Source organism: Barbus barbus (genome assembly GCF_936440315.1).
Source record: "Barbus barbus genome assembly, chromosome: 36".
Taxonomy (NCBI): Eukaryota; Metazoa; Chordata; class Actinopteri; order Cypriniformes; family Cyprinidae; genus Barbus; species Barbus barbus.
The window spans coordinates 16,344,023-16,454,833 of record NC_136714.1 but is presented as its reverse complement, the minus strand read 5'-3'; the positions used below and the strand labels follow the sequence as shown (position 1 = coordinate 16,454,833).

Below are 110,811 nucleotides of genomic sequence, written 5' to 3'. Positions count from 1 at the left end.
ATGTAATAAGTATTGTTTTTATATATCCAAAGGGACGGGACCATACCCAACACCAGTGTGACTCGTTATTTCAAATACTAACCAATCAATGCAATTACACTTAACAATTTTCATTAGAAGTGATTCTTTTTTTATTACTATGTTGGTTTATGTTTTAATAAACCTTTAAGATGTATGTAATATTTTGAAAGGGTGTCGACAGAAACAAGTTTTAAGTAAATAAACAGAACATATTGAAAATTTGACTTGTGCAGTATGATTCATTATGTGTGTTTTTGCTACTGCAACTTAATAAAAATAATCTATGAAGATAATAATTGTATGTACTAAATGTGGTTTTCATTACAGATAAAAGAATTAGGATGTTACATATTTGTTTACTTATTTGACTATTTCTCCAGTTAGGTAAGCACATTTTAGTAAGACAAAACACCATGAACATTCATACGTGAACACCATGAACAGGCCTACGGATAAACCCAATTTATTTGCCTTTCTATTATGATTTATACCAGTTTATGAAAGTGATCTGAATGTTGTATTAAGTTGACATCCAGCCAGAGTTGTTGGCAGTAATCACATGCAAGTGAAGATGGATGAACCCAGCAACTAGACAATTAGTATCAATCAGAATCCATTCCATGATGACCACATTATATTAAAAGTCTGTAAGATTGACATTTGATTTATTCCATAAAAAAACGATTATCTAAATAGGTTATGCAGCTTAATAATGTAAAGGGTCTGTATGAAAAAGGTCCAAAATAAACCTATGCACAAAACCTATATAAACGAATTAACAAAAAGTGATTGCAGTAAAAATAATTGTAATCTTTTAATAAACATGATATACGAGATGAAGATGACATGAAAAGTTCATTTATTTTTATTTTTTTGAAAGTCCGTATATGAGCATTAGTGGGACTGAAGTTGTCAGAAAAAACCCGAAATACACGTCGTTGTTGTCATGTGGTGAATTTGGCCAATTGTGAAACAGCTGTGTCGTCATCAGCGCTCCCGCAGTCGCTCTGGAGAAATTGCGCCGGCTGAGTCAGCCGGCTGCTCTCGAAACGCTATCGCGGTACTTTGATGCCACACGTGACAGTGACGTGTGGTCGGCGCCGGTTCAAGTCGGACTAAATTTCTAACCGGCATGCACTGCTTCAAGTCAGTCGCCGATCGGACTGCTAAGTGCTGCATGAAGTCGAACGCACCTAAAGTTAAAGTGATGAGTAATGAAATTGGGCTCAGGTTGTTGTGCTGTGGGATGTGTTTCACATACATTTATTTATTTGGGGCTACTCGCCATGATATCAAAACTGACCGATTTTCCCAAAGGCTTCGTTGAATAAGCATGAGCACGTAATGCACGTTTAAATATCAAAACGAGGCGCGGGTGTTTTTACATCACTGTACTTCTGAGGGAAGATTGCCTTTAGAAAATCTTCGATGTCGTTTTCATTTCATCTCGCATGTTATGCCTGATAAAGCAGCGTTTGTAAGCTCAGCGCTGCTTTGTGTATTGTTTCCGTTTCCGGGGAAACCTCTAAGTTACTTCTCTCCCGCGATAAAGCGCCTCCTGCTGGCAGAGAATGAATTTGCATTTTTAATAAGTCCGTCCAAGTAGTTATCGCTAAATCTCAGTCTGATTTACGCAGCGAACATATTTTACTTGTTATCAAAAATCTACTCTGGCTGTTGTTACTGATTCTATTTGGATGTCTACCGGAAGTTAAATTAGGGCCACAAAGCGCGCATGCGCAGTAACCTTTGTTTATGTTGTTGCCGTATATTTTATTTAATATGAAAACACTTTCTTCAGTTTCAACCAATTAATTTGTATGCAGATTTACGTAAAGTTTTAAAACAATGTGTCAATAGCACTGTGTTTGTACATCAAGAAGACCAGCATGACATTTCCCAACCAATGATGTGAGTTGGAGGCGTGACTGTCTGCGAAAGGAAGATCCCCATCAAGCTCTTTGATCCATAGACATAATGATGTCTATGCTTTGATCCCCATCTTTTTTTTTTCGCATTAGCAACGCCCCAAAGTTTTATGGAAACCTGATTGAAATCCATTTTTTGTCATTCCTTTTGCTGACACTAGTCACTGCATAAATTACACATATCAGCTAAAATGTGCAAATTTGTGCCAAAGTTAATAAAAAAAAATAGATGTCAGCCAAAATGAATTATTTCCCTTTAATCTCCATTTTAGAATGTTTTAATTACATATTTAAATATTTTAAATATCATGTTGACTACATATAGCTTCCCTATAGTTATGTTCAAATGCATTTGGATATGAAATATATGTCATATTTATTATCCTGTAATACTGCCGAGAGTAAGTGAGTACAGAGAGGACCCGCCAGAGTGTGTCTCAATAACATCTACTGCAGAACTGAGAATAAGATTATTTACAGGCTGCGTCAAGATGCATGTCAAGACGAAACAGACCGGCGTTTGTGATGATGAATGTCCCCCAGACTCAGTCCTCTCGCCGATCAGCATGAGCTGCTCATTTCTGTGCATTTATTTGATAGAGCAGTGGCGTGCCTGTTCCAGTCCCGGACTGCTGCTGGTGAGTGTGTCTGTCAGGCAAAATCTGCTTTTCAGGCTCTGCATCTTTAGTGGGCACTAACAAGTTAAGTGCTTCGCCATTTAATTTAGCTGTTTGCATAAATTAAGCCTGTGCTATTAATTATTTATCACTATATAATAATTTGATGACTTATTCTATTGTATATATTAAGTGTTCTAGTTTATCAATTATTATAACTGCATGCATGCACAAACGGAAAAAAAACAGATCGAGTCTAAATGCATCAGATTATAATGACTCTAAGCAATTGGGAATCGTAGTTTAGTTTGCATCGTCTAAATAAATCAGCTTTATGGTACGATTCGTGATTTTTAACTGCTTATTGTATTTCCATTACATGCAGGTTTAATCTTAATTTGGCATCTCTCGTAAACACAAAATGAACAGCATACGGTACAAAGCAGCGACTGTCAGGTGGAACTGTTCCGTTGCGCGCTTTGACCACGCACGTATGTGCCGCGTGTGCTTACTACGGCTGTGCTTATGCGTGTGCTATGGAAAGCCAAAGTGTTCATAAACGCCTGCTCGGCCGTCTGATTGCACACGTCAAAAGCGTGCGTCTTGACAGCAAACCGCGCGTACTGGACGCGCGTTTGCCATGAAAACGCCTGGAATTAGTCGGTCTCAGTTTGTTCTGTTTCTTCATGTCATTCCAGACAGACTGGATGATGATGAGATCAGATCTCTGTGGAGCACTGGCTGTAGTTAGACTCCTTGTGCTAACAAAAATCTCAGGGAAATATTACAATTAATGGCAAAGTTAATGTTTGGAAATGTAAACTGATATTTCCTACCGACACAGATAGAAATAACTGACTTAACCATTTTTAGCTGTTGAAAATACTCGTGTTCTAATAATTTTGGCCACCACTGTAGGTTTTTCTATGGCATCTAAGCCCTTATTTGGGACCTTTATTTTTAAGAATCTAGATAAACTTTATTTGGTTACCACAATCCAAAACCCAGCTTTTCCCAATGTAATTTTGTTGCAATTTTACATTACTTTTGCATACAACTACTGACTATTTCCCTTGTCATTCACCTTTACCGTCTTCCACCTTTACCATCTTTAACCTTTTGTAGCTGAATCACCAGCCAGGTAAACCCACTGTTGCCCAATTGAAGTGGCTTGTCTCGCAGGTGAATTGGGAAAGACTGTGGTATTCCCATCTGCGTCCCATTCTCACTGAACGCCGGCCGGGAAGCCGTGGGAGTCAACTGGTCACTGCTTTGGATCCACACCTCAAGAACCACAAGCAGTTGGTAAGACAAAGTGTTACATCTCAATTTCAAGACTGTTTTCAGAGGTCATTGGTTTACCAACTAAATTTGGAGACATATAGCACCACTAGCTCATAAATACACGCTGTTCTGAGATGAAGAGAGTGGTTCATGTCTCTGAGGAGGTCATTTAAGCTTTTTTCAGACTTGTGAATAGCCGCAGTGCTGTAGAAGTCAGAGTCAGTTCTGTTGTTTAACTTGTGATAAAGCCATGAGCTACAAAACACTGCATGACTGGAAGGGGTTTTGATCAGAAGAGAAGATCCTCACAACAACCTATACATACAGTAGGAGCTGTAGAATACCAGATTTCTTGATTTTCTCATCCTTGGGGACATGCAATTGATTTTTTATTTTTATTTTTTTTATTTTTAAATGATCAAAATATCATTAAATGATTCTAAATCCTTAGTAAACAGAATCCTGCAGCAACAAGATTGATTTTTGGGACATTTGATTGGCTGTTTACATTTACAGAGATTCTTTTTATTTATTTTTTCTGAAGATGTCCAGGGTTACCCTGCAGTTGGTCTTCTTTGATGGAGGAGCAGTGGTCTCAGACAGACTCACTATATGGTTCAAGGAAACTCGCAGACTCCATGTTCCGCATTCCTCACCCGCCGGGTTCTGAACAAACCGCACTGCTGAATGCTGTGGTAAGTCAGGATCCTTGTGTATGTGTGTGTGTGTGTGTGTGCATTTGTTTTTAAAGGGAGAGTTCACCCAAAAATTTTAATTTTGTCATCATTTACTAACCTCATGTCTTTTCAAACCTGTGGCTTTCTGTTTGTGAAACACACACTAGGTCCATACAATGAAAATCAATGGGGTCCAAAATTGACTTTCATTGTATAGACAAAAGCATTCTTCAAAATGTCTATTATGTTCTACAGAAGACAGAAAGTCATTCAGGTTTGGAACTTTAAGTATCTATGAATCATAAATATATTATATTTGCAGGATCTCCTTGTTCTTTTGGACCTTATTGGTGCCCCTGATCCCATGATTGTGAATCACTTTGAGAACACAGCTCGCTGGTTTGACCGCCTTATCGCTGCTGGTGAGACTGATTTGACTTTCCATTAATACTAAGGTATCCTAGTTAATCATTAATGCCCATAAAGACTCTTAAAACTAATGTTTGATCTGCAGTGGCTTAATTTAGAGTAGACAATTTGTCAGATTATGATTATCATATTATTTGGGTTGGCTTTTTAATGGATGTCAATGAAGGAGAGGCTTCAATATTCTGACTTTGTGAAGAAACAGCTGATTTCTGATTGAGAATTGACAGCCTGTGTTTACCATTAAACATTAATTTTGGAGTGAGCTATATTTGGAAATGACAATAAAATGCTGTTTTATAAGAATAAATCACAGATTCTTTTTAAAAAAAAAATATTTTATTCTTTTTATGGTATCCGCAAACAATGATTGACTGTGATTGAAAATCCTATAATGATTCAGAATAAGATTTAATAATATCTTTAAATCTAAAATGTGAGTTTGATAATCTGGTTTATTTCAGATTTTTTTTTTTTTGGCTAGTAGAAGTTCTTCTGAATGGAACATTCAGTTGCAAAATTGGCTTGTGAGTGAAGAAGTTCGTTTCAAACCCTGCATGTAACGATTAAAAGATAAGAAAAACAATATCAGTGAAGCTCAGTGATTAATTAGCAATATTTAACAAGATTTAAGATGATTATGAATTATAATCCTTGATTGTTATAAAAATTATAATTATATGGCTTAAAAATAGACCCAATGATAAGTAATATCCACCCTCTGATTCCTCTATTTATATTTCTGCATTTTCTAAGAGAAGAGACTTCATAATTTGGGGCTCCTGTCTTCCCATCCCAAAGAGCAGACCTACTTCATGAAGGATGTGAATATGGGGCCAGTTGAAGATAATCACACTCCTTTCCTTCAGAGAGGTAAGAAGACCATATCACTTTGACAATCAGAAATATCTATGCATACACACATATCGCCATTCTCTTGTTCTGATTCGTTCTTTCTCTCGTTGACTGCAGGAGTTCCAGTGCTGCACATAATCGCTACGCCATTCCCTTCTTTCCTGCACACGTTGGAGGACACATCGGATAAAGTTCACAGTCACACTGTGGAGAATCTCACCAAAGTCCTTGTGGTCTTCCTGGCTGAGTATCTGCGGCTCTAGGATGCTATAATATTACATCCAACCACATCCGTCGAGGATCGGTCTATACCTCAGCTGCACTGCTTTAGGATATTTAATATCCGTGACTATTCTCAGAGATGCATAACTTACTGTATACTCTCAGGCTGCCATCCTATATCCTGACATATGCTTACCGTTGGACTTTCTAACACGTTAGTCAATCAGTATCGTGCCTTCAGATAGTTTTGCTATCTAGTAATGCACTGTATAGACAAAATAATATTATTATCTGTGCCAAAAAAGGTTTACATATGTTTAGTCATCTATTCAATAACTGCAATAAAATCAATAAAATGCTAAGTAGATCTTCAAGCTAAGGAAAGGATGTGAACCTGATGCTATATAAGAGATTATTCAACTATGCACTACAATCAAGCTCCATAATTCTACAACAGTTCTGATAAACTTCTATAATTAATCTCGCAATAATTTTCTCAAGTAAGCAGTCTGCAATCTCTAGTAGCTAAATGTTCAATCATATGTTAGTATGGATAATATAATTTTCTTTTGAAACTTGAGACTTGACTAGACTGGTAAGCAAATGACTTGAGACTTTTCTGAATTTGAAACTCTTTAGATCTTTTTTTCTCAGAATAAAGCAACAATTTTTAGATAAAAACCCATGAAATGAATACTAATTTGTCAGTGGGTATTACAGAAAAATAACATATCTCTTGTAGTGAATACAGTAAATTGCATAAAAGATGTCCTTTGTCATGTGAAATCCAATATACTTTATTTAAGGATAAGTATTATTTAATGTCCAAGAAAATCCCTCAGAAATTAATTTGTGAATTGTACTACAACAAACTAAACTGCGGCATATAAAAAAAGCATTTAAAACTGATCATGGACTCGTAAAAAAGGACTTACTGTTGCCTTGAGACTTAAAATCTTGACCGTGAAAGACTTGACTCTTGAGAAAAGACTTGAGACTTGCATCAGTGACTTGAATATGTTAATATATCTGTTTTATAGTGTAATACTGAATATAAAATATAAGTATTTTTTAGTTGCAGATAAGATATGGACGGATCTTATAGTCGATGTCTAAATAAAGGAATTGAATCTTGTTGGCATTGTCTTGTGTGTCGCTATACAGCCTGGACACTAGGTGGCAGTGTATCCAGTGTATCCGGCGCTTACAGAGTTTCATAACGACAGCACCACACAGCACAGGTCATAACGGGAACTACAGTTACAGTTAATGTGACTGCTGTCATTGTCAAGACGTTTTATAACTTACAACAAATAATAAACGGCTTTGATGAGTCTGGGTGTTATAATAATAACCGATGACATCGTGCGCTGTAACTGACAAGGTAGGGTGTTGCTGTCACTATTTTTCAGTCTGTTTATATGAATGTTACTTTGACATGGGCTGTCACAATGTTTAAGTGTGCTTGACGTGAAATTTCGAGAAGTTTTAACAGTGTCCAGTAGTGTGGCATGCTGTAAATCCAAAACTATTTTAAATATCACGTTTTTTTTAGTCAGTTAATCACGGAATATTTCGTCATTTGTTTTGTATAACACATTTTCTGAAATATCATGATTAGGCTAACTGCAAATTAGGTGTTATTTAATTAAATATGCACTAATATGCAAACCAGACCAGAAATCTAAACATTGAATAAAGCCATTAAAGGTTTTTGCAGGTGGTATTTCTCCATAAATCATAAAATACTGTCAACAGCCAAAAATCAAATATATTTTCATTATGTTTTAGGAATAAAATGCCTTTTTATTTATTTGAATGATACACGGAACCTTCAGAATATTGATAGGAATACAACAGTAAAGTCTGGTCTGTGTAAAGGCTGTTAAAGGGGGGGATTTCTGGCTCAGTGCATGAGGAAAAAAATAAATAATAATTTTGAGAAAATGCCTCGAAAGAAACTGAAATCTACAGACGCAAATAGATGTAGGCCCGGTTTCACAGACAGGGTTTAGACTAAGCCAGGATTAGGCCATAGTTCAATTAGGACATTTAAGTAATTTTTATAAACATGCCTTAGAAAAAAACATTACTGGTGTCCATCTTGAGACAAAACAAAGGCACTGATATGTTTTAAGATCAGTAAGTGCAAGTTTATTTCAGTTGATACAGCTCAGATTTACATTTTAGTCTAGGACTAGACTTAAGCCTTGTCTGTGAAACCGGGGGAAAGTATAATAATATAAAAACTTAAGTGTGTATTTTGGATATTTTATTTCTATTAATTGACTAATGCTGAAAAATAGTGGCTTTGCCTGTAGATTTTTCTTAAATTAACTTGCCGTTCACTTAATGTGGTGTGACAAATGCATTAAAAAAAAAATAAAAAAAAATTCCATGTAGTCTCTTAATTAATGACATCATAAAACTGCATGTGTATAAAAAAATATACATGCGTATAATCATGTAAAATACTTATTTAGAAAAAGCACAGGGTACTGCTGTTACCGAAATATCAATCAACTACCCATTTGCTGATCTTATGAAACATAATTCAATGCATTTACTACATTACTTCCCTTCGCAGGAGGAAACCACTGTCATTCCCGTCAAGACTGCTGTGAGTTTATGATCCAGCACACTATGGTGCGCCATAGCAAACTCCAGAAACAGGTCTTATCCCTGTATCGACAGTTTTTGCGTGCAGCTCAGGACAAGCCGGGCTTCATACCAAGAATACGAGATGAATTCCGTGCCAATGCTGCCATCAAGAAGGCTGACGTCATGCACATAGAATATCTTTATCGGCGAGGCCAACGCCAACTCGAACTGCTTAAAGATGTAAACACTAAGCAACTTGGAACATTCAGCAAGTCTAAAGAGGACAGTTGACCACTCATAGCAACCTAGGCTATATAATAATTACTGTATTCCAATATTTCCAGAATGCGTCTTGCAAAGAACAAAAGCTCACAAATACATAGTTTTCTGGGAAATCACCTCCATGGCTTCAGTTATTTAAATGGAAAGAGTACCAATGAGACTTTCTCTTCTCAGGGAAACTTGCAACATGAAGTGCTTTAGGAGTTGAAGCTAGATAAGATGAACCCATTCAAGTTTTAAATGTTATTTATGCACGTTAACTGGCAGAACCATATTTTTTGCTGCTATATCAGTATTCTCATTTTTTTTAAGTGTCTACTAGATGTATTATGTATTGTTAGGGTCAATGTAATGAGTGTTTAAAGATCTGTTGGCACTACACTTCTGAAATGATTCAACACAATTATACTAATTTTTATTTTTTTTCTGCTATAGTGACTCTGTCCTGTTTAAATAATAGTTGATATTACCAGCTGTGTGCCTATGGGTTAAGATTGTAGTAAAACTGAGAAAGTAAAAAATATTGTGATAAATATTGCTTAAATGGCTGTTACAATACATTTGTGTACTGTAAAAATATTAGGAAAAAAGTAAACAAATTATAAAAGTCAAAGTTTTTTGTCTGAATTTAGTAATACCCTATACTAGCATATAGTTATGTTCACCCAGAAGATTTACTCATCTTCATATTTTTTTTTCCAAACTGAAGAACATGAAATGTTAGATAGAATGGCATCCACAGTCACCATTTACTTTCATTGTATGGAAACAAAATTGTGAAATGCAGTTGAAAGTGAATGCAGATCTCCATCTCCTTTTCTACGAACAAGTTTAGAATGACATGAGACTGAGTAAATGAAGACCCTACTGATGAATTCCTTTAAACAACGAATGGTGCACACTTTATATTATAGTACATTTTTGTCTTCAAGTAATGACACAAGATGATGTCCTCTTCAATCGAAGGCTGAAGAGGTTCAGTTTAAAATTATTAATGCCATTTATCCTTGTAATGAGCTTCTCAGAGATTTCATTTGGAAAGGAAACTCTTTTGTGAAATCAGACAGTCATCGGAACATTTATTTTATTCATGCAAATATTAAAAAAATAAAAATAGGCCTATTACCCGATCTTTCACTCCGAAGTTTTATGTTGAATTTTGGTTAAGCATATGGTGGTTCTGGTCAATTGTTTTATACATAAATGCTTTTTTATATATATATATTCCCCATCCTCTTGCATATCCAGAAGGAATTGTTGTATTCTTACCTTTATTTAGGATAATTGTTTGTAGTAAAGTGTTTGATGTTTTTTGTTGACTTTACAAAAAGTATTGTGGTTGTACAGTAATATAGAGGAAGCCTGGACAACTGTAAAACTAAATTTCCTCATCGTTGTGACACCATTTCAGCTCATTCCCAGAGTTATCTCTGCCATGAAAACAAGATATGTTCTCTGTATATACAAATATAAATGCATACAGTGTAATTGTAAAATAGAAATTTTAAGAGTTGAAAAATGTGATCTTTAAAATGCATAATGAACATTATTTAAAGTATCTAGATGAAGACTGTTTTGAGTTACAAATTGATATATTAGTCAAATGTCTATTAATGGAACATGTAATATGTCACAAATTATTAGTTTAAGAACTTTTCAGAAAACGTATAGCATAGTTTAGTATATATGCTGTATAGTTTTAGAAGGTAGAGTTGTCAAATAGTGAAATAGGTAATAGGTAAAGTTTTGGGATCAGTATTATTTATTAAATTTTTAGAAAACAACAACAAAAAAAGATTAATACTTTTATTCAGCACGGATACATTAAATTGATCAAAAACGACAATAAAGACTTACAAAGTCACCGTTACAAAGATTTGGTTCTGATGCTGTTCTTTTGAACTGTCTATTCATCATCAACGATCATGAAAAAATTATCACACTAAAATATTAAGCAGCAAAAAATGTTTACAACCTTTATAATAGAATATGTTTCTTGAGCACCAAATCAATATATTAGAATGATATCTGAAGGATCATGTGGCACTGAAGATTGGAGTAATGGCTGCTAAATTGAGCTTTGCCATCACAGGAATATTACATTTTAAATTGTAGTAATATTTCACAATATCACTGTTTTACTATATATTTTTAAAAAATATCTCTTTGTTTAAATTTTTAACGATTTCACCCCTATGTATGAAATGTTTTACAGAAGACATTGAGTGTAGACCAGACAAACGTTCGTGATGTGATGCTCTGTTCTACAGAGGGAATGTATCCAGACCATAGCTGACTGTGAAGAAGAATCCCAGGGCTTCGCAGCGAGAGCTCAATGCTTAGGTTGAGAGGAACGTGCTGCTGTTTGTCTTTAGGGTTCAGGCACTAGACACTGGCCAGTGGCCACTGAACACGTCACTGCAGCTCAGACCTTCACTGCTGTTTACTGACCGAAATATCTCTCCTCCTTATTTCTGTCTGCCTCTCTCTTTTTGTATTTTAATGCGTGTTGAAAAAATGTCAATGTTGAACAACGACTCATTCATTTACAGCAGGCCAGTTTGGAGAGCACTGATTTGAACACATCGACAACAAAGAATGACAAAGAGATCGGTCAGGTGGATGAAGAGAAAAGAGAGAGGAAAAATAAGAGGAAAGAGAAAGACTCCATAATGAGCTTCTGGGCGATCACTATATTCATCTCCCAGCACCTGTGATGAATTACATTATGCAGATCACACTTCTCAGATCTCTTGATGACTTTAAAGACAGTGTAGCACTCAGAGCCCAAACCCATGATTAGCGCTGCTGCGTTTGGAATAATAGAAATGCAAGACATGGCTTTTGCTGTCTTTTCAGTTTCACGGCAGTAGTTGCCATAAACACTTGTCTTCTGATGAGGACAAAGTTTATGAATAAAAATACCACACACTCTTTTGATATAGCACTTGTCTGTCTCCACTGCACCTGGGCACTTACAAGCAATGACCAGTACTCTAATGATGGGGGGATACAGTCTTGTGAGCTGGCAACCAAGATGAAAGGCAAGGGTGGGCTGGTCAGAGAGAACAAAGCAATATCGTCTCAGCCATCTAAGCGCATCTCACAATAGAAAGAGAGTACCATGGCTATATTTTTGTCTGTCAACATCAAACAAAGCAATATTTTAATGTCAGTGAAGCAACAGGCAAATGGTGGTCTGTCAATTGTTTAAAGCTTTTAAATTGTACTTGTTGAATGTCCTTGAAGTTGCATTTTCAGAGAGAGATGATTGTAATGGGGTAGGGGGTGATTTGTGAGTGTTTAGGTGTTTATCATGACAGTCCATAAGAAATTACCATGGTCACTACAATTTGCATGGAAAAAATGCCAATAGGCTACTGATGTTTACTCTTTTGATGGCATAAAATGTATTGTAGTAAAGATGGCGTTATTTTATTTTTTTATTTTTTTAAAGAAAATAACAGTTAAAATGCAAAGTAAAAATTGTTACAATTTCTAATTGTGTTCTTAGAAATGTACATTTTAATGGCGAATATGTATACAATGGACCTCTTTTATATCAGCAGCTGTTGAAAATAAATGTAAATTAAGTCCGCCTTCCAATGTCTATGTCGCCTCTCTGAAGATTATAAGGTTCAGGGCTTCAAGCCTGAAATTTTGGTAAATGGCAGAAATCAATTCAATACGGTCACTGTCTGAGTATGTTTAAAACCTAGTGAGCTGCCTACCTAGTCAGTTTTGTAAGGCACCACGCGCGTTTGGATCTTGTATGCGTCTTTATTCGTCTTTTCCCCCTAGTGTTTCGTTTATAAATTAATTGGTGGTTTTAATTTTAAGTGAATCTTTTAAAAAGTGAACTCATTAAGTGAACTAATTTTTCACATCGCTGACTTTAGCAGGAGTGGATCTACGGAATATACCTGTAAGCGTTTTCTATAATTTTCTGTACATTTTTTCCACTTTTTGTTTCTTCACAAAAAAGACAATAGTAGCCCACATAAATATTCCTAAAATAGTAGGCAATTAGTTCCTTCTCACCTTTTAGTAGATAAAAGATAAGACGCTATTTAATCGTTTAAGTGAACGATATAGTGATTCATAACTCACAACACCAAATGAATCAGTGAAAGAATCTTTTTAGGATTCGAAGGATTTGAATCAGTGCAGTGTATACAAATACCCACAGCTCATTACATGTTGAGTCTCTCTCTCTCTCTCTCTCTCTCTCTCTCTCTCTCTCTCTCTCTCTCTCTCTCTCTCTCTCTCTCTCTCTCTCTCTCTCTCTCTCTCTCTCTCTCTCTCTACTCCTCAGCTGCATCATTCAATCACGCACTGCCAAGGATTCACACTTGCCAGGAATAAACGGCGTCTTAACTAAAGGTTTCCACCACTTTTGATTCTTTTAACTCGCTCCATTAACATAGCAATATGGTTTGGAGGACTATGGTGACATCAGCGGTGGTCTTTATCAAATTTGATGATATTAAATAATAAATCAGGTAGGTAACCTTCAATTTCACTACTCTAAAAGTTTGTTTGTGATAAACAAATCATTCATTATCACCTAAATTAGGGAAATGTGACTGACATTTTCTAATAATAGCCAACCATGTGTGTTGATAGTAATCAGTGATCTAATGCATTTTTAATAATTTGTCTTAATAGTGCTATTAAAAGCAGAATTAAAAATGTAGAATATGTGTATAATAAAACAATGTTCTATTCTGTAGAAGTGTACATGCTAACTTTAAAAAAATCAAGATCTATATTGATCTATATTATACTAATGTACTGCACTTGCAGCTTAAAAAAAGTCTTTATATATATATTGACTAAAGTAGCAATATGTTCTTTGTTTTGTTTTGAGCCAGCTCAAGGATGATTTCACATAAAGACCACAGCATTATTACTGACCGGTGCAGCACCAGCTATACTTGGACAGCGAGATGGGAAAAGATAACAATCTTGCACTTGCCTGCCTACTGTTACCTGCTAACCAAAAAGCTGTATCTGGAGGTCTTATTTCCTGGACCTTGTGTCATTTTACCTGATAGCCTTGCTTTTTACGATGGTGCCATTGGAGAAAGTGATGCGGTTATGAGTCCAGAAGAATGTTAATGGAACTTTGTCTAGTACACTCTCGTCCTTCATTTTTGAACTGTATCTGAAAACAAGAGCAACTTAGAGTTTTTGTGTGACTCTATACGTCTTCTAAAGGCCAAGTCTATGGTTGTGTTTTGATTGTAGGTGAGTGTTTGTTTATCGAGTCTGTGTTAGTGGCTGTGCATGTTTGCCTGTTCTTGTCATTTCCTGCTGGTGATCAAGTCATGCCACGTGGAAGAGATGTCAGCAACAGCTGTTGCCTCCCACTTCACCTGAATGAAGACAATGCCCGTTTTGGCTTGTTGGCAGCCCTCATCCTCCTCTACCTGCTGTGTGGGGCGGTGGTGTTCTCCGCACTCGAGCATCCCTCTGAGCTGCAGGCTCACCAGCGCTGGGACGAAGAGCTGGCCAACTTCACGGAGCAAAACAGCATAAACCTGAAATCCCTACATTTCCTGCTAAAGCAATATGAGGAGGCCTTTGCGGCTGGGATCCGTGTGGACAAACTAAGGCCCCGCTGGGATTTCTCAGGGGCCTTCTACTTTGTTGCTACAGTGGTCTCCACAATTGGTGAGTTCATACAACGTCATATATGCATTCAGATTTTCATAACTGCAAATAAATTAGCCATAAAGAGAATTTACAGAAATCATAGTTTACATAGACACTTTTATCTAAAGTGACTTACATTGTATTCAAATTATATATATTTCTTCTAAAAGTTAATACATTCGCTGGGAACCCATGACCATAACTTTGTTAGTACAATGCTCTACGGTTCGAGATTCATGCACTGTTGTTATTGATCACTAAAGCTAAAATGATAAAAACATTATTTAAAATAATAAATAAAATATAAGTAAACTTTTTGTTTTATTCAGCTAAAGTACTAAAATAAATAAAAACTAAACAAACTAAAAACTAAAACTTAATAAAAACAGTTTCAGAGCCACGTGAGGGCAAGTACAGTAAATGATGACAGAATTGGCTTTTTTTGAAAATAATTAGTATTTTTATAATATTTTATTTAAAAAAATAACAAAAACCTTAAAAGTTAACAAAGCTGATGGAAATATATAAATTACAAATAATTTTTGTCATACTTTGGCCACACACACAAAGTAAATTTGCATTACTTGCATAACATTCCTCTCTGTCATAAGTATGAAATATTTCCAACTTGCCCGACCACAAGATGCTTCCTGCTAAATTTATTGCCAAATGTTATTTTCTATTGCTGTTCTTGTGACCAGTATTTGTAGTACTCATATTGAATGTCCAAAAGCAAGATATAAATTGTTTTTTAGCAGTTTGTAAGCTTCATTGTGTGAAAAAAAAAATCATTATTGTTCCACAGAAGACATAAAACCATATCAGTTTGAAGTGACATTTAATAATGAATTCATTAAAAATACAACAGCAAAACAGAACCTGTTTCCTATTTCCTTCCAGGCTTTGGCATGACCACTCCTGTCACCGTTGCAGGTAAGATCTTTTTGATATTCTACGGACTCCTTGGCTGCGCAGCAACAATCCTCTTCTTCAACCTTTTCCTGGAGCGCATCATCACGATGTTGGCCTACATCATGCGCTGGTGTCACGAGCGTCAACTGCGCCGCTCCGGCATGGGAAGAGAGGAGGCCAGGAGCGAGGACGACAGTCTGGAGGGCTGGAAACCATCGGTCTACTACGTAATGCTCATTCTGGGCATCGCCGCCCTGCTGATCGCATGCAGTGCGTCTGCTTTGTACTCTGCCATGGAGGACTGGGACTACTTTGAGTCCTTGTACTTCTGCTTTGTGGCCTTTAGCACCATTGGCTTTGGGGATGCGGTGAGCAGCCAACGGGAGAGCTATAAAGCTCAAGAAGCCTACCGTCTCGGCAACTGTCTCTTCATCCTCATGGGTGTGTGTTGCATTTACTCCCTGTTCAATGTAATTTCCATCATTATCAAGCAGACGCTCAACTGGATCCTCGGCAAACTGGACTGCAGCAAGGTTCAGTGTCCGTGCCGCAGCTGTCCGTACAGAAGACGAGGTCGGGCCTGTTGTTGCTGCTGCTTTCCACGCATTCCCAACCAGCGGCAAAACCACCACCCTCCACCAGGACATTCCCGGCAGAGGGCTCAAAAGCGCAACGTCGTGCACCCTGCCCTGGCTAACGAAGCGACAGGAAAGCGCTTCACTAATGCATCAGTGGAAACAGTTTGTGATAGTGAGACTGATGCTGGCTTAGGACCAGATGGAGGTTATCTGACAGGGCGCAGACTGTCTGGAGAAATGATCTCAGTCAATGACTTTATGGCCAACAAGGTTTCTCTGGCCATCCTACAGAAGCAACTCTCAGAGACCGCTCACGGTAATCCAAGACAGAGCCACGTTCGCCAGAACGGCTTCTCTGGTGGAGTGGGCGCCTTTGCCATCATGAATAACCGCCTTCAGGAGACAAGTGTCGACAGGTAGCTTGATTATAACAAAGATGCATTGGAGATATTGCACATTATCAAAAGATGACTTTGGCGAGGGTTGTGTTCTATTCAGAACTGAATTGAGAATGGCTACAAAATTCCTGAATTTGAATTGCATTTACATTGCGGTAGCAAACAAGATGCAGAATTTGAAAGTAGGGAAGTATATTTAAAATCAATTGAAATTCAAAGAAATGCATACAACTGATTTTTAACTAGATGAGAAAAGTTTAAGTTTGTTAATGAGATTCACTTCAAAATGAAAATTCTGTTATCAGTCTGATAACACTCTGTTATCAGAGTTTTCAAAACACAAATAAAGGTATTTTTAATTAATAATAATCACGTGGGATTAACAGCCTAAATTAAACCTGCTCATCAAATAAATTGATCATATCACTTCAGAGGACTTAGATTAAACCACTCAATTCACATGGGTAGTGTTTACAATGTTTTTTTGTTTTTAACTTTTTGAATATATTTGGTGACACTGACTTTTAATGGATGGACCGAAATCTCTTAAGGTTTCAATAAAAATATTTTAATTTCTGTTTCAAAGATGAAGGAAAGTCTTATGGGTTTGAAATGACACGAAGGTGAGTAAATAATGACAGAATTTAAATTTTTTGGTTGAACTATCTCTTTAAGACAAACTTTGAACGTTGGCTTGACAAAGGCTTAGTTTAAAGTTGTTGTGGGAAAACGTTTCAAGTTTTATAGGTCTTATGGTCAGATAAATAGACATATGTTTGAAATGCCACATAGAATTTGTAAACTAAATAGTATTTAATCATATTTAGTAAATCAACTTCTGAAGTCAAGTTTGTACGAACACTTAATTTCCCCAAATTAGTTAGCAGTACTGACAATCAAATACAGTAAATTCCTCTTTTTGTCATTCCAAACCAAATTCCTATTCAACTGTTTGGATAGTTCAAAACAACAGCCTGTTCTTCAGTTCTGAATTTTGCCCAACCATGATTCAGTTCTGTCCTCTGGAAAAGTAATTTAGAAGTGGTTTTAGCATTTATTGCATGCAATTAAAGATGTAAACTGTACATTCACTATTATAATACACAGTACAGAGCAAATTAGATCAAATTAAAATAGCCAATTTACCTCTGTAGATCACAAGGACGGTGAATGTTAGCATTTATGAATGGCTTCGTTCTGAAGAGGAGACGGCTTTCATTTTTTTATACATCATTATAAACAAACCATGTGATTTTAATGGTAACATAGCTTCTCAGAGTCACTTTGATGCTGAAGTGATTGGCCGGTGTAGTGAGCAATCACACTGTGCCTCTGGAGAGATCCTTTAACGGCTCTTCACGAAAACAGACTGATTTTTAAGAGCCAGGCAGATGTAGCCACAGCACTTACAGAGAGACAGTCCCGGAGGAAGAAGTAAGTGTCAAATCAAAGGGAGATGCTCAGTAATATTCATTGTTTAATCGTTTCTATCAAGCTGCCATCAGTGTTGATTGTCCTAAGAAACAAATGATCTACAACGAATACAAATACGTGCAAATAGACTTGTAATGTGATAGTATCATCAGTGTATAGATTTTGTAGATGTTGTATATTGTAAACACAACTGTAACTTCTTTGTTAAATATTTATTTTGGTATCAACATCTATGTGTTTAAAATGCAATAGCTATACTTACGTCCTTTATATCTGTGTAACAGCAGCCCGGCGTCATTCATACAGCTTTTTAAATATGTTTCTGAGTGTGACATAAATACAGGGTTTGCAAACTGCAGACGGTGTTAAATAAGGAGCGAGCCCCCTTGAGAATGACAGTGGTACTGCTTACCGATGGTGTTGAAAACTGAGCTCAACCACAAACACTCACAAAATGTATGACTATAATTACCTAAAGACCATAAAGTCTTTTTATGTAGCAGGACAAACATTAATAAACTGAAACGTCATGAATAACTTGACCTGTTTATTTTTATTACTCAATCTTTAACCTTTATGTTAGCACAAATATCTGTAAAATGTGCACAAAGATCATTACACAACATGATATAGTACTGCATCAGTTCATTTGCTAGTCATTAGGAAATATCTCGGTAATATTGCACGCTTATAGATTGGCATAATTTCAAAGAGGTCAGTAAGGCAACACAGTACAGATCATGCAAACAGAGTAGAGCGTATTACAAGAAACAACTATTCAAGAACAGGAAAAGTTGCACTCTGTGCCCATATTATGAGCCTGTATAAACCCACATGTAAAAGTGCTTGTATTTATTAGAATTGGCTTTTTAGAGATTTTAGCATTTCAAATTTGACCTTAATTCGTAAAGGAATAGTTGACACAAAAATGAAAATCATGTCATTAGTTACTTAAGATCATGTTTTTCCAAACCTGTATGCTGTTTATATCCTTATAACACACACACATACAAACACACACACACACACACACACACACACACACAAAATAATATATTTTTTAAACAGATCAAAGTGACCACGCTTCTAAAAGAACTAAGCAGTAAAGGCAAGTAAATCATTTTTGGGTGAACTATTCCTTTAATACAACAGCATTAGCTTGTCGCTGTTCCTCAACGAGTTCTGTCAAATTCTACCTTTTTTATAGTATCAATTAAAAAAATGACCTTGTTATATGCCAAGACTGAAGAGAATCTCAAAAGTTTGCTGCCACTGCTTGAACACATTACCTGAATATTGTCGATTGTAAGACTCATCGAATACATTTGGTAAGGAAAATACTGAACGTATCACAATCTAAAGAGTCAAAGTTATATACAGTCATTATTGTCCTGCATTGTGGCACAGCATTGTCATTTGTGAAACATACAAAAAGAAGGACGTAAAATGTATTTTTTTTTGCTGTCCAAAAAGATCTTTCTCATTTGAGTTTAAAACACAGAAAACTGATTTACTTCTTTCTCAGTCTAGCACATCCATTAAGCGTTTATGTAAGATGGACTAATTGGCATCTGCAGGACTGAGTTCCTGAAAAGATACAAATGACAATAATTCATATTAAAGTTAATGTACACTAATGACAAAAACATTAGCAATTTTAACATATATATTATATTAACATTAACATTATATATATATTCTACTACTTGTTTCACTTCTGTTTCAGTTTTTATAACCATTTCTTACTATGTGTAAGTAAGTTGTTATTTTTAGCATGTGTGTTTGGCAGTGTTATTTCTTAGGATTACTTATAAACTATATTGTCGTGATTTGTATTTGTTATCTATTTAAATTTTAGTTAAATAATGTCTGAATTTATATAGGTCTTTTATTAAGTTTTAGTTTTATTTAATTTGAGTTATTTTAATACTTCAACAAACTAAATGGAAATGAAATGATATACAGTGCCCTCCATAAGTATTGGAACAGTAAAGACAAAATTACTCTGTTGGCTGTGGAGTCAAGACATTTACAAATATGATTAAACGATGAATATGAGACAAAACTACAGAATGTCACATTTTATTATTGGGTGATTCAACACATATGTTTTATCAGCTAAGAAGTTCAGCACTTTTAGAGTTTCATCCCTCGGTCTGATGTGAGCATAAGTATTGGAACAGTTGCCTCACAGGTCTTTCTAAGTGATCAGCTGTGTCCTGTTGCATTAATTCTTCAGATATTAAAAGCAGGGAATGTGTCGTATCAGTTATATCCATTACTTTTATACATTTCATATTTTAATTAAAACAATAAGTAAACAATAAATAAACAATTATCTCCTGTCCAGAGGAGAACTGGCCCCCCGACTGAGCCTTTTTTTTTCTCCATTCTGTCACAGAGGGAGTTTTGGTTCCTTGCTGCTGTCGCCTCTGGTTTGCTCATTTGGGGACACTTAATTTCTAGTGATTATCGTCAAATTGATTTAGCAGATACTATTTAAACTAAACTGATCTAGACAATGACATCTCTGAACTCAATAATGAAATGCCTTAACTGAAAATTGAGTGTTTAATCTTATTTTTATACATTACTGACACTATCCTCCAATTTGATACTGTTAAGTGCTTTGACACAATCTGTATTTTTAACTGCATTCTGAATTTTGCATTCGATGATGACACACACAAACCAAGATGAAGATGAGGGAGCTGAGCAAGCAATTTGGATGCTAAAAGAAAAGAGAAAGTCAGTTAGAGCTCTAGCAAAAAAAAAAGGACATGGAGAAATCAAGAGTTTGGAAACCTCCAGCCACACCAGCAACCAACAACGACCTGATCGGCTGAGAAAACAACATAGTTGATGACAGACAAATCATAAAAGCTGTGAAAATGAATCCTAAAAGACGTGTCTGTAAAATCACCAACAACTTCCAGAAAGCTGGGGTGATGCTCTGACAATCTACTGTCCTCAGGAGACTTTGACACAGAATTACAGATGCTACACAGCAAGATGCAAACCTCTGACCAGCACCAAAAATAGAAAGGCAAGATTAGAGTTTGCAAAAAAGCACAAAGGTGAGCCAGAAGAGTTTTGAAACTGTGTTTATGGACCGATGAGACAAAGATGAACCTTTATCTGAGTGATGGGAAAGCAAAAATGTGGAGAAAAAAAGGGAACCGTATTGATCCCAAGTATACAGCCTCATCTGTAAAGCATGGTGGAGGTGGTGTCGTAGCATGGGCATGCATGGCTGCTTCTGGAACAGGCCCTCTCAACTTTACTGATGACTTAATGTATGATGACAGTAGCAGAATGAATTTGGAAGGGTACAAAAACATCTAGCCTACCAATATTCAAGAAAATGCCACCAGATTCATTGGGAAGTGCTTCATATTGCATCAGGACAATGACCCAAAACACCCTGCCAGGTCAGTCAAGGAATTTATAAGGGCAAAGAAATGGAAATGCTCACATCAATGAGTGGGATGAACTCTAAAAGTGCTGTTCTTTTTATTTGGTAAAACATGTATATGTTGAAACGGCTAATAATAAAATGTAGCATTCTGTAGTTTTGTCTCATATTCATCTTTTAATCATATTTGCAAATGTCTTGACTCCACAGCCAACAGAGCAATTTTGTCTTTACTGTTCCAATACTTATGGAGGCCACTGTATATATATATATATATATATATATATATAATTTATAAATGTGTATGTATATATATTTATGTATGTATGTATGTGTGTGGTTGTACATATTCATATATATAGTTTCTTTTTTTTTGGTGTTTGGCTTAGTGTTATGTTAGAATCAATATTATACTCTTATACCTTTTGTTCTTTAATATTTTGAATATTAATATTTAGCTTTATTTTTTTTTGTTTTTCATTTAAATGTTAAGTTTTGAAATTTAGTTGTATTTCAAATTTCTTTATTTCTAAAGTTTTAGCTTTTAGTTTTGGATGTTTTTAGTTGTTTTAATACAATTGATTGCTTCTGTTGTCCTCATTTGTAAGTCGCTTTGGATAAAAGTGTCTGCTAAATGACAAAATAATAATAATAATAATAATATATATATATATATATATACATATTATAAAATGGATAGTTCCGTACAGAAGCTTACCTGGGCTAATCTAGATCGCCGAGCCTCTTTTTGCTGATAGTAGGCTGAAATGATACAGTTCCGCCTGCAAATGTCAAGAAAATATGATATTTCAAAGTTCAGTCCTTTGTTCTTTTGGCAGTCATTACAACTACATATCATTTGAGCTCTACTTGTGGAGCTGATTGGTGCTTTAAAGAAAGTGCCTGTACTAAGCAGACACTTGGATCTGAGAAAAGCTGCTGTCTACATGTATCTAGTGTACCTGGACATTTCTCAGCAGAACGAGGGTGGATATGTCATCCTTTCAACTATAATCTATTTTTTTTGATGATTTTCTAATCTGTTGCTATAGCACATGAGTACCATTTGATAAAGTGCAATACACTTTTTTTTTTAAACTGCAATTAAGCATTTTGGAAGAATATATTAACTCAATATTGATAAAAAAGCAAAAACTACTGTATTATTCTTTTAATAATGATGCATTTAAATAATTCAAAAGATTATATGATTTTATATATTGTTGGTCCATAAAGCCAGTCACAGAAATTTTATTTAAAATATTGGTGCTTCTATTTACTTGATCTATCACTATTATTATTATTATTATTAATAAAAGTATTATTAATATTATAAGTTCTTAAATTATTAAATAAATAAATATTAAATAATTCAATATCAATATAATGATAAAAAAATGCCTTTCAGCAACAACAACAATAATAACATAAAAATGGCATAAAAAAGATGAATAAAAATGCTAATCAAATTTAATATCGGTATAAACCGCTTTAAAGCACTGGAACTGTGATTTATCTGTTTCATGGAACAGCTGTACCTAAAAATGTTCATGCCACAGTCTGTGAAATAGGTTTTCACACCTCTCTCACATAATTGCTGACTGCTATTTTGAGCGGAAGTAAAGCATAATATTCAACATGCACTCACTTGCTCTGAAGGCCGCCCCCTGGTGGAAGTCCAGGAATCACCGTGGAAGCCAGTACTGTCAGAACTGACAGCAGATCAGGCTCATCACCTCTTGCGCTTAGCTCCTCAAATATCTCTGTCAAAGAAGCATGGGTGACTCCATGATTTGAAAGTATTGCAATCTTTGACGCAAGACGTAAATCTAAAGAGCAATATCAAAAGAAGCTAAATCTAATCAGATGGTTTACCAGCTACTTTGGACTCCAGGAAGTCCTCCAGCTCAGCCTCCTGGTGCAGTGCTTCAGGTGATAGCTGGGGGGCACCAGGAAAACAAACTAGAATGATGCTGATGTTATCAAGGCTCCCCTGTTAGAAATACATGGAGACGAGACAAAAGAAAAAAAGGAAGGGAAAGTTAGACGTGCAAATTACGTGTCTGCTAAATGATTTAATCGTTAAACTCGGCAGTATCGTTTTTTCTCTGATGTTTCTTTAGATAGGCAGGCAATAGTGTGATGCTATCAGCCAGTCTTGAGGCTTTTGTTCTAAGGACAACTACCTCACGTTGATGATTAAGTAGATTGGAATTGGTGACGCTAATGCAGACCTTGTCCTTCATTTCTAAGGGATGTTGTTGGTTGTCTATCCCTACATGGCACAATGCTAGGCAGAATGCTGTAATCTCCTCACACCAAGGCTAAAAGTAGTTTATCCCATTGCAGCTTAGTGGCTGAATACAGCCTCACTTTGAGATGCATGGTGGTCGAAAGTGAAGTCCTGACAGAGCAGAGATCTGGCTTACTGCAGAGAGAAAGATGTTGACATTTTCAGGTCAGCACATCCTTTTCTGCAGCCTAAAGGCCATTCTGTATTTCTTTTACGTAATGTAACAGTCTGGCTGAAGTCAGCTTTGGATGTCACAGCCAAGACACTCCATATTAAAGATTTCAATTCTAAAATACATTTTAGAAAAATAGTTTTTTTTTATATATATATATATATATATATATATATATATATATTTGTCAATATAAATACAGTATATTTGATTTCAGAAGAAGCATGTGACAGTGAAGACTGGAGTAATGAGATTAATACAACACTTCTGCTTGAATGTTACTATCAATCACTATTGAGTGTTTGTAATAACTTCTGACTGTGATCCAATGTGGATTTTAGTCAAATGGTGAGGCAGAAATATGTTGTTAGTAACACTCTAGAAGAATTTTATGTTGAAGATATACAGTTACAACTTCTGTGGGGCATGAAGAAAAAGTAACTAGTAGTGTAACTAATTACTGTTGCCAGAAAGTAGAAGGGAATGTGTCGTATCAGTTATATCCATTACTTTTATACATTTCATATTTTAATTAAAACAATAAGTAAACAATAAATAAACAATTATCTCCTGTCCAGAGGAGAACTGGCCCCCCGACTGAGCCTTTTTTTTTCTCCATTCTGTCACAGAGGGAGTTTTGGTTCCTTGCTGCTGTCGCCTCTGGTTTGCTCATTTGGGGACACTTAATTTCTAGTGATTATCGTCAAATTGATTTAGCAGATACTATTTAAACTAAACTGATCTAGACAATGACATCTCTGAACTCAATAATGAAATGCCTTAACTGAAAATTGAGTGTTTAATCTTATTTTTATACATTACTGACACTATCCTCCAATTTGATACTGTTAAGTGCTTTGACACAATCTGTATTTTTAACTGCATTCTGAATTTTGCATTCGATGATGACACACACAAACCAAGATGAAGATGAGGGAGCTGAGCAAGCAATTTGGATGCTAAAAGAAAAGAGAAAGTCAGTTAGAGCTCTAGCAAAAAAAAAAGGACATGGAGAAATCAAGAGTTTGGAAACCTCCAGCCACACCAGCAACCAACAACGACCTGATCGGCTGAGAAAACAACATAGTTGATGACAGTGTTTGTAATAACTTCTGACTGTGATCCAATGTGGATTTTAGTCAAATGGTGAGGCAGAAATATGTTGTTAGTAACACTCTAGAAGAATTTTATGTTGAAGATATACAGTTACAACTTCTGTGGGGCATGAAGAAAAAGTAACTAGTAGTGTAACTAATTACTGTTGCCAGAAAGTAATAAGTAAAGTAACAATATTACTTTTGAAAGGAGTAACTAGTAATGAGTAATATATTACATTATTTGAGTAACTGGACCAACACTGGTCAGAACAAATTCATCTTGATAATGTCAGATAAAATTGATAGAAAGGTAGACCTATGTAATGGTTTACAATCAACCAAAAATTATTCAGCTGTTAAATTTAAGTAATTAGATAATACCAATCCAAAATGGGATGGTAAGGGCGGGGGGATGGTGGTTTTACAGAGGGGATGCTTTTTGTAATTTTTCTTTGACCAGGGGGATGCCATCCACCGGCATCCCCCCTCAATTCGAGTCCTGGGTATAATATGTCACAGTTTACTTTATTTTGCTATCCTCACTTACATAAATATAGTGTCCTGCACCCACTAGTAAAAAAAGAAAAAATATATACAAATTTTATATGGTGTCTCGTGTCTGAATAATTTTTGTTTTGACTGTCTATAGGCCAAAAATATGGTGCCATATAAGCAGCTAAAATGTATGAAAATATACTTTAAAGGGGTCATGTGATGCGATTTCAAGTTTCCCTTTCTCTTTGGAGTGTTACAAGCTCTTCGTGCATAGATGAAGTTGCAAAGACTAAAGTCTCAAAACCAAAGAGATATTCTTTATCAAAGTTAAGACTATGCCACAGCCCCATAAAACGGCTCATTCAAACACACCCCCACGTCTACGTCACAATGTGGAAATATTTGTGTAATGCAGCCCAAATGTTCACGCAAAGAAAGAAAGCGTGGTTTCAGTAACCGCAGTAGTGTTGATGCAGCCATGTCAGGGAGACGCTGTGTGTTTCTATGCAAAAGCAAAAGCACTTTATTTGGCCTTCCGAAAGTAGATGCATTTAGGAAGCATTAAGATTACTTACAACAGAACAGCACAACCCAGATGTTCGGATTTGTTTGAATGCATTTTAAGGACGACCTTTTCGTGAACCTAGGAGCGGAGGTAATTGTGACTTTGTTGTGACAATCTGGCGCTTCTGAATTAGCGACTGTAAGTATGTTTTGTTACTAGTTTAAGTATTTGCTATTGACTGTTCAAATGCAGAGTTTTGCGCGTCTTGTGTGTGTGTGTGTGTGTGTGAGAGAGAGAGAGAGAGAAAGACAGGGTCACATCACAGTGGAGTCAGCTAAATCGCAGCTTGTGTGCAAATACATACAAGCTTCATCACTGTCTGTCACGCGACTCTGAACTGATGGTAAAACTAAGGACATTATAAACTGTCTTTACATTTATTTTGAAAGATGAAGCTTGTGATTATTGTAAGGGGCATTACATTTCCAACTAGTGCTTGTGGTGTTCGGCCAATCACAATGCACTGTGTCAGTTGGCCAATCAGAGCAGACTGCGCTTGTCGGAAGGAGGGACTTTGTAGAAAATGACACGTTTGAGAAAGGCGGGGCACAGAGGACCTACAATAATGTACAGTATTTGAAAAATAATGTGTTTTTTGAACATTAAAGCATGTCAACATATTCTGTTACACCAAATACACAAAATAATGATCTTTAAAAAGCATCATATGACCCCTTTAAATCTTTTTAAATAAATAAAGCTTAAAGTTTAAAGTGACATAGCATAACTTGAATAAAGCAGTGAAGTTGGCAGTATCTTGTCTGTAACAGTAGTGAACCGGGCTGTCACTAGTACTCTGGAACTCATTCAGAAATGTCCCAAAACTGACCCAAAACTGCAATGCGAAAAGACTTCCAGGGGTTTAAGGAGAAATCGAAAGCAGAGTGAAAAAAATCTTCAGTTCATACTAACCTTATAGAGGCAAAGGTCAATGACTTGGGAGCAGACCTCTCTCAGGTCTGTGCAGACACGCAGTCGGCTGTGTATGAAGGCACAGAGCTCTTCATTAGTGACTGTGTCCCACACCCCATCGCAGGCCAGAATCAGAAACTCATCTGCTGACGAGCGCTCCACAGCAGACACTTCCGGCTCTGGCGATACCATCTGTTCTGTGACTGGCCGCCACTCGGCTGTCTTGTAACTGAAGTCTCCCAGCGCTCGGGAGACTGCCAGCGAGCCGTTCACGCGCTGCAAAGTCACAGATCCTCCAGCGTTCTCTATTCTCTCCCTCTCGCTGGGGCTGAAGGGCTTGTGATCTTCCGTTGAGAAGGCCACCCGTCCCGCACGGCACAAGACCCCCCGAGAGTCTCCGCAGTTCACAAAGTAGATGTGGTGTGGAGTGATAGCGGTGGCAACGACAGTCGTCCCTCCGCGTTCCCAACCCTCACGGCAGGCCATGGCATGAAGGTGCTTGTCCATGAGAAAGAAGCCCTCCTTGATGCCCTCAGTGACCATTACTACATCCTCATCTGCTTGGATCTTTCCTGAGAGGGAATAGCTTGTGTCACTAAATAACCAACAAGGCCTTTTGGTGACAGATCACGTTTGTATGATGGCAAAGATGAACCTAAAGGCTTCATTAAAGTAGATTACATGGATCAACCATTATGTGACTTCTAATTGCTTTAGGAACATGTTGTACACCACAATTAACTTGTCAGATCACGGCTTAATTGGGTAATAATGTTGCTGTGGCTTTGGATGTATAGTAGGTCTACGAATTAATCTAATCTGATGCGATCCTCTTGGATCTATTCTAAAGAGATCAATACGATTTCCATGTGATATAATTTCTGTTTCTCATCAAAAGCCACTCGGTTATTAGGTTTGCTGCGCTCTCAAATTAAATATAGTGTGAGCAGTGTTGGGGAGTAACTAGTAACATGCAACAGAATTGCGTAATTTAATTACAAAATAAATGTAACTGTAATCTGTTACAGTAACTGAGAGAAAATATGTAATTAAATTACAGTTACTTATGAAAATGTTAACGATTACAAAGGGGGTTACATCTGAATATATACAGATTTGATTGATTTATTTCCCAAATTGCATTGAAGCCAATGTTTCAGGAGTTTAGGACACAGAATAGGACACATGCTTATTTGATAACTGTTTTATTTCTTATTTGGGTTAATGTATAGGCATATGCTTTATTTTTTAAGATTTACAGTGTTTCCCAAGGCATTGTTAGATGCCAGTGTTTCCTGTCATAGCTATGCAAAGATTTGATTTAAAAAAACTGTGTCATAGCTATTAAACTACATCTTGCTAACCTAATCTCAAAGTAAAAAGTCTGATTTTGTGGTGGTTGCACTTTAAAGTTAAATTATAATTATAATTTTAATTCAATTGATGAATGATTTTGAGAAGTCTGACTGTAATCAGTGTTGAGTACTACTGTAAGGTTAACCCTGCCTGCTTTAAATGTTTCAAAATGATTAATATGAAAATATAAATGATTTGTTAGAAAAGTAATCAAATGTAATCAAGTTACATTACTTACAATAATTGAAATAGTTGCACTATTAATTACGTTTTAAATAGGGTAACTTGTAATCTGTAACCTATTATATTTCCAGAGTAACCTTACCAACACTGAGTATAAGCCAAAAAGATGCAAGAGGTCCTGCTGTTTGTAGGACAGCTTGCTGCTCACCTGTGCCCAGGATGTGGTCCAGCAGGTTTCGGGAGCAGTGTTGGGCCACCGCGCTCCCTGCGTGTCCATCATACACAGCGAAGAACCCCCAGTGGGCCAGTTCCCCTCCTAGATGAGGGAAGCAGTTGTGGAAATCTTCCATGTGGGCCCTCCAACCCTGCATGCTGGCCAGGGCGTAGGTAAGTCCCCAGGAGGCACAGCCCTCTTGCATGTGCTTGTCCAGAACCGGTCGGTCCAAGTAGGGGCTAGGGATGACCCCTTCCTCCTCTCCTCCCTCTTCACCTTCAGACAGCTCCCCTGCGCCTCCCCCTCGTCCCCCTTTAAAAAAGGAGGTGACCCTTTTCTCGGCCTCCTTCACCAGCTGCCTTACAAAAGCAGGCATTTCCACACTTCCTTTCCTGGATGTCCTCATGATGTCTTTTTTCTTCACTTGTTCAAATCCGTTCACTGCCTCCACCCTGTGCTGTAGCTTGCTGGCTTTGGTTCGGCTGAGCCTTGCTGCTCAGGGCCTTCACAGCATTATCTCCCAAGAGGCTGATTCTGCACCTTGAAGCATCCTCGAGTGATCTGATGTAGAATGGTTGATTTTCCCTTCTGTCTCTTTACCCATTGCTAGACATCTCACTGAGATCTAATCTATCTGTACTCATAGTGGCTCTTTCCAATTTGATCCACTTTTGTTGCCTTCCTCCTCTTTATGTCAGTAATATTGTATCTCTCTAAGCTTTATCTCCGTCTGAGCCAGTTATTTTCCTGTCATCACTCTGATTGGCTGAGCTATTTCTGTGCACCAATCATATCACAGTGTCCTCCCTCTTGTTGTACACACAGACATGCAATCCTTTCGCAGAGTGGCTCTCTCTCTTTCACTCTCTCTCTCTCTCTCTCTCTTTCAATGCCTCTCGCTCCCTCCCTCGGTTTCTCCTCTTGAACTCCCTCTGTTAATCATCTCTGCTGATCATTTGATAATTTTGGATTACCTAACATGCCCAGATTAATGTGCATAACAGATTTTCACAGCAGCCCAGTAAGAGAGAAACACTGAGAGAGAAGGCACAAAATACACCCTGCTTAAAAATGTTATGTGAGAGAGATTCATTGATTCACATTAAAGAACATGGTTCGCCTTGAGCAGAATTCATCAATGGCATATTCAAATATGAATTTGGGAGACTCTAACAAAGGTTGGTTCAAACAGATTAGTCGATTATGTAAATCAAAAATGCATTCATAAACATTATTACATAACAGGCTATTTTTGTATTTTTAACTCTTTTGTGAGTCCGTGGAATGACGCAAACAAAAATGGCTCATGAATAAATGTGTTTGATGGCATTGATCATTACATCAGATGCTTGTAGTACTGACTCATCTGCTGGGCCAAGCAGCCTGAAAAACATAAATAAAAATAAAATTAAGAAATAATAACAATAGTATTATTATAATGATTACAAAAATAAAGTAGTTAATTTCAATTAAAATGAAGTTTAGATTTTTAAAAACTTTTGGATGTTTTCTAGTCTTTTCATCAATGCTTTATCATTTTATGTGATAATTTTTGTATAATCTATAGTACTTTATCATCATAAATGATAAAAGAATGATAATAAATTATGCATTATTATTCTACTTACTATTATTGTTGTTATAAATTAAACAATATAATTACTTTATTTTTTAAATATTATATAAATTATATTGAAATTATCATTTTATAGTATTATAGAACTACATATAATTGCACACACACACACACACACACGTTGGTTTTTGTGGTTTATGGGGACTCTCCATAGGCGTAATGGTTTTTATACTGAACAAACTGTGTGTGCTATTGCCCTACACCAACCCTACACCTAAATTTAGCCCTCACAGGAGACTTTGTGCATTTTTAGATTTTCAAAAAAACACCATTTAGTATGTTTTTTAAGCCTTTTGAATTACGGGGACATAGGCAGTGTCCTCATAAACCACCTTCATATTGTAATACCTCTGTCATACCCATGTCATTATGCAAATTTGTGTCCTCATAAACCACATAAACATGCACACACACTCACACACACACACACACACACACACACACACACACACACACACACACACACACACACACACACACACACACACACTTGTATTCATATAATTATGGGTACATTCCATAGGCGTAATGGTTTTTATACTGTACAAACTGTATTTTCTATCCCCTTACCCTAACCCTACACACCTACCCCTCACAGGAAAATTTCTGCATTTTAAGATTTTTAAAGCACTTAATTCTATGATTTATAAGCTTGTTTCTTCATAGAAACCTGAAAAATGTTCTTGTGGAGACATTTGGTCCCCATAATGTAGTGAATACCAGTACACACACACACACACACACACACCTTCAGCTGGGTGTTAAAGGCCAGCACTTTTCACAGCATGTGAGAAGATAAAGCACAGCACTCTTTGAGGAACGTCTGAGTAATTTGCTTGTATCTAAGGTTAGCTATCTCCCTTCGAGATGAAGACTTGACTACACACAGACACATGCTGACGTCTCAGGTTCCTTAAGTTCTGAACGGGGCATGAGGGAGGATAGCTGTGTGTGTGTGAGTGTGTGTGTGTTTATAAAGATGGGGTGTCCAAGTAGTTGAGATATTATTAGGTCAGGCCAACCCCTTCCCGCTGACAACGCTAGGATGGCCAAAAAAAGCCCAGAGGGTTCGTGGAGCGCTGGGAGGAGAGGGGGTTTGGTGTGGAAGCAGCAGAAATGGCCAGCAAAGGTGAGAGTCTTCCACTGTGCTGGGATCGAGCTCTCCTGGGTATATTGTTTACATGTGTAATGTGCTGGTACGTGAATAGCAGGTTGGCAGAAACAGTGTGTTGGCGAGGGGGGATCAGATTGAAGTTTAGTTGTGTACACTAGAGGTATAGTAATACTGCTGACTGGTCAGTACATCACACAGAACTTCCCATTGGGTGCTTGGCAGGCTGATGGGAATCTGATGGATGGACTGCCTTCAGGATCTGACCGATGCATGACTCTAGGATTTTGTGGCAAAGAAGGAGGCATTGAAGTCTGAATGAAGGAGGTGAGATCTTCGCTCAGTCTTATTTTGGCATTGCTGGCAGACGTTTCCCCGGAGACATTCAATCTGACCCGGCCATGTTAGGCTGCAATAAAGTGCTTTAGCAGGAGTGAAGGCCATGTGGAAGATTTTAAGCAGAGAAGATTTCAGAGGGTTTGGATTGATCTGATAAAGGCTTGTTCAGCTTTGCACCAGTGTGCGCCACAGCACAGATTTGCACCTGTGTTTGGAGGATAATCAGAATCAACAGCTGTTGGGGTCTATTGGCTTCACAGGGGAAGGGGCGTGTAAATGCACACTGCCATTAGCTGTTCCACTGTGTTTGTGTCCATGCACTCTCTGACATGAAGGGTTCTTGTACATTTATGTCATATGTTTGTCTCAGAGATGTAACATTTGCACTAAATTACAGCAATTGTACAAAATAATGTGCAAATTCTTTGGATTTACTTTTGGTACAGATTAGTTGTTCATGTGCAGAAAAAATTGAATGTGTTTACAGACTTGACATGTTTGATCTGTGGTGTATAACGTGACTAAGATTTGTTGGACAATTATGTGGTTTCATCAAGTGTTTCTGGCAGAGTCGGCCTTGATGATCATATGTCTTATTGCTTGTAATTATAATCAATGCTAAATGAAAACCTCCGGCAGCCTTAATACTTTTATTAAAATTAAATTTCAAGTCCTTGACAATTTTAAGGCCACTTCTTGAGTTTTTGAATTTCACCTTTTCTTTTCTGTCCTTTTGCAGTGTTGTTTTCATATTCCACTGAGCCTTGCTCATCCTCTGATTGTGCAGTTCAAGTGTTTTCACCCTGCTTCACATAGCCTGAAATTCAAGACAAAATAATAACAGACGATGTTTAGACTGACAAAGTATATTTTTAATATTTTGTTTTTGGATACTCACTATGTACTCTACCCCTCCCGTTACTGGTAGATCAGTTCTACACAAACAAAGTAAGAAACTCTGTGACTGAAAGACATTATCACTAATCTTTAAAAGCATATTAAAATATACAGTTTAACAATGGGTAATGATAACATACTGCAATCTCATTATATAAAATTTCTAAATACATCCAGGTCAGACTACAACTGTATCACTCTCAACAAATGTTGTGTTGACACAGATGACTACTCATTGCTAAAGCTTCCAGCAGGCTTACTAAAAAAAAAGAAAATGTTGCAGAAATTTGTATATTCACATATGGCATCAATTTTGCTATCTTATACCCCCCCCCCCCCTTTTCAAACATGATAAATGACCAGAATACACATTGAGGAAAAAGAGAAACTTACTTATTGTTTTCTATGAATGATGTCACATTATTTGACATGGGTTGACATGAAATTATGGACAAAAGAAAATCAATGTTTTTTCAAGGATGACATTTGAAACAATATTTATATGTAAATTGACTTAATTTGTGACCCTGGACCACAAAACCAGTCTTATGTCGCTGGGGTATATTTGTAGCAATAGCAAAAAATACATTGTTTGGGTCAAAATTATCCATTTTTCTTTTATACCAAAAATCATTAGGATATTAAGTAATGAAGACATTCCATATAGTTCAATGAAGATATCTTGTAAATTTCCTACCGTAAATATATTAAAACATCATTTTTGATATGTAATATGCATTGCTAAGAACTTCATTTGGACAACTTTATAGGCAATTTTCTCAGTATTTTGACTTTTTTGCACCCTCAGATTCCGGATTTCAGAGATCCTTATTTATTCAGCTTTCAGATGATGTATAAATCTAAAAAAATGGACACTTATGACTGGTTTTGTGGTCCAGAGTCACATTTATCAAATTAAAAGTCCTATGCATTTAAAAGCCCAGAGTGAGGGATAGGCTAATTTTCTGAATTTTATTTATTTAGTTTTTAATTTTCCAAAATAACTGAATTTAAATTTAGATGAGAAAAGACACAAAATGAATATTTTATTTAACATTTTATATACTATTAATTCTAAACTGAATTAATTCAACTAAAGTTTGTAGATTAATTGAAAGATTGGATGAAAATCTGCATTTGTAATTTGATAGTCTGTTTTACCACAAAAAAATGACCAGACACCCTGTGCAAACATGCATATCTGACCACCCAAATACTCCACCCCACATCCCCCCTGCATCCCCCTTTAAGACCGACTTCAAAGCAGTACTGCACGGTCAATGCATTTCTCGCTGTCATTTTTTCTCTATTTTTCCATCACTCTGCTTGACTATGCCTCTTTATATGTTTATTTCCCTCACATTTAACGCATTCATTTTTCTTTCCCTCTCTAGTGTTGGATCTGTTATACTGGCGAAATGTGGGGACCACCGGGCTGGTGTTTACAGGTTTAGTTGTGGGTTTGGCTAGTTTGTTCCAGCTCAGTGCCATCACGATCCTGTCCAACCTCGGTTTAGGCATCATGGCCTTCACTCTCCCTGTACGCTTGCTTTACAAAGCCATGATGCTTGTTCGCCTCAGTGATGGATCTCATCCTTTTCAGTGAGTATATGCTGTAAAACAAATACATTTTTACACCAATTTAACCCTAAAGGTGTAACTAATTCTGCTGTTTACTGTACCTCTTGAAGCAGATGGTGAAGTAGCAGAAATCTTGTCAGTGTTTGCGTTGATTAGTTTTAAAATCACTTATTCATTCAACAACTAAACAAGTGCAATTGTGGTGTGCTATGAAAACAACAACACTTGTTTGTGTGATATTGCTCATAAAGTTACAGACCCCCAGTCTGCCCTATTTGCTTCAACGGATGAGTATAATCATATATCACATTGATCATGGGTTAAAATATTAATTCTTGAGATGCATAACAGATGTGCAGATTTAAAACAAATATTGAATGATTTGGCAGGAGCTCGACGGAGGGAAAAGCAACTCAAATAAGTCTGGATTAATACATGTAATCTTTCTCAGCTGGTCCACTTTTCTTTATTAAAAAGGTCATATTTGGATGAGGACCGTACGCTGACAGATGAGGACACAGTTCGTATAGCGGAACAAATTGTTCTGCTGATTGCTACGGCTGTCACCGAGTTGAAGAGGCTGTTCTTCATCGATAGCATCATGGACTCAGTGAAGGTCTCACACGCATCTTAAATATCTCACCTCAGCTACACCGAGCAGTTTTCACGCTTTTACTGCAATTTATGGCCTACTTTCATCACATCAGGGGATACTACTCACTTATATAATTAGTCCTGATATGAACTATTACCATGTGCTTTCATTCCCAAAGGCAAAGGTTCTGTGAGAATAAGCACGTGTGAAAGTAAAGAAATTCGTATTTGGAAAAGCAAAATTAACATTTATTATTATAAGAATATAATGTTCCTGGGTACAGCAGGGTGCTAGCCATAGATTCAAATTCCCAGCAAACACAAATGCCGATAAAAATATATAGGCTACCTTCAATGCATTGTTAATGTCTTTGGATAAAAGCATCTAAATATAAATATGATTTTAAAAAAAAATCTAAAGTACAATGATTTAAAACCAAATATATTGCTTTTATCTGAATGACTGTATTTTATTTGTTTGTGTAGTTTGTTGTGTTCTTGTATTTGTTGACCTATGTGGGGGTCCAAGCCAACGGTCTCACGCTGTTGATGACCGGTAAGGAGATCCTTTTGAAATTTGTAAAGATTTATCGCAAATCACAGCTGACACTATTTTTAACCAAATGTCAGTAACTAAACACAGTCAGAGTGATGTGGATCAAACTTTATCAAGTGTTACTGCTTTGTCGTGATGATACATGACATTAACATACAGTAATTCATCACCTTTGAACAGGTGTGATATGTGCCTTCTCTCTGCCACTGTTGTACAGACTTCAAAAGGTAAGTGTGTGCCTTATTTGAACTTTACACACAGGCCCATTTTAAAAAAAAATGCATTGATCAAAAATGTTTGAATTGCTCCTTGTCCTCATTTTCCTAACCAGAAATGCACTTACTATCAGATCTCACTACTGTATGCAGATATAACCATAGGCTATTTCAGACGTAGCACTTATTTTTGTTTCCATTTTTTGACAGGAAAGGATCGACAAGATTGTCAAAGCAATCAAAAAACTTGTAGAAAAAGGCACCGAAATGTAAGTCTTCATCATGCTGACATGAGCCATAATGAAAACGATTCAAAGTGAGCCTGGAAAAAACAATCAAGCCTATATCTTAAAGGAATAGTTCAAAAATTGCTGAAAATTTACCCATTCTCAGGCCATCCATGGTGTAGATTAATCTGTTTCCTCATCAGAAAAGATTTTGAAAAAATTAGCATTACATGACTTGCTCACCAATGGATCCTCTGCAGTGAATGGGTGCCGTCAGAATGAGAGTCCAAACAGCTGATAAAAACAATAATACAATAATCCACATGACTCCAGTCCATCAATTAATGTCTTGTGAAGCGAAAAGCTACATGCTTGTAAAAAACTAATTTGTAATTTTTGGACAAAATAATGTATAATCCATAAAATCCTTGCTCCAGTGAAAAAGGCCATGTGCATATATCTCTCCTGATTAGGAAGACATTACTTTCTTTCCCTGGAGAAAGCAATATTATAAATAGTAGACTCATACTTTAACTGGAAGCAACAGTTTTGAAGCTAAAACTTCATAAATATGGATTTATTACAATCACACAGCTATTCACTAAAGAAGATGCTAATTGGAAATGGACTGGAGTCGTATAGCTTACTTGGACTCTCATTATAGTGGCACCCATTCACTGCAGAGGATCTATTGGTGACGTAATGCTAAATTTCTCCAAATCTGTTCCAATGAAGAAACTAACTCATCTCGGATGGCCAGAATCAGTACATTTTCAGCAATTTTTGGGTGAACTATTCCTTTAAATGTTTAATTTCTCCCTGCAAAGACACAAATGATAATCAAACCACATTCGTTATGACTTCAATTAACTAAAACAACCATGGTTTTCGTTCTTGAATTTATCATATGTTCTCCACTTCTTTTTTCTAGAGTTGATCTTGTGATTTCACTGGCCAAACCTCCACCAGCCCCAGCACCTTCCCCTGCCCCCACAGCAAAACATAAACAGAAGACTAAATGAATGGGAGGGAGAGAGAAAGAGATGGGGGTGAGGAGCAGAAATGTGGAGTACACTGAACAAACAAAGTCTTACACTGCAGCTGTAGCCCTGTGAGTTCAGCAGGGTCGGGGGGTTATGAAGGAGCGTTATGTTTTACAGTACGTTTCTTACGGTGCTAGGAGATTCTTCAATAGGTCTTCTGAAAAGAATTAAACAACAGGCTTCTTCTTGAAGCACACTTCAGTCAAGAGAAGTCCAGGTGTATGTCTAATGTATTCATTTAACTCAAATTGTCAAACAGCTGTGTAATATTTATAATTATTGGTTCATTTTGCCTGACAAGGCTTTTTTCTACTGATTTTCATAGAAAGAGTTGAACCTAGTGACAGTTGCTAGTATGTTTTTGTCCACTAGAGGGTAAAATGAGACCATACAATCATAGCAGTTCTGGGTCAGGACAGCATGTTGCAGAAATTCTGTCATTTACATTTTTTTAAATTTTTTTATTACAGTTCCCACTGGGATTGTGCTTATAATTTGGGTTTTAATATTTAATACTTAATGTTTCAAATTACAGAGCAATTCAAAACTAATTTATTAGTCGCTTTAAAACAACTCATGTTTTGCTTCCCTGACTTTGTATGTCTTTTGTGCAACATGACCCCCAGTAAACACGTTTTCAATGTTATTAGCCTTTTTGTAGTCTATCTGACAACATAGAAAGCATCACATCATATATTTTCGGCCTTGCAGAAATGCTTCTTTTGTGGGAAATAAGCAGCTGCTAAGGATGCAAACTCCTTCGAGAAGAGTCCTAGGAACGGCAATTTCAAAACATTCAGTTACATATTGTTTGCAGATGACATTCTAATGCTGAACAGAAACAAATATAGGATGCCCTTTTGATGTGCAAATAATTCCATGCCAGAATGGTGAAAAACAAAATCTGGCAATTGTCTTCACAGGCTTTTAAGAGAGTATCTGTACCATCCATAAAATGACATTGCTTCAAAATTTATGGAGGAAACTGTTTAGAAAGCACGAAAAGAACATCTCGCACACAACGGGAAGACAGTTTCATGCGCACTGCAGGAACACTCAGGGATGCAAGGAAAAATAGCAATACTGCACTGACAAGAACAGTGGCACTCAGAGGAACATTTTGTATTCATTGCTGTTTTAAATAACCTACTTCAGGCTTACTTCAGCTTTAAACTGCCCCTGTGTGTCACTGTTTGTTATATGGAAGTAGTGGGAAATCTCTAAATGAGGATATGAGGAAAAATTACATTTTAGAAGGTTCACTTATTAAGCTATTCAAATTTATTAAATGCCCTGTCTCATTGGTTCATGGCTGAATTGTCTAACTACTGACTATAAGGATTTTTTTTTCTGACTGTGTTTGAAGTTAACTACATATTTTTGTATTTGAAAAAATTCAAAAAATTAGAAAATAGAATATTTATTTTTATAGTTTTTTTAAAGCAGTAAATCATTTATTTGGCTCTTTTTTTTCCAATAATATCTGAAATGATGAAACTATAATTAATAACTCAATGACTCCATGAAATCCAAAACACCCTTTTATTGTAAAAAGATGCAATATAATGACCTGACCATAATTTCCAATAAATTTGCAGCCAGATCTCCTTAGTGGCATATTAAAATAAACAGATGTTCGTTGTGCAAGGTATAAAAGCAAATAAATATGATCAACAGACTCCCTCGAAACTTTCTTACATGATCAAGCCGTCCTTCTTGTTGAGCCATATGTCAGTGTTTTGCTTTGTCTTTTTTCTTTTTTTTTACTGTTCTTCTACTGATCCTGAATGCATAAATACACTTTTGGCTTAGTAAAGAGATATATGGAACAATCGGGAAAACACAAAACTAAAGTTTGTAATTTATCATAATTTGTTACAAGCAATGTTCCCACACAAATTTGTACATGATGTGAGTAAAGATTTAAAATAGCCCCCAAAATTTGTATTTATTCACAAACAGGATCCTTTTTTTTTTCAAACCCCCTGATCATAAAGCAAATAAATAAGAAGGATATAAGCTGTAATTTTGTCCATGATGACATCCTCACAGATGATTCTGCCAACACATTTTGGGATTGTGGTTTTATGAAAGCGGCGGAGGGAAATACTATCTCGAGTGCGTCAGCATGAATGAGCTCTACTTCTCGCACTTGACCAGAAACATCTGCAATGAAACGAAATGAATAACTAAACAGAAAAGAACTCAAAATGCCTTAAAGTGCCATGAAATGAAGAATCGATTTGCCATGCAATTCATCAGCAGCCATCAGACACAAGATTCCAGCTGAATCAGACAGCAATACACACCTTGAGCCCATTAAAGAACACTAAGCCGTGTATTCTTAATTGATAGAACATGATCTCACAGCAGGATTTGCCCAGCGGCATTATGGGAAAGAAGTGGAAGTAGCGCACTACATTTGAGTGCTGGTCAGTCTCACTAGTCGTACATGAGGCTGTCTGGCAAAGATGCTGTAACTGAGTTTTAGAGAAAGTGCTTTCACAGCAAGAATGCGTCATGGAGAGATCATTGCAAGGTGAGTCACAGAAATCTCTTTTTATAGGTCAGGAAAGTCAGAATTGGACACATTTCTACCACAATGGCTGAAATGAAATGAATGACACCTTTACTAATTTACTTCATAAGAAGAACAATCATTCATTGCTTGTTTAATATTATTGATTGTCTAAATGGATCCTTGCTTCGCTACAAATGCCTGGTCATTGATCATACACCAATGTTTTTTTCTCTCTATATTGATGTGCGCTCTTTGCTGAGAGCTCTTGCACATTTACAGCATGCACCCATCTCACTTAGATGGGGATGTGTAACACAAATAGAGGTTTTCATACTTTGCAAACTACTGACCTCTTTGACTTGTGATTTTATAGCAAGCCATTTCAAGTAAGAGTTAAACTCTTTCTCGCAGTCCTTTTGACTTTGTGAAAGCCGCTTGAATGATCTCATTCACTGAGCCGAAATGCCACAATGGCCCCAGATAATCACTGGGACAGACTGAGAGAGAATCTCTTTGTTCCTGAGAGAGGGAAATTATTCAAGGAGTGAGTCTAGATGGCTATGGTTGGGTATCTGGACCGGAGGAAGTGTCGGGAGAAGGGGAGGCACTGTAAACCGGGAATGTCTCGGACTATCCAGCTGTCCCTGCGGATACGTCCATCCGGAATGCTACAGGCCGAATAGTGTTGAGATTATGTTGCTATCAGCAGGGATACAGTAGGTTCACTAATGTCTCAATCACACTGAGGCTGTATGAAGCAGCTGTCGCATTTCTGCTCTATGCCATTTTTTCATTCACAGTGTCAGAAACATATTTTGTTGTGAGTTTATTGAACTCTCTTTTCTTCAAGATGTCCATGTGTGGTTTGATATAATTGCACTGAAGGTCAAATTACAGATATGCAATCCAGATTGCTGAGGAAGCTGTGAAAATAGTCAGAGAAAAACAACTGGAGAGGCCTGTGCAGTGGCAATCTTCAGGGAATGGATGGACAAATGGAGAAATAGCAGGACAGTTCAGAGAGAGGGGGGGGGGGGGGGGGGGGGGGGGCGCGTATTGAGACATTGAGCAGAATCAATCGTTCACGTGACCATCCCCCACCGTAGGGCATCTTGATCCGTCCGGTGTTAACAAAACACTTGCATACACATACTCTCTTTTTATAACACCAGATGTATCCTCCACAATCTCGGAGTCCAAGCCTGAGTTGCCTCTACATTCACTAACAAAGAAAAATGTATGCTATTTTTGGGCTCCTGTTAAAAAAAAAAAGGAGAAGAAAAAAAAGAAAGCCTCTGTCTTCTAACGGCCAGAACGGAACCGAGAAAAAACTCATAAATAATAATTAGAAAGGAATAGAAGTTGGGTGAAATGGTCTGATAGTTTCAATCCAATAAGGGCAGTGCCTGACATAGCTTGGTTTAACAGCAGATAAATCACAAGGGTGTCTGGATAAGAAAGACACAGTGCAATGTTATATTGTAAAGAACAACATTTTGTATTGATTCGTATACAGCAAAGTCACTACAGTGGTTTTGCATCAGGTTTTCCCTCAGATATTATATTGTGTTTTTCTATTTGTATAATACTATTTTCTAGTTTGATGCTGTCATTCAAGTGATCCAGGTTGGATTTGCACCACATGAATATCTGTTTATTTCATAAGAATATTTCTGTTTGTTTGAATAAATAAGTAAAATGTTTCAACCTTGCAGCTAGACGTCAATGTGTTAAACTGTGTTTTGTGAATATTGTTTTTATATAATTTTACTATATTACTACAGGATGTTATAAATCTAAATCTTTAATTACACACTGTCAAGAGGACCTTAGTAAATAGTGAGAGATTTAGTTTTGAACTCAGTAAGGGGTCAGAACAAATCACTGGGTGAGACACTTGATGTCTTGGCCACTCGACTACACATGTAAGCCACAGGAGGCAAGTTTCAAGACTGTCCTAAGTCTGAAAAATGCAAAAGGTCAATGTCCTTAATGCACACTAAATCCACACTATGGCTGCATCTGAAATTGCATACTTCCCTACTCTATAGTGGGCGATAGCCAGTACGTGAAAAGAGTAGTATGTCCAAATACAGCGTATTGAGAAACTGTATGTGAAAAGTTTCCATATGACCCACTACTTCTGGTGAGATTCTGAAGTGTGCATCCAATGGACACTTAAATATCCCAAGAGGCCACGGGAGATGATTTGTGAATGACAGTGAAACCTAATTAGGCCTAATTAGAAACACCACAATTAAATACAGTAGTGTCATTTGTTATATGGAGACTACTGAACAGACATTTATACATTTATTTTAAAAGTGTCCTATCAGGCAGATTTAGTGTATCAGGTAATCAAAGGTTCTACCCACACTTGCAGTCTTCACACCTACTTGAACACTAGAGCCAAAAACAGGGAATATATCATGTAACTAGACAAGTGGTCAAGAGCAAAGACTGAGTGAGAATGAGTCTGTTTGATGAATCATTTACATTGACTCAAGAACCGATTCATAAGAGTCATTTCCTCACTAGTTGACTCGCAGCCCAGCAGCTGAGAACCACTTTTTACTTTAATAACACACTCACAGCCATAAGCAGAATTATTGTGTCTCTCCATTATTGCATTTTTATTGCCAAAAGACAACAGGCACTTACTGGTGACAGGTTTTATAAACAGCTGTTTTTCATCTAGACGTGAGATAAATGTGGATGATTTTAAGTTCTGCTGCAGCTGTCTGGCTCCTCTTTATAATCTCTTTAGGAAGTTATGATGAACCTCAGTGTCCCATATGCTGACACAAATCAATGGGTGAATGAATGGCTCCACATATCTTTTCATCTATCTTCATCTGATATCTTATTAGACAACAAAAATATGAGTCAGCAAGTAAGAGGAATGTTATTTCACTGTCCTCTGAAATGCGCCCAATGTAGATGTGATTGATGAAGTCTTTATCATACTGAATCAATTAAGTATAATGTACCTGGAGAAAGCCATCCATTAATATTGCATGGTAGTTGCTCAGCTCTCTGGTGTCTTCGCTTCATGGGCTGTCATTCCGGTGTTGTGCAGGATCATGCTAGAGTTTGTTTTACTCCATGAAATTAGATTCTAGCAAAACCACAGCAGAATGAATCACTGTCCGTCTCTGAGCGTGAATGAATAATTGTTTTTGAACGACTCTGTTTGTATAAGACAGTGAATGATTCAGCACACGTCGCCATCTACTGACTAATGCTACTATAACATGATTTTTGCCACCTTATTTTTACTTAAGAGCGAGTGTGTCATTTGTAACTTTAATATGCCGGTGTTATTATTTTTAGTTATTTTACCGGTACAAAAAACAGGTGGTTGTGCCTCTTTTATATTGCAAACTATTATATTATATCATTTAATATAACAGCTGAGGAAGCTGAGGAAGTTCGCCAACTGAGGAAGTTCAACCTGCCACAGGAGCTGCTGAAACAGTTCTACTCTGCCATCATTGAATCCATCCTCTGCACTTTAATAACTGTCTGGTTCAGCTCAGCTACCAAATCTGACCTCAGAAGACTACAGAGGGTAGTCCGGACTGCTGAGCAAATAATTGGCACAACCCTCCCCACTCTCTTTTTCATCTTTTTAATTAGTTTTTAATGCTTTTTTCTTGCAGTTCTGCATTTATATCTCACAATTCTGACATTGTTTCTCGCAATTCAGACCTGATATATACATTTAGAATTAAGACTAGCAATTCTGAAAAGTCAGAAAATCAGACACTCAAAGTTGCAAGAAAAACCAGCACATCCTTGACCCCTTTCTGAATTATGCTTTTTCTTCTGAGAAGACTACCACAGAGTTTTAACACCAGTAATGAGACACATTTGATGTTCCTTTGTCTGGCAATTTGTCTGTCGAGAGCATTGTATCCCAGCCCTAACCTGAGTCAGAGTTACCTCAGCTATTCCTGTTCCTTACGTCAGCTCCGTCTCTTAAAGACAACAAGGTGACTTTCAGCTCTGAAGGAGAGAAGAGAAGAAAAGGAGGAGGCCCATAGCACCTCCTGCTTCATCGTCATAAATCTGTAATGTTGGACTATGCTAACCATCCCCCACTGTCCCCCTCTCCTCTTCTCCCTTGTCTTCTGTGGGATTGTAAATCTGTGCTGGACGGTCACTCTGGGGCCAGCTGACTTAATAGTTTAATGGCCGTACATCGTGGCAGGTGTCCAATATGGCTGCCGTTTACTGCATCTCCATTACGTGTTATAGTTGAAGGTAGAAAGGCAGAAAAACAGACAGGGTTTGGGACATTACAGATCGTTCCAGTTCTAATAAAGTTAACCAGTCTCCTGATAACAGTTGCAGGACAGAATTTCTAGATGTACTTTGCTGTGTTAAGAGACACTTTATGGCCCTATTTTACACTTCAGCATTGCTCCAGAGATGGCCCGTGTTAATCTAAAGTGACAAATGACTTTTCACAAGCAACTAGAAGACATTTTCCTGCATTCCCTGCTGTTTTTTGGAATTCGAAGAGATATTCTGGATCAGTAGGATAGTGTAAAGCAGATTTTCTATATAAACTTAAAGTGGTCTGTATGGGGTTAGTTCACTCAAAAATTTTAATTAATTGAAATGAAAGACTAATGCTTTAAAGATTCAAAAAGGACAGAAAAGCACCTTAAAACAGTGGTTCTCAAAAAGGGAGTCACAGTATGACAAAGTTATTCAAATTAATATATTATTAATACAATTAATACTAATATTATTATTGATCAATTAAAATAACAATTATAAATATAACTTAATTAAAATGCTAATAAACATTAAATCTATAAATCTTATTTGTTTTTTTTTTCTTTTCTTTTTTCTTTATAACTATATTGTTTCTGTTTATTGAAAAAAAAAAGACTAATTAACAGTTTGTCATAATTATAGCAGAAATTCCGGAGGAAATATCTTGGGGGCGCTTTGAGTGAAAAAGGTTGAGAACCAATGTCTTAAAATAATCATAAATGTGGTTTATATGGCTTAATACCAAGTCAGCAGCCAGTTAGCTTAGTTTGAGAAACCGACAGAAAATGTGAACTCAACAATTAATAAAGAAAAAATTCAGACCAATTTTGTGAACCTATTACTCGTAATGATCCAAAAGAAAGATCTGTTCACAAATTGGACGTTGCTGTGATAAACAAGATTGGCATGATGACAGTGAATAAACAATCTCGTAATTTAATTTTTTGTGTGAACAGTTGTTTAAGATATTACTTTACATTGTAGTTAACCAAAAATGTTTCATGCTTGCTGGAAAGTAGAGAGGAGCTCAATATCTACATATTATAAAGCTCCCAGAGGTTTTGTTCTCCGAAGATACTATTGGAAAAATATTTATGCAACATTCCACATTGTGTCTAGAGTCTTGTAAAACCGAGACCTTTGCTGGAACGAAAGAACGTTTGCTAATCCAGAACAAATACGAAATCTCTCACGTGAAAATTATAGACCTCAGCACCTCAAATCCTTCAGATGGCTTCTTAATGTGGTAAAATATCAGATCCACCACAGGTCAGACACACAAACAAGAGATCAGGAGACAAAAACTTGAAAGGATATACACGCTCTGTCAAGAAATGGTAGAAGAGTGCATATATCAAAGCATGGCTGTCTCTGGTTTGTATTAAGTGATGAGAAGACTGTTATATTATTGCATGCTCGGTAATAGATTTGGACTGAGACACGCACCTTTATTAGTCTAAACGGATTAATCCTGGATGAGTCCAACCTTATATTTTACTGTGGGACTGACACATTTTTATATAGCGATGGTGGATGCATTCCAGAAAGGTGACTCACCAATGCAATAAATAATGCTCTCATTGAGTGTTTGGGGGTCCACTGGCTGACATTTCCCTGAACGAAGGGGCCGGAATAGTATAGATTGTTCCCTGGTGGCCGCCATCTCATTAAAAGCCTGCTTTTTAATGGTCTTGCCCATCCAGTTGCCCAGCAGATAACCGGTTTATTTACCTACAACACAAGTCATAAGTTGACATCCAGACAGAAGTCTGTGCCGAAAGGCTCTTACTAGCACTCCCGCCGCCCCATTTGCTGTCTCTCGCGCCTTCCCAGAGAGCATTTTGCAGTCTGAGATTTTCCATCATCGACTGGGGAAAGCTGTCCAGCAGTCTTGATGACTATAGAGCAGTGTTTTAAGCATTCATCAGGTTTTACAACCTATATTTGACTCTCAAACCCCTGTCTAATAAGATTGTTTGTGGATTTGAGAAGTAGCAGTGCTGTCTAGTCTAGGCTTATAAACTCTGGTTATTTATTTTAGATGTGTTTACTGCAAACCAAGATGGACAATGACATCATTTGATAATATGCTACACAATAAAACAAGTCTCGTATGTACTGGTTACATCACTTTATTTGAATATCGGTATGATGCAATGCAAAGATTGCTTTGGTTATGAGATTCAAAGTTCAGGCTTCACTACATGGAACAGAAAAAAAGTGGACAAAAATGATCTGATTGAGCTTAAACATTCAAAAAAGCCTCTATTCACAGTTTATTGTGTAGATACTGTATTATGTACAATGTAAATATCTAAGATCATAATCAGTGTACTTCACAATAAACTGTGAATAGAGGCTTTTTTGAATGTTTAAGCTCAATCAGATCATTTTTGTCCACTTTTTTTCCGAATTTCCGAATTTGAATCATAAGGCACATACTGTAGGCAATGACAAAGTACATAAGCATGTGCCTTATGATTCAAATTCACATTCTTAAAAATAAAGGTTCCAAAAGAGGGTTTTCACAGTGATGCCATATAATTATTTTGGGTTTCCCAAACAACCATTCAGTAAACAGTTAATAAAAGAACAATTTTTATTGGAGTGAAGAGCATTTTTCAGCTATGAAGCACTTTTCTTCCAATGGAACGGTTCCATGGATGTTAAAGGTTCTTCATGGAACCGTAGATGCCAATAAAGAACCTTTATTTTTAAGTGTTATGTACATCACAGTGTAAAAAAAAAACTTATGTCAAATGACCTCTAGCAACAAATCAAATCTCAATTTGTCAAACCTAAAATGACAACTGGTCTACAACGAAAATTAAATTTTAGGAAAAAGTCCTTGTGTAATGCAACATACGATTTTAACAATTAAAACAAAATCCCTACAGAAAAATAGCATTTTGTACAGTCTTGGACATTTTAGCTGTAGTCGCCCTCAGTTTGACCACTACATTTGAAATATGAGTGAACAAAAAGACTAAAAAGATATAGTTAGCCTAGGTCATTTATTTAATATTGGACTACACTTTACATGTTAAACAAGCCAGAACAATTACACATATATGCTGCCATGGTTTTCATTATGCATTATATAGACCAATAATTATATACACCGGTGATAGTTCAGTGTCCTAATTACTGTAGAGCGGTGACACGAGGACGCTGTCACACGTAGTGTTCTCTATGGTTGATGTAAACTTGGTCTGCCCCATTCTGATGACATATCCACTCCTGATAGGACAGGGAATGGTGAGTGGGGCTCTGGAGGTCTCTGCGAGCCACCCTGCCCGGTGCTCGTTCAGCCAATTCATAGCCCCTCTCCATCTGACGAGCCTATAAAGTGACACAACAGATATAAAATATATTAGTATGCATGTACATACTCATAGAAAACGCCAAAATATTATTAGCAGCTCCCCTGGTGCTAATGCTGTTAGACAACGCAATTTGCTATTTAATGTGATTAGATAGAAATATTTCTTTTTTATTAAATCAGGGCTGTCGATTGAAATTAATAAATTACATGATATGAATATTTGCTTTACAAGCCCACAATCACCCTTCACTGGCCTGTCAATAAAGCAAAAATAAAAAAATAAGATAAAATAAAACAAAACAATGCTAATAATACAAATTAAAATAATAAAAATTTAATAAAAAAACAAAAACATTGATTTACTTAATTGCAAAGAAATTCCATATTATTGAATTTACATAGAGGTCAGGGACATGATTATTAGCTGAGCTATATTTCTTTATTATGTTTATAATACACCAAATAAACAGAGTTCTAAATTTTGTTTGCTGAAACACTGAAAACACCCTTAAAACGATTAAAACCAGTGTTCTTGGAAGACCAGCAGACCGGTTTTGGCCACTTTTCACAACACCAGCTTGGTTTGGACCAACTTGACCAATGTTTTTGTCTGGGTGGGAGACCATCCAGACCAGTTTAAACTAGCAAACCACCTGAGGCTGGTGTATTTTTCAGCAGGGTAATGTGTTGGATGGGTGAAAAAGCCAGAAAAGGCAAAAAGAGAAAAAAATATTCTGGAAAAAGTCAGCTAAAAGAGAGCATATAATCACTCCTTAAATAATAAGGAACATACAGTGGTCATCTTTCAAATGCAGCTCCATTACAAAGTACCACAGAAGGAAAATAAATCAGACTGTAGAGTCGGGACCCCACAGAGTAAACAGAGCTGTGTGAGGTTTACCTGAGAGAATGAGGCCACCTGAGGGGCCTGAGAGGCCAGTGGGATGGCAGGAGGTCTCTCTGTATATGGAGGAGGAGGCTTGTGAGTTGGAGGGAGGTCAATCCTGTAGAATGACGACGACCAACAACAATCAGATGTATATCACTGACTGCACACGTTGCATGACTTACAGTGACCCTCAGATATCTGGACACATTTAGGCCACACAAATGTATGGATGTCATTGCTTTACATAAAATATCAAACCAAGTGGCATTTATTTTGTAGAAATGTACTGTTTAGACACTATTTTCAGGCTAAACATATCATAATAAGAAAGTTGTTAGATCATAATACTTTTTGGAGTGACTGTTTTGTCTTGATGTCAGAAGATGGAGGAAATGCTGGTCAAGACTAGACTAAAGTATGAAATGTGTTTAGTCTGAGGAACAATAACAACCACACCTTCTTTTAGTTCTGGGAACAGAATGGAACTTTTTGTCTGTTTTACATCCACATCAAGACTGCCAATTTCTCGAGCCCAACACAAAATTTTTAAGGTTTTAAACGAATCTGAGAGTCTGTCCCAGCTCCCACACTATCTATGCAAGGTGTCACTTTTGACTCAATCACCAGCCACTCAAAATGACCTCCATGTCTCCAAGCTCCAACAGTCACACTGGAACATACTTTCTCATGCTCTTTGGACCTCTAAAGCAAACACCAGCAGGCCACAATGGACCCCATCTAGAGTAACTTTGTGTGGGTACACGTGGGCAGAGGTGTATATTAGTGATATACATAAATACAACTGGAGCCCATTTTAAAACTCCAAACAATACTGAGAGAAATGGAAACAAATGACATTATCTTTTGGTTTAACTTGTGAGTCACTGCAGTGGCTCTCTAAGAACATATGCAATCAAAAAAAATCAGGTTGTTTACATTTCCTTTGAACAGTTCCTCATGTGTTGACTTCTATAGGATATTTACATATACATGCTCTACGCTCCTCTCTAATGCATCAAAAATTAAATGAAATGTATAAATAAAAGCTTATAAATGTATTTACAATCTGATTTTGACTACAACTAAACCATGACCACACAGATTAATTAAATATATACACTGTGCACAGGACAAGAATTAATTGATAATCACACTTAAATCTCCTATAGTACTCATTTGCTGCCTCCTGGACTCCAGTGTGAATTTCCTTGTATGTTCAATTAACGTGACTGAGATGGTTTCCTGGTTTATCTTTTTTTTCCTCATCCATCATCTCCCTGTCCCATCTTTCTCAATTTACTTTCTTATTGATCACCCTTAAATTTCTGCTTTAGTATTGATGAGTTTTGACATGAAGCAATTGAGAGGAGTGGTCTCATATCCCTAAGAGCCTGGGCTATGATGGACTAATGTCTATTGAGCTTCTGCTATGTAATCCCAGGCGTTGGGAGGTCCTGAGGGTCGCCCTGCCCTGACCTTGAATTCCCAGAGTGCCTAATATATGGAAAGATAACTTTCCTCACTCCCTGGATAAGGTCATCCACGGAAGGTCATAAAGATAGTTTAGAGAGCCATTAGTGAACAAATAAGGAATCTTAAACCTTCAACGCTAGTTTCAAAAGCACTGCATTGACAACCAGTGAGAACAAGCTCTTAAAATATAAAGTTCGTTCACACCTCTTGGTTAAAAACCCTTGAGGGAAAACACGTGAACTGTGACCTCTCTTAATATATTTTGCCAGTGTGCATCCATAAAGCTCCCCATTCCTCAAGGGATCAACTTTGCCTTTGTTTTTCCACTTCCTGTGAACATTAATCTCCAACCATTAGTAGTACATTGTTTTGTATAATTGATTTTCAATGGACTATCAGTCTGTCTAATGTGTCCCCTGCCCTCCCTACATGAAGTCTAAACCGGACGGAGATGGAAAAGTGTACAGTGTTTTATGACTCATTAATTCTATATGGACTCACATTAGCATTTCCCATGAAAATTTATGGCCGAAATAGAGGATTAAAAGCAGTCGATGTGATCCATGGACTAGAGAGAGGATAATGGTGAGTGTATGAGCAGGAAGAGACAGGCCTGGATACTCTCACTGGATCCACCTGGGTGTTCAAAGAGACCAAAGAAAGGCCAAAATTTTAGACTTGCATCAAAGAGGGAATAACATTGCATTGTTCTCATATATTTTTCTCTCTTTTCATCTCTCTCACGTTCTGAATACACAGTTGAAGGTCAGATTCATTTGTTTTCCTTCTCGGACAGCATGGAACATTTTCCAATTGTCTTGATTTTAAGCCAAGACCTTGACATATAAACTACTTTGATACTTTAAATGTTGCTACATCATCTAGTGAAGGATAAATTCAAGGTCACTTTAGATGAATGGGAGCTATCAAAACAAAATCAAAACAAAATCATCATGACTCAGAAAATAAATGTGGAAAGCTCACATAAATCCATTCAAAGTGGCAAAACCTTTAAAAAAATTACCTCGAAGCATTTGAAGGAAGCGCATTTTCTCATCCTTTACTATACTGGGTACAATCAGATCTAAATGTCAAGAGTTATGTGGACATTTTTTGCTTTCATTCCTGCAAAAGCACCATGTGTCAGCGTCCCAATGCTGCTTATCTCTCGCAGAGTCCCTGCTGTCTCCAGCGCAGAGGCAGTTTCATCCATCAGACCAAACCCAGCTGTCCCACCACACTGATCTGTATGCAGCCTGCAGCCAAAACAAAGCCGAGCCAAGACACACGAAGGCTGAACAGGGATCAGCCCAAACAGATAAGAGCCTCTCTTTCACCTCTTCTGAGAGTGACGCTTCTGACAGCACCGCTGAGAAGTTTCAGAGAGGGCTCACTTTAAGATTATGATGTTGATAAAGATAGCACAGCAGAAAATAAGTAATAAATAAAAAGTAGCAGTCAACAATTCTGCACATTTGAAAACCTTAGGGGTCGTTCACACAGGATGAGTTCTTTTGCAATTGCTTTTATTTGAATAGACAATTAATAACGTAAAAGCCATGAACCTAAATTTCCACTTGCTAGTCAGATGTGGATAGTATATTTTGGTAATATTAGAAATCCTGTATTTTATTTCGATTTCCTAAAAGAGGGAAAATGGTATACTACCGTTTACAGTCTGTAAAATTCCTGTAGGTGCAAAGTTCCTGTCACATGATCCTTCAGAAATCATTGAAATATGTTGATTTGGCTTTTTTTTTTACGAGATTCTTACATATATGCCGAGTAAAAGTATTCTTACATATATGCTGCCTAAACGTATTAATTTCCTTAGAACAGAGATGTACATTTGATAAAAGTTAATTTTGTGCATTTTTAAGAGCACACTGCTAAAAGCCATGAACTCCTGAATGCAACCCGTGTGAACATCCCCTTAGCTGTCATGTTTGGATAACGAGCTCAGGTCATATTAGAAGACTACAATAGAGGGTTTGAGGAAAAAGAGAAAATTCTGAGACAAATGTTAAGATCCACAAATCATATGGAGTCCAGACGTTTGAGCGCTGAGAATTGTCTGCCTGCTGCATTTCCCCTGTTCCCCAATACAATTTTCTCAGTGAACAGCTGTATCACGCGAGACTCCACTGTGACCTCATCTTCATGAAAACTGCATCCATCACTAAGGCTAGAAAACACTATTTTTTGCTATGTTTGCTTAACTATTTATATTCCATTTACACTAGTTCTTTCTTTTATAGAAAGTGAGAAAAACGTCCCATATTCAGTGTTATTTCTGCTGACACAAACACTAACAACCTGTGGTAAACTAACAATGGTGGGTCCTTGCCAGAATAAAAACATCTACAACAAATCTATGCGGTCTTATGTGGGCACAATACATTTGTAAACCTAGGTTAACATTGGAATTTGCATATTTATATGGTCAATAACAACTGGACAAATATATCTCAGTTTGTATTATTTGACTCCTTGCCCTTCTGAGACAATCTTGACAAGAAAGCTGTTTTAAGCCACTTCGAACCAACAAAAGCAAAATAACTGTTGGTTTCTTCCAGTTTGCCATCACCACTTGATCGTTTGACCACTTGTTTGACCGTTGTTGGATATTCAACAGTAATTTTTCTACCTAACAGTCAAACTAAACAGCGTGTGAACGTTTACTTGAATTTGTTGCAAAATCTGCGTGGGTAAACTTTCGCCCTCACGGGAAAATTCCATGGAATCCTGTTAAAATGAAAATTTTGCCCACAAAAATTCATCAAACAATAGTAAATGTGACTGCACCTTTAAAGGGTTAGTTCACCTAAAAATTTCAATTACTCATCCTCATGTCATTCCAAACCCGTAAGACCTTCATTCATATTTGGAACACAAATATTTTTGATCAAATCTGATGTGCGTGCTTTTTCATGAACGTAAACAGCGCTGATTATGCTGATTACGTTGATTACGTTATGGGGAAAGCACACACATGGGTCATGCTCCAAAATGGTGGAAGACGTTAAATCTGGGAGAAGAATTGTTGAATAAATTATGTTTTTTTGTTTTCTTTGTGCACAAAAAAATATTTCCGTAGCTTTACAAAATTGAAGTGGAGCCACTGATGTCACATGGTCTGTTTTATCGATGTCCTTACTACGTTTCTAAGTCTGGGAACATTTCAGTTACATTGCTGTCTATGCAGGGTCAGAGAGCTCTCAGATTTAATCAAAAATATCTTAATTTGGAATGACATGAGGGTGAGTAATTAATGACAGAATTTTCAATTTTGGGTGAACTATCCCTTTAAGCACCATTTAGTATATTATCGGTTGTCTAATTGTAAACAACTCATTCTAGCAATGATACTTTTGGCACAGTAAAAGAGTTGTTAACCCAGGGTTAAAAAGTAAAAAGCACACTACAACTGTGAAACGCCACTTAAACAGGGATTAATTAGTGCCCTTAAACCAATATTAACAAAATGATAACCCAGGGTTAAGTGCAGCGTGAAAATCCCAGTGGAACAGAAACTCTGAGGAGCATATGAAGCCTAGTTTGGAGCTACTTTTTGAAGGCTGTGGGAAAAGGGAGACCTCCAGGCTGGCTGAAATGAGACGTCTGTGGGCTCATGTCTCGAGACACTCTCAGTGACAGAACAATAAAGCAGCTCTTTTTGCAAGAACCAAACAAAAACAACTGAAAAATCAACATGCTTCGTCAAAAAAGGAACTAGCTGAAGCTCTTTGCCCACACAAGTTCTGCAATGATGTATCTTGTGGTAGTCTCTGTATACTGCAAAAGCAAATACACAACTGTAGTCTATTGTGGCTAGTCCCTCTCTGTGATGACATGCAGTTGCCATTCCAGGAAACAAAAGGAAACCATCTGACGTTTCTCCCACTAGAATAGAACATTTATAGTCTTGACTGGGTTTCTGGGCTCAGTAATAATTGACCAGACAAAAACTATTATGGCTAAGGCGGCTAATCAAAGGTTAAGCCATAAGGAGGTGCTGTAGCGTGAAATGCCTCGTTCTGACAGGCCAACAGGTGAGCCGGACAGAGCAAGCGGAGTGTAATGTACTTAATGATATCCTGACTGGACAAACAACAGTCTTCAATAAACTATTCACTTCAATATGTGACTCTGAGTACATCGGTTTAGCATGTTAGACCTAAACTGTAACACGTGATCACATCGATGAGCACAAATCGTATCTCCAGTCGAAGTCTATAAGGTCAATGACCGAAGAGTGGTAATGGTTAAGTTTTATGCTGTCATAAGGACAGTCAGGAAGTTGCTGAGGAAGCATAATGATTAAATAATTCACCAGGTAAGTGCTCATGTACTGCACCAATGTCCTACACACTGAAGGTCCACGTGTGGCAAAAGCAGGTGACAAAATATCAAGATATCTGACACTCAGACGCCATAGCATCGGTGCTATATCCAGAGGTCTTATCCAGCAATGTACAGCAATACAGCAATGTATTTGGGAATAAAGATGGCATTCTTGCAGATCCCATCTTGCAGGTGACCATTACAGTAAATGTCAGATCATCTAGGCTATAGATATTGCATATACTCACACTTTATCTGTGTATGTGGGTGGGGGAGCCTTGCGTGCTGTGATGAGGACGATGGTGAAGACAGTGATGAGGAAGAGCGCCAGCACAGCTCCCATCACGGCCCCAGCAATAGCCATGGAGGATGTCATCTGCTTCTGAGACATGTCTGAAAGGCACCGCAACACAGTGAGCAAAAACAAAAGCGAATTAATAAATAAACACAGCTCGTGTTATTGGAGGTACATCAAGTTCCACTAAAATTATCTTCAGCACGTTACAAGACAAAAACACTGCTGATCTTGGCACAGAATAGCTAAATGCCACAATTTATAACAAAAAGCAAAGCAAAGCCTGTTATAGAACCTCAATACGCTCAAGCTCAGCATGTGTCGATGTAAATTGCAAAAGACAAACAACAAAACAGCAAGAGACTACAAGACAGCTCAGTTAAATAAAGATGTGAATAAAGATGTGACAGTGAGGACTGAGTCAGCAAAAACTGAAAGCTCGTGCAGGCAGAACAGCTGAGAGAGAAAATAAATAAATAAATGTGTTTTTATTTACAAATAAATAATTACAATTTAGTAGTTATAGATTAAGAAGCAAATTTGTGGGGAGGTAATGACTCGATTTAGGAGAAAATTTGTAAAATGCAGCTTTTCTGTCTTCATGGTATGACTATTATTTTATAAGTCTCAATCTTTTTTGTTAGATTTATGCTTCATAGAAGGAAACAAAGTTTTTTGTTTGCTTATTCAGAGGCCTGTACCTAGCTAAAATTTGTGTTTTCCTTATTTATGCAAATGTGAACATTTTTGTCCCTAAAGTACCAAAATTCTTGAGTTATAGTGGCCACGAAAGTGTCATTTTCAAAATTTAATAACTAAAGGTAGTGCAACAACGAAGACAAGTTTTGCTTTTGAAGTAAATTTATCATTTTTGTCAACTTGAATCTAAAGTAGACAATTGTTCGTGGCAATTTTCAGTAAAAATAATGGAAAATTATTATTTGATATTAACTAATTGCTATGTAGGTATTGTTTTAGCAAACGTGCATCTTTTGAGCTCCTTTCTTGATTTATAACACCCACTTTTCAAGATCAAATCAGTTCATATAGAATTATATTGATTGCCACTCTATTGTTTTAAATGTGTCAAAATGAGAGTAAAAAACAGGGGAGAAAACAGCAATTCATAATGACTTCAAGTTTAAACAATTGACTGTAAAATTCTGATTTAATTTCTTTGCAATGCACATTTAAACTTGACACCCACATTGACGTTACACAATGGCAGATGCCAGGGAATAAATTTGTATTTTACTGTGCACGTCCTCTTGTCCTGGTGTAATTGTTAATGCGAATGAGAAGAACTAGCTGTTTGTTGTTATGGTGAGTCAGGTGGATGGGTGGGTTGTGCAGAGGTTGGCAGGGCAAGCTGTAGTCAGCCAGCTCTAAGGTTCAGTAATTAGGACCCCATGCTGCCCTCCTTTAAAGCCTGCTGTTACTGTCTCCCCCACCCCGCAGTGCTCTTATGCTTTGCTGCACTCCTTCCTCCAGCTTTCCCTTCCACTCTCTTTCTCTGTCATTACCACCTCCTCTCTCGTTCACTTTTACGGTGAACTTCACACTCTTGCGCAACTTCATTTAGCGAGTTCACCAGAATCAATGAGGTTTCTAGCTCGTTATCCCCACAACAGCACTCCTGTAAAAGGATTACATCCATTAATTAAGATTAATTAAACTCAAAGAGCGCCCTTTTGGATGATCAACAGACTATTTAGTAAAGAGGGTGGAACACTGACACCGTATTACCCAACTTTGCCAGCTGACCAATAGTTTGGGGTTGTTGATAATGTGGTATTTAATAAAAATCATTCTTTTTTTGCCTTTGTATTTTTTCCCCCTAACACAAATCAATTGAATGTATTATCGAGTGTTTTCCCTGAAGGTTTTATGGTTGAGAACCCAATAATTACCACAGTTCTGTTACTGTTAGCTCACCTCTGCTCTCACAGGAAAACAGAACAGGATGTTCAGTCACAAGTCATTCAATAGTGATCGTTAAGTGTATCAAGCGGTAAATATTTGGCCTGCTGAGCACACGTCCGGGTCTGACAGAAGCTGGCACTGGAAGAATAAAGACAGTGAGAGCAGGAGGTCGAGGGCGTAAGGTGTCAGGACGAGAGGGGATTGTGGCTAAAAACAGGCACTGGGATGGAGAATGTTAACAAAAAGTTTGGCACTGAATTGGATGTTTGGCACAGTGGCGATTCAACTATGCTTGTGACAGATCTCTGCACAGCAAGTCCATACGGTGATATTTGAAGGCAGTGTAATAAAAATATGATTTCTGCAGCTTGTGAAGAGTTAAACGTGAAGCGTGTAATTTCTGTGCAACTAGGGCTGGGCGATATGACTAAAAGCATTATCACAATATTTTTTTCCCCCTCATATCATTTAATATTGATTTTTCAATATCACAATATTAATTTTACACCATTAAAGGGAAAGGGAATTCATACAGTATGCGGAATGCCTTTCTTTCTTCCCTGATGGTATGAAATGAATACTGCTAAATATTTTTTTTTATTAGATCGTGAGAATAAATATAATTTAGTGGTAAACTCCACAAAGTAAGCGACCTTGTTATTTTCTATTTTTTTTCTCAGCTGATCACGTCCTTCGGTTTTTCTCAAATTATCATTTAATTTAAATTAATCATCAAAAACAGCATCCAATGAAATTAATTCCTAAAGTTTAATTTAAGTAATTTTTGGTATCATTTTAGTATAGGGACCAATTATCATTATTAACTAGTAGCTTATTAGTATGCCTATTATTAACAATATTGGCTGTTTTTTAGTGCTTATAAAGCACATATTCTGCATGACCATATTCTACATCCCTAATCCTACCCAATACCTAAACTTAACAACTAACTTACTAACTACTAATAAGCAGCAAAATAGGATGCAAAAGTCGTAGTTAATGGTTTGTTAGCGAGAATTGGACCTTAAAAATAGTGTGACCCAATTTAAAACAAAACATTGCATTTTTATTTATTGTTAAACAAGGTGCTGCACAACATCATTTGTATAGCGTATAAATTAAAACATGGATGAAATATGTCTTGGTTGATGATATGCCTTATTTCAGGATGCTCAAACCAAATAGCAATATTTTGGTAGTGTGACAGTGTTTACTGTTTCTTCAGATGACTCTACACAAACTAGGATAGGACAGGCCATTTTAACAATGATAAAATGACAAAACAAGCAGTAGCCTTCTTTTTAAGGTGCAAAATTAAATAATTTCAATATAAATCCTGAAATTTAATATAAGGGATAAACATTTTCCCACAAAGATTGGGTTCAAGTTTTTGGTGCAGATTCATCACGTTGACCTTTAACCTTGGCTAGTTTTGCACAATATCCAAGGAGTTAACGGATTAAGGATAAGAGAGGAACTCTGTTAGTACCTGAGAATGTTCCCAACATTAATCGTGATGTTTCTTTACTAAAATTTCCCTCTTCCCACCCTTCTATTGCTAATTAGCACATAGCTTAGCATTCAGTCCAGCGTGTCTATGTATAGCTCTATAGATGTTTTCTGGAAGTTTAACTTTGTTTGGGATTATATGTGAATGGGAACAATGGTCAGGGATGGTGGCAGGGCTGGGAGGGGGCAGGGGAGAGGCCATCATTTTACCGTCTGGCGGGTAATACCACAGATGGGCCCCCTACAGCGAGTCATAAGACCCTTTACAGTTCAATTCAGCAAGGGTTAAAGCTGTCGTTTGCTGCACAATATTCACCTCAAAAAATACAAATAACAAAGCCACAGACATTTGGTTTACTCACTCTAAATCTAAATAAATTATTTCCCATGTGACAAAAATGTACACTTTAAAACTTAAAAAATTGCACTCATTACAAAGATAATATATTTTAAATTTAGTTTGCACTTACTGTAAGTATATTCTTTTAATGTTTTTGGACACTTAATTGCATGTTAATTGAAATTAAATGGAAATGCTTTAGATTTTTTATATATTCAATTAGTTGAATACTGGAGTAGGACTTATAATTCTTTATACTTTTATATGGTTAATGTGTATTAAAATATACTTTAGTATAAAAATATATGAACTTTTAATGCAAGTATAAATAACACATCAATTACAATTAATTTTTTAGGATGTTAGTCAACACATCAAAACACGAAAATAAGTGTGTGTGTGTGTATATATGTTTACACACACAAACACACATATACATACACACAGACACACACACACACATACACAATATTTAAAGTACACTACAAGGGCACATTCAATTTAAAGTAGACATATTATGCCCCTTTTTACAATATAAAAATATGTAATATAAGTCTCTGGTGTGCCCAGAATGTGTCTGTGAAGTTTAGATCTGTGTGGCAGCAGCATACAGTAAATAAATCAATAAATCCACTGCTCTCTGTCTCCTGGGACTAAATAGTGTTCTGTGCTCGTCTGTGCAGCCAAAGGCAGAACAGTTAGCATGTTTTGCTCAAACTTTCACCATGGCATTAGAACTGGTACACCGTTGTCGCTTGTGAAATCAAAATGACGGCGCAGCGGGTGGAAACTTATAGATTAAGGGGCGGTAATATTATAATGAGATCCCTTTGCCACGTCATGAAGTGAGTGAAATCAGACGTGCTCGTTTTTTCAGAAGCTTGCAGAAAAAGGCTTACCAAAACAAAGTTACTGGTTAATCTTTTTCACGTTTCCTTGGTTGGTAGATGCACTGGGTACCTGATTATAGCACTTAAAACCGGGGAAAGTCAGATTTTCATGATATGTTACCTTTAAAAAATTTTTTTTTATTTGATAAAACTGTACATAAACTTCTAGAATTTGGTGTGCTCTTTTGGAGCTTTTTCTTGAGCTATTTCTTTCAGCAATCCTCTACAAACATCTTCTGAAATCTGTTGGTCCCTATTCTGTGGTTCTCTTCTTAAGTGCCATGACCATAATTCAGGTGCCTTTTAGCAGCTCACTTTAACCCCACAGGACTTAAGACCTTTCACAGGTGAGTCCAGACTTGAACCGTACCCTTTGAAGGTCCTCTCATCCTATCTAAGAGATGTTTACCAAGCAGATTTAAGATTTCTAGACTCTGTCTGGGAAATTCACGGCTCAGAGCAGAGGTGATCCCACAGTAAAGGAGGATTAAATGAGTTTATACTCGCTTAGAGCCGGTTCAGGGGTGGCAGGCATCTTTAAACCTGATTAAAGGGATCAGGTGTTTCTCTTAGACTGAGTGTTATGGGTCTCAGATTGTCGTATTGGACACGGACACCCCGTAATTCATTCAACGCTCTCAGCGGGTATTTGATAACAGGAGCTGGGTGAGGGATAAAGCATCACAATGCATTCTGGTAAATGTTACATGGGGAAAGCTGGCCCTCCCTGCTGGCTGACACCTGATAGCCATATTGGAGTGCAGGTAGGGAGTTTGTCTGTGTTTGACCAGAAAGGGTTTCTGTTGTGTGTTCGCAACCCATGAGTCTTAATTACTGTGAAATTCAACTACAGTCTGTTGGGCAATGGGAGGAACTGGAGAAATATCCTTGAAAAGGGCAAAGGTTTATGATGCAGCTGACCCAAAGGGCTCAATGACTCAATATAACACGTTTGTCCTAATAGAGGACACTAGACGAGAGAAAGACCACAACTTAAGTGATTTCAAGAGGTTTGTTCTGGCAAATGAAAGGAGATAGGTAGGTCAAGTGTCAGAGGTCATCTTCTGTTGTGAATGTCATTGTTTAAACTGGCAGATTTTTATGAAGGGGGTATAATGTGTGCAACTGTTGAGAAGAGCAGCTGATTCTGGGTGGTCCCTGTCTATCATAAAGGTTTCAAAAGGTGGTTTCACAACAATGCCATAGAAGCAGCATTTTGGGTTCCCCAAAGAACTTTTCAATGAACATTTAAACAAAACAAAACATTAATAACCTAAAGAACCTTTTAACACTCAATCTTGACAAGATTTTCCTTAGCCCAATTAAAAATTATTGTATGAAACCTTTTCATACAATTTAACTTTTTCTTACAATTTTACTTTCTTAAATCCAAATTCAAATAGCAGTTCTGCATCGTTTGCTACCTTAACTCAAATTCAATTAAAATAATTACAAAGGAATTCAGTTCCAAATGGCGCATAAACCAGCAACTCACAACTTATTTGCAATTCACAGTCTAAAGTAAATATATATATTATCCAGAATAAAAATCAGAGAGATTATTTTCCTTCTTTTTTTCACATTGAATTCTTACACTATTGCCAAGCTGAGAACATTTCTTCTTGGGTGTAAGGAAAAATGGCTAATAAACACATTTAGCTATGGATAGGTTGTGTTGCCTTAAATCACCACGAGGAAAGGAAACGCATATAGTGCCTAGTATTTGTGTTTTTATATATTTGTCTTTAAGTAGTTAACATGACATCTTGAGAACCAGCTGGAAGCCGATTATCACTATATTTGGTTACATATTTGTACACCCCACCTAGTATATCTGTGACTGTGAAATAAGTGCAGTAACACTTTCCAGTGTTCTAATTCTGATAAATGTGAGACTCTAAAATGGAGCACTGAACATTTAATAACAACCTACCATTGAGGGAACGATTTCATGACCACTATGATGTATTAGTGGAAAAATATGTCATAAAAAATGGATATCTGAGAAGCAGAAAGTGACACATTTTCCAAAAGAAATATCCTCCGGAAGGAAAAAAAAAGCCTTGCTCACAATGACAGATCACAGCCTTTTAAAGTGTCCATCTTTTATAGAAGGAATTTATAATGCCATATTTCAGCTTCATGCATGTATTTATGTTGCATCGTCCCCCATTTCTCCTTTTTAACCTTGGTCCATCTTTGACTCCTCCCTTCTTCCTGTTTCAAGCTCCCCCTCATTTCCCATCTCCTCTCCCTTTTATTTCCCACAGAATTGCTCTCTTTCATCCACTCGCTAACCCCTCTTGTTTCTCTGAGACAGGAGGCACAGGTATCCCTCAAAAGAAGAAGCCTGGAAAGAGTCTGTTGCCATGGGGACGGTGTCAATGGTCTGGAAGGGGGCTGTGGCAAACAAAACCATTCTACCGGTCTAATATAACCAATCAGAGGCACTGATGGAGCAGGGAGGGGGCGGTGGGTAATACTGCTCCTTAGAGAATCTATTCAAACAGTGCAGTGAAAGACAGTGACCTCTTCACCCATGATAGTGTGACTGCTCAGATAATGAATGACGTTATTTTCAGTGAGCAAACCTCACTTTCCTGGACATTATACAGTAACCTGGACTTAAGAAACCTGAAGGAAGGTTTGTGTCATTTCTTCTCACCGAGGTAACTAATTAATGGCATTGTTCAGAACAAGTTTCAGTGCTGCTTCTATTGAAGTGGTTCTCAGGCTGATGGCCTGTGAAGGACAACATGTAGTTTATAAGTTGATTGACAAAAATTAGAAAAATCACCAATATAGAATTAATCAACTCAATTTTATTACAATTAAAAAAATTATTTATTAAATCATTTTCATATGCTCACCAAGACTGGATTTGATAAAATACAGTAAAACAAATACTGTGAAATAATACAAAATAAATATTTTCTATTACAATATTTTAAATTGTAATTTATTCCTGTGATGGCAAAGCTGAATTTTCAGCTTTAGTGTCACATGATCCTTGAGAAAGATTTTCAATATGCTGCTGATAACTTTAAGAAACATTGTTTTCTTATTAATGTTGAAAACAGTTGTGCTGCATCATATTTTTTTGGCAATGTGAAACTTTTTTTTTTTTCACAAGGACTCTTTGATGAATATAAATTTAAAAAGAACATTTATTTAAAACAGAAATATTTTGTAACATGCAAATGCCTTTACTATAACTTTTGACCAATTCAATCTTTTCATTTTTTTTTTTTAATAATTTCAATTAGATTGCATTTAGATTTTCATTTTACATTACATTATAGATTTACATTACTTTAAAAACAGTGAATCGGTGAAACGGTAAACAAATACTGAAGAAAAAAATAAATAGTACAAAGTAGAAGTAAAAACGTAATTCATTAAATTTATTAATTTCAGTGCATCCCAATAGTAAAATCGAGGCTATGTCAAGATAAAAGGTATAAATCAAGGATAATTTGTACATTACTTAAAACAAGATGTAATTTTGACACTTGTTTTCCCCTGATTTGGGGTGCAAGATGGTCCAAAGCATTAAAACACTCCTTTGCTATATAAATAGGCACATTTTATGAGCCGACTTTGACATTGACTCATTGTGGAACTTTTGACAACTGTAATTACTAGCTTGTCCCACCACCAGCTGATTGGACAGGATGACAGACTATGAAACAAAAACCACTCAAACACCATTTAGTCCCACTGCTGTGCTTGATCTTCCCTTCGTCAACCAGCTCCCCCATCTCCTCTCACACAGATCGACAGAACAGCAGTGCAAACAAGAATCAACAAGTCCATAATCCACCCCACTTTAGGGCTATCCTAGGTAAGTCTGAGAGGAAGTTTAGCCCACATCCACAGGAAGCTTTTAGCCACAGGCTTTCCCACAAAATATGCATGAGGTTTAGAGCACGAAGGGATCTTTGGAGATGAAGTAGGTAGAATACATCCATGGAGGCCTCCAGGAGCGTAGCGGAGACTCCCACAGGGAACATTTCTGCAGCTGAAGCAACCAGTCACACCCAAGACCTCAACATTCACCCCTCCAACCAGCAAGAAATGGATCTGAAGCCAACTTATAAAACAAAGAATCATGTCATAGAAAAAAAGGTGCTTTATTTGAAAACAAATGCATCCCAAAGGTTGATTTTACAAAATAATGCTCAGTATCATCTATACATTGCAAATAAATGTCTTCCTTGCTATTTTTATTTTTAAATTTTCTTTTGTTACAGTAGCTCTTTTGTAAAACAAAAAAAAGTGGAAAAGATGTTCTGAAAAAGTGTACGTGTGATCCTCTCATCACAATCGGTGTAATGGTGGTGTTTTCTAGTGCGTTCCACCGTCGAATCTCAGGCTTCCTATAGGAACGATAAATTCTAACAAACAAAACAAGGTTCTCCTATCTGCCAGCATATATACACATAACCTTATTTTCATCTAATTCTTCACCTCTGCATTGTCCAAACCTGTACACAGACATTTTAAGTTCATAACTCTTTGATGTGCACCGTGACTCAAGTGTCACACGTCATTTAATGCGAGCAAAACAATTAGTTATTGTCTGAAATAAGCAAAATGTCACAAAACAAGGTGGTGAACAAAACGCAGTACAAAATGATGATCTCAAGACCCAACTTGACCACTTTATGCCTCAAAACTACTCGCATACTTCTTCTGAAAAAGATACTCACTCGTTCGTAACTTTTGCATGCACATTATAATGCTTACAGGGCACGTCTTCAGTTTAAGGCACTACAATAATCATCTCCAATCTCTCAAAAACCAACCATACGCATCTGCTAGTTTATTAAGATCCAGCCAACACAAGTTTAATGACCAATAACGTGTGTGTTAGGCTATCGTCTTCTGCGTTAAACTATGTGCGTGAATGTGAATAGAAATCTGAACACTATTGCACAGGTAATGAGCCGATTCATCAAAACACTGTTGGTTAACACCAGCTGATTGGATTTACATATTACAGACAGACAGACAGACAGACACACACACACACACACACACACACACACACACACACACACACACAGAGAGAAACACAAGAGACAGGCACAGGACTCGAATTGTGACGTAATGCACAGTCGCTGAATTCAGTCGGAGGTTGTTAACACTGGGCAGTGATGGTCTGACGAAGACAAGCCAGACAGCTACATTAATACAGGACAAGCTTTCATGTTGAACAATGGCAGTAGTTTTTAAATGTACATTGTCCAACCGTCTCCTGCAAACAGATTTTTGATGGCACAAGCAAAAGAAATCCAGAGCTAATACACTGGCGCAGGGGTATGCAAATGGAAGCTGAATTGATACAATTACAGCTACCCCATTTCGGCAATCATCCTGTCTGGCTTTCGCCCATTGGGCTTTATCAAATCCAGCACGGTCCTCCCTGTCTAGCTCCTCCCTACAGCAACTCTGAATGCCAGTAGAGAAGAAATAAATGTTGCCATGGAAACCGCCAGGCTGTTGACAGGAGCTAATTTCTGCCTCCATCAGTGTGACAGCATTGAAAGTTGACGTGACTCATCGAAACTCATCGCTCATGGCGAGGCTGATCTGAAACACTTAATCGACAGGATCTCAATACAAATTGCATTTGTTCAAACTGCTTTCTTTTAAATAAATCACACAGTTCACCTTACTGTGCAAGGGAAAGGAGACTGGCTATTGATTTGGCAACTTAAAGCACCCCTGAACTGGTTTATCGGTGAAACAAAGCAGACGTCTTGTTGCCTCACCAATCTAAGAAACGAAGACAAGAATTATACCCTCACTTGGTCCCAAAACATCTATTAAGTCAGCTAACTAATGATTAGGCTTATGTACAAAAACAAAAAGTAAACTACTAGAAAAGGTGCATTTCCTACTAATTTTCTTTACATAACTCTGATCGTCCTCATTTTGCAGTCTGAAGCATTTCGTAAGTGTCTATGCAGTCTCTTCCTGCTCGTTCGTCTCAGACATACCACTCCCTCCGGGAGATCATGGAGCCATCCGTGTGAGACACGTAGTCGTTGTCGTAGCAGTCCTCCGACAGGTAGGGGGAGCCGTTGCTCATGACTTGCGGAGCGGCAAACCTGCGAGGCTCCGGCTGCAGCGAGCTCCTCTGGATATGATGGGCTGGACTGAAGCTTTGTGGATGGACAGGGTGATGGTTGCTGTGATAGCCGTGCTCGAGGTTGTGATGATTATGGTGATTCATTTGACCGGCTGCTTCCCTCAGAACTCTGCTGCGACCGTTGGGCGATCGCTCGCGGTCGAAATCACCCCACTCTTCTCGATCCTTATCTGGGTAGATGGTGCCGTTATCCTGATTGGATTTGAGCTTGGTGTCAGGGCTTCCTTTGCTGTAAACTTGTTGCAGCTCATGGGGCTGGGGAGCCTTTTGCATATCCGAGGGGCCGTGATACCGCTTTGTGTAGTAGTCGCCGCGGAAGGTCCGCCGTTGGCGCTGGTAATAAACTCCACCCAGAATAAGCAGCAACAGCAGGAAGAGGGCTCCGCCTACTGCCCCACCCACAATCGTGCCTAGGCTCCCCTCCGGCAGAGGCGCCAGGGTTGGAGACGTGATGAGGGCTCGCTGCTTATTGCCAGATGCGGTGGCAGAGATGTCGGCGGTTAGGAGGCGCACAGGGGTGGTGGGGGGCATGGTGGTGGTTGAGGGAGGATCTAATAGAGGGAAGGAAGGAGAGGCAAGAGAGGGGGGGGGGGGGGGCAGGAGGCAGGGATGGACAGACAAAGAAAAGTAGATAATGTCAATGCCAGCTACATCAAAATATCATTAACAGTCATATGAATCTGCTTCAAAGATTGTAATATCTTCTAGCATGACATATAGCATGAATAACAGAACTCTACCCTCTATTGCTGTGGATGCAATAGTTACAGGTTTTGGGTAAGGTCTTTTGTGATTGCAAACCTGAAACTATTGTCCAGAGCAAAGATGACTAAAAACATGGAAGAGAAAGGAGAGTTGGGATCTTCATGATAAGCTATCATGATAAGGATTCATGAGGAGCTACATACTAACATCTCCAGCTAACACTGAAAGTACAGTCATCTGCAACAATGAAACCTAATGAGTAAAATTTGTGTTAGCTGAGAGAGGGAGTACGGATGACCACATAGCTGAGTGATGAGAACAAACTAAGTGGAAGGAAGGGATCAGGGAAAGGGTACGTGCTACTGGGGGAGGGGAGAGGGACAGACGTTGAAGATACCAGAGGATTGGGTGGCTGCTACGCCTAACTGCTAACATGGTGCTAGGATAGAATATTGCGTTAACGCCATTACCATGCATTGATCACTTGATTGTGTTAGGGAGCAGCGTGTAGCGTTTCATCGCATTCTGGGGCATGCATCTGGACTATGCAAGCAGCATTCTCGGAGACTGAAAGCTGAAAGTCAAACTATCCCATTATGGAGTGTCCTGTTCCCGGCGCAATGAGAGCTATTTAGCTGTCTGTGAAGTGTGTGCATGCATTGAGTGCAGAACGTGTGAGTTCACTCTCAGGAATCAAGGCTGCAAGCTCTTCAGGGTTACGCGGTTCAAATGCTCCAGCTAAAATGGGGAATAATTTGCTCATCCTTGCTGGAATGAATAATAAATATAGCATACATAAAGCATTCTTGGACTGTTTTGTTCCCGCAAGGTTAAAGGTAATTTGGATGCATCTGTGGGTCTGGTGACTGAATATATATGCATGCAGGAAAGAGCAGCTTTTTAGTTCAGGAAAACTGAAACGTTCTCTATATTGTATTGGCAACATTTTTTATACAAAAAAAGATTTTTCGCCCACGATATTCCCGACACAAACATTTGTTGCATATATAAAGCCATAGGGATAGTTCAACCAAAAATCTAAGTTATCACCAAAGGCTGATCCTAACATCTAAAAGGGCAGAGCATGGTCTAGACAGCCCTGGTTGTCACCATTTACTCAACTTTTTTTTTTTTTTTTTTTTAGACCTGTGCATGGTTATATCTTTGAGTGAAATTTTTTTTTGAAGAAAATTCACAGCTCTTTTCCACACGACAGTTTATAATTTATATGACCACTCAAGTGTCAATGATTCAGTGAGTTGAACTCAAGAACTGAATCAGTGCACAAATTGGGCATTTGAACTAGGTCTGAATGATTCATTCAACTTCAAATCACTGACTCAATGATTCCACGGATAACAATTTACATTTTGTACAATTAAAGTTTTTGTATGGCTTCAGAAGACTTGAAAAATAGCACTCAATGCAAGACTACCTTTAAACACCACTGCATGGAAAAGACCTGCATGAACATTCTTCAAAATACCTGATCTGCAGAAGAAAGAAAATCATACGGGTTTGCAACAAGATTACGATGAGTAAATAATGACAGAATTTTAATTTTTGTGTGAACTATCCCCTTAAACCACAAGGATATGTATGATGTCAATTTATTTTAATTTATTCAATTTAGCCCAGCGAGTTAAAGAATAATTTGTTTCAATCAATAAACAGTAGAGCCTCTGGCCTCAGCATGTCAACGTCCAGAAGGGAAGAAAACAGGACATAAAGACAGGACAAGTCACGGAAAGGTCAGAAATCCCTCCTTCTCTCTCATGCTTCTGTTCTCTGTGCTTCCATAAAATCCAAATTTGTGTGGTATCCCATTCCTGTCCATACACTGTATGGATAAACCCGTTTGGAGGGTGTGTATTTGGGGGTGATTGGTAACCACACAGGTAGCAGCAGGGTTTTTTAACATGCAGGAGGTACTGCCCACCCATACTCATGCACAAAGATCAGCAACTAACAGCAGCACACACACACACACTTTCACACCCACATTCACTCCATCAATACGCAAATAGTAGCAGTAGGCATTATTGCAAAAACATCACGACTCAAATGACGCAAAGGGACTCTTAGAAGATAGACGCAGACAACTTTGACAAAAAATAACCAAACACGCACAGAAACGCAGCTTCATGCACATAGAAGCGGAATCTTTCTCAAAGGGAGAGCATAAGTAAATTTAAAAAGAAAATACATAATTAATGGCGGTTGAAAAGAGCTGGTGAATGTTTCATGAATCTAGGACATCTCTCAGTCAAGGTTGCTTCCGCTCTATTCTCCCCTTGTATAACAGCGTGACAGTCTCAGAGATGTAAGTGTGCACAAGGGAGGGAGAAAGAGCAACAGAGAGAGGGAGAGTAAGTGTGACTATCACAGAAACTCATTAAACAACAGGATTCAATGTTTAATGTTCACGCAAAAATGATGGGAGATAAACATCATGGAACGTGACAGAGAACACCTGTCTCAGAGGTCAATTAGATAATGACTTAAGAAACCCAATAAAAACCCATCAAAACTTTTTTTAAAAAGCCAGATCTGAACTTAAAATTGATTTAAAATACAGAGCCAATGCCTTTCAGACAAAGGCTTCTGGTTCAGGAAAATTATTATAAGCTTGTGTGCCTCATAAAAATGGATCCGGACCCATGTAATTTTGAGTGATGGGATCAGTGGGTTCTAAAGAAGATCTGTGGAGCTCGAAGAAATAGTTCACCCAAAAATAAAATGTACTCACCCTCATGTTGCTGTTCATAAAAAACAAAAATCAAACGGCATACATTTTTAAAATGAGTAACTAATGCTAGGAATTAATATTTTCAGGTGAACTTTTCCTTGAAGAAAACCAGATACTGCGTTCTCAGTCCATTCGTTTCAGAGTAATGCCAACATTTCAACACACCAACACTGGGTGTGTTTGAGTGTTAAATAAATTTGATTGGTAATGTTTTGATGTTGTTTCTTACCATAGTTTCTCCAGCTTCACATGTGAAACAAACTGGTAAACTTTGGTAAGATGGGTATGTCATGTTTCAAGTCTCTTACTCACCCTGAACACGTATTCTAATGTCTCGACTGTGCAGTCCAATGTCGTTTGCCACCTCACACCTGTAAACCCCAGAGTCGTTCTTCTGCAAGGGTCTCATAAACACCAAAGAGTTATTCACCACCTCTGCGCCATCTGGCATCTCTCCATCCAACCTAAAACATGCAAACACGTCTTTATCAAACTCTTTCCTTTATCAAAGTCTGCCCAGGCACTATGGAAAATGTCAGTAGCAGCAGAAATCTAGAATGTCAGTCAAAAGCTTGACTGAAAACACATGTCTTAAGATTATAAAGTCCATTAAAGATCTTAAAGACCAACTAAATTTAATGGTTAATTGCAGACAAAAAGTGAAAAGCTTTTGTGAAACTGATTAGTTGGACCAGATATTGATAAAAAATAAAACCAACAAGTGGCTAGCATGTGTGTCAACAAGTTGATTTGTTAAACATTTTTGTTTGCCCATGACTCCCATTCCATGTCATTTTATAGTTCAAAAATTACTCCACTGCAGTCATTTTCCTCAAAGAATGGTTTGTCAAAACATTTGACTGCTTGAGGCAGATATAGCTACAATTAATAAATGTTTAAGCTCACATGATTGACGTGCAATCTTCTAACTTAGTGAACATTACTGACAAACATTAACAGATTAGTGGATTCCTAGAATTAGATTTGCTCTGAACAAGTACAATGTTTGGGCATTCACTCATAATACTGGTAATTTGCATTGAAACCTGACAGTTTGAAAGCTACTCTTGGTGTTGTGAATCGTAGAGATAACCTGATGCTTTGAGATGAGTTCAGGAAACCGGCAATAACACTCTTGAACCCATTCCAGACATGGTGCGTTCTGGCTATTGTGAGTGTAGTGGTTACACACCTGATCCATCTGAAGTGCTGGGCAGGTGGGTTGGCCTTAGCTCGACACTTCAGTTGCACATTCTCCCTGCCCACATACCAGTCACCGTCATAGCCCAGCACCAAGATGTCTGGAGCAACTGCGCACACACACAAAGCACAAAGGAATCATTCAGAGTAGTTTAAGAAAGGTGAGGCTAGGCTATGCCTTGTTTAAGACCCAATGAAATGACATGACAAGTGCAGTTTAATTTTCTGGTCCTGTGTTGACGCATTTCCTATTGAAACAGAAAGTTTGGGCAGGACATATCAATTTTTAAAGAGCTAAAAGGCTTAGTTAACGTCACAGCTATAAATCATTTGCCAGTTGTCATGTGTTATGTATTAGTGGGCGGGGCAGTCTCATGCTAGAGAGCATCCAATTGGACAATAAGTCATTATTTATATTATTATGAGAAAGTTATATTTGCAAGAAAAAAAAGTCACAATTGGGAGAAATACCAAGTAAGTCACAAGACTTAGTCACAATCTTGCAATTTTGACATTGTCTCCCATTTGAGACTATTGATCATAAATGTGACTTTGTATCTAACAAAGTGACTTCAAATTGCTCTAAACAATTTAGATATAATGAACACGGTGTAGATATAAAGCAACTTCTACATATAAAGAAACAATTATGAGAAAAGTTGTCGCAATTTTAAGTTTGCAAGTCTAATTACCTTATTTTTTGCTGAGGCAGAAACAATTTGTGTGCGAATTTTTATATCCATGACAAATGGTACAACAATAAAGTAGCAATCTATAACAACAACATTATTATTACTAATTAATCATAAAGCAACAATTCATCATTAGGACTTTGTGTGTCTGACCAGCAGTACAAGACCACTTACAAAGACAATGGACACTATTGATTTGTGCCTTTAGAAAAGCTCTTTAAAGTTCTTTAAGTGAGCGTGCTGAATCAAGATGTCATGCTGACCCTATGAGATGAAAAAAAGATGGATGGAAAATGAAAAAAAAAGTCTTCTGTGACTGTAGCCCCTATTGAGTGCAGAAGCGTCGTCCCATGACTGATGTGACCTCTCCCTCCTCACTCCCTACACCGGCTGCTTCCTGTGCCTTCCCTTCACCGCTACATCTATATTTCATACAGCAGACTTCTGCGCTTACATACTCGCCACCACCACAGATACAAACTTACGCACCTTCCTCGCTGCTCAATGGTGCTTAGACGTCTGTGTGCAGAAATAGTTAAACAACGTTGTCTGATTTGTCTGAAGCATCACTACCCATATTCAGTATAAGTTCATGAAACCCTGAGGATTGTGTCTTAGCAAAAGGGCTTTTAGCTCCATCACGCACAAGACGGCATCAAGACATGTCATGTGGATAGTTACCGCACTGGGGTGATATGGAAAACAGATGTGAGCTCTGGACATAAATCAGATTGCTTGACGTGGTATAGAAAAAAAACAAGTTACTGTAAAATCTTCATGGAGAAGCTACTTAGATTGAGCAAACAATAACAGGCTTGCATGCACACAGGAACAAGCACCAAATGAGTCAAGTTTGGCTTTTGGGAGTAAATAGGTTTAGTGGCCAATTGCCTGATAAGTGGTTGCATGGTTTAAATTGCAAGAAGTCAGATTCTTGCAGTTTTTTTTTAACTGATTTAAGTGATGTGAGCAAATAAACAAATAAAAAAAACCCACATGCTTCTAGGGCTGATAATCCATACAGATTTCCAGATTTGATCTGACTCCCAATACCTCAATTCGATATGATGCTGGTTTCCATTTCATGTGGATGCATTTCAGTTTAATTTTTCTCATTTATAATAATCCTTCTAAGGAAATGCTATAAATTACATATTGAACACTATAAAAAAAAAAAGGTAATTAAAAAAAATACAACAAAATATTAACACAAACTGTTGTGTTAATACTAAATGAAGCAAACTTTAAAATGGCATTTATTGTGTAAAAGCACTCTTAAAAAACTGCAAAATTATAAAACAGAAGAAAGAGTACAGAAAAACTGATATATTTTATAAAATATATGCAAATGAGTTTTTAAAATGTATACAATATAAGTCAAAATACTTGTACAAACTTTGAAGGTTCTTCAAAATAGTGAAACAGTGAAAAGTGAACATTATGAATAGCGAAACATCTTTCAAAATAGTGAAACAGTTACACAAGTGTGCTCTAATAAAAAATAAATAAAATTATTCTATTCTATGCTCTATTATTGAAAAAATTAAATACGAAGCTGGCAATAAGACTTCGTTATGGCTAGTAAATTTGCACAAAAAAAAAAGTGGATCCTGCATAAACGGAATCATGCACACACTTGTCACACTATTATAAAAAACAAAAACAAAACAAAAAAACTATCAGATACTCACACTGTACGTTGATGATATAGGGTATCCTAAAGTCGCTTTGTAGAGCGGGGTGTTTGACCACACATGTTAGCGTGTGGCCCTGGGCGTGACGGGAGGGCTGCCAGGTGTAGTGCACCTGGGTCGTAGTGGTGCCATTGGCATCGTCCTGCATGTGGGCCTCAGACGTGCCGTACAGATTTGTCTCCCAGGACACGTCGGCAGGGGGCCGAGCTCTCTCAGCAATACAGGTGGCCACTGTGGTTTCATTGCCACCGTCGATCAGAGCAGAAGATCCAGCAGAGACGTACACCTTTGGCTCCACTAAGACAGAGAGAGACATCTTTGAGTTAAATAAACCATACCACACGCGTTTAATTCTGAGCTTTAATGTGAGGAGACAAACTCACACTATTACTAGAAAGATGTATCAAGACAGTGAACCGAACTGAAGGATATCCATTCAGATGAGAGTACAAAGCTAACTAAAAGCTAGTCCCCTCAGCATTAAGAATCGTTCTGGTACCACAGCCAATAAATTCATAAACTGATAAGAATGGCTGGGAGAATATATATATATATATATATATATATATATATATATATATATATATATATATATATATATATATATATATATATATATATATATATATATATATATATATATATATAATATATATGGCTTACTACCGGCTGAGGGTGGCCTCGGTTTCTCATCAGAGAGCACTAAGTGCTTTTCCAGAGAAGATGAAATTATTTGTTTTAATGGCTTATCCAGTTTAAACGGCAGAAGGGCTGGGGCTTGGGCGTGTGTGAGCCGTTATGAATCCAGCAGTGTTCATGCCTGGAAAACTGAGCTTTGCCTCCGCAGCAGCTGACAGTAACTTAACGTGTGTGGGGCACTTTTCCCTTCCATTCCTCTAACTCTGTGCCATCAACAGTGGGAGACAAATGGGAACGTCGTCCCGGGCTCCTGTGACAAGGGAGGCCCACTAAATCAAGAAGGGCTAGCACAATCATATGATATACACTACTGTTCAAAGGTCAGGGGTTCAGTGCATTTGTTCAAAATACAATAAAACAGTAATATTGTGAAACATTAATACAATTTAAAATGATTGTTTCTATTATAAGTAACTTATTCCTGTGATGGCAAAACTAAATTGTTGGCATCATTACTCCAGTCTTCAGTGTCACATGATCCTTCAGAAATCATTCTACTGTGCTGATTTGATGCTCAAGAAACATTTCTTTTTATCATCATCATCATCATCATCATCATCATTAAATGTTAAAAAGAGTTATGCTTTATATTTTTGTGCAAACCATGACAATCTTTTAAGGATTCTCTGATGAATAGAATATGAAAATGGAAATCTTTCTAATATGCGACTCTGGGCCACAAAACCCGTCATAATGGTCAATTTTTTTTAATTGAGATGTATACATCATCTGAAAGGTGGATAATGTGGTTTCCATTGATGTATGGTTTTTTTTAGGATAGGACAATATTTGGATGATACACAACTATTTGAAAATCTGGAAACTGAGGGTGCCAAAAAAAAGAAAAAGAAAAATCAATAATTTTGAACCATACAATGTATTGTTGGCTATTGCTACAAATATACCTGTGTGACTTACAACTGGTTTTGTGGTCCAGGGTCACATATTATGAATATCTTACATTTAGATAAATTTTTGGATTACTGATCCTTACAGAATAAAAATATTCATTTCTTAAAAATAAATAAATAAAAATCATATTTCAAATGCAGTGCATCATGATACTTTCTGCATATAAGTTCCTAAAGTTTTATTAGCAGGTCATCACAACCCAATTTTGATCGTGATGAATTGCAAAGGCACTACATTAGACAAAATATCCAAATAATTGCCATTTATTTTTGAGGAAAGAGACTATTTTTCAAACTAAATATTTACAAGAGGACATTTTCAACCTTAAATGATAAATCATTTTCAACTCAGTTGAAAATTCTGACAAAACTATTTGGACCCTCTCTGGTTGTCAAACATTAGTGAAACGTGTATTCATATTGTACTTGTAAAAAAACAAATCATTCATTCATACTTCCCCACCCCCAAAAGTAATAAAAAAAAAAAAATTGTACTTAGTTTTGAGGAAATCTATAGCATCATTCAGTGTCACAATGTGCATCATATTTGGTGATGTTGGTGATACCCATCTGATAATAAAAATTCATTTGTATAAATCAAAGGATGTGTATCGAATAGATCCATTGATTAGCCTGTTTCTCCCTCTCTCTTTCCCCGCTCAGAGTTTTCTCGTAACATCTTGTGAAGTATTAGCATTGGCAGTTGACCTTCAGAGACTAGAGTAGCAGCTGTGGTCGTCGTACCTTCAACCATCCACTGTTGTGTGGTGAGTGACATGTCATGAGTGCCTGTGTTTGTTTGTGTGTGCGCGTGGAAACTCTCGTGTGTCACTTTAAACCACAAATTCAAGCGGACCACGCAATGACATCCTTGACCCTAAAGTGCTGTGGATCCCAAAAGCAGCAGGCATCATTCCCACACTCATACACTCCCATCTCCGCGCGCGCACACACTCGCACTGAACATTCCTGATCCAATTATAGCTCCGGCGCGCGTTCCCCCTCCCTCGTTCCTGCTCTCTCACTTCACCACCACTTTCCATCCTCCTGCATCCCGCCCCCCTCCATCTCTCCTTTTATTGAAGCTCTCAGTCCCCGTTCGTCTCTGCTCTCGTTCCGATTTTCCTCCAAGCTCATTTTATCGATGACATCATCTTTTTCAATTCATCTCTTTCTGAGCTTTATGAACCTTCACTCGTGCCATTTATTACTCTAACACAGCATCTACACTGTATGTGTGTGGCACACATCAAAACTAGATCGCTTCATCTGACAATTTACAGTTTAGTAACAGTTTACAATTATGACCCAATGACATTCAAAGAGCTTGATATTCTGTTTTTTCAGGAAAATATATTCTGTTTTTGCACGTATAGTTTTGGTAATTTTGTATTTAAATAACTAATACTGTATAAATTATACATTGCTGTAGCAATACTACCATTAATTTAGAAATGTTGTTGTCATAAAACAACCAGTGCAGGGTTAGGGTAAAAGTACCCATTAAGCTCACGTACCCATTAAGTACACTTCCATTTTTGAGATCAGACTATAAAAAGAACAAATAATTGATTATCCTTCTTGATTGATATCCAATTGATATGTTTGTTACTATATACCTCCTATAATTTCAAGTTAATCAGATCATTGCACACTGAGATATGGGTCTCACTGTGTGTTCACACTGTCTGGCGGCCATTTTTAAAGCAGTCTAAAAACTTTCACCAAAAGAGGACCCCCGTAAATGTGCGTTTTTTTAGATGTTTAAGTCTTTATTTTGGGTAAGTTTCACTAATTATTGTAACATTAAGAAATTAATGTTCAGACTTTTGCATATTATAACCTGGAACTTGTAAGTGGGAAATTACATTTGATCCAAAAGATTGTTCTGTAGCATCTGTGCTGTGTTGCTAAAACTCAGTTAGCTGACTAGCTGTATAAGATTGTGTGCTACGCTAATATATTACTTCACAGGCTTTACTGGCTTGTACATTTACATCCATAATATTATAAATTGACAGTTTATTGCTGGTCTGTGGTTTTAAAGTGCTGTAATTTTTAAAGATTTCATATTTTAAGGTGAGCTTAAAGGGTACACTATGAAAATCACACAGCTTCAGTGTGACATCAATAAAGTGTAATTTCATAGATATTATTAATAGTTGTTCATATTAAAATATGCATGAACTTAATACATGACCTAGACTATTTATCAAAATCCTGTCATTTGAATAAATATTACATGTTTATTAGATGTAATCAAATTTATATAAAAAAAAAAAAGTGTTGCTGCTCCCATTAAGCTCAGTGTGCTCTCTTTAATCTCTTCCACATTGAACGTCTATGTAAATACTTCATAAACAGACTATAGATATTAACTGATGGTTGTCACTAAATTAAGTTAATTGATTTTCTATGGATTCTGTTGACTCAAATCTGCAGACTCAGAAATCCGGAGCAAAAATGGTGTAGTGTATTCCAGCCTTAAGAGACTTATGTGCTTAGATGACACTTCACTATGAATATATAACTGATCGACTTGAATGCCTTGTTGCTTGATTTTAAATGTTCTGTTTTTTTGTGATTGACTTTGTACCTTCAAAAAAATTTTTTTTTTTACAATTATTCTTTAAAAATGTTCCTTAAAATAAACAAATTTTTAATAAAACATGACGTGAGCTTATTGGGAACAGTGGTGTGCTTAAAGGGTACAGAAATGTACCCATTAAGCACAGCCAGACTTTTTTAATTTAATGTATATCTTAATTGAAATGCTTTTGTCATTTAAAATAAAATTAAATATTTGTGTGTGATAAATATAAAATTAAAAATATAAAATTAAATATTTTATTTTAACATTACTTTTTGTACTGAGTAGGATTTTATTTTCATTTCACTGTTGCTAAAGTCTATTCTTGGAGCCACCGATGACACTTCCAGGATGTTCCCAGTATAACCATCAGCTTGAACTCAGAGGAAACAGCGAATCTCCTCATGCCTCCATAGAGCAATACATAATTGATATACCTAACAAAGCACTGTGCTTGTAAACTTCTCTTGTACACCCAGATAACACTGCTTCGTTCGGCTGTATCGGTGTTTAGCAGAGCAGATGGCTCTGGGGGTTTGGTGGAGGAAGAGAGTTTAAACATCATGTTCTCTAAAAGAGCTGGACCGTCTCCCAAAACACTGCTTTCATTCCTGCCCTGAAGTTGCTCTTAATGTTTTTCCACCCTCTCGCACACACACCGCATACTTGCCTACTTACACAAATAAGCAGTGCTTTATTCGGCAGCTGTGATGTGCATCCACTCGCACGCCTTTCTTTGTTTGTCGACCGCACACATGCGAAAAGTTTGTCACGGCACTTTCACATTAATACACAAGCACCACGCTATGAGTGCATAATCTAAATTAATCAGACAGCAAAAACACACACACACACAGCGTCTCGTTACCTATCACGCTGACAGTGGTGGAGGCCTGAGTGTTACCCAGCGGAAAGGTGGCAACCTTGCAGGTGTATATGCCGATGTCAGCGAAACCCACGTCTTCTAGCATGATGGTGGCGTCGTGCATGGAGGGCGAGCGGAAGGACAGCCGTCGCTCATATTCAGGCGGGATGGAGATGCCAAACATGGGGTTATACACTGCCAGAGTCACCCATCCAGTGGGCAGCTTCCTCTCCCATGAGCTCTGCGTCAGGCTGAGGTTCGTGTCCACCTGCACCCTGCAGCTGAGGGTGACGTTCTTTCCCAACACAGCGTTCACCTTAGGCGGGACAACCACCTGACTGCCATACACCAGCCCTAGGGGAGAGAAATGCACACATCGTTAGTCAGGACACTTGAGCAGCTGCAGAAAAGTGCTCTAGAGGTCTTGAACCATCTCAACTGACAAATCCGTTTTTATCCTGTTCAAGCTCCGATCAATCAGACGCCAAGGTCTCTTAGCACAGCTCCTAATTCTAAACGAGAAAAGTCAATTCCCTTTAGCTTAGATGTCTGAGGAGGAGACGGATACCACACTGGTTAGCTGTTGTAATTTGTTGGGCTGTAAATCGAACAAATTATATAAGTTTTGTGTTGGAAGGAGGCTAAAATTAGCCCTAACATTTGACTTGCTACAAAAACACTGATTTCTAAAATAAGTCTAAAAATGGGTCAGGAACAATGCAGTCAGTAGACTGGAGAAAAAGCAAAAACTAAAGCTGGGCCGAAAAATAGAACGTACTAAAATTTAAAATAAAATAAAATATTTTACTATACTAACTAGCCAGTTTTTTTCTGAAATGCAAATTGTTGTGCGCATTTCATTTGTTTTGTATTTAACTATAGTACAAAATGTTTTAAAATGCAAGTAAATAAAATAAAATTCTGCTAAACTAATTGGCCAATAGTTTTTTCCCTTTAATACAAATTTTTATTTGTTTTGTATTTAACTATAATCCAACATCATGTATAATAAATGAATAAATAAAATTCTACTAAAATAACTGGCCATTACTACAAATTACAACAGATCATATTTGTTTGGTAATTAACAAAGTAGCAATACATAATGTATATTTATACTATTTTATTTCACTGTTTCATGAGTCTAACCTTAATGCCGAGTTCACGCTGCAAAATTTAAGCCCCGAATTTCACTCGCCGACAGGTTTTACGAAATTGCAGACAAATGCCTGAAATCAGAGGCAAATCGGTGCCCCATGCGAGTGACAACCACGCAGTGTGAACTTTCAAAGATACGATCGGAGAGAATCGCTGACACGTCACAGATGCCTGTGAAATATTTGGCATGCTAAATATCTGTAAATGTGTGCAGTGTGAACTCGGCATAAGTTTACAACTGATTTATGTTTGTGTCTAGGTTTGAGGGGAGCGATGGCTCTTTTGGATGTTCATAGTGTTAACTTTCATCAAAGGAAAGAGACAAAAAAATAAATAAAAAATTTTTTTCCTGCAAAAACAAAAACTTATTTAAAGAATGAAAAGTCTAAAATGGGTCATGAACAATGGAGTCACAGCAGACTAGAGAAAAAAATAAATAAAACTAAATTCAGGCTGATTTGATGGTGTATAGAACAATAGCTGAGCAGCAAGAGCTCCGGTCTGCGCAGCCATTAGGCCCATAGGGCTTTAAAATGGGAACAAAGTGGGCATTTACCACAAAAACTCTGACTGTTCTCCTCCCTACCTCCTTCTCTTCCTTTCCGTTAGCCTACCTTCCGTCGCTCAGCCCATCATCATTTTTTCCTCTTTCCATTTGCCGAACAAAAGCTTAATTATGTTTGAAAGAGGGCATGCGTGTGTGTGAAATGAGTGCAAAAGTAGAGCGTGCGGACGAGATGGAAAGACGAGACGGGACTGAGGGAGAGACGAGTGCTAAAAGATGCCAAAGAAACAACAAAGGCCACATGAGGACAACCTGTGTCTCTTATTACACCCAGGCAGTTGTGCCCGCACCATCTGAATCCACGTAACACACACGCGCGCGCGCGCGCGAACAAGCAGCGCAGTCGCACGCCGCCTCTAACATGTGGCGACAGAGGCAAATCAATGTGTTCTGTGGGCAGATGATGGAATTCAGATCATCTGGTAGGATCTTCTGTGGATTCCCACATCAACAGCACATCAATCATCTGCAGGAGTGTACAGTAGAGCCACAGGACCAAAAGTTTACCACAGTACAATATCATTTTATAAATATCAGCACAATCTGCTCCTATTCTGCAAAGTTCAGAAGGTCAGACAGCATGATTTGTGAAATTCACTCAATTTCTTAAAGGGGCAGATGCCTGAAAATGAATGGTCTAATTATTTATCCACTAAAAAAAGGTTATTGCGACTCTCACAATTCTTTTTTTTTTTTTCGCTGATTTGTAAGATATAAACTCACAATTACGAGTTATAAAGTCAGAATTGCGTGATATAAACTCACAACTGTGAGTTAAAGTCCAGTTTTTTTGGGGGTGGGGGGAAAGATACTGATATGTTCTCAAAATTGCAAGTTTATTTCTCAATTCTGACTATTTCTCAGAATTGTGACTCTCGCAATTGCGAGTTTATATCACGCAATTCTGAGAAAAGTCAGAATTGAGAGATAAAAAGCCGCAATTACCTTTTTAATTTTTTATTCTGTGGCGGAAACGGGCTTCCATACAAACCTGTATGAATTACTTTTTTGTAAAAATATTTTTTTTTATCCATACAATGAAAGTTAATGGTGTCCAAAATATTAAGATTCTTAAATCAAAATACTATAATAGTAATAACTTGAGAAGCAAAATGACCCAAGTTTTCTTGACATAAGAGCTTTTTTTTCTGTGAAAATTTACCAAAATTAAACATGTTTGTGATTAAAAAAGAACAAATATCTGCAAACGGGTTAGAAAAATCTACTTCATTCAAATGGAAAACAAGTTCATATACCCCACTGACAGATAGCCTATTTGTTCTTTTTTAAAACAACCTTAATTTTGCTCAGTTTCTCAGAAAACAAGACTTAATTTCTTAAATTTGCATCTCTAGTAAATGTATATTCATTTAAGGATGTTTAGATATTTGCAACATTTAATGGCACTGTGTGAATTTAAAGGGATAGTTCACCCAAAAATGAAAATTCTGTAATTAATTCAGGGATCCAGACTGCGACCATTTTTTCTGCCAGTGAGACTAAATTTTGTGAGCGGTCACACTGGTGCGACCAACGCATTTTTCAAATCATAAGTGCTGCCATTTTTGTTGGATATGAGAAACAAACGGCAAACGAAACAAAATCCTGCAACTCGTTTGAGCTGCGTAGCACGGACCATTTATCAGCTCGGACCGCGATGCAAACAAATTTGTACAAACTCAGAACAGCTTTACTCGGGAACCAAAGTGTTACAGCACACAGTGTTGCGAGATCCAGTGAGAAGCGTTTGAATATGGTGCAGAATGAATTAAGATTGCTGTGAGATTCTGCACAGAAATCAGATCAAACAGCAGCAATGGCAACTACAGCAATGCAACTACCAGAAAGGTATAAGGACATCGGTAAAATAGTCCATGAGACAGTGGTTCAACCATAATTTTATGAAGAAACAAGAATACTTTGTGCACTTTATTCAACAATTGTTAACGATTTGGTATTGATACAAGATAAAGAATTTTGTTAATCAATTACTGTAAATCCTATCAGGAGTTTCCAATAAATAAGATGCACACAATCTGTCTCATCTCTGGCTGACGTCAAACCAAAAGATTCTCTACACAAACATATTCATATGTGATTGCTGGCCGATCGCTGACCTGATTCTGAGAATTAAAACCAGTCCCTCAAGCAACCGCGTCGCTTTGGTCCAGTCAGAGCAACACTTCAAACAAAACTAAATATCTGGATTTAATCAGTCTTCGCCATTCCCTTAAAGACCATACATATTATACAGTGACTAGCTCTGAGGAAGAGAGTCTGTAATAGATGGAAAGGAAAAGAAAAGATGAAAAACAGAGGGTACAGATAGATGTTAAACACAACAGGCGGTGTGAAAGATCAGTGAAGATCCTGTGAAGAGAATGCTGGAGCATATTCAGTCAAATAAACAGAAATACTGTACACGCACACCCACCCGTTCGCTCGCTCGGCCTCAAACGACAACGCTAATTGCAACAAGCTGCTGGTCGGAAGATGTAATCGTAAATCAAAACCCGCCACATTGCTTGGCAACAGACTCCAAACATTCCGCCGGAGCGTTCGTCTTGCCAGCAACGACCCTCCTTCTTTTGTCTCGACAGTACATCCTTGCTGTGAATAGAAGAGGAGGAATAAAAGTGATAAAATGTGGCAAATAAGAATCATAAAGGAAGTTTGGAACAAGTTATATCTTCATCAGCACCAGTTGGTTAAAGCCAAAAGATGATCTCACAGGAATGGATGAGCAAGGGAGGAAATGATCTGGAGGATTTCAGGCTGTAAATGTTGACTAACGTTATGCCGTCAGCATTTAAACAAAGGCATTTTAGGCCACTGAGTCACACAGAGTGAATGGGGAACACCAAAATGCAGACCTCTCCATCCTTAAATCACTGGGTTCGTGACAAACCAGCCACAAAGTTTCTGCTTTGACCAAATTCAGTGTCACTCATATGGGTAAAGATGGGGACATTTTCAGTTGAGAGGAGAGAAAAAAAAAAAAAATGCAAAAGAACGGCATCTTTTAAATTTCTATTTTGTTCAGCCTGAGCCACCTAATGTATAAACTCCACAACTTTGTTTTAATATTTATGCCTAAAACCTAAAAGTATTTGCTGCCTTGCAACCCTTACATTTCCTGAAGTACATATTTTTTTGCAATTCTGTTTGGTGCTACAAGTGGAGCAAAATACACACTTTTGGGTCAAACACTTTGTCCAATCTGTGATGAAATAAGCAATAAATGGTGGATCTGGCCGAGAATTGTCTGGCTCATATTTCACCCCTGAAAAAAAACAAAAGAAGCAATTATATTTAATTTTGCACTGTGAAATATGACCCAAACATTTCTTGACAGTTTTTGTGAGATTCACCAACTATTGCATTTATTTATTACTATTTATTGTTAATTGCATTTATCTTCAGGTCTGTATTATACTCTATGAATAGATAAACCAGCTTAAGAAAAAAAAAAAAGGAATAAATAATCTTATAAATCAAATATATGCTTATTTTTCAATCAAGGGTAAGGTGAAGAATTAATAATTAAAACTGAGGTTATTACTTAAATTGATAATGTTCATGCTAAACAGTTAATGTTAATAATCCTTATATTTAATATAAGATTTATTAGATTTACAAACTCCCAAAAGGAACTATTCTGTCCCTATCTTTTTTTTTTTTTTTCAGAGGCCTGAGCTAAAAATAAGGATTTCTGATAACATGCCTGTTTCAGACTAGTTTCGGCATGTCTAGCCACATTCTGCACACAGGAGACAATTTTACCAAAACCATGAGCCAAATTAAATATTCCCTAATGTACTAATGTGTTTTATTTATTAAATTACTAGTTCAGAGACAAAGCTGTGCACCAAATTAATTTTTGAATGGTGTAATAAACGTGCATGATACAAACTCATGAATGGTCCACAGCACACTCACTGCATCATACACACACACACAAATCCATACAGCCCGAGAGGTCAGAGCGGCACAGGAAGTTAACTGTCCTCACAGCAAGGACACTGAGCTCCCAGAAGGGTTCACTCTCTATTCTGCCTCAGTCAGCTTTTCTCTCACACGCGCTAGCTACCTGCAAGGTGTGTTGGTGCATGTGAGGGTGTCTGCGCGTGTCTGTGAGAGAAGCTGCAAGTCTGTGTGCCGTGAGGTGACGGGTTCAATTTTCCCTCTCAAAGACAGTTTGTATTCATTGCACATGGCAGGTCGGTCGCAATGGAGCCAGCACCTCTGCCATGATTCAGCAGATGAGCTTAACACTGCCATATCTTCTCCGAAATTAATATTCATGGAAGAGAAGGAGAGAGAAATATGTAGAAAGAAATTAGTTTGTCATTAAACAAGCGAAACAATCTCACTTCCCCTTAGCAAACATTCCTCTTTAGGTCAAAATAATCCACAATCATTGAAATAATCTGCTGATTTAACCAAGGACTGCATGGAAAAATAACAAAAAAATTGCTATTCAGCTTCTTCAGGTGATAAAGTAAAAATAAATAAAAGAAATACTATAATAATATTATTATTATAAATTATTTTCATTATTATTAACTTCATTGTGCTTATTTTTCATATAAAAGGTAGGGTTAGGGTACTAAAATATGCCATTTAAATTATTCAGTTGAGAAAATAAAGAATTAAACAATAATAATTGTTACTATATAGTTGTTACTATTATTAAATTATATTATTATATTTGCTTATTTTTCAAATAGGGTAGGGTACTAATATGTGTAATTATCTTTGCAATTTTTATCTAGGGTAGGGTTAGGGTCCTAAAACAAGCTATTCAGCTTCAGGTGATAAATAATAATAATTATTATTATTATTATTATTATTATGACGACTTCATGGTTATGCTTCTTTTCCCATCAATTATAATGCACAGATAAGTAGGAACTGGCCAGCTTAAAATGCATTCTTCCCATGTACGTGACAAACAAAATCCTCTGACAACCTTCTGACCCTTTTGGAGAACCTCATTTTAAAATATAACATTGAACAATGATAAATGACCATTGGCGATGTAAAGGAGCAGCATGTGAAGCCGTACAGGGAAACAGGTGTTCTGGACAGAGACCGTGAGCTTAACATGACTTCGCGCGCACACACAAAAGAGATGCTGAATGAAAATAGACTGGGTGACTGAAGAGCTCAAGGTCGTTTAAAGAAAACGTCAAGCGTGTAGAATGGAGCTTAAGGTCAGATGACAATAGTGTTGTGTGTAAATCTGTACATAAAGACACTGACAGGCATTGACGTTAAGGGTTACACCATTTTTGTATGTAGCAGCAGAAGTGGCTTCAGGTTTCACATAAATGTGGTCAATGCATCTCCAGCACTCAACAGGAAACGCACCAGGGACCTCAAATAAGTCTCCTCCTCCCTGAAAAAGACAAATAGCCTGGCCAAGCTCTACACAAGGCATATCTCCATGAATTTTATGCTTTGAAGCTCTATTTCATGCTCTTACATGTCAGCTTTTACCTAAACCATTTACTACTGAACCAAGGTGTTTCAGTTTGGCTGGTTAGCATGACAAAGAAATACCACGTTTAACCTTTTAACAGCAAGACTGCAAAACACGACCAACCAGGAGAGCGATTCACCAGTTGTCAGCAGTCTGGGCTTCTCAAAGAATGTCCAACAATTGGTGACAGAAAACAGCCACTTCACAGCATCGTAGTGCTGGGACTCGCTGAGCAAGAGACCAGCGGGAATGTGTGTTAAGAGACCGAAAACGTTTGTGAAAGCCTGTGTTGTGACCGTCCGAGCAGTGGTGTCTTCAGGCCAGCGGTGAAGCTGATGCTCTCACACAGAGATGGTGGGTTTGGGAAGAGTGACTCATGGGGCTCCTTCAAAAAGCAGCACACTAGCTCCAGTCTAGACCACAGAGGACGGGAGCCTGCCAGAATCTACCCCATACCAGCACAAACAGTCAGCGTGATGGGAAGGCGGTTGCACCAAAGGATTCTGGGACTGAGGAGAAAAGCATGACGGAATCTCCTTTAAAGCACCCAAGTCAAATATAGCATGAGGAACCCCCGCAAAATCCTATACATGCACCCTAAAATAAATGTTTTGCACATTTTTTCTCTGGGCTTTGATCACGCGAAGTATAATTTATAAATATAAAAAGACTATTGGAGTTCAATGTGCAAGAAAACACTACTTCAGGTTTTATACTTCATTCTTAATTCACAGTTACTTGCCAAATATTTGTAATTGTTTGTGAAATTTACTATAAATTTGTGAGTGAAAATTACTATAAACAAATCAGGAAGCAGCACACTAGCTATAAATTTTCTATAAATTTGTGAGTGAAAATTGTCCTACGCAATTTGTCAATGTAAAAAAATAAATAAATAAAATTAAATACATAACTTTACGTTTGTGAAATTTACTATAAAATTGAGTTAAAGTAAATTTTTGTAGTGTACAGTATAATGTTAAAAAAGTTGTTAAGTTGTAAATAAAACAGATTACATCATTTTACAAGAAAATACTACTTCAGTTTTTAATTCATTGTATTACTTGCCAATTATTTGTAATTGTTTATGAAATTTACTATAGGGATGGGACGATACACCCTACCTCCCGATTCAATACTATAACGATACGATATGTATTGCGATTAAGAATTTCGTTCTACAAGTATTGCGATTCGATATTGCTGTGTTGCGATTTTTGTTTTCAACTCTAGACCATGGGGAAAAGTTAAATTATACACAATATACAAACTGTCACAATTAAAAAAAAATAATAATCTTAGCGGTCACTATTGCGATTCAATATTACAATTTGTGATTTTTGTTTGCTAATTAAAGACTAGACAATGGAAAATAGTTGATTCTACCATTAAAAGAGACTGTATATGAGGAGTCATATTAAGTGAAGTGAAGTGACATACTGCCAAGAATGGTGACCCATAGTCTGAATCGGTGGGGACATAATTACTGATTATGACTTTTACTGTCTTTTCAAGCGCCGCATTGCATCGCGCTGCGTAAACATTACCATGTCTGCATTTGTGATCAGAGAAACGACAAACAAGCACTACTCTACACTGCTCAAAACTCGTGTTTGAATAGTCAGTGGCAAATTCTTTAAATAAGAAAACGTACTTGCAGGCTGTGAGTCAGAAGCGCCAGAGTGTCCTTGCAAAGTTGGAATTGCCCCACTTTATAGAAACAGCCTTTGTGTAAGCCAGCATTGTAGGCTACCCTTCCAGGTTCACGAAATAGTCCTCCGCAAAATGTGTTGCACACACTAATATTTGGGTTGAACTGTTCTGGAACAGTGTTGTAAATACAACTTAACCACTGATTTCTAGTTGTGTTCTCTTTTGTAAGTAGGGTTGTAACGATATACCGGTATGACGGTCTATCGCGGTTTGAACGTACACGGTTATCATACCGTAAACGTTTGCATATCTATGGTTTAAAAAAATAAATAAAATGTATTATATATATATATATATATATATATATATATATATATATATATATATATATATATATATATATATATATATATACACACACACATACACATTAAATTTGCAGTATGGGATACTTTATACTTTGGATATAAAAAAACAAAAAAAACAAAACAAACGTGGGGTTGTTCTTGAGGACGAATCCAATTTGCAAAAAATGTGGACGTAAAGTGGCTGCAAAAGCAATTATTGTTTAATATATACCGTGAAACCGTGATATTTTCGAGACTATTATCATACCGTTACAACCCTATTTGGAAGTCCAAAGAAAGTACTTTCACAATGAAATACAGCATCTCCACGACATGGCGGCGGCGGCAGCAACAACACTATAGCGAGAATAATAGTTCCGCCTTCTTTCATTGTGTAAACATTTGGGCGTTGTTTTGCAAATCTTCCCACACCGTGATGTAAACGTGGGGGCGTGTTTAAATGAGCCATTTTATGGGGGCGGTCAAGTCTTAACTTTTATAAAGAATCTCTCGTTTTTTTTTCAGACTTTAGTCTTTGCAACTTCAGGGATCTTAAAAGTTAAGTGAAGTGACATACGGCCAAGTATGGTAACCCATACTCGGAATTTGTGCTCTGCATTTAACCCATCCAAAGTGCACACACACAGCAGTGAACACACACACACACGGTGAACATACACCCGGAGCAGTGGGCAGCCATTTATGTTGCAGCCCCCGGGGAGCCGTTGGGGATTCGGTGACTTGCTCAAGGGCACCTCAGTCGTGGTATTGAAGGTGGAGAAAGCGCTGGACACTCACTCCCCCCACCTACAATTCCTGCCGGCCCAAGACTCGAACTCGCAACCTTTGGATTACGAGTCCAACTCTCTCAACCATTAGGCCACGACTTCACGATCTCATCTATGCACAAACAGCTTGTAACACTCCAAAGAGAAAGGAAAACTTGAAAATCGCATCATATGACCCCTTTAAATTAAAAGGAAGTTTGTCATATTGCACAAGCCAGAAAAAGTGTGTTGTGAGTTGCAGGATTTTGTTAAGTGAATTTTGATGATTATGTAAAGATATTGATGACATTGCAAAAACAAAGATTATGACAGCAAAGCTAAGACACAAAAGTGCTATTCAGATGTGACAAAGCACAAAAATAAACCCTTTTTTGCTGTAAAAATCCCTGATTGTGCCACGTGACTGAAAAGCTACAACAGCACAATGGCTAGCGCAGCAGCCCAGGTCATATTCTAATGCCGAGTCACAGTGTCTCTGTTCCTCAAGCTTCTAATCAGTCAACCTCACTGAGCTGCAATTCACAAGCCACTGTTTTCTAATGGTCAAAACAGCAATGGAAAAGTAGCCGTTTCTCATCTCCTACGTCAAAACCTTAACACTCTCCTTATTCTTCCTTTTGCTCCAGCGGAACAAACCAAAGTTTTCATTTTACTTTGGTTGTCTTTTCCATCCCTCTGAGGTTAATATCATTCCATATGCCTGGTTTAAATGAGACCAGAGTGAAAGGAATATATAGGGTGAAAAAAAGGGAAGCAGCCCAGGAGGAGAAAAAAAAAAAAAAAAGATAGCTAGGTTTCAAATGCTTTTGACTAGTTCAATACCTTCTGGTAAAGAGAATTCACAATGAACAACATCATCGGTCCCAAAATCAGATTTCGCTCTGACTATAATAGTATTTTGAGAATAAAAAAACACTTCAAAAATTTAATTCATTTTATTGAAGAATCTTTAAGCAGCAATGAAAATAAATACACAGTAAAACAATACAATCATTATATGATTAATTAAAATAAATACAAAAATTATACAATACAATAACATACTAAAGTAAATACAATAAAAACGCAAGAATAAAAAAAAAAATCTAAAAAGAAATTAAAAATAAACAAACCAACAATTAAACAAATAAATGAATAAATACATTGTGAACCATTAAATGGCAAAATTTGCATTAAATAACTTGACTATCTCTCACACTAAGCTATTGTATGGCTTTAAAGTAACTCGTAATACTGGACAAATCATTTAGACTTCTTTTATTTAGCTTTTTACACAATCAGTAACCTCTTGCTGTATGGAAAAGCTGCATAAAGATGCTTCAAAAGTTCTCCTTTTTGTGTTCCACTGAAAAAACAACAGCATATGGGTTTGGAGAAACATGAAGGTGAGGAGATCATGAGCTACTACTTTAACTGTACGACATTTAGATGCGACTCACATCAAAGCTGAGGTTGTCTGAATAAAAACCAACCAAGCCCTTCATTTCCCATGGACCAAATTACAGAGCATCCTATGTGCGCTCAACCCCAACGCTCCCTGCGAGACCCCCTTTTTCCACATGATAACATAAGTTCTCCGAACAGTGATTTCCTTCCTTCTCCACTTCAAAACACTGCTAATCACACCATCCACTATCCCAATTTAATGCTGTTTCCTGGGCTCTCAGCACACCATTCAACAAGCAGCAGCAACAGGAAGATTAATGAAACATGGCTTTAATGTGTGTGGCTAATAGGAGTAGAAATACTTTTCTTATGGGAAAGTCCCAGTTGTTTCCGCCATCCAGCCAACTTATTTCCTCATTCCCTGCAACTTCTCACAGAGGCTACACACACTGGGCAATGATACCTACGTTTCATTCCAAAACATCACTGCCTATATAGGCAGCACCCTAACAGTCACAGAACCTCATAAATGACCTATCTGGAACACTCTACAGCGGCAGCAACTCCACATAGTACACAAATAAAGTTCCTCAGGGGAGGTGTTTGATGTTAGCATGTTGCTATGCTAAAAGTGTAATAAAAATAAGTGCACTAAAGTGGAGTTAAAAACTATTTTTAATTAGACTGAACTTTTTATTTCATTAAATCCTGAAAAGTTTGTTAAAGTAAATTTAGCAAGCTATATTTATCTCACCTTATCCACCATCTACACTGAACTCAATGCAATAAATTCTGGGATTGTTTTCTCTGGAAAAAATAAACTAGTTAAAATTTTTGGGGTCAGTCAGGTTCTCTTTTAAAAGAAATATGTCTATTCAGCAAGGACGCATTAAATTGAGTGACAGAAAAAGTGACAGAAAAACATTATAAAAAATAAATAAAACAATAGCATTTTCATACTAATAAAATAAAAAGATCAGATTTTTTTCATGAAAGCATTTTCAATATTGATAAGAAATGTTTCAACATCAAATCAGCATATTCATGTGACTCTGAAGACTACGATGCTGACAATTCAGCTGTGTCACAGAAATAAATTACATTTAAAAATTTATTAAAACGGTTATTCAAAATTGTAATTTCAGAATTTTACAGTTTTTATTGTATTTTTGATCAAATAAATTAAGCCTTGGTGAGCAGAAGAGACTTTAAAACACGCACACAAATTCTTACCAACCCCAAACTTTTTTTCTTTCAAGATACCTTATAAGGCAAAATAATTCAGTGCCTACACTTTCCTTTGAGCCTGGAGTGTTTTTTATAATGCCTTAAAATGCTGCCGTAGACAGCTTACAAAGTTTTGAAACAAAACCGTTGTCTAAACAAGGAAGAGATTAAATGCCAAATGCTATGACAGAGCAGTGATTTCGATCCAGATTGGACGCACAATATTTAGATCAGACTAGTTAGGTCATTTGTTTCTACATAGTTCATCCAGATCTGATATAAAGGACCGGTTCCAATCTCAAGCACAAATCCCGTTTTGGGATGCATTAGCATGGTGAGGACAGATTCAAATACATAAGGCAAAGCGGGATCAAGGATCTGTCTGACCACAAGTCTCTGATGGGACAGTTGGACTCTTGCTTCAAAACAGTCTGCTTTCAGGTCGGCCCTTCAAGTTCGCACTGCGACAGGGAGGGACTGAGGAATGAGCGGTTTGGGGGCCGAATCCATGTTTGAGCGTGGGAGACGCGAGTTCCTCGCTGTGGTAGGTGCAGCAGAGCTCCAATAAGGCCTCCTAAACAAACAGAGGTCTGAACCTATGGGAGATTTTCTAACATCTAGGACATTTGCCCAGAGTATCATCCTAAAAAATCCCTTTTCAGAGTCCATATCCCAGATAGGAAAACAAGGGAGAGGGTGGGTACATGTGCTCTCACACAAATTCAACTCAGCTTTGCCAATGCGGAGGATGTTGGAATACAATAAGTTTACTTGAATGATGAAAAGAGAGAACGAGCCAGTCTGATCTCACTCTGTTGAAGACACCCTGTAAGAAAAGCACTGACTCAGAGGTCAGCTTATTTCTATCAACTAAACTGCGACTCTGTATTCATTTTACATAACTCACATAAAACAAAACTAAAAAAATACACTAATATGAAACCATGTTGCCATGGTTCAGATACAGTCAGATACAACAAAGTAAAGAGTGTGGTCATGTTGTATTTTCTACTAGATTCAGATTTTGCAGCTAGGGAGCCAATAATACTGTTTTTACAACATTTTAAAGATTCAATGTAATGTGCATTAAAAAGGAAATGGCAAAATGTGTCTCTTCATACGAAAAACGCTTATTTTAGTTTCAAACCTTATACACAAACTAGTTCAGATATTATTTAATAAAGATGCTGATGAGTGTGGAAATGTGCTGAAGTGAGCAATGCATAATAATGAACTGACAATTATTTTCATGTTACAATACACACACACTACTGTTCAAGAGTTGTAGATTTGTAAGATTGTTTTTAATAGAAGTCTCTTCTATTCACCAAGGCCACATTTATTTGATCCAAAATACAGCAAAAGCAGTAATATTGTGAAATATTTTACAATTTATACTAACTGTTTTCCATTTAAAATATCTTTTAAAATCTAATTACGGTTATATCAAAGCTGAATTTTCAGCATCATTGCCCTTCAGAAATCATTCTAACATGCTGATTTGCTGCTCAAAAACATTTATTTTGTTAAACAGTTGCATACCATTTTTTTTTTTTAAGGATTCTTTGAATAGAAAGTATTTAAAAAAAAAAAAAAAAAAAAAAAGCACATCAAATTGATCAAAAGCAACAGTAAATACGTTTATATTTCTATAGTTCAATAACAGATATTGTAATGACATTCTGCACCTCTATAAACCAACATCTTTTTCTCCCATTACATTCAATTTAGACAGCGTGCACACAATACATAAAAAGCTGTCGGCATGCTATCAAATAAACACACAAAGAAACAGAGTGTGTCTGAGTGTGCACGCACACCACACAAGCCTGTGCTAAAGACAAAGACTTTCTTTCCTAAGCTCCAATTTAACAGCACTGAGAGACCATCTAATTAAAGAGTGAGAGGAGACCGATGCACTTGGGTGGGATGCAGCAGTCAGATTCTCTGCACATGGTTACGGATGAAAAACACATGAAGATAAAATACATGAGTACTTCAATTCAAGCGAACGCCGACAGTCTTTCAATCACGAGCCCTTCACAAAATCAAAAGACTTCCGGTGCTGCAGTCTCAGAAGTTAAAAGGTTGTCTCCTGGAGGCGTCAATGGCAAAGCATTCACATCAAGGAGTCAGAGGAGGAATGTTAAACCATGAGCTCCAAGAACTTCAAAGTCCCTTATGTGTATGATATGACAACAATGGTATGCATGATGAGGATGATGATGACAACAGTATGTGTAGTCGCATGCAGAGATTCATATTTGCATGCAATAATAACAGAAAACATTATACCACATCAGACCGAAGCCATTCAGTGATGTCAGCAGTGAGGAGCTCGGCAGATTTTATAATTACAGTCACTGTATTATGTTCCAGCGCGTTTGAAAGAAAGGGAACACAATTACAGAGATCCTCGTCTGGCGTGACTGTCAGAATTGTGTTTCAGAGCGTGTGCATTCCAGAGTGACAAAATGAGAAAACCAGGAAGAACTCCATCAGTGGAACGCTATATTTAAAAAAAAAAAAAAAAAAAAAAAAAAAAAAAAGCCAGCACGCCGAGATACAGAAACGTTTGAGTGCTCCAACCAGGCCGAAAGGAGATCAGGAACTGGCCTGCAATCTGGGTATTTCCATGAATGATTAAAGCACGTGTGCGTCCACAGTGGAAGGATTTTAGGAGAATCATTTCCAAAAAAGGTGGCTAGACTGATATCCTCTGGTTGAACTGGGGACACGTCTTTCAAAACACACCAGCAGAAATCTAGTGATAGACCGGTTTTCAAATAATCTGTATATCTTATTTTATATCTTATTTATAACGTTTATAAATTAATTTAAATTAATAATTTAATTTCTGTAACTTCATGTACATCTGTGAAATTATATCACAAAGTTGTACATGAAATTACAGATCATATACCGGTCATAAAACAATCTGTGCGAGGGGGAATATTTAAATGACTGAAAATGCTATAATTTTCCATTTTGTAAAATTTATTTAAAATTAGAAAAAAAGTTAGGGTAAATTTAGGGATGTAACGATTAACCGTGAGCCGGTTGAAAATGGATTCAAATGTGTGACAATTTAAATCGGTTGAGATGTTGAACAAATTGCGATTCAATTAGTGGTAGGAGTTTATATGAATGTATGTCTGAAGGGAACTTTCTGACTTCTGAAAAGTTTAGATGGTATTTTTTCCTTTTCATCTTGCCTCTGTATAATGCATATTAAAGTTCATAAGTGCAGCCTGCTTTGTTTACAGCAGAAACCAAGGAAACGCTTAATGTGCCACCTGCTGGCAGAGAGTGAATCAGTCTCATTCAGCTCGTCTGCTGTTTCTGTTGCATGCAGATATTTTTTATGTAGTTTCACAAAACTGAAGTCAAACCATTCTGTTTTGGCTTCAAATTTCGAAATTATACAGTCTTATTTAGATTAAATACTGCTCATGTTGTATGGATGCAGCACCTTTGTTTGGATCATGATTAAAATGCAGTGGTTGCCTCTAATTTTAAATGGAAAGAGCACAGACAAAGCCTTATTTTGTTTATATGAAGAGATTTATTTTATTTGTGTTATTTATTTGATTAGGGGCTTGTTTTAAATTTTCAATTTAGTTTTGTTATTCATATTTACATTATATTTAAATTATTATTTAGCAGACGCTTTTATCCAAAGCGACTTACAAATGAGGACAATAGAAGCAATCAAGACCAACAAAAGAGAAATATTATGCAAGTGCTATATTATAGTGTTATATTTCAATTTTACAAAAAAATGTGCAGCATTTTGTCCAAGCAATAACAAAAAGGACACGTTTCATTTATAAAAAAATGTGAATCGAATCATGAGTTGAGTGAATCATTACATCCCTAATTAAATTGCCAATGCCAAGTCATACACATTAATCTCGAAAAATTAATTTTGATTTGATCTGCACTGGACAAAAACTGATTTAAAATAAGCAATGTAAATAAATAAATTCCATTTGGGTAAGTATTCAAATGCATTCCGTCAAAGACAGAACTGAATTATTCTGAATTAGCAAAAATAAACTGCTAAATTATTAATCAAATTGATTCACTGTCAAAAGCATAGATTCTCACCTCTACATTCATTAAGAAATGTCTATCTTGGATTTAGAAGTTATAAAATTACTATTACAAAACCAAATGGCAGCTGACTACTAGTTTAACACGTTACTTGTGATAATCCAAAGATCCAAAGATGCCATACAAGACGATGTGAAGCAGTGAAGAGGGCTGCTTCAGAGGATCAGCCAGCCAAACAAAGTTCACACCCAAAAATGCTGATAAGTGAAGCGGGATATTAGAAACTCTTGTGTGGGAAACGAGTGACCACTTCACGGTCCCAGCATGCCTGTGAAGACTTGCTGAAAACTAGGAAAAACTGGTGTTCACTGATAAGAAGGCACTGCATTCAAAGTGAAACCGAACAGAAGGTTGTAACAAAGTTCTGGTATTCATTGAGCCAAAAAAAACACACACAAAAAAAAAAAACTCCACAATGGCTCTAAAACAATCAGCACCAAAATCTTATGAAAGTGTAGTGATCGGTAACAATGACCTCAGCATCAGGTCAAATCTACATTACGACTCCAGCTAGTGTGGAGAATGTTCTTAAATCAGAGTCTAATCCGCTGCATTCCAAGCATTTTAAAACAGGCTTAAAAAGCTTTCATTGCACCTCAAATAAACACTGCACTGCCTCAAAGAAATAGTTAACCAAAAAATGCTAAATTGCTGAAAATGTAATTATCCTCATGGCCATCCAAGATGTAGATGAGTTTGTTTCTTCATTGGAAGAGCTTTGGAAAAATGTTGTATTACATTACTTGCTCGCCAGTGGATCCTCTGCAGTGAATGGGTGCCATCAGAATGAGAGTCCAAACAGCTGATAAAAACATCACAATAATCCACAAGACTCCAGTTCATAAATTAACATCTTGTGAGGAAGGAAAAACCTCCCGATTTTGTTTTTACAAAAAATCTGATTTACGATTTAAATAGATTTTTTTCCCCTAGTTAAAGTCAATCTGCCGATGACAAAGAAATTGTTCAAAACAACTTTTAACTTCATTTTGTTTTGACTTTCCCTTCTGGGATTTGATCTGGATTTCCCCCTTGGGGTTAAAGTGCAATCAGAAACAACAAGCCAAAAAAACAAAAGATGGCAGGCCCTGCCATTGTAAAAAATGAAAATGTAACTTAACATTACGTAACATAAAACAAAATTATGTGACCCTTTTTGATAAGTTTTCTTTAAACACAAGTTTAACATCTTGCTATTCAGTAGATAGGAGGTAGTTCTGATTAGGGCTGCCACTAACGACTTATTTTGATTAATCTATCGACTAATTAAACGATTAATCTAAACGATTAATTTCCCACAAAAAAACACAAAACTATTTTACTTAAGAATATTTTAAGCCAAAACAAATCCAAATTTCTATGAAATCCTGTTTTTAAATCCAAAGTAAAGTGCAACAAAGAGTGCCAGAAGCAAGTGTCCATCTCAGTCCAAATCACAAATCAAAGTTCAGTATTACAGTGTAAGAACATATCCACGTATTCTAGTCTAATAATAAAATTATAATAATAAAAAACGTTTTAAAAGGAGTATTTACCAGAAATATTATTTACCAGAATTTATTTAGGTGAACAAATTTAAATTTTTAATATAAAATCAATTAATTGGATATGCTTTTGATTATTAAAATTTAATGGAACCATTAAAATGGAATCCAGAAAATAATGAAAAACAGAATTTGTTAAAGATAAAACTGAATTAATTAGGCTGTCTGATTTATCAAATTTAATTTAACCATTAAAACAGTATAGACAAATTAAAATGGAAAAAACTGAATTAGGAAATAAACAATAGCTTTTAAAATGACTTAAAATACATATAATAGCCATGATGCAATAATAATTAGTTCAAATTAAGTATCAAAAGCAAGATATCATATGGTTTTATTGAACGAAACTTAATACATAATGTATTATAAACAATAGAGCTAATGTAGATTACACATTACAACAAAGGCTTGCAGGGGCCTCCCTGTTTTTACACTTTACTGCGCAATCTAATCCTTGTTTAATATTGAACAAGCACAATTTCATTCAAATTTCTACTTAATCTTTAATATGTGGCCATTTCTTTAGGACAGAAATGCTATAGCCTCTGTAATTAAATGAATATGTATGTGGACAGCGAAACGTGTAAACTCAGAGTCAGGGTTTGAGCTTTTATTTTTAAACCCTCAAAAATATTTTATCAGTCATGACTTAACGGGGAAAAATAGAGCAGACACTGAACATGGTTGAAGCTTTCTAGAACGTGTGCGCCGACAACTTCAAATGGAGTAGCTATACTTTGAAAGGCTGCGCATTCGACTGTACGCATACGCTCATGATGTCTATCAGCCATCGTCTATCGGCCAAACCCTATATAGCAAACGCCCGGGGGAGCTGAGCACATTCGGAACAATGGGAGCCCAGAGGAGAGCGTCGGCGGATGATAAAGAGAAAATCGATTTTCATTCAAACAAGTCGACGTAAACTACACATTCGAGTTAATCGATAAAATCGATTTATCACCCAGGCCTATTGTGAGGCAAAAAAGCTGCATGTGTATAATAAAAAAAAACAAGGCATTTTTACTTAAAACTGTCACTTATAGTCAAAATGTGTCCATAAATCCATAACATTTCCTCCAATGAAAAAGACCACCAACTGTTGTCCTCTCACATCAAAATCCACCCACATATTTGTGCAGAACTGTTTTTGCTTGTAAACAGTGCCCGATCTGTGCATATTTCTCTCTTGATTCAGTCAAGACAACGTTTTAAATGAAGAAATCAATATTTAGGATAGAGGACTCGTATTTTAACCGGAAACAACGGTTTGAAGTAAAAAATTTTGTGATGATGAATTTACAAACAAGATGTAAATTGATGGACTGGAGTGGTGTGGATTGTGACATTTTTACCAGCTGTTTGAACTCTCACTCCGATGGCACCCATTCACTGCAGAGGATGCATTGTAGAGCAAGTGATGCAATGCTAAATTTCTCCTAATCTGCACCAATGAAGAAACAAACTAATCTACATCTCAGATCCTGAGCCCTGAGGGTAAATATATTTGAAGCAAAATTTCAATTTTGAGCGAACTATTCCACTAAAAAGCAGCAGAATTACAAACATCAAATTCAAATTTTATTTGTCACATACATATACATACGTAGTACGACATGTAGTGAAATGTATTGTACGACTGTCCATCAAATTGTCCAACAAAATTAAGAAAAACCAAGTTTACAAAAATACAAATAGAAAAAGTACAGTAAACATATATACAGAATAAACTAGCAATAAAATAAAATAACAAATAGATATGAGAATAAAAAATAGAATATGATTCTATATAGATTCTATAAAAAGTAAAGTGTATGTCAGTGATAAAGTGTCCGTGTGCTGTGCAGTGCAGTAAAGTGTATAAGTGAGTAAAAGGATACTAAAGACAAAGACAAATGGTATGTAAGTCCCACTCATTTATCCTTTCGTAACCTTCTACAAATTAGTGCAGATTGTACTTGAAAAATGTGCAGAGTGGAAGTGTGGGGTGATGTGATTAGAGTGGAGAGTGGTTTAGACTCCGAATGGCCTGCGGGAAGAAGCTCCTCCTCATTCTCTCTGTGTTCGCCTTCATGGAGCGGAAGCGTCTCCCTGAACGCAGCAGAGAAAAGAGTCCATTGTTGGGATGGCTGAGGTCCTTCACTATCTTCCTGGCCCTGGTCAGGCACCGCTTGCTGTAGATGTCCTGCAGGTTAGGGAGCTCGGTGTGAATGGTACGTTCCGCTGAACGCACCACCCTCTGGAGGGCTCGTCTGTCCTGCATAGTGCAGTTCCCGAACCAGGAAGTGATGCTGCCCGTCAGGACGCTCTCGATGGTGCAGGTGTAAAAAGTCTTAAGCACCCGAGAGGGAAGTCTAAAGTCCCTTAAGCGTCTCAGATGGTACAGACGCTGCCTGGCCTTCTTCACCAGGGTGCTGGTATGACAGGACCAAGTCAAGTCCTGCGTGATGTGAACACCCAGGTATCTGAAGCTGTCCACTCTCTCCACTGGAGTCCCACTGATCGTGATCGGCTGGTATGACCGCTCCTGCTTCGTACAGAAGTCCACTATCAGCTCCTTAGTTTTGCTGATGTTCAGGTGTAGACTATTCACCTGGCACCAACTCTCCAGGTTCTTAATCTCCTGTATGTAGGCCGTCTCGTCGTTGTCTGAGATCAGGCCCAACACAACAGTGTCATCAGCAAACTTAATGATGGTGGTGGAGTTGGAAGTGGCCACACAGTCATAAGTGTACAGTGAGTACAGCAGGGGGCTCAGAACACAACCTTGAGGGGCTCCAGTGCTTAGGGTGATGGAGGATGAGGTGTGTTTACCCATCCGTACGGCTTGCTGTCTGTCCTTCAGGAAGCTGGAGATCCATTGGCACAAGGATGTGCTGAGACCAAGGACCTCCAACTTGGAGGTGAGTGTGGAGGGAATTATGGTGTTAAACGCTGAACTGTAGTCCACAAACAGCATTTTTACATAATTCCCTTTTCTGCAGTCCAGGTGACTTGTTGTGGTGTGGAGGAGGTGTGAGATGGCATCCTCCGTGGAGCGGTTATGTCTGTATGCAAACTGTAGTGGATCCAGTGTGTCTGGTAGTGATGCAATGATGAAGTCTCTGACCAGTCTCTCAAAGCACTTCATCACCACTGATGTGAGGGCTACAGGGCGATAGTCGTTTAGGCAGGTGGGCTGCGGTTTCTTGGGGACAGGAACAATGGTGGACTGCTTAAAGCATGAGGGGACTATGGACTGTTCCAGGGAGAGGTTGAAGATCTCGGTGAACACCGGTGCTAGCTGGTCAGCGCAGGCCTTCAGAACCCGACCTGTGATGCCATCTGGTCCTGCTGCCTTCCTGATGTTCACTCTCTTGAATGCCCTCCTCACGTCATGCTCCGTGATGGTGAATACGTTGTCCTCACCGGCTTCCTCAGCGTGCATGCAGTTAGCACTGCTAGCGCCGTTAGCGTGATTAGCTGCAGCCTCGAAGCGAGCATAAAAAGTGTTCAGCTCGTCAGCCAGAGAAGCGTCCGCATTCCCCGATCTGGAGGGTGGTGTTTTATAGTCCGTGATGGTTCTAAGTCCCTGCCACAGGCTCCTAGAGTCGCCATGTTGGAATTGCGACTCTAGTTTCCTCCCGTAGCGCTGCTTCGCCGCCTTCACCGATCTGCGCACGCTGTAAGATGCAGCCTTGTAATCATCCATGTTCCCGGTGATGAGCCCTGTGTTGTAGGCAGCGGAGCGGGATCTCAGGGCGTCGCGGATGGTTTTATCCACCCACGGCTTCTGGTTGGGAAACGTCCTGATGATGGTTTTCTGCACCGTATCATCCATTAGTTTCTCTATAAATCCCACAACCGCTTCCGTAAACAAGCTGACGTCATCAGAGCTGCGCCGGAACATGTCCCAGTCTGCGTCATCTAGCGCGTCCTGCAGAGCGGCCACCGATTGGTCCGTCCAGCGTTGGACCTCCCTCTGCACCGGGGCTTCCTGTTTCAGCCTCTGTTTGTAAACAGGCATGAGGAAGATGGCGGCGTGGTCCGATTTCCCAAACGGTGGTTGTGACTGTGCCTTGTAGCCGTTCTTATATGGGGTGTAACAGTGATCTAATGTCCTTTCGCCCCTGGTGGGGCAGCTGATGTGCTGATGGAAGTTCGGCAGTGCACGCTTGAGGTTGGCACTGTTGAAATCTCCCAAAACAATGAATGCGGCGTCCCGGTGCTGTGTCTGGTGAAGGTGTAGTGTTTCATGTAAATCCCATATCGCAGTGTCCGTGTCCGCTTGAGGTGGAATATAAACGGCACTGACGATGACCGAGCTAAATTCCCGAGGGAGATAAAAAGGGCGACATTTGATGGTCAGAAGTTCAAGATTCGGTGTGCAGGAGCGTGAGAGGGGAACAATGCTTGCGCTGTCGCACCAGTGTTTGTTCACCATCAGACATACTCCACCTCCCCTAGTCTTCCCCGAGTCCAGCGTTCTGTCCATGCGGTAAACCGAGAAGAACTCGGCCGGCTGGATGGCGTGGTCTGGTACCGCTGGGTTCAGCCATGTCTCGGTGAAGCAGAGAAGGTTGCAGTCCCGAATGTCCCTCTGGAACCTGACTCTAGCCCTGAGGTCATCGAGTTTGTTATCCAGCGACTGGACATTGGCAAGCAGGACACTTGGTAAGGGAGCGCGGTGTGCGCGAGCCCTCAGCCTGTCCTGACGCCGGCTCGTTTCCCTCGAGGACGCCGGTACGGGTCGCGTCCTTTGTTCCTCCTCAGGATCTCGCTTGGCCAGGATGGGTCCGGGTTCACAATCGGCGAAAGGTTAGTGCATTGTGCACCAATAGAAATAAGAGTGGCCCTGTCGTATGTAAGAATGGCCATCTTACAAAAAGAAACCGGTGTTTATAGTTAACAATACGAAAAAATAACAAAAAAAGACAAAGTTTGGTCGGAGCAGTCGTGACGGCAGCCGATCTCACCGGCGCCCTCTTCACATGTCATTGAACATGCATTTTTGTGAATCCCTTACTGGATTAGCATTAAGAATCAATCTTATTTCCAGGGTCACTTATCAATGCCTTCAGGATATTTTAGCAATAACATCAAGGTTGTCCCACAGACAATGCGGGTGTTATACAGAAAACCAGTGGCCATATGATAACACGCACCATTACTAAGTGGAAGTCTAAACTGAGTAAATTATCAAACACATACATAAACTTAATAGGCCTCTCATTAAAACCTACCAGGGCTGCGGGCACACACAAAGAAAGGGTTGAAGTGACAACACCAAACACACACTTTTGTAAGGAGCGCTGTGGGCACTCTGAGGGACCCTAGGGATTTCCATGTATCCCGGGACGATCTGAAAAATATCTGAAACCTCCACACAATGCAGCAAATACGCATAAACTGGGCCAGAATTCATCATTCTGAGAACACTATAGAATATGAGATTAAAGATACAGAATCAAACAGCCTTGAGAAGAGAGGAAAGGTGGGGAACTGCGAGCAAAAAAGACACCATGGCAACAAAACAGCATTTAAAAAAAAGAAACAAGTCAGGATGGATTACACTTCGCATTAAATCTACACGCTTTCCTTACTCTATGTCATAACATCATGCAACAAAATGACTTACAGGTGTTTTGCGATGTTTAAACAGGTACTCCTAGGCAAGTTTCATGTAGAGAGGCAACTAAAAGCAAACCATTACTAGGTTGACTTTAGATGTTTACAATCAATGACTGTTTTACATCCGTTTATGTAAAGAGTTTTGTAAATGACAATGTTATAACGCTATGGGAGATAATATCTACAAGTAGTCTCTTGCGCAATGCTACGTATTGACCTCAAAACACTTTTACCATGGTTTGTAAACATGCAACATTGCATCACACGACCAGTTTCATATGTATGGCTTTTCTGATGTAGTAAACTTGCTCTGTAGCTCACCTGGTACAGATTGCATTGTATTGTCAGGTATGGTTCCCGTAAACAAGTCACAATACTCAATAAGAGTTCAAAGCCTTGTAGAAAAGCTAAAATTATATTGCTTTTGGTTAGGCTATAGGTAGGGTTTAGTGTAGGTGGTATGCTATTTTCAAACACGACTGAGCATTACACTCACCAGGCATTTCATTTCTCTGCATTTATACAGAAACCAACATTATAAAATGTTGCCAGATTTACATTCATCCATGTTTGATAAAACTGAACGCATATTTAGTGCCACTCACTGGACATTTCACTTTGAAAGTGTGAAAGTGTCACAAATGTACAAGAAACAAAATGACATCAGAAATGTCGCCACAAACAAGCTTTTCCAATGAGCCTGGTGAGAAAAAAAATAATTCATCATGTTTAAATGCATAGTAGAATATTCCCAAAATCAGTGCAGAAAATGCTAATTCTTTATCATAATAACACACTCCCAAGTCATAAGCAGCAGCAGAGCAAAGATTACAAAGAAATCTTTGACCACCGTCCTCCACTGACAGCTGCAGAAAGTCTAATCATGCCATAGAAAGAAGTTAGAAACTACACACAGGGTGAAAATGTCACTGTTAACCAAAGACCACAGGCTCATAGAAGACACATGGCTCATCTCCCCACCCACAGAGAGACAGCTGCTTGATGAGGAGGTCACTGAAACATGGCTGCCTTTCATGCTCCGGCAAAAAGCTGAGCCGGTCATCTCAGATTAATGCAGCGCTCAGAGATCACTGACTGTCTGTTTGTTTCTCTCTTATGTTAACAACAGCACCATCGCAACACACACGCACAGAGACAGCATCCTAAGCTGGCCTCTCCATTATTGCTTGGGCTTAATCCTCTTTTGCAACAGAGGGACAGATGAATGAATCCCAATTCTCTACAGCACTGACATCTCATCGACCCCCTCTTTAAACGTCACAAAATTTTAAATCGATATATGTCGGCTATTAAATCTCCCCGTGATCCTTAATTTCAGAAAAACCTGTTTATTTTTGTTCTTTTGCACAGAGCACCTCAGTCTGGGGGAAAAAATAGCTGGCAGCGCTCTGTTTTCAGCCTTTGATGATGCTAAGACAGCTCATCTTGATCCTGCAGGGTACAAAAGAAGAAAACGTTTCGTGGAGAGGTGCAATATGCATTAGGCTAGCTAGTCGAGTACTTGTTATAGACCAAGAAAAAATAACATTCAAACTTCAGAAACAGATTTTCCTCTGTCGCACACACCATACTTTTTATGGCTGTCGAAGTTGAAATGTTTTCAAAAATGAAAATTGTGTCATTAAATACTCACCTTCATGTCAAAAAAGTATTCTCGTAGCTTCATAAAATTACGGTTGAATCACTGGTGTCACATGGACTATTTTAATGTCCTTACTACCTTTCTGGACCTTGAACGTGGTAGTTGCGTTGCGGTCTATGAGGGGTTTAGAAAGCTCTCGGATTTCATCAAACATTTCTTAATTCATATTCTGAAGATGAACGAAGGTCTTACAGGTTTGGAATGACATGATGGTGAGTAATTAATGACAGAATTTTCATTTTTGGGTGAACTGTCCCTTTAAGTTGTCTCATCTGAACTGAATATTTAATGCAATCTTTTTTTTTTAGCATTTATTGAATTAAATATTAATGTTTCTTTTCTACAGACAAGCTGGAACCAAACTGGTCACAAATCTAAACTACAGTACCATTCAAAAGTTTGCAGTCAGCAAGATTTATTTATTGTTTGTGAAATAAGTCCGCTTAACAAGGCTGCCATAATTTGATCAAAATACAGTAAAACAGTAATATTATAAAATGTTATTACAATTTAAAATATCTAGTTTCTATTTTAATATGCACATCTTAAATGGCAAAGCCAAATTTTCATCAGTTATTACTCCAGTCTTCAGTGTTGCATGATCCTTTAGAAATCTTTCTAATATGCTGATTTGGTGATTAAGAAACATCTTTTTATCGATGTTGAAATGATAGTGTGCGGTTTAATTTTTTTTTGTGGAAACCATGATACCCATCTCGTATTTATTCCCCTCCCCCCAGGATTCTTTGATAAACATAGCTCAAAAGAATAATATTTACAACATACTTTACTGTCACTCTTCATCAATTTAATGCATCCTTGCTGGATAAAAGTACTAATTTCTTATTTAAAAAAAAAAAAAAACTTTCTAACAGTAGTGTACATGTATAGCTCTGGGAGAGTGTAAAGGGCGACATCAGAATCACAACCGGTACAGAAGGTGAGCGCACTCTCCATGAGCCCCTGCACCGACGGGCTCTCACAAGCACAGATGAAAGGGTCTATATAAAGAGGTCATTCATTATTCAACCTCACTCCAAAGCAGCGTGACCTGTAGTGCCAAAGTGGAGAAACCTCTACTCATACAACCACAAAACATGCATGTTTTTCATAGGTTATTCATGAATAAACAATGAATAAGGAAGCTGGCCAAGACATCTTAATGTGTACAATGTATTGATGCCTTAATGGTCCTGTGGACAGAACACTTTGTTTTACCTCACAGATTCCATGTCACAAGCATTACAACATCATCAACAAAATCCTGTTACAGATGGAGCTTACTCGCAGACGCACTGCCGGCCCCGTCCATTCGGTCTTGATAAGAGAGAGCACTCAGGGGGCCGGGTAGCAGTGATTTAAGCTCTGGAGAAATACATAGAGATTGAGAGTGTTGAAAGGATTGCATTTAACACCACTAATGCTTCAATTCCCACATCACCTTTTAGTGCTTTTATCGATCACAGAGAACAGTCAAGACGACAGTCAAAGAAGAATTCGAAAAAAAAAAAAGTTATATAAATAAATTTACTCAGTGCGAATATTATTAGCCTCTGATATTAGTGGTTCCTGGTTTGGGACTGGCATGAATTTAAGTCCCCTGGAGATACTGATTTTTCCAGACCAGAAAGTGCGGAGTGGTTCCAGATTAGGCACAGGATCGGACACCAGTTCCCTATCACCAATAGGGGTTTTGGCTGACACAATCGGGTAACAGAAAATCCTTTTTTTCCCCCAACGTCGTCAACATGAATTTATATTATTGGTTAAAGTGTAGTTTGTAGCATGTGATAAAACGAACCATCACTCAAATCAAGTGCTCAGGAAGAATAGGATATTTTTTTTTCTTTTTTTGGAAACTACTTACGTCTCTCTAGTGATGTATGCTGGAATTCTCCAGACTTCTCAGGTGGTCTCAAAAGGATGCAAATATTAGTTTAAAATAGTTTTACTTAAATGAATTAAATTGCAATTTAACATATCAAAATGATGACACTGCTGCACTAATTTAATTGTTAAATAAGTACAGAAAGGTCACAAACAGTCACTACTGACATTTGATAGATTTAAAACTACTTCTCATTCATACTTGTTGATCTTATGTTAGATAATACTTTAGGAAACTCAATAGTCTTCAACAAAAACATGAAATTTGTACCTCAAGCTCAGTAACAGAACACCTAAGTGTACCCTATTCATAGAAAGTACCGTGATATCTATACAAAAAAATTTAGATACTGATATCACTCGACTGAAATAACAATGCGCTGAGAAAATCTGCCTTTAACAAAGAAAAAGGCCTGGGAGAAAATATAAAGTCCAAGTTATTAACCAACCAATTTGATTCAGGGATAAAAATGGAACATGGTGACAGAGACAGAGAGAAAAGCAATTAAGACGACATGAATGAGATGGAGCGAAGAGCAGTTTGAGAGAGAGAGGTAGAGAAAGACTGGGAGCAAGGGAAGGAGGGAGGGTGGGATACACCGAGTGGAATGCCAGGGCTAATCCCCAGTTCCTGTGTGGTATTTTAACTGTTATTCTTTCCTCCTCTCTCTCCTCATTCCCCTGCCACCATCACTCACTGCAGTGCAGCGAACAACCATGTCTGGACAAACCTAAGGACAGGAGACGCAGTGGCCGACCCCACTGGACACAAGGTCTTAGCGTCAGCCGGGAGTCTGGCCTGACATTTGTCTCCTTAAAGGGTTAGTTCACCAAAGAATGAAAATTCTGGCATTAATTACTACCCCTCATGTCGTTCCAAACCCGTAAGACCTTCGTTCATCTTTGGAAGTCAAATTATATATTTTTTGAGAGATTTTTTGACCATGCATAGACAGAAATGCAACTGAAATGATCCCAGATACAGAAACATAGCAAGGACATCTATAAAATAGTCCATGTGACATCAGTGGTTCAATCATAATTTTACAATGCTGCGAGTATACTTTTTGTACTCAAAGAAAACAAAGACTTTATTCAACAAATCTTCTCCTTGTCCCATCCGCTGCCATTATCGAGAGTACCACAACCAGTGTTGGGAGTAACGCGTTACAAAAGTAATGCATTATAGTAACGGATTACTTTTTGTTGTAACGCAGTAGTGTAAGGCATTACTAATGAATTTTCAGTAATATTTTACTCGGTACTAGTGTTGTCACGATACTGGAATTTCTAACTTCGATACGATACCTTGAAAAATATCGATATTCGATACCATGGAGAAAAAAACTGCCACAATATTAAGGGGGTAATTTTTTTAATTTAAAGATAAATGTAACAAGTCGAGAACATGCGGTATATTTCCAAATTCTGAGTTTTAGCATGTCTATTATTTGAATGCATACAAACATTTTTTATTTATTCTTACAGTAGCCTTATGAAATGTGTTTTCCCCCTCAGAAATTCTGTGTTGTGTATTTAAATTTTACTGGATATCAGATGAAGGCATAAAACAATTTTAATTAATTTATATTTGAATTAATGAAAATTAAACATTTACATTTTTGGCAAATGAAGGGGATTTACTATTAAAATAAAAATATTTTGTGATTATTTCTTTAAAAAAAATTAACAGTAGTAGTAAGTAGTAGCATTATGTACATTCTACTAAATAATAGTAATATAGCCTATTTCTGGCACACGGTCTTTAATAGGCTAAGTTAAACCGAACTTTTATTTTGACGGGTTGCCGTGAATACTTTTAAAGTTCTGTGTGACACATTAGTAAACACAACCGCACGTGCAGCACATTCACACAGAGACGCACAGAACATGCAGGATTCATATTTAAATCGACTTTTGCAGCTTAATATTTACAGATACTAGTCCATATCGCGATTTGATTTAAGTGTAATGACCTACTTTTGATTAATTCATCCAAACTTTGACAAATTCCGTGACATTCCGCGTTAAACTGTAAATTCCGTTTTTATGACTGGATTCCTCGGGCCTGTTTTAGGCTTCTCCTTATCTTTATATTTTAGACATCCATCAATTATTGATGAAAAAATTGCCACGCTAGTGGAAATAACATGAATCCGTGCTGCTGCGACTGTCAAGAGCGTGTCCTGCAGCAGCAGCGAGCCGTCAGCACAGCTGAAGAGTTCTGCATTCAAATACACGTAATAAAGCTTGCAGCCCCAGCAAAAGTTATTACCATGAATGTGCCCGGGGGAAATAGTAAGGATTCGCCATCCCCTCGTTAGACGCGCCTTTAGAAAGAAGTGCATCTTCACGGATAACGATTATATTAAATAGTTTTTGTTTTCATTTTTATTTATTTTGTTAAGTAGTAATTTAAAGCTTTCTATAGATATATTTATCATGACGGTGAGGCATATATTCGCTGTCTTTTGGTTCATTTGTGAAGCGCTCCTGTTCAAGGTAAAAGCACAACGTTTTATTGACATTGTGAGTGCACAAATAAAAGTAGACCCTTACAGTTACAAATGATGTATTACTCTTACCTTTATGAGCAAAAAGTATGGCGTAAGTTGTTTCCATTTAAAAAAAATTGCAATTGATTGCGCTGGTGCCTCCATGTCCTGCGCTTTAGTTTCCACTCTCCGCACAAACTGGATGCAGCGCACATTTATCTAGGTTTAACGTTTAAACATTGTTATATGCTTGAACTGTTTTAGTATATCTATTGATTTTATTTTAGGCAAGTCATGATGATTTGAGAAGGCTAAATTGATCAAACATAAGCTATGATCAGCCTGCCGGTCTGCCGCTGGCCGCTTGGTCGTTACTTTAAGAAAGAAAAACCCTATTTAATGAAAAAAAAAATGCTCCAAAGGTTTTTTCTAAATAAACTTAAAAAGCCGTAACGAAATAAACACTTTGCCATTAGGGCAGGGCTCTAGTACATTTAGTAATTTTAGAATGTTAAGTTCTACTTCTGTAGATATTTTGGTGAAAGTAACTCAGGAGTCATGTAACGCATTACAATTCTGAGACAGTAAGATTGTAAGATAAGGAATTACTTTTAAATAACAGTAACAAGTATTCTGTAACGTATTACAGTTTGGAAGTAACTTGCCCAACACTGACCACAACATATGCGTATTGCATTCCTCTGCTCGTATATAAGGTCGTGGTACTCTCAATGGTGGAAGACTGTCCCGGGAGAGAATAAATTGTTGAAAAAGTCACTATTTTTGTTTTCTTCATGCACAAAAACTATTTTCGTATCTTTGTAAAATTACGGTTGAACCTCTGATGTCACATGGACTATTTTAAAGATGTCCTTACTACCTTTCTGGGCCTTGAATGTGTCAGTTGTGTAGCTGTCTATGGAGGATCACATAGCTCTCAGATTTCATCAGAAATATCTTCATTTGTGTTCTGAAGACGAACAAAGGTCTTACGGGCTTGGGATGACATGAGGGTGAGTAATTAATGACGGCATTTTCATTTTTGGGTGAAGTATCCCTTTAAAAAGAACAGGATGTTTATAAACCATAAAATGCTAAGAATAAGCCAAGTCACAACCTTTGCTCCTAGACCAATAAAAATGCCAATGAAAGTAACAAAGTAAAGCTTTAAAACATTCCATCTCGCTCCAAACGTTTACTGTAACATTTAGCGATGTCACAGACAAAAACGGCAATTGCTTTCATGCCCAAAGGCCCGACAAATACTGGCGAACGACGGAATTTGCGGGGAGGGAGTGATCGATGGGGCGCGAGGACGCCGTCTCGCGCAGACAAACCGGTCACTATGGATACCGCCCCACTGTGCACGAGCCGGAGTGCGGTCTGACCTCTGCCTGCATGTGTCCCCTACAGCTGCAAAATGATACACAGCTGAAGCCCGTTGCTAAAAGAAGGTAACTGCGGTCGTGACAGGTGTGCTCGCAGACACCCAGACAGTCAGGGACAGAATGAGTTTGACTGTCAACGAGAATCATGCCTGTAGGGAAATATTGTTTAAAATTAACTGCAAGGTTGCAGGTATGACCAGCTGAAAACCGCCTTAGACCAGCTAGAAACCAGGTAGCAAGCTTACATTGAATTTATTTATTTTTGCAGAGATGCGTTAGCAAGCAAAATGCAAAACCAAATAAGCGCCTAACAATGCAAATGTCAAACTTGGGTCACTTATAATATAAAATACTTGCGATGAAGTTACCAGACACTGTGAATTGCTAATCTGGCTCACAAACTTCTAGTTAAATCCATTTTCAGATTAACTTTGTCAACAAACGAAGCAAATAAAACGAGCTCTATTGTTCTGCTACGACCACGCTTAAAAAAAACAAACAAACAAACAAAGAGCGCCACATTTGGCGTGGATTACGAGCTGGCAAACAATGACTAGCATTCCACCGACAACATAAATGTCAAGGGGTTACTTCGAGTATCTGACTATTCTTTAAAGACGTGAGGTAAGAAATCAATATTTATACATATATTAAAACGACTAGCTGCTATTTGTTTTTCAGTTTCTGCTAGGATGTTTCCATGGCAGCTGAACCTCAGTCCTCGTGCGAGATTCCTGCATTCACACAATCAGCTTAGTTTGATGGAAAATAGCGGACTTAAACAATTAAGATGGCTAGATTTGGGTTCCAGAGGTAATAATTTAAGGTATTCAAAATGTAATCGGCTAAACCTAAGTTTTAGAAACTTTTTGTGGCACAAACGACGTTGCACGGTAACGTTTTGAAGGACTGTCCGCGAGCCTGGACGGCGTCATGTTCACGCGCTCAATACTTTCCACAGACAGTTGGATTCCCCCAAAGTTTGCCAAGGGCTTGCGCGCGCACGACACCGCAAATAAGGCATGATCAAGCCTACCTGACATAAGTGATAGCATGAGCAGGACTCTAACATTCAGTCCCGGGTGGATCGGGTTATTCCTGAGATAATGGGCAGTCATTGTCAGCGCCATATCGCCGCCCATGCTCTCGCTTCTCTCGTTCCCCGAAACTCTGAAAGCTCCTCAGCAACAACTCCATAGGGACAAGGCTGCTTCTGGACCGTACCACTCCGCCTCTCCGTTATGGGGGTGTGTAGTCTCACCTGAAGCGCAGTCCATGCAGACAAAAGTAGCTGGCCGATCATCAAGTTATAGGCCTATTCTATAGATCACTTATATAGATCATCATATACTTTCATCCAGGCTATATTTGATTATATGTAATAATTTTGTGTGTGTGTATAGGCTACTGTATATATACTGTATTTACTGATGTCAAACGATTAATCGCAACCAAAATAAAAACAATTTTTCATGTAATATATGTGTGTGTACTGTGTATATTAATTGTGTATGTATTTTTAAAATATTTACATGTATATATAATTATATAATTTATATTATATTATTATATTTAATATACCAATATAGCATATTTTTTTTCTGAAATATATACATGTGTGTATTTATATATACATAATAAATATACACAGTACACACACATACTGTATATCAGGCATCCTCAGATCTGGCCCACTCCTGCAGAGTTTAGCTCAGGGGTGTCCAAACTCAGTCCTGGAGGGCCAGTGTCCTGCAGAGTTTAGCTCTAATTCTAATCAAACACACCTGAGCATGCTAATCAGAGTCGTCAAGATCATTAGAAAATCACAGGTAGGTGAGTTTGATCAGGGTTGGAGCTAAACCCTGCAGTTGATTGGCCCTCCAGGGAAAGATTTGAGGAACCCTGATGTATATTATGTAAACAAAAAACTTTTATTTAGGATGCGATTAATTGCTATTAATCGTTTGACAGCACTAATGTGTGTGTGTGTGTATATATATATATATATATATATATATATATATATATATATATATATATACACACACACAAATAAATTAACACATACAATTAAATATAGCGTAGCTGAAAGTAGCAATTTATTGGAGTCTGCGAGAAGATCTCATTTTCTGACTGTTTTGTTTTACCGATATTTGTTAACACAAATTCATGTAAATGATGCATATTTGTTGTATGTAACAAAGCGTTGCATGCAGTTTCACATGAATGTTTTCACTGTTATAGTGCTACCTTCTGTTTAATTTGTAGGAATATGCATGCAAGCCCCTGAATAGCTAGTGTCCAAATGAAAATTCACCCCTGTAAATTTATCTTATTGTTATAAAAAATTTTGCAGCTAATAATCTAACGTTTACCTACCTTCAATTTTGGGAGCAACGCCCACATTTAAAAATCCAATCAACAACCAATGCATAAAACAAAGTTCATAGGCTACACAATTTTTGATAATCACTTTTTCGATAATGAAGTAAATATCTGTTACTACTTCCATTTCTGAGAAACGCTGTTGTAAGTGGATTGGACCGAGCGCCAAAACACTTGTAGCCAATCAGCAGTCAGGGACGTGTCCACTCATGATGGGGGAGGTGCCTGTGTTGCATACACTGATCTATAATAGAGAATTATG

At 37.6% G+C, this 110,811-nt stretch overlaps 4 protein-coding genes and 1 pseudogene across 7 annotated transcripts; 3 read left to right on the top strand and 2 right to left on the bottom strand.

The window, feature by feature from the left end:
* Positions 1–2,440: 2,440 nt before the first annotated feature.
* Positions 2,441–7,164, top strand: LOC306855977 (glutaminyl-peptide cyclotransferase-like protein; annotated as a pseudogene). Its single transcript has 6 exons — positions 2,441–2,587; positions 3,749–3,871; positions 4,395–4,545; positions 4,850–4,949; positions 5,710–5,826; positions 5,926–7,164. The product of its transcript is annotated as a glutaminyl-peptide cyclotransferase-like protein (transcript).
* Positions 7,165–14,243: 7,079 nt separating this feature from the next.
* On the top strand, positions 14,244–16,481 carry LOC306855702 (potassium channel subfamily K member 13-like; the record flags this gene model as incomplete). Its single annotated transcript, XM_079394514.1, has 2 exons — positions 14,244–14,589; positions 15,472–16,481. The coding sequence occupies 2 exons, from the start codon at positions 14,244–14,246 to the stop codon at positions 16,479–16,481; spliced, it is 1,356 nt and encodes a 451-aa protein (XP_079250640.1).
* A 1,941-nt stretch (positions 16,482–18,422) lies between these two features.
* Positions 18,423–29,291, bottom strand: LOC306855555 (protein phosphatase 1A-like). The gene is made up of 6 exons (XM_079394317.1): positions 28,590–29,291; positions 26,843–27,414; positions 23,184–23,301; positions 22,957–23,071; positions 22,027–22,090; positions 18,423–19,480 (listed from the first exon to the last, which is right to left on the bottom strand). Exons 1-6 carry the CDS (start codon positions 28,999–29,001, stop codon positions 19,454–19,456), a joined length of 1,308 nt encoding a protein of 435 aa, XP_079250443.1. The 5' UTR covers positions 29,002–29,291; the 3' UTR covers positions 18,423–19,453.
* Positions 29,292–31,347: 2,056 nt separating this feature from the next.
* Positions 31,348–37,440, top strand: rtn2b (reticulon 2b; the record flags this gene model as incomplete). The annotated part of the gene is made up of 7 exons (XM_079394943.1): positions 31,348–31,360; positions 33,973–34,180; positions 34,637–34,775; positions 35,240–35,309; positions 35,490–35,536; positions 35,735–35,793; positions 36,683–37,440. The coding sequence occupies 7 exons, from the start codon at positions 31,348–31,350 to the stop codon at positions 36,771–36,773; spliced, it is 627 nt and encodes a 208-aa protein (XP_079251069.1). The 3' UTR covers positions 36,774–37,440.
* An 8,282-nt stretch (positions 37,441–45,722) lies between these two features.
* On the bottom strand, positions 45,723–109,336 carry LOC306855849 (nectin-3-like protein). 3 transcript variants are annotated; one of them, XM_079394769.1, is made up of 8 exons: positions 109,201–109,330; positions 76,856–77,206; positions 71,785–72,084; positions 69,394–69,511; positions 68,514–68,665; positions 53,882–54,026; positions 47,829–47,931; positions 45,723–46,944 (listed from the first exon to the last, which is right to left on the bottom strand). In XM_079394769.1, the coding sequence occupies exons 1-8, from the start codon at positions 109,304–109,306 to the stop codon at positions 46,777–46,779; spliced, it is 1,443 nt and encodes a 480-aa protein (XP_079250895.1). In that variant the 5' UTR covers positions 109,307–109,330; the 3' UTR covers positions 45,723–46,776. The 3 variants fall into 3 exon arrangements, with proteins under 3 accessions (XP_079250895.1, XP_079250894.1, XP_079250893.1); XM_079394768.1 differs by lacking the exons at positions 45,723–46,944; positions 47,829–47,931; positions 53,882–54,026 and adding exons at positions 61,983–65,298; positions 81,010–81,185 and having other exon boundaries at positions 109,201–109,336; XM_079394767.1 differs by lacking the exons at positions 45,723–46,944; positions 47,829–47,931; positions 53,882–54,026 and adding an exon at positions 61,983–65,298.
* Positions 109,337–110,811: the final 1,475 nt, after the last annotated feature.

Bases quoted from the DNA above. Each gene is read 5' to 3' on its own strand.
- LOC306855849 (XM_079394767.1), bottom strand. From the start codon at position 109,306: ATGGGCGGCGATATGGCGCTGACAATGACTGCCCATTATCTCAGGAAT. The intron at 68,666-69,393 runs GTGTGTAACCAC...TGCATGTTTTAG, and splicing joins CAGCACTTCAGATGGATCAG to GTTGGATGGAGAGATGCCAG. The intron at 65,299-68,513 runs GTGAGTAAGAGA...TCCCTCTATTAG, and splicing joins CATTAGAATACGTGTTCAGG to ATCCTCCCTCAACCACCACC.
- LOC306855555 (XM_079394317.1), bottom strand. From the start codon at position 29,001: ATGAGGACATCCAGGAAAGGAAGTGTGGAAATGCCTGCTTTTGTAAGG. The intron at 27,415-28,589 runs GTGAGCAGCAAG...ATTCCCTCTCAG, and splicing joins GGACCACATCCTGGGCACAG to GAAAGATCCAAGCAGATGAG. The intron at 23,072-23,183 runs GTAAACCATCTG...CTTCTTTGACAG, and splicing joins CCTGGAGTCCAAAGTAGCTG to AGATATTTGAGGAGCTAAGC.